The 112317-nt window shown below is 39.8% G+C and overlaps 1 protein-coding gene across 1 annotated transcript; it reads right to left on the bottom strand.

Annotated features, from left to right (window-relative positions):
- Positions 1–8970: 8970 nt before the first annotated feature.
- On the bottom strand, positions 8971–104544 carry Nrp1 (neuropilin 1). Its single transcript, XM_013009238.1, has 16 exons — positions 104435–104544; positions 101266–101447; positions 93925–94152; positions 86186–86341; positions 83080–83246; positions 54563–54718; positions 51867–52011; positions 44138–44469; positions 38277–38421; positions 34669–34773; positions 28983–29042; positions 23502–23639; positions 17310–17581; positions 16464–16560; positions 13970–14020; positions 8971–11961 (listed from the first exon to the last, which is right to left on the bottom strand). Exons 1-16 carry the CDS (start codon positions 104542–104544, stop codon positions 11672–11674), a joined length of 2634 nt encoding a protein of 877 aa, XP_012864692.1. The 3' UTR covers positions 8971–11671.
- Positions 104545–112317: the final 7773 nt, after the last annotated feature.

Below are 112317 nucleotides of genomic sequence, written 5' to 3'. Positions count from 1 at the left end.
ATATATATATATAGTCTCTGTCTTTCTCTCTGTATAAAATATATTAAAAAATACATGAAAAGGATTTCTGGTCAGTAGCTTCTTCTCTGTGGCTTCTGCCAAGAGTTCATTAGAGGGGCTCAATGGTAGCATCTGACATGGGCTTTGCCCAACATATTCTCTGTAGCTCCAAGGATGGATAGAAAGCTACTATGAGTGTGACAAGTCACTGGTGTGCATTAGGACTGGCACTTACCTTATGATTCCATAATGAGACTGCTTTGTGCCTGCTGATGCTGCTCCACATATCTGTATTTCATACACATTCCCTGCATCCTCCTGTCCTTCTGGATCTGAGGAATGGTTGCCAAGGTGAGCAGCCGCAGGTGTCGGCCTAGCCACAGACAGCTTCTACCGAAGAGGGAATTCAGAATGTGATGAGACCATTGAACTTAATAATATTTCCTTTTATAATGTTTGCTTTCTCTGGCATTATGTGGCAAACATTTTGCCTGTTACATAGTGTTGCAGTTAATCATATGCAAGTACAAGGACTTCCAAGAAGTAGTTATGATGAAATAGAATGGTTTTATAGGAAGGTGAAGTACAAATCATGACCCTTTCAAAGAGCCCAAGTCTGCCATGGAGCTGATAATTAACTGGCTGAGAGGTGGCCTCTTTCACCTTGATGAGAGCTAAGTAGTTGGTATTAAAGGCATGAACCACTGCACCCACCTCTACACCAGCTGCCATCCCTTAAGCATATGTGAAGGATGGGGTTGGGAGGACTGGGGAAGAATTATGAAAGGGATGATACTGAGCAAGATGCATTGTACTCATAAACTGACATGTTGAATGGTAATCCTTAAAGAGATAATCATAGCAATATATATATATATATATATATATATATATATTACATATGAGGGAGAGCAGGTGCCAAGTCTATACCATCAGTAGACAAAGCCAGGCCTGAGCCAGACTTCCTGACATGAGTCTCACTTCTAGAAAGAATTGCTTGTAACATAATTTCTGGAACAGAAGCTAATGAGGCCCTTTACATTTTCCTGTTTTCCTAAGCAGTTGTTCAAGTCAATAGATTTGGCTGGTCAAGTATAACCATCTAGGCAGCCCTTCATGGTACCTCGGACACTGTGAATCATTCCATTTCCCAAGTACTCATTCTTCATTTACTTCTCACTCACTGAATGCATCTTTTTTGCCTGTCAACTCTCAAGCTTTGACCTATCATGTAATAGCTTCATGAATTGACAATTTTATTTGTTCAAAAACCTCACTTTTCTAGTGGGACCGGTTTCTGAAATGAGCACCTACGTGACTAGCTTTTGTGTTGTCATGCTCCCTTATCTTTTAGAAGTCAGTTCTTCGTACTTTCTCTGGGTATCCGGGTCCCTAATTCAGAGATGTTCCTGGCTTTCTCCCTTTCCAGACAGTCTTATTGGCCCAATATTTTTCCATGCCATCATTCTGTGGTCCTGTGTCTGTGAAGATCAGGATCATGAGATAAAACAATGTCTGCCAGTGTTCTGATTAGCTAACTTGTGATCTTCCTACTAGTGCCAGTAACTCCAGAGGAGAGCAGGCAGGTAGAACTTAACCTCCCTTGGTTATTATAGAAAGAGAGTACTCTCCGTTTGAAAGTAATACATATTCATTTGAATTTTGTTTTAAAATCTGGTAATTTTCCCACCTTTTAGGCACTAGAAAGTTTAAGCTGACATATCAGTGGAGCTCACCTTTCTCAGGTATAACCACCGCATTCAGAATCCAGAGTCCTGCCTGCCATTTCCAGTCTGATGAAATTTTCTTTCCTGTTGGTCCTTGACCCACAAGTCCATTTCCTTTTGTCATTCAACCCAAACACTGAAGAGTGATTTTACAGTAGATTGGTGCTTTTATGAAGTTCGGTTCAGCTGCCTGTCATCTGCAAAAAAGCTATAGGCAAGGAATTACAAAGCTGGCTGCCTGCTAAAATGAAGGGAGAAGGAAAAACATACGGCAAAGCAAGCACATAAAGATGTTCAGTTATTTGCCATGGCATATTGTTTTCCTATCAGACCAATATCAGTTTCTTTTTATATGATTATTACTGTAAAGTTTTTGGAGTATAAGAGAATGAGAGTAAAGCACTACCAAATTCCTATTATGGGAGCTATGAAGGTGTAATATAGAATGTTTAAATGGATACCTGATTTTTGTATAATTGACATACATGCAGTTTGAATGAAAAATTTAATACTTAATTTCACTCAAACATAATAGGAAAAACTAGCAAAAGGAAATGTTGAAGCTTCAAGAATGATTCTTTACTGTTAATGGAATTAACTTTACATTCAAAGAAGAAGAAATTAGGAAAGAATTTCCTTTTAATATTTTAAATTTTAAGTGGTTATAATAATTCAAAAAATTCTAATTTAAAAGTTCTAATTTAAAATTCGGAACCAAAATGAACATGTCTGAAAATGGAACTGAGGGGATGGATGGTGTTGGAAGAGCTTGGAGAGAACAATGTCATAAGCTGACATGTTGACTTGGATCTCCTTTGTACAATGGTTAAAGATAATAGTAACAACAAACATACAAAAACTGTTCTAAGCCAAGCGCCAATGGCTTATAAGTGTAACACTGACTCCTCAGGAGTTTGAGATCTGAGGATCATTGTTTGAAGCCAATTAGAGTCGGAAAGTCTGAGAGACTCATCTCCAATAAACAACTTAAAAAGTGCTGGGTGGAGCTGTGGTTCAACTGGTAGAACACTAGACTGCACAAAAGAAGCTCAGAGGGGGCTGGGAAGGTGGCTCAGTGGTAGAGCGCTTGCCTTGCATGCATGAAGCCCTGGGTTCGATTCCTCAGCACCACATAAGCAAAAAGAAAAAAGCCGGAAGTGGTGCTGTGGCTCAAGTGGTAGAGCACTAGCCTTGAGCTGAAGAGCTAAGGGACAGTGCCCAGGTCCAGAGTTCAAGCCCCACGACCGGACCCCCGCCCCCCAAAAAAAGAAGCTCAGGGACAGTTCCCAGAACTGAGTTCAAGCCCCAGGACTGGCACAAAAGTGAGTAAATAAATAAATAAAATAAAGTTCTGACCTGAGTCTTTCCTTTGAGAGAGGAAGTTTTGGGAAGAGGAGAATGTTAGTAATCTCTCATATCCTGATTAATATGCACGTGTGTGTGTGTGTGTGTGTGTTTGAGAGAGAGAGAGAAAGAGAATTAGTTATCTTCTCAGTTTTCCATTATTCAGATTTATCACAGTCACATTCTGTAATGCAAATATGATTCTCACATAGTTTAGCATTCACGCTTTTACCAAATTCTTCATGCTTGGCGTCCTTATTTTCAACTCATTTCTGAATTGTCTGAATTTAATCATCAAATAGTTCTTCAAATAGCAGCTCATGAGTATTAAACCACTTGAATCTTTTTGTCTCTCTTGGCCTCCCATAGTGCTAACCTCACATGCCATTTTCTGCAAAGTTTCCAGAAAGCTCATTTTCCCACAATTGTTGATGGCTCCTCTGGGAGTCTGGTGATTGCACATGTAATGAATCCTATGTGGTGAGGATGTTGCCAGTACAAAATTTAAAAAGAAATTTCAGCAGGAGGATTGCCTGTTTCTATAGAAAAGATAGGTACTGGCAGAGTCGTCATTCTTTTGGAGAGAAATTCCAAAGCAACAGAGTATGAAAGGAATTTAAGAATTTCTGCACCCCCCACCCCCAACATTTCAATTTCTTAGGTTCTTGCTACAGTAAAAAGACTATTCTCGTAAACCTGTTAGAACTTTCCCCAACTTTGTGCTCTGGTTTTTCATTTCTAAATGCTCACCATGGCTCATTTCAACAAACATTTACTTCACATCTCTCCTGTGGCAAGTATTATTTATCCTATGTGCTATGGATGGTAGACACCATGCCCATGCAACTTGTATCTGTTTGTGAAATATACATGTGTTGACATAGATAGGCAATAAAACAAATAACCAAAGAATATAGTGAAGTATGCTGGGTGCTGGTGGCTCACCCATGTAATCCTAGCTACTCAGGAGGCTGAGATCTGAGGATTGTGGCTTGAAGCCAGCCTGGACAGTAAAGCCTGTGAGACTCTTCTCTCCAATTAATCACTCAATAAGCAGCAAGTAGGGCTCTGGCTCCAGTGGTAGAGTGCTAGCCTTGGGCAAAAAAATAGCTCAGAGACAGTGTCCAGGCCCTGAGTTCAAGCCCCAGTACCAACACCACTGCCGCCTCGACCCCCTCCCCCCCACTTCCCCGCCCAAAGAATATGGTGAAGTAAAAGGTAATAACTTCTAGGAGAGAATAAAAGGAAGTTGAGACAGGAAGCACATAGGTGGGAATAGGGCTGGATATTTCCTTTCTTAAATGGGAGCCAGTATAAAAATAAAATACGTACTTCTCACTAGCGATTGCTAGTGGCCCACATCTGTAATTCTAGCTACTCAGCAGGCTGAGATCTGAGGATCATGGTTGAAAGCCAGCCCAGAAAGGAAAATCTGTAAGATTCTTATCTCCAATTAACCACCTAAAACTTGAAGTGGAGCCATGATGCAAAGTGATAGGGTGCTAGCTTTGTGACCCATCACCTGAGGTCTGGTATAGAATTTTCACTTTGTGGACTCAAGCTGGCATTCAAAGTTCAGACCTGTGTTAGCCACCTGTTTCAGTGGCAAAATGCCTGCGGCAATCAACTTACAAAGAAGGCATATTTATATACTCTCCCAGTTCCAGAGGTTCCAGTCCATGGTTGCTTGCTTCCATTAGTGTGGGTCTGTGGTGAGGCACAGCAACATGGCTAGGCATACTTGGAAGAACAGAGATACTCAATCCCGGTAGGCAGGAAGCAGGAGAAAGGAGGCACAGGGACAAACAAGCTCTCAAGGATAAGCCTCCAGTTCTCTACTTCCTCTGTCTAGTCTTCACATTCTGAGATTTCCATCACTACCTAGGCACCAGTGGCTCACACTTGTAATCCTAGATACTTAGAAGGCTGAGCTCTGACCATCACGGTTGGAAGCCAGCCCAGGATGGAAAGTCCATGAAACTCTTATCGCCAAGAAAGCCAGAAGTAGAGTTGTGGCTCCACTTCAAGTGGTATAGTGCTAGCCTTGAGCACAAAAGTTCAGGAACAGCACCCAGGCCCTGAGTTCAAGACCCAGAACCATTATACACACAAAAGTTTTTCTATTACCTCCAAATATCCCATGAAGTGTTGAATCCCTAAATGGATCAATCCATTGATGAAGTCAGAACCTTCTTGATCCAGTCACCTCCTACAGACCCTACCTCTGAACATCACTAACCCGGCTATCAAATTTTGACAGATGGCATTTAGGGGGACAACTCAGAGCTAAAGAATAAGGACAGAATTCTGAATTTTCATTTTAGGAAAGCTCCATCTGTAATAGGATTTGGGGGTGGCTTAAATCTAGATAAAATTAAAAGTCCACCCAAGGAAAATTGTGTTTAAGACTAAAAAGAAATTCCCTTTCAGCTGGAGGGTTTAGATCATAGCAAAAAGAATTTCAAAACATCTGAAGATAATTATCGAATCTGCTTTAAAAATATCACGCTATGAAGTGGCAAATTAATTTAATCATCATTGAAAATCTTCAGAGGTTGGTCAAATTAGAATAATTCTAGGTCTCATAGGTAATGGAGTGATTTCCTGACAGGATTTCATCAAGACCATTAGTCCTGCTGCATCTCATTTCTGAAAGATGGAGATGGAGCTATGAAGAAAGGGCACAGAGTTGGCTTTTGTGGAAGATGATGGATGGGACACTCAAACCTCCAAAGACCCCAAAAGGAGCATCAAGAGGAACCAGGATCCTGCTCTCCATTCTAGAGAATCATCTTGTTCAAATGTACAAAGGTAAACATTCAGTAGCAGAGCACAGGGCAGGGTGTCCAAATCCAATCCAGCAAATCAAAGTGTAATTTTTGAAACTATTAAGAAGGCAGTGATAGTTGGCTATTGCATATAAATATTATCCATTTGTTGAGCTCCAACATTCTAGTAAGTACCACTGTATTGGGATGTGCCCAAGAGACTGTGCAGAAAAATCCTCTCAGGAGCCACTATTGACCACAGTCTCAACCATCTGATACTACCTCATATCCTGTAAGGATCCTGTAGGGAACAAGATCAGAAATTGTCCGGGAAAGATTAAATAGGGATCAGCCTAGTTGTACCACTTAGGATTTTAACATCTTTAGAAAGTGGTAAACTGCTTGTCAAGTGTTTGACCATTTCTTTCAAAAAGAAGGGGTTGACTGTCCTCAAACTTGTCCTTCTTGTCTGACTGAACAGTGAGGGGTGACTGCTATGCTTCTGAATCACTCTGAGATGTTTAATCTGTCAAAATACTCCATCAGTCTCTTTCTCTTCTCAGAAAAGACTCATTTGGCTTCTTCTACTTAGTGATTTGGAGATCAGGAGATGTGTGTGTGTGTGTGTGTGTGTGTGTGTGTGTGTGTCCTGGGACTTGAACACCGGATTTGGGCACTATTCCTGAGTTTTGGTACTCAAGGCTACCACTTGAACCATAGCTCCACTTCTGGATTTTTGGTGTTTAATTGGAGATAAGAATCTCATGAACTTTCCTGCCTGGGCTGTGATCCTCAGATCTCAACCTCCTGAGTAGCTAGGATTACGGGGCGTTAGCTACTGATGCTTGGCCACGAGGACTGTTAATACCTAAACGTCATCCAGTTAATCTGGGGATTGTTACGAAATATGTACATGAATTGAAAATTGCATCATGCCCTATGGACATGCGGTTACCATGTGCCCATCAGAACATAAATTAAAGGAAAGGGAAACATTGTTCAGCAGGTTTACAGTATTACATAAGATTCTGCATAGCCGGTAAGCTTCCTGTTGGCAGCCCAGGAAACTGCTTCTGCTACCTCATGGGACCCACTGATAGCAAGGTCCCATTGCGAACAACTTGCAGGACAACACTGGACCAGGAAGTAGGAGTCATGAAGTCAGAAAAGAGGCCAAGTATATCCTGGAATTGCCACACAACCTATCTGTACTTTGGATTCCTCCTTTATTAAACAGAATAAATGAATAATAAAATTGTATTATTGCCAGGTGCCAGCGACTCATTCCTACAATACTAAGTACTAGGAAGGCTGAGATCTGAGGATTGTGGTTTGAAGCCATCCTGGGCAAGAAAGTTCATGAGACTCTTATCTCCAATGAACTACCAAAAAGCTGGAAGTGGGCTGTGGCTCAAGTGCTAGAGTGCGGGCCTTGAGTATAGCACATGCCCTGAGAATAATTCCTACTATCTGCACACCCCCCACATAAACACACATGCACACACACACACACACAGAGACACACAGACACACACACGTACTACTGCTATGAATACTGGCTTTTTTGACAACATTCTTCTAGGAGGGATTCTGCAGGCAGGGATGTCTCCCCTCATCTTTGAGGGTTCAGAAACCACTATAGGAAGCAGTTACAAAGAGACCATAATGGCTTTGTCATAGTTGATATGATCTTTCATCCCTGTGACTTGATTGGTTCACAGGGACTTGTTGACAGAGAAGTTAGTGTCTGATGATAGGGTGCTGTTATCTATACTATTTTGTAGTTTGTCTTTGGAACACTGGAGAATAAAAAGTGTATTATCCTGGTCTCACATGCAATTGGTGCTGTTTCACTCCATCTGACAATTTCTTCTTCGTTCAGACTTCTCAGCTCCGAAATTGCAATCTGCTTAAGATTCTTTAGTGGATCTAATTTAGGTATCTGGAGGTAACTCTTGACAGAACTGCTTTTTAATGTCACACTGTTATAATTAACACTGGGAAACAGAAACATTAGGGAATGGAAACATTCAGGAATGCCTTTGATTTGCATGGAGATACAGGCCAATTTAGTTTCAGTGGCATGAAGTTATTACCAAAGACAGGAGACAGGGCAGTAAATAATGTTCATGCTTTAAGCTGAATGTATCAGTTATCTGGTATTTAATTCCTGAACTAGGAAGTCAACTTACCCAGCAACTTACCTTATCAAATGTAAAGAAAAACTTAGCCAGCTAATTGATAGAAAAGGAGTAAAAAGCACTTATTTTTAATGTCTTCTCAAACAGTGAATCAGAGATATTAGTCCATGGCCCTTAGCATTGTGCAGAAAGTATGTCTGGACTAATTTTGATTGACTCCTTACAAGTCTCTTGTGTTTTCTGGAAACATCCATGAGTGTCAGTAGAACTTAACTTCAGAAGAACGATTACCTGGCTTTACCTTTATTGATGACTTCTGTCTAAGCAGACATCTATAAATCCATACAACAATAATTCTGTCCTTAGTTATATACTGGGAGATGCCCAAAGTGTCTAGGGAATAGCAGGAAATGGAGGAAACAGTCTCACTGAGCAGAGCTGTCTGGAGCAGTTCACTCCTTATGGATTCCCTATACCTTGTGAGTAATTTTTCTACATCTCACAGGAACAGAGAAAAAAAAAACCTTGTTAGTCTGGATCAATTTTGAGTATAATAAACTGTCTAAAGACCTTACTCAATATGCTTTGGCACTACAGGTTTATGCCTTTTGTTGTTGTTAGTTTTGATCCTGCACAGAAAATTCATTTTCCCAAGAGTTACAAAATAACCCATTGTGATATTCTGCTCAATTTTCCCCTTAATCTTATTGAGTATAGATACATGTCTAAACAGACACGTTTGCTATAAGAATAAAACTTACCAACAATTATTTGTGTATATCATAAAACAAAGTCTACCAAGTAGAAAACAAAATACTGGACACACAGCCTGAATAATTTCTACTTCTACAGCCTAATTGTCTCATTATCTTCATAATGTCCCATTTGGTTTCATCTTCCACTTTTAGAAATATATCTTCTTATTCTCGACTCATTGTGAGATTTGTTTCAAAATAGAGCTTAAGAAAGGAACTCTTGAAAGGTATTACGTGATGGGAAAACACCGACTTCTTTAATAAGAACAGAGCTAATGTAATAAAAGCCATCAGGTTTGGGATATTTTATGAAAATGTTTAATTCAACTGTTTCTTTGGAATGTAGTAGTCATAGTTTGGAATTTAAGTTACAGTTCAGTTCTATGTGGGTTTTATGCTACTCAGTCTGAGAATACAAATGTCATTTAAAGTTAAGGCTTCGCTGTTCATTTTGAAACAACAATTTACAAGTGTCATATTGTCATAGAAAATAAAAATTCTGTAAAAAAAATTTGCACAAAATTTTATGATGGTACAAAACATGAAGCAATAATATACCAGTAAAATGAAAAAATTTTACTACAGAAAGTTTTATAGATTTCAATAAAGAAAAAATATGTTATTTTACACCTTTAAAAATTACTAAACAATCTAAAACAATATAAACTGAACATCTTGTAACACTGCCTTTACAAATTAATAACTTTATAAACATATAATTCTTAAATATATTTATCAGTGCAAGATACTTTAAAATTTAAAGTTGCAGTATCATTTTTCCTTGGCCGAGAATAACATTTAATAAATCTGTTGCCTTAAAAACAAAATCTAGTTTTACTTAATGCTTTTTCTCCTGGTATGATTACAAGGGAATAAATGCTCCAGGGAACAAAAAAAAGTCTATGCTTCTTTCTTGCTGATCAATACTTTCCTGGAACCAAAGGAATTCTCAATCCAATTAAACCAAGATGACTGTACTACCCCATTCAGAATGCAAATATAACTGCCAACAAAGGTATCTGAGTGAGTTCTACAGCAACTCAGGAATGGAGAAAGATCCAAAAAGCCTTGTATTGAACATAGCACAAGAATACACTGAAAGCAACCAGAGCTTCTTTGGGTTATTTCATATGCTGTCTGTATGATATTTATTGCTCTGTGCTGTGGGAGGCTTTGGTCTTACCAGCCCAAGGCAGGCTTTTGTGTCAGCTATTAGAAGTTTCTAGAAGCATTCATTCAACTGTTTTTTTTTTAGGGTTGCTGTTGAATGGGTTTCTAATAGACATTTGTTTATTATATGTCCTTTTCCCCTTATCTTAAAATACTTTACCCCTAGACATTAGGATTTATAGTTTCTTTCTTAAATTAACTGTTCTCCATTCCATTTCCTTTGTCTGACTCAATATTAAAACAAGAAGGTTCTCATGGGTCATTTATGCATATTTAGATGTAAAAATTCCATGTTATTTATATATTTTGAAGGTTTTATTCCTTCCTTCTTTTGGGACTGACTTGAAGTCTAATTAGCATGATTTTTTTTCCCTCAACTTATCACTATTCCCATTAAATGCAAACATCACACATCACTCTGATCATGACTGACAGACAAATGGCTTAAGGAAAAAAGATACTGTCACTTTAACCAGTTAACAAGAAAACCAAAGTTAGACTTTGGAGGGAAAAGTTAGGAATCCCCCTTTGTTTAATTATTTTAAAACGTAAAGTCTAGTAAAATGGTTTGCCATCGCCAGCAGGTTAAAGCTGCAAGGTTCTTTTCTGGACAATGGCAAATGCTTAAATTCTAAGAGGGGAAAAAGACAGAGAAAGAGAGAGAGAGACAGAAAGAGAAAGAGAGAGGGAGAGAGAGAGGAAAGAGCCAAGAGTTTACATTTGAAAATACATTCCATATGAAAGAACAATAAGAGAGAATATTGCAGCTTTATACAAAAGGGTCAAGAGACATGAAATCGAACTATAGAAAAAAGCAGAACAATTAAGCCACATTGCCAAATCTTCAGAGCCCTTGCCTTTCCCGGGGGGGAGGGGCTGACGTCTCACACTAAAATATACTTTCTTTGTAGTCAGTGGGCCACCAGGTTTGATTTGTGAGGAGGGCTTTCCCTAGCGAGAAACAGAGTGGATCGGGAATGAAATACAACAAACCAGTACAAACAAAAAGGCACTTGAGAGGACAGAGACTAGCCAGTGCCAAGGACTTTTTGTTGTGGTTGTCAGCAGTGCACTCAGGTGCCAGTGGGGTCTAGGGATGGCTCGGTGTGGGGTGTGGAGGTCACAAGCACGAGATTTAGTACAACACTGGAAAACATCAAGAAAAGTTGACTGTATTGCTTCGTTAACAGAGCTGACACACTAGATCAGTACTGAGCCTACAGTACTTTTTTAAAATAAAGCATCCTAATCCCTCTTTGCCTATGCACGATGTGGGTAAATTACACACAGGAACAACTTCAGAAGTCCACTGGAATGCAGTGACGCTAATATGTTCTGGGCACTGGGCTACAGGTAGCACGTCCATCAGAGGGGCCCCACTGAATACACTTGGTGCCAGCATCTTGGATTTTGCAGTTTCTGAACAGAATCCATCACAGGAAGAGGAGAGAGAGAAGGGGAAGGAGGAATCAAAATGAATCAGTAAGTCAATTATACTTGGTCTCTACACCAGCATCTGATTATCCAAATGAAACCAAGAGAAGAAAGCTGACTGTGCACAATTCCGATTGTTTAACACAGCTCACTTGTTCACGTCTGTCGGCCATACTCATTGAAGCTCCTGAGAAAAGCCTGGCTCGGCGTCATCAACACACTTATTCCCAGCCCGGACAGTGAAAGCAGATAGCACACAGTTCCCCACACGCTCCACTTTTCCTTCTACTACAGTCCTCTGACGCCCCGCGTCTTCTCACCTCTGTCCACCTTCATGCCTCTGAGTAGGTATTCTGTGTATTCAGTTTGTCTTTTTTCAACTTCACTCCATCCACAAGTTCAAAGTTATAGTTCTCCAGGGCAGACAAGTTCCTTTCTGACATCCCATTGTGCCAACAGGCACAGTACAGCACCACCCCACAGACAGCCCCCAGAAGGACCCCCAGGGCGCTCATAGCTATGATGGTGATGAGAATGGGGTCCAAGGTCTTGAGCACGTTGCCTGGCTTCCTGGAGATGTTCTTGTCACCATCCCCGTGGCCTTCATATCCTGGGGTGCTCCCTAGAAAGCAAAACAAGATTGGTTTCATGAATGCCATCAGTGGACCAGGCAAGAGCAGACGGAAAGATCCAGCAAAAGACAGGAAATAGGAAATCACATGTTACCTACCTATCTACCTATCTACCTATCTATCTATCTACCTACCTACCTACCTATCTATCTATCTATCTATCTATCTATCTATCTATCTATCTATCTATCTATCTATCTATCTATCTATCTATCTATCTATCTATCTCTATCTATCTATTGGTTTTTAATGTCTGAGCAAATGGGGAGTGAAGGTATGGGAGAGGAGAATTCTGGGATACCTCCAGACAGCTCAGCACAGGGAAATAACTGATTCTACATGGGCAGTGAACATGATGCTCTGCTTCTGTGCAGACTACATGCAATCACCATTGCTGCTGGACTCTAAATACTCAATCCCATCTTAACCTCTGTGTGTGTGTGTGTGTGTGTGTTGGGAGGGGGATAAGATGGACAATGGATTTAAACAGTCCTCGTGCATATGTCTGTTCCTTAAACCAGGCAGGCAGAAGCCTTCAGCACTCTGCTGCTGTCCATGTTCTAGCATGGCTTACACCTGTGCTCATTTTCCCATTTGGAAAAACAGGCAGGTGAACAAGTTTCCCTACCATCTGCAGTAGTTTCACTGAAGGAGACATGTTCTAAAACATGGGAATACTGGCTGCTAACATGTGCCAAAGGTTTGGGTTGAAATCGTGGAACTATGTCTGCACAGTGATGAATAGAAGGTATGGAATCACAGCAAATCCACACCCATGGTAGTTTTGCTGGAGGCGGTCACGCTATTCTGCAGCTAAGTCACTGGGGACATGTTTTCTTTAGAGTGGAACACAAGAAGTTATTAACAAGGGAGCTTTGAGCCTAATTACCTGGTACTGGAAACAGGACTGAAATGTGAATGTGCAACTTGTGTGGTGTTTACTTAATGGAGCTTTGATCAACAAAGATTCCAATCAACAAAAACTAAAAATAGGAGATGCCAGTCCCGGAATGAAGGAGAACCAGCCTTGGGGACATATTACTATTCTCTCAATGAAATAATATTTTGAAACAACTTCTAATAAAGTTCACATCTGAGTAGATGTGGTAAGGGGCTGATATTTCCAATAGCACCATACTGTATTTACTTATCTCTGGGCTGTGCCTGACTATATAGGACTATGTTTTTAATGGCAATCCGTGGGGATGAGCAGTGACAATTTGGGTACGGCACTGCTCACAGCAGACATGAGCGAGGCTGGAGCAAATGTCTAACAATCTACAGTGCTGGCCAGGGAGGTGAAGATATTTCTGGGAATAAAATAACACCAGGCAATGCCTAGCTCTAATCAAATGTTTTGCATTTCATCACACAACAGAGTTCAATGAAAGCACAGGTTCCAGAGCTAACCACCTAATTACCTTCATCATTTATATCTTTTGTCAGCATCTGTAAAATGGGGGCATCCTGAGAGTGTTAAGTGACACAATGTGGTGAAGTACTTGTAATGTAGCTACTCAATACTAATATCATCATTAAACCAGAGCTCCAGTAGAAAAGATGGATCAAGTTGAAGAGATAAGCACAGAAAGAGGCCTCTGCTGTCTTATAGATCCCACTTGCCTATCAACCAGATGCAAGAATTTCAGTTAGTTTAAAATAATTTGAAGTGAAGATAGTCTGCATTAGTTTTCAGTTGTAGAATATGAGTTTCACTTGGTTATCCATTAGTCATAAAGCTCGGGCAGAGGAGGCCAGGGCGAGCACACTTCTACCTACTCAACTGCTTACGCCAGGCAGCTTAGCACACATGCGCCCTAGCTCTCTGTTGCTTAGGAAAGGCCCCAGTGACACTGACAAAGGCCCTCACACTCAGGCTTTGGACACAGATGTTTGTTTTTTCTGAACTGCTTTGACGTACAAGTATATTAGAATTTCAGAAGTTTCTTCATAAACATAATGAAAGCTGTAAAAGAAAGGCAATCAAGGCATAGTTACCTGTTTCATCAATTTTAATTTCTGAGTTCTTTTTATCCAGGTCTGCCGGTTCTACCAAGTCAAGGAAAATTGAAAAAAAAGATATTTGAACTGTCAACAAAATATGGTATTCACAGACCACACGCGCGCACACACACACACACACACACACACACACACACACGCACACACACGCAGCTGCTCCTAGACTCCCTTTATATTTTTTAGTACAGTTCAAATCAATAGCAACACAGTCCAAGTAAAATGACTGAAATTGGTGACGAGAGTCACATGAAAATCCCAGTGGCTGTTAGCAGACTGTGAAGGATAAAGAGACAGCATTTTGGCATCTGGAATATGGGGGAGTCTAATGAACAGAGGGAACAGAAGTGGAGTTGGAACTGTGGCTATCACGCCACAATTTGGATGAGATGTGCTGAGTCAGCTTTCCAGATAGCTCTGAAGTAAGAGACTATTTATGTAATCAAAAAATGAATGAATGAGTTGGGTGCTGGTGTGTCAAGCCTGTAATCCTAGCAAGTCAGGATGCTGAGATCATGTGGACTTTGGTTTGAATCCATCCCAGGCAGAAAACTCCAGAAATTCTATTTCCAATAAACCAATAAAAAGTTGGGCTGGAGACATGGCTCAAGTGGTAGAGTGCCAGCTAGCCAAGCAATTCAAGCAAGCACAAGACCCCAAGTTCAAGCTCTGGCACTGTCAGAAATAATAGCAGCAGCAGCAGCAGCAGCAGCAGCAGCAGCAGCAGCAGTAGTAGTAGTAGTGGTAGTAGTAAATGGATGAATCAATAAATAAAGCAAATAAAGTTCTATGGGAAAAGTAAAAAGTACAGTCTCTGGTGGCACTGAGGAGAGCAGTTTGTTCTCTGTTGTATCCTAGCATTTAAATAATGTGTAGCACGTAACAGATGCTTTAATAAGTATTTGCTATGGGAACAAATGATTAATAAATAGTTGATATTCTTATAGAATCCATAGCTATAGGGTCAAAATGTATATTTGTTTAATAATTGTATACTTAGACTTTTAAAAAAGTGCTGGTGTTGGAACTTGGGGCCTTATACATACTTACACAGTGGTGCAAAGCAAGCATTGCATCATTGAGCTATATCTCCAGACCTTTATCTTAAACACTTTTTTATTAATACATGAGCTTTAGTTGTGTCTTTTTGAGTATAAGACTTGGTAGTATCTGCAGCTCAAAAGATGAAGCACATGAAAAGAAAAAGCCTCATCAAGTCTAATTCTCCATTTACACCTGGCACACTGCTTTGCAAGCAGTATGTGATCAGTTAAAGCCTATTGCTCTAAACTGAGCTTTATTTCTTTGTTTTGGTTTGTGGAGCTTGCTCTTCTATCCCTAAGACTCACCATCATCCCTCTCATCTTGGAATAGCAAAGCAATAATTTACATACACTGTACGATTATATGAAATACATTTTAATCACGGTATAGATTTGGATATAAGAAATTTGTGAAAGAGCTGCTATTGAAATATTAAACTGTACCATTTTTGTGAAGATTTGCTAAGTAGTGTAATATTAAAGTAGATTTTCTTACATAGAATGAAAAAGCAGACCTTTATTCACTAGTCTCTATTTTTTCCAATTCCTACAATTGATAGTGTCAAATTATTGCTACTTTAGGGATTACATATATTCACTATATTGTATAATAAAAGCTTTGTAAGTTGCTGAAATGACCAAAAACCCATTATAATCAACAAGCTGCTTTGTCTTAAATTTGTTCAATAGGCTTATTCCATTTTGTTATAATTAACATCCTATTACATAATGATATATAACAAAACTTTAAGTGTAGCAAATGGAGCTTAAGACTAATCTCTGTGCTATTACATTGCCATTAGTGATGCTATCTGTAATTATATATCAAGAACTAGGGAATATGAATTGGTTTTCCGTGTCACACTTTTATCCCTATGTCTTACTATAAGGACCAGCTCTAAAATACTAGCCAGAGTTTATGAATCACATTGATCCTTTAAGTCATTCTAGTTAGCTTTAGAGCCTGAAACATCTACTTATCTGCAATAAAGCAAAGAATGCTGGTTTCTATGATTCATTAACAATGTAATGTTAATTAAATTCACTGCGATCAAAATTTTCAAAGGCCTGCTGTTTTGTTTATACGCTCAGATATGTGGAATGATCCAGATGTCTAAGCTCTCTACTTTTCATCAAAATGTTTTGGTATGCCAGATATAGCTTTGTAAACGGAGTCTTTATTCTTGTCATTGGATTCCACACTATTTATGAAGTTTGGAGACATCAATCAGACCACATTAGGCGATGGAAAAGCTTAAGGCAAACTGACCTGATTTTATGCCCTATCTCTACAGCATATGAATTTCATATGATATGCATAGAGTCCATACTTGAATTTTGATGCACATGTGTAAGAGAAAGGCTGTCACATTAAACAATCTGGCTCAGGGTAAGACCATTCTTGCTTTTTACACCAAAATCATACTTACTTGCGCAGTCCTCTTGTGAAATGTGGTTATTAATGCTAATGTCATCCACGGCAATGCCACCAAGGTTCCCTTTTCCGATTTCTCCCTCAAAAATCACCTAACAAAACAAGATCACATTCACAGTATTTAAATACTCATCCCAAATAAGTGTTTTCAAAAGTGCTTGCTAAGGCTTATGGAGCCAAGTTACACAAATTAAACACATGCAATTTTCTTTAACAACAGGCTTCACTCATCAATTCATGCCAGCTGCTTGGTGATGACATAAACATAAAACTTGTGCCATCTTTTTTTTTTCTTGTGCTATTTCTGGGGTTTGGACTCAGAGCCTTATACAATCACTTGGCTTTTTTGCTCAAGGCTGGTGCTCTACCACTTGAGCCACAGCCCCACTTCTGGCACTTCGGTGGTTAATTGGAGATAAGAGTCTCACAAAGCTTTCTGCCCAGGCTGGCTTCAGACCAGATCCTCATATGTTAGGCCCCTGAGTACTGAGGATCACATGTGTGTGTGAGCCAGTAGTGGCTAGCACTCACTTTTTTTTGTTTTTATATGATCAATTTTAAAACAGGGTAGTAGGGTCAGCAAATAAATGAATGATGGTTGTCATAGCTCAGAAACAGATTATAATAAAGCACTTGCCCTTTGCCCTAATAAACTGGTTCTATATCTAGAAGCCAGGAGGTTGTGAAGTATGCCAAAAAGATGAATATCTTTGGGGCAGAAGCTCAGGTTTTAGGAACACCTGATAAAATGTTTGCAATGGTTCTTGCATGTCACTTGTGTAAGCCTGCAGACATTGCCTTAGTATTTTTAGAGGCTGTTGCTTCTAGGGAAAGGCCATACCTGGTACAATTTCAGAGATTTGTGGAGCAAAACACGCCCTTCCTTCCAGTGATCTCCCTGGTGCCCAATGGCCATCCACACCAGCTGATCATACTCCTCGGGTTTCTGGTAGCGCAGTTTGACCCTCAGTGTGCCCACGTGAGAACCAGACATGTGATACCAGAAGGTCATGCAGTGGGCGGAGTTCTGGGAATAAACCACTGGGCTCACCAGCCGGGCCACTTTTCCTTTCTGATTTTCATCAGCTTGAGAATAGATGAAGTTTCCATCTCCTGCTATGCAAAAAAAATTTGTTAGGGAGAGAAGTCGAATATATAGCTTCCTTGTCTTCTTCCTGTCGACCTCCATCCATCAAAACTATTTCCTGGTCTGAACACCAAGGACTTGAACAGGTAAAGAAAACAGCAGAGTGGACAGTTATTGGGGGTCTCCACTGACAGATCACATCTTTGACCCAAGTTTTAGCTGCTTCTGTAGTAACCATGTTAAATGCAGACATACAAAGCACTGATGTAGACTTGTCTTTGTATTTATTATCTGGGAAGCAGAACTTCTGTTGACTGATGGTGCTTGATTTACAATGACTTCCTGTACATTTCCCAAATAACCTAACCATTTTCTCTTCCAAATTCTGTTCATTTTCATTTAGTTTATATGAATGCCCTATCATTTCCTTAAATATACTCAGAGTTAGATTGTCCACAGTGAGCCCTACTTGTATCCAGTGTCCTTCTGGCTAAAGGGGAGGAAAGGCTGGTTTTGAGGTTCATTAGAACATGCCACTTTGGCAACAGTGGTACTTGCTGAATCAGGAAGACTGACTGTTGGCTTTGCTTTTAATTACTCCCGATGGGAATGTTTCCTCCTGCCACCACCTGGTCTAAACACACAATGGCGGTTCACTGTTTGTTCTGCAAATAGAAATCATGGACTCTAATGCCCTACCTGATGTAAGTGTGAGTGTGATACTCGGGCCTCAGTGGATAGCAGGATGTTTTGTTGGCTGTCCCAGAGGTCTAGTAGCTGCCAGGGACTTTTACACTGTGCATATGTGGGCATATCCTCATATTTGATTTTCAGCATCATCAGTGTTTAGGTGCAGGTAGGCGTGTTAGTGGTCAGCTTTCTTCCCTTGCTACACTGCCTTTTAAGATCCCACCAGGATGCTATATTAAAACCAATGATTGCTGGATCCTGGTGTCTTACATCTGTAGCTACTCAGGAGGCAGAGATCTGAGGACTGAGATTGGAAGCTATCTAGGGTAGATAAATCTGTGAGATTCTACTCTCCAATTAACCAGTCAAAAGCTGGAAGTAGAGATGTGGTTAAGTGATAGAGAGTGCCAATCAAGTAAAAAAACAAGCAAGAATGCAAGGTCCTGAGTTCAAGCCCCAGTATGGGCTAAAAAACAAACCACCACCAACAAAATACAACAAACCCCCTCCAACCAAAAAAAATCAAAACAAAAACGAAAACAAACAATTGGTAGAATCATAAAGAATGATGGATAAGTGTTGTCCATCAATATTTGATACTCTTTGGCCCTGTGGAACATTGCCTGTATCTATAGACTCAGGCACACATAGATTCTTATTGTCCCTCCAACTTCCCAAGCCCATCACCTGTCTGTGTAAAATGCTACTGCATTGATGAACAGAGATGACTAAGATCACCAAGATGAAAAGAGAACTAGCTGCTTTACATAAAACCTCTGTCCAAACCACCCCACTTCAAGCCTTCCTTTGGGTACCAGTTGCTCATCCCTGTCATCTTAGTTATTCATGAGGCTGTGATACGAGGATCTCAGTTCACAGCCAGACAAATTTGTGAGATTCTTCAATTAACCACTAAAAAAACAGAAGTGGAAGTGTAGCTTAAGTGGTCGAATGCCTGCCTTGATTTTATTTTTATTTATTTTTTAAATACATTTTTTATTGTGAAAATAATGTACAGAGGGGTTACAGTTACATGAGCAAGGTAATGAGTACATTTCTTATCAAGCATTGTTGCCTCCTCCTTTGTTTTTCCCCTACCATCCCTTCCCTTTCACCTTCATAACTATACTCGCCCCCCCCGCGCCATCCCCCTCCCCCCATCCAAATTGTAGAATTTGTTTTTGTTGTATATCTCATTGTTGCAATGGGTCAAACTGTATCCCTATTTAAATAATTTTTTCCCTTCCGCTACCCAAATTATGCCAACATCAAATGCAGTGAAAACAGGGTTATACCATTGGGGAGGGACATACAAGGCAACAAAAAAATCACATAGTACCTTATAAATATATTAGAAACAATAGCAAGAAAGAAAAAAAAAAACACTTGTGTCCTTATCTTGAGGTTCATTTCGTTTAACATCATCTTGTCTGACCTTTTCTGCTTATCTCAGACATATACTAGTTATTTCAAATAAGGGAAACCATGGGACCTATGTTTTTTTGGGCCTGGCTTACTTCACTTAATAGAATTTTTTCCAAGTCTTTCCATTTCCTAACAAATGGGGCAATGTCATTCTTTCTGATAGAGGCATAGAATTCCATTGTGTATATATACCACATTTTCTTGATCCTTTCATCTACTGAGGGGCATCTGGGCTGGTTCCATATCTTAGCTATGGTAAATAATGCTGCAATAAACATAGTTGTGCTGGTAGCTTTAGTATGGTCTTGTGTGTGATCATTCGGGGAAATGCCCAAAAGTGGGATTCCAGCCTTGATTTTAAAAAGCTAAGCAAGAGCATAAGACCATGAGTTCAAGCCCTCTAGCACCAACACCAAACAACAACAAACAAAAGTCAAGCCTCAAAGACAGAAGCTGTTCCTCTGCCTCTCCCAGGCTATCTCTCACCATCATTGCCCAGCTCTGCCACTAGATACCTTTCCTCAACTGCACAATAGTGGTTTCACACCCACAACCAGCAGATGAGCCCTTCAAGGGGAGGGTGCCTTCTCAGAAGCCCATGGTACAAAGTCCTTTCTGAAAATTGGTGCAGTACAAATCAGCCCTTTGCATCTACGAGTTCCAGAATCATGGATTCAATTGCTCTTAGACCAAAAATATTTCAAAAGAAAAATTGCACATGGACCAAACAGGCTTTCCTTCTCATTATTCCCTAAATAATAGTAGGAGTTACAAGTGATCCAGAGATGACTTAAAGTATTCTAGAGGTTGAGGTGGGCTCTAAGCAGGTGCTACACAATTTTATTTGAGGCTAGAACACCGGTGGATTTGGGACCCGCATGGCTCTTGCACATTCCGAGGGACCTGAAAGCACCTGTACTTCACACATCCTCCACTTAATTTTAAACCATCTTTAGATTCACTATAACACTCACGGCGATTTTGCGGCCAGTGCAAATAGTCATTATATTATGTTGTTTAGGGAATAGTGTAAACTCTGTGCACGTTCAGTATAGATGTGAGTTTTCTTTTTGAATATTGAATGTGAGTTTAGTTGACTCTATGGATATGGAACCCATAGATATGGAAGGCCAACGGCACCTGCATTTCCAATGCTCAGAGTAGCATCTGCCTTGTAGAAGAGGAGCTCAAACAACATCTGTTCAGTAAATTAGGGGAAAAGGCTAGATAACAGAAATCCTCTATAAACAAGTATATTTTCATACTTAGAGGTCAAATACAGAAAAGCAGATGGGATTCAAAACTGGACCTTTAATCTAAACACTAATCATTTTTTAAAAATTCACCATCTGATTTGCAACGTTCTGATCATCAGCATCACTGTTATTATGCTTGTGACAGAGTCTTGCTATGTATGTAGCTCAGTCTTGCTATGTAGCTCAGGCTGCATTCAAACTTGTGATCCTTCTACTTCAGTCTTGTGAGTGCTGGGATTACAGGTGTGCACCACCATGCCTAATGTCCAACTACTGTTATTTTAAAACTAGCATGTTCTCTATATATTGCCTGTCTGCATGCCTGTGAGCTGGGTGTGGGGGAGGGGAGCTGTTCTTTTCATCTAGATTGTTTCCCTGTTAACAAGTTCCTGCCTTTCAGATGTCAGGCTCACCCATTTCTGTCAGATGATTGCATCTCCCATGCTAGGGGAGGCTTTCTAGTCAGGGCATATCCGGCAAATAGATCTGGGTGGCTGGAGAGAGAACAAAGGACTCAAGTCCTTCTGAAGGGATAGCACGTCTCAGCTGTTAAACTAAGACAAGTCTTCCTTTTCTGATATGCTAACACATAAAGTGCTGATATTTTTCCTTTTGGGGGTTTTATCACAGTACTGGGTCAGGAACTCTGTCTTCATTTTCTCAATTAGCACTTTACTTCTGTGAGCCTTTTAGCTTTTGTCTCTGGCTAACATAGCTTTTAACCTCCTTTGAATGTCAGATCCTACTGAGCCATTTTGCCACACTTTGCATCAATTTTTCCACCATTACAGCCTTCATTTCAGCTAATTGCATTTAGTTAATTTGATGCCATTTATATGTACTGTGCCATTTACAGTCAAAGTATTTTAAGTTTTCTAAAACTGCTTGTCTTAAGATTCAATGGAAATGTCTCCGAATTGAAGGAGTCCAATTTTGTCCAATTTCCTTGTCATTCTCATTAGGCAAGGAGGTAACCCTGGTGGAAGGAGGCCTATTCAACCTATTTAATGGTTACATTCACCAGGAAAAAATGTGAAAGACAAAATGGGAAAGGCACAAAGTACATTCTGCCCAGCCATCAGCCCACAGACCAAGCCATCCAAAGAACCAGGATGGAGAGAGTTTAATTAGCTTTCTTAGCATCCCCAAATGCCCCATGGAATACCTTTTTGTGAAGCCACTGCTTGGGTAAGCAGTCCTTTACTACGGAGTACAGGACAGTAACAATATATGAGTTGGGGTTTGGGTGCACACATATGATTGCATGTACACATGTGTGTTTGGCAGGGCAGGGCAAGCTGGGTAATAAAATGACTAGGAAAGAAACAGGATGGCGGGGTGGATAAAAGAGGTCCCTAGAGCAGCTGCTCCTGGTCCCCGACTCTCTTCTCCCCTGACTAATTAAGCTTAGGAGGAAAATAAAACAGAAGGTGGGATGACTTTTGTACTGAAGTGTGGTAAGGTTTGTTTTTCTTTTCTTTCTTTTTCCTTTTCCTATTTATTTATTTGGTGGTTAATTCATTCATTCATTTTAGTACCAGGGAATTAAACTCGGGATGATATGCATGCCAGGCAAGAGCTCTACTACTTGAGCTACTCATCCAACTCTTTTGTTTTGTGTCTTGTTTTTGAAATAGCTTCTCAAACTGGGTGTGGTATGGTTTCTACCACCCCCAAGCAATGGGTTAGATTTAGCAATCCTCCTTGAATAGATGAGCATTTTATTTACTTTGTCCTACCTTTACTTTCAGGGTAGAGAAAGCAAGCATTAATTACTCCTACTTGTTGTTTCTTTAGCTATAAAATAAATGACATAATATAACAGGACATATATTCATTTAAAGTAAAGAATAATAGAGATAAAATAAGATGCCTATAATTGAAGTTGCTATATGCACACTATACTATTTTTACTATTGAATTTATTTAAATTTTCCCTTAAGAAAAAGTGTGAAATAAATACTACATTGTGCAGTTTTTCAAGAAGGCCAACATTTGGCAAAATTCAATCAATTTTCAAATTCCTTGCCCCAGGCTTTTTCCCACTAGTGATGGAGACCTTGTTCTTTCAGAAATGCTTATAGTAATTTCTATTTTTCTATATTTTTATCATTATCTTTAAGTAGTTGCATAAAGGAGTTTCAATTCTAAATGTCAGCTATGAGCACAATGTATAGTCATCAATGCCATACCTTCCATCATTCTCCCATCTCTCCTAAACCCATCCCTGCAGGTTGCTTATTTCCATTCTCTCTCTCTCTCTCTTTCTCTCTCACACACACACACACAATAACATGACAACACATGGTATAGCTTCCTACTATTCATTTTGATAAGTTCCTTGTTCCTAGGAGTTACACTGTTGGACTCCTCTTGTGCATATACCATACTTTAGTCAATTTGTGTGCATATGACCTTGTATTTTTATATATGTTTATACTTTATATCTAACTCCCATCTATGCGGTAGTATTTTCTATCATTCCTAAATTCACAGGCACTTGAAACCCATCCCAGTAACTTCTTATTTAACAAATGTGAGTCACATCAGTGGTCCACAGTGCCCACCCCATTACCTGTATGATCCTGAATGGGTCCTGTTTTGCTGGTGAGCACACTCCACTTGAGCTGCACATGATTGTCGTGTTCCCAGTGACAGAACGTCTTGTGAGAACCCCAGCCAAACTCACAGTTAAAACCATATGTTGGAAACTCTTTAGTGGGCGGGAAGGGAAAAAAAAACAGACAAGCAGAGACAAATTTAATCATTTCAGGTCAAAAAGGCCTTTAATACATTCATGGCTAACATGATTTGTGTGATTGCGTGTCTGTTGGAAAATTCTGGGAAAGCCTCAAAATCCAGGATTACCGAGAAACCAACTGATATACAGCGATGTCAAAATGTTTGCAAAATCACATTTATTATTATTATGATCCAGCTTTTAAAAAAATTTGACTACTTGTCATATTGAGTTTAAATAAAAATTTCAGGAGGGCTACTTTCCAAGGCACGTATATTACCTCTGCATAATTTCCCCTATTTCCTCAATGTTTAATATGAAAGATACTCTGTGCCTGAGGATGCATCACACAAATTGATATTTATCAATAAAAGGAACTATTAGGGATTGACTCACGAACCTCTCAAGACTAGGGATGTGACTTGGCAAAAAAGCTCTCAGTATTCTTACCCATTAGCTGATGCCATCAGGGCAGAAATCCCTAAAGCATTTTCTTGAGATTATTCTTTTTTTTTCTGCTGTACATCAGGTCAATTAATTTCAGGATAAGTTTCTGCTTTTTTGACTGAATTTCTAAATTTGCATATAAATTGTTCATTTCATTTAAAACCTCAATGCAAGGTTATATAAAGCCAAAGCACATTTAAATAGCCAAGCATTTCACGTTTTATTTATTTTTCAAATCTTTCCTTGGAAGTTGAAGAGAAAATCAATGGATTGATAGGAATGGTTTTCTAGTTGGTTCCAAATGGTGATCTCAGACCATGATACCTGTTAAAACTCAGCCTAATTTTTTACTTTACTACATTTTTAAACGGAGCTTGACATTTTCAATTGAGGAAAATGAAATCAGTGGGATTTGAAATTTGTTTTGGTAAAAGAACATGAGCAATGAAAGTAATTCTAAAGATGAAATCTGTCCACTCCCTCAACTCCCCTCCTCCCCCCCCCCTGCCCCCACCGTGAAGTCCACAGAAGCTACTGCATCTTTTTTTTTAAATAAAGGGGTCTTGGCTCCACCATGAGTGACTGAGCCTGGGCAGTCCACAAGATGGCAGCATTGAAACAGAGAGACATAAGGGCATCTGGCCGGTTGAACTCAAATCTCAAAAGAATCTTCTCCACACAATAAAGGAAGTCTGGTATTATGTGTGGCCATTGGGTCAGGCTGAGATCACATCTCATTTTGAGCTTTTCTTTAACTTGACCAAGAGCTTAATACATAATCTCTTGCTCCTGCATGGGTGCCTGGTATTGACTGTTTCTCCTTACCTTAACAATGGTGGGAGGATTTTATTTTATTTTGGGGGGTGTGGGAGGACTTTATTTTTGTTTATTTTTTGGTGGGAGGACTTTTAATGGCAAGATTTATTGCACAGATAAAGATGATTTACTTCACTTTTGTTCCCAAGGAACATTTAATCCCTGATGACAAATTCTTGACATATGAATAATCAAAACTGAGGGAGATATTCTCCCCAGTAATAGAAAAAAGACTTCCCAAAGGGTAGACAGAGCCAGTTTAAGTGAAGTAAGCTCTGAGTTGTATTTAGTATGCACATGTCTAGTTAGTCCAAAAGGGCCAGATTCCACAGCTACAGGGTCAGCATGTGTCGACTCTCATAGCCATGAAACAGACCTTTTGCAAGCATGAGAAATTCTCCAAAATTTTCCACATGGGTACTTCAGCAAGACTGAAGTATATAGACAAAGCACAGTTAACTGAGCAGTGACCAGGAGCTGAGCAAGCTCAGATGCCAATGTCTATACTCTAAAAAGCACAATTTCACAATCTCATGTTAGAAAAATGTTAAAGTGTGTATTTGGTTTTTGTTTCTTCTGAAATGTGTTCTGTGTGTGTGTGTGTGTGTGTGTGTGTGTGTGTGTGTGTGTGCTCATGCATGCGCATGCACTGCTCATGGGGCTTGAACTCAGGGCCTGGTCAGTGTCTCTGAGCTTCTTTTGGTCTAGGCTAGCCACTCTACCAACTTGATCCAGAGCTCCACTTCCAGCTTTTTGGTAGTTTATTGGAGGTAAGGATCTCATACACTTTCCTGCTTGGGTTGGCTGTGAATCATGATCCTCAGATCTCAGCCTCCTGAGAAGCTAGGATTACAGATGTGAGCCCTCAACATATGGTCCATCTGCCTTGTTAATACAACAGATTTTCAGTACAGACAACAGCATATGAACTTGCTCTTCATTGTGATGATCAAGACATGGTATGGCTATGCCTGAAAAGGTGATTGTGGCATTCCTCTTCCTGAAGTGAATGGCAATCCATCTTGCCAGTCCTGTGATTTTAACTAGTGGACCTGCTCTAACTTTTTGTATTATATCTCTCTTGTATCTTCTTGTCTGGCTTACATAACCTATTGTCATCTTTTTAATTAAAAAATTAAATCAACACATGGGTGGGGAAGGTTGTAGAGAACAAAGCTCAATGTTGACAAATATGGTTAGAAATTAAACACACAAAATACCCATCAACATGTGTAGAAAGGGAAAAGGACAGAAGAAATGAGAGAGAAAGGACAAGAGAAAGAAAAAAATGGGTGCAAGAAAGACATATTCAGTATTTTTGACCTTTAAGTTTTCAAAATATGACTTAGGCTCTGTAGCTGCTCATAATTTTCATTAAAATCAATGAGAGTAATCTGGCTAAGGCCCTTTTTGGCTCTTAAAAATACCAGGAAATGATCTTCTGAACTTAAAGCAAATTTATAGCCACTCTGAGCAAGCCCCAGCTGTGCTGGTTGAACCCATCTTGTGTGGAGTTGAATCAGCACCTTCCATGCACAAGGATTTGCTTTTTAAATTGGACATTCAAAGCTTCCATTGAATGTACTTGCTGCTTACTCACAGGCCAAAAAGGAGGTGCTGTGGTGTCCACAACTACAGACCATGAGCACAACTTGAGCTGATGGAGGATACGAAGACCCTCAGTGGAGAAAGCCCTCTCCAGGGACAGCTGTATTAATCACGAATGTTTTCATTGCTTGCTGGAAGAGCATTAATAGACTTTTATGCATCTGATTACAACCCAGACGGTATATGACTATTATATGCCTGCTGAGTTTATTGTATTGGTAAGAATCCTCACAATGAAACCCAAGACTGCTTGAGTCTAATGGCTCTAACGGAAGAGTTTAGTGCTCTGTTTGCTGGTGCTTGGGAAGAACCTGAAGCTTGTAGAACAAACCAGGGCCACTCTTTATTGAACCTGACCACTGGATGAACGCCCCAGGGTTAGCCAGCTAAAGACTGGACACCTGGCTCTAAGCATTGAGCCAGGTGCATTGTCTTAGCTAGAAGGTGACAAGGAACAGATCATCCCCTTTCTGATGAAGACTTGGAGATCATATTAACAATTCAGACAATAGACAAACAGGAAGCCAAGTCCACCTGTAAAGGGACCATCCCTATGAGTAAGCTGTGAGGTTGAATTGTCTGGTCTAGACAGTGACAGCAGTGAAACTTACTGGTTCTTGGCTTGTGAACCTGCTCTCAGCCACAGTAAACCCTGTGAGAGGACTGTCCCTTTTCTGTGGGGACATCACATGAATGGCCTGGAGGTCAGGCACATGGCAAATGTATTACCAATCCATTCCTGCTCTGAAAACCTAGACCTTCAACAGCAGGAGCAATGCCCAGGCTTGCCATCTGGGGTCACTTTCTCTATTCTCTACAGCTGTTATCATTTTCATTTTCTTAACTGTTTTTATAGGCAGGGAGAAGAGAGATGCAAAGAAACAAAAGAAATTTGGAGTGGGTTTAATGACCTCTCTAGCAAGAGAAAGACCTAAACCAACAGCTAAGAAGTGTGTAACATTATGGGAACTTCATTAATCCATCTCTCTTCTTCCTATTCTTTCTCCAGAAAACCATCCCAAGAACTGAAAACTTCTTGAAGGGCAGGCAGCCAAGGATAGAGTCTCTGCCCTGGGGTTGTTTCAGCTAAACAAGGTCTCCACACAATCCCCAACAGGCCACATTTCATAACTTGAAAAGATGTGTCTATCTGGAACTGAGGGGATCATTCTTGTGCCTATCTTTTGGTCTTTGAGTCATGTGACAAGCTGAAAACTTGGCAACGAGGACACACAGCAGGGGAAAACTTGGGGTTAAGTCCAAGTGAAAGAGAAGTTTGTTTTGCAATTTAATCAGGGCAATGGTGACCGCATCCTTTAAAGAAGCATACTAATTAGTGCAGTCTTTTTTACTTTCGGCCTAACTGGAGTGTCACAGTGTTGAGGAAACATTGATACACACCACACGCCCCATTAATAAATGACTGCAGAGGCCAAGGCTGAGTGAGTTTCAATAAAGGAAATGGAAGAGGCTGGAAAACTGACCTGCTCACCTTACTCTAATGATTAACTCTAAAGTATTTAAAACCTCTGATTGCTTACAAAGAGTGTTTCCCTTTGAGTGAGGAAGAGATGTCACAGAATACTAACAAAAACAAAAAAGACTGAGAAGGGAGGTGGGGCAGGGAGCTTTGGACACAAGTCCGGAGGCTTTCTATCAAGAAAAGGAAAGAGGGGATCCTTTCTCCTGAGTATTCTTTTCCCCACACATAATATAAAGCACCATTTCCTGAACCCCGTTTTGTGGCATGCCCACTGGAAATGCTGTTGTAAGTCTGCCAACTTCGCGGCAGGCAGAACAGACAAACTTTGCATGTCTCAGTTTTGCAGAATTGCGATGAAAATAAATAGTGAGGCTGCTGCTGGTGAGATTTCCTTCTCCTAGAGTTTGCAAACACAGTCCACGTCCTAGATGTGCTACGCTTAAACAAAGTATGTCGCTCAGTTCCCTCAGTGGAGATCTGGGATTGTCACCATTTGGCAATTACTGATGGAGAAGGAACTCTCACTCTGCGGCAGTGACATGTAGATGAAAGGAAAGCCATATTTATGGCTCACGCATGGAGACCAGATGCTGCACGACATTTCTCCTAGAACTTGCGGGAAAATAAAAAGCACAGCCATGTACTATATTGGAGATGTGGAGAAGGGCAGATAAAAGTCTATGATTTTTTTTGAATTATTATTTGTGTCAGTATTGGGGCTTGCGCTCGGGGCCTGGGCACTGTCTCAGCTTTTTTTGCCCAAGGCTTATGCACTATCATTTGAGCCCCATCTCCTCTTCCAGCTTTTAACTGGAAAGAAGAGTTTTATGAACTTTCCAGCCTAGGCTCTCATCAAACATCAAACCAGGATTCTCAGATCTTAGCCTTCTAAGTAGCTAATGTTACATCTGTGAACCACTGGTACCTGGGAGAAATCTGACACTTTATATGTTATTTGATACCTGATTGAATTGTGCTGTCTAGCATCGTGGGCTTCTCTGTGCTCAACACCGTGGTGCCACCTGAAAAACAAGACCAGTAACAGCAGGTGACAAAGTGGAAGAGTTTGCTGCAGCACTGCATGCTTATGCCTATGTACATTTACCAAAGAAAACCTTTCCTACTTCTAGCTATGATAACCATGTCACTGAATTCTGCTCATAATATGAAATTCAAATAATATTACTTTTTAAACGTAATATGTATTTAATTTTTAGGGTTTTTTTTGAGCTGAAGACCTGGAGATTGTTAGGCAGGTGGTCTTCCTATATGAGACACTTCCTCCTCTCCTTCTCCTTCTCCTCCTTCTTCTTCTTCTCCATCTCCATCTCCTTCTTCTCCTTCTTCTTCCAACTTTAGTTAAGAGTCCTGTGTGTTTGCCCAGAGTCAGCTTTGGACTTAAATCTCCCTACTTACACTCTACAGGGGTGTAACAGCATGCCAGCTTATTTGCTGAGATGTGGGTCTAGTGAGCTTTTTGTGTAGGCTGGCTTTGAACCTCTATCCTCCTCATCTCTGCTTCCTAGGATTGTGGGTACATACACCATACATGGCCCATATGTTTCTTAAAATTTTTATTTTTAAATGAACAAATAACCATTGACTATATTTATAGTGTATAATATAGGCTTTCCATATATAGATAGATAGATAGATAGATGAATAGCTAATTCAGGCTAATTAACATATAAATGACCTCACTACACATTTAATTTTTTTGTGGTGGAGAACATGTAAAATCTATTCTCTTGGCATTTTTCAGCTATCCAATACATTCTTGTGTGTGTGTGTGCGTGTGTGTGTGTGTGTGTGTGTGTGTGTGTGTGTGTGTGTGTGTACCTGGGCTGGACCTGAGGACCAGGATGCTGTCTCTTAGCTTTTTCACTCAAGGCTATTGCTCTCCCACTTGAGACAGCTCCACTTTCTGGCCTTTTAGTGACCTCATAGACTTTCTTGCTGAGGCTGACTTTGAACCTGGATCCTCAGAGCTCAGCCTTCTGAGTAGCTATTACAGCCATGTGCCACTGGCGGCCAGCTCCTATTTCTTTATAAACTATCAGGAAGGCATAGAGGGTTTGGAACTCAACTCCTGTGGCAGTCTCTGATTCTCAAGATGGGCAAGGCACAGGATTGCAACAGTGAAAGGCAAGGGCCTCTGAATGGCCACAGTGACTTGGGTATTAAACTTGCCCTAGTTCACTAAGCTTTAGTTTCCAAGGTTTCTGATGTGTGCCTTTGGGAAAATTTATCCCTACCATGGAGCCCAAAGGTTTACTGTGGATGATGGTGGTTCCTCCTTTTCTTTTCTTCTCCTCTCTCTTTCTTTATTCTGTGCTGTGGTTGTTTGTTTTTCCCAAGGACAAATATTCCACCCAGTATGTGGGTTAATGAAGCAACGGGAGGTAGTGTGAAAGAGGAAGGTGATAAACTTTTCCTCAGAGACCTAAGGAATTGGAAGATTGAACAAATAATGCCCAAACACTGAGCTTTCAGTACTCATTTGGGACTTCTTTGGAATTTGTGCTCAGGGGATAAACTGCCTGTTACAGAGACGGAACTCTTCTCTTTTCGTGTATTTTCATTCTTTGAGCTACAGGACAGCCCTATTCTACTGTTTTAAAACAATGCTCTCAAACTTTTTCAGCTACCTTGATTGAGGATTGAAATGGTAGCTTCTTCTCCACCTATCCTTCCTGACCTAACTCCAGAATCTCCAGGCAAAGGCTTTGAGAGTTGCATTTTTCAATGCTTTTCAGATAAATCTATAATCTCTTACATTTGGAAAAGATTGGTTTGCTGTTTGTTACTTAGGTACTTGAGAAAACTCTTTCTCCAGAAGTGTATCCGTGATTGAGGGTAATAATAGACTTTTATCCTGAAGATTATGTCCCAATTCACGGTAGGGGCATGGCATGGGTCTAGGTTTATTATGGGATGTTTTGAAGGTAGTTTTATCAGGTGCCATAATCATGTACCTTCACAATATCATTGAATGAAGATTTGTGATGATCTTTATTTCTAGAGCAGGCCTATCTTGCAGTTTGCACAGACTGAAAATCCCTTGTATGTGTATTTGTGCTCTTGGAAAGGTCTTGAGATCTCTAAGCTGATGGATGGCAGCACCCCATTGTGCTACCCCAATAAATACACTGCATGAGGGTCACACGTGCAGGTGGCCTCAGAAAGGCAGGCACTACAGAGAAGGAATTGCATACTTCTTGGGTTAAGAAGGTGAATCTATAATGGCAGAATTGGAAGGAGGCCAGATTACATTAGCGTTCTGTTCCCAGTGGCCTCAGAGGAGAAAGATTCAAGGTGAAATCTCATTTTTTCTATCTGATATGCATTATCAGTTTTGTTATAGGTTGGAAGACAAATTCCATTGTTGGGTACACAGAAGTCCAATGTTGCAATTTGGCCTCCTGGTGCCTTTGAAAGCCAACTGCATTATCTAATGACTTCAAAGGCATTTGCAAATGAGTAACTTGGGGTGAATTTTCACCTTGGCCAGCAAGCATGGAGGGCAGACCCTCCCCCATTTCCAGCAAGGGTGCAGCCACTCACTGGAAATGCAGCCTTTGTACGTAGTGAGTATTGTGTGGGATGTCTTGCCTGTATTACATATAAGTTCTTCCAGGAGAAGAAACCAAATATATAGCACCTGGGTTAAAGACTCAAGCACTGCTAAAGGGCATCGGTTCCAGTTTCCACATTCCCAGCTACCAGGGGTTGAGGAAGCACTCCATTTGGTTTTATTGCACCAAATACCCCAAAGTTTACAACCTGATTTTAAAACCCATGATGGTTAACAAAACCTGCAGACTGATATGTGAACATAGGTGGGCAGGTTTTAGATGTAATGAGGTACTAGAGTTAGGCAAATGTTTGTCTCCTTTCAAATAATTTCTCATGAGCAGAGTCTTTTCAGAAAAGATAAGTCATAGCTTCATAAAGCCAAATATGTTTTAGTTTAAAAAAAAGGAAGGAAGCCAGGCATCTGTGGCTCAGGCCTGTAATCCTACCTACTCAGAAGGCTGAGATCTAAGGATTACAGTTCAAAGCCACCCTGAGCAGGAATGTCCACGAGACTCTTACCTTCAATTAGCCAGCAAAAAGCTGGAAGTAGAGGTGTGACTCAAGTAGTAGAATGCTGGCCTTGAGTGAAAAAGCTAAGAAATAGCACCCAGGTCTTGAACTCAAGCCAGCATCAGCACAAAAACAAAAACCCCAGGAAAATGAAAAATTTTAATATAATAAATGAATTGGAAGCATAAGCATGTTTTTTAAAATTTCTTCTTCTTGATGGGGGTGGCAGTAGGTAGGATGGACATGATTACAGGTTCTTATGAGTATACATATATAGAACTGTTGAGATATGAGCTGGTTTGAGAAAATAACTTTCTTTTTTGTCATATTAATATGTAAAAAAATAGAATGTACTTTTTCTTGCTACTCAAGAAACAATTTCAAACATTGTAGGTGAAGCAAAACCTTGTTCTCTTCAAGGGCTGTCAGTGTTTCTATTACAAATGGCCCATTTTCTGGAGTTTGAGACTTGCTGTTCACAATCTGCTCCAGGCTAACAGACTGGCCCTATTTCATTCAAAGACTTCACTTTCAATTGGTTCAGTCATGAACTAATGCAAAAATGAGAAGGGTGTTTGTTCTAATATGAGGACTAAATCTGAGGCTTTGTTTCTAATCAATATTAATTGAGCACTTTAGGGTTTATAAAGAAAAGAACCCTTCCACAAGGGGGCAATTGAAAAGGGTACACTGTGACACTGTGAGTCCTTTTTATGAGGAATTTCACTATGGATGTATGACGGGGTCCACAAACTCCTGAGATTTGGGGGGTTGGGGGAATGTTTACCGGCAACCTTGGGAAAGTTCTATGGTTCAGGGAATGGTTCTCTGGTTTTTATATCAGCTGTAAGATTTTCAACCTGAAATTCACATCTTCCATAGAAAATGTCTCCACAAGAATTAACTTTTTGTGTTTATAATATATGAGATTTTCATTTAAAAGCCCATAGTAATGCAATGTTTACTGGTTATATATATGTAAGCAATTATCCTTGAAATTCAGAGAGAGAACTATTAGAGGTGGGATATATTTCTATTTTTTTAAAATTTGTCCTGGAACTGGGCTTAAACTCAGAGCCTAGGCACTGTCCCTTATATATTTTACTGAAGGCGGGCACTCTTCCATTTGAGTCACATCTCCATTTCTGGTGTTTTGCTGGTCAGTTGGTAAGTTTCTGATAGACTTCTGCCCAGGCTGGCATTCAACTGTGATCCTCAGAGTTTAGCCTCCTGAGTACCTAAGTACCCTAAGTACCAGTATGAGTCACCAATTCCCAGCTGAAGCTTGATTTCCTTCCTTCCTTCCTTCCTTCCTTCCTTCCTTCCTTCCTTCCTACCTTCCTTCCTTCTCTCTCTTATCTCTCTCTCTTTCTCTCTCTCTCTTTCTTTCAGATTGAACTTAGGGCCTGGGCTCTGTCCCTCAGCTTCTCTGTGTTTAAAGCCAGCACCCTACTACTTGAGCCACAGCACCACTCCAGCCTTTTTCTGAGTAGCGGTTTTTTTTTTTTTAGTTGGAGATAAGAGTCTCACAGATTTTCCTGCCCAGGCTGGCTTCAAACCATGACCATCAGGTCTCAGCCTTCTGATGAGCTAGGATTATAGGTAAGAGCCACTGGCATCTGGCTTGATTTTTAATTCAGGTAGTTAAGGACGTTCCTATGACATCTTTTGAAACAACAGGGTGAAAAATCCTAGTGCCTTGACCAATTTCCAAAGGATATAATCCCATTTTCCCACTTGCAAATATTTACTCTACCAATCCAAGGGGAAAAGAGGGAGCATTCTAGCTTCTTGTGGTTTTGGACAATTATGGAGGAATGCCAGATTATGAGGCATTTGCCACCCATCATGTCTGATAGATATGTGCTAGTCAGTGGTGATGGGAAATAACTAATTCTTTGTAAATTTTAGTGTAAAATAATTTATAAAACCCCAACCTAAAAATCTGCCTATTTTAATACAAACCTAGTTTAATTAATTAGTAGGATAAAGGCTCCACTAAAAAAGATTTGTTCTCATTAGAAAGGAAAGTGAACATACTACACTACAGTGCATGGTTGTGAATGGGTAATGTACTAATGTGAATGTGCATATCTGAAGTCAGGAGGGAGATCCTGATCTTCCAGTGTGTGTCTGTGAATGGGTAGTGTACATCATTCAATGGTGGGAGGAGCTACAGTTTGTGGTTGTGAATGGATGGTACATACTTAAAGGCAGGAGTGAGGAACTGATTCTAAGGTTTGTAATTGTGAATGCGGGCAGTGTCTGAGTGTGAGTCAGAGCGTTTAGAGATAAGGAGTAGCTCAGTACAACCTTTCTTGGAGAAATTCTTTCTCCAAGAGATAACCCTAGCCTTTGGCAATGGAAATGACTCAGACAAATTGTTTACGTGGATTGCATGAAGAAATGAAGATGCAGAGCCATGGTGAGGCTGCTTCTATTCCCAGGGCAGCCCTGCCACTACCCAGGTGCCCACCAGTATGAGTCATGAGAACACACACAGATCTCTACTACAACATGAACTGAAATGGCACAGCAATGAGATGAAGATGGTTTTTGCACCTGTGAGCTGGAAGTCATCACCTGTTCCGCTGTGGCAGTTGGCCTGGTCATCATCACATTCATCCACTGGGTTCCCATTGGGAGTGGTTGGTCCAGCTGTGGGTGCTGAAACAAGATCCAGAATTGCCACATCACACCCCTGGAATGTGTTTTCAAGGCTCTGGCTGTTGGATCTACTAACACTTTTGCAGAAAACTCTAATCTCAGTAAGAAAGTTTAGGATTGAGCTCTTTCAGGAGGCTAAATACACTGAAATTTTTTCAGAATGTATCAGAGACGACATTGTTTGGGTATTGGATCCATATCTGCTCAGTAGATTTGGCTGTCTCCACATTTTCTACATTGTTATCTATACAAACATCCTTTTTCTGAAAAGCTCTTGAATTCTTCCTAGCTATTTATGCGTGACCCTGGAGTTGACAACTTTGGTGATAGAGGTTTTTTCATTTCATTTTCAAGGTGCTAGAGAATTCACTTGTCATGAATTCTCTTGTCTTCTTATAATTGACTGAATTTGCAAAGTTTCTATTTTAATGTTTTCCCAAGAGGAAGCCATGAGCATTCACACTTAGTACCATATTGGTTTTTTTTAAAGTTATTTTACCTCTTCCTAAGCAGCCCCTCCACCTGTGAGCCCTCCAGAGCAGGTGCGTGAGAGGAGTGGTCTTGGAAAGCAGAGGTCAGGTTACCTGGACTCCTGTGGGATAGCATTCCACTGTTGACAGGTATTCTATATCTTTGAATTTGTCATTGAAAGCTTGCCAACATTAATCAAAGACTGCTTTTGAAGTCTTTTACATTAGTTCAGTCTATTTTCTTTCAGCCTGTTACTCATTTTTGCAATCTGTTTAATATTTTACAGTACTGAGCATTGCATTTCATTTTACAGAACTTGAGATAAGGTACAGTTCCCTTGATGTCTGGGAACCATACATGATGCTAGAAGATAGAGGGAGACCCTTTTCTTTAAGCCCTGGCCAGGAAAGATATGCCAGCAGCTGCTACTTTTTCAATGAGGACATGACACTGTGAGCTATTGTGCTTAGGTACTGAGTAGAGTTATGAAAAATGTAGAAAAACAGTTGAGCTCAATTTCTTCAATTGCCCAATTACACACACGAAGAACCGGAAGTCATAACATAAAGGTAACCCACACACCACTGAGGCATGCAATACAGACTTTGTAACACACACACACACACACACACACACACACACATCCCCACTCATATACACAGATCTTGGGCTCTATTTATTGCTACCATTGGATCAGTAGAATCCTTTCTGGAAGTCTACAAAGTTGTCTTCCCTAAGCTGTCCTTGTTCTAGTTAAAGTGCAACATTTAAGAATTTGAAACTGTCTACTCATTTTGCTGACTTTTCTGCCTTTCTAATGGTGTTTATAAAGAAATTGCACCTGGAAAGTGGTCTAGGGTGTGCTTAAATTAAATCACAAAAAAGTAAGAAGTGAATAGTTTTTGTACCACAACTTGCCTATTTGAAAAGACTTTATTTTCTATATGTCTCTGTTTCTAAAATATAAGCTAGTTCAAAGCAGGATGGACTGTCACGGGAGGCTAGATTGGAGTTCATCCTTATCCTGCATTCCTCTCACAGAACAAGGGACAAGTGATAGAAATAGACTGGTTCATCAGTTTGAGGGGAGGTTTATTAAAAAGCTTTGGTTTTAATTGCCATAGATAATGGTTGCTTATGTGGCTCAGGGCAACTTCTCTCTTGTGAGTGTTGGAAGGATCTGTAGGCAGAATCTTTCACCAGCAATGTCAACCTAACTCACTACAGAGGTAACAGGGGGAAGTTGTACAGGTAGTGCTGTCAGCCATTTATGCACCTAAAGTAAGGTTGCTTTCCAGGATCCTAGTGAAAGACCTGCCTTGGAGCTCCGCCCTCTTCCAGAACCCCACACTTCTCCATTCACCTTAACAATCTGATTGTCATTTCTTGGCATCTTTGCCAAACTCTGTCACATGGGAACTTGTAGTCTGTATTAACAGAGACTAGATCATGCAGAGGGCTGGGACAGGATTACAGATCTGGAGACTACTACCCAGAAGAGAATGGGAGATAATGACCTGATTTTAGATGACAGCTATGAATTATTCATTAGTGTGGTGATTGATAGCTGAAAAGTCTGTGTGCATAAGAAAAAGTTTTATGGAATTTAATGTGCTTAGGAATGTCATTATGTTTGTGTAACTCCAAACACAAATAATTTTCTAATCCCAGGAAGGTAATATTAAGAAGCATTCTTAGAAACAACTATGACCATATGCTCAGTTGATTAACATCTGGGCACCAACAATAGCCATTCTTCCAGCTAACCTGGAAAAAGATGTTGATGGGGACAGAAAAGCTGGTGTAGGGTTTATGCTCAAATCTAAGGCAGATGGAAATTCTAATACATAAAGCAGTAAAGGGCACAATAACCAAGTTAAAACATTCATCTCACTCAGTCTATGTTGAAAGAGGGTGCAGGCTTGAGGTCAGCATATGCACTGAGTTTGTCCTTGATATGACCTTCCCATGATAACCTGAAGCTTTGTGGTAACATCCTTAAACAGCCTGCACCATGATTGCAAACATAAAAACCTACGCAAGGCTTTGTTTATTTGAAGCAGCCTAAGACATCCACCTGAGATATCTTGATGTCTTACACGCTGTCAAATGCTGCTTCCTGCTAGTCTGCACTGAGAATCAGCATCACAGATGGAAACTTGGATCTGACAAGAACTCTAAACAATACCTAAAATGTCAAAGGAATTGGTGGCTGCCTGGGGCTTGGGAAAGGGATGTGAAAGAAAGACTATGTAATCAATAGAGGGTTTTGCTTTGCAGTAGTGGAAATGAAAGAAGTGGTTGTAGTACAATTAAAATGTCAATGTACTAAATACAACTGATTTGCTCACTTTAAAAGTGATGATTTTTTTTTGGTGGGGGGAGTCTTACTGATAATTGAACTCGGGGCTTTGCACTTAGCTCTGCCACTTCAGATATGCCAGTCTTTTTGTTTGTAGATACGATCTTGAGCCTTTGCCAGGGCCAGCTTTGAATTTCTCTCTTACTACTCTAGCTCTTGAATAACTGGGGTTATAGGTGTGCACTACCACAACAGGCTTCTTAAAATGTCAAATTTTGAAGCCAGGCACTATAAGGCATGGCTCAACTCCCAGAACTAAGGAGGCTGAGGGAAGAGAATGGCAATCTCAAACCAACATAGAAAGATTCCATATAGGAGAACAGAATAGGATAGGGTATAATAGAATACATATAGAAGAATAGAATAGGATAGGGTATAATAGAATATATGGAATGGTAAATTTTGCATTATATCAATTTCACCTCACTAAGTTATTGCAAAAAATATCAAGAGAGACAACCCCACTGATCTGAAGAGAGTTATGTCAATAGTAAGAGTTGTACAGGTGCTGCTGGGTGCTGTGTGCCACAATGTCAAGCCTTGCTAACTTGCGGGTTCAGGCATGCAGGCTCACCCATGGGAAAAGGTAGCAATTTGCAACAGCACCACCAGAGGCATAAGTGCATGAAACTGGAAATATAAAAGGCAGAGATCTAGAAATTGTAATTACCTTCCACTTCACAGCCCAGCAGCTCCATTCTTAGCCCCAGTCCACCATGAGTGGCTCTCTCGGGGTAGATCCTGATGAATCGTGTAGAAAGAGGAGGGAATGTTCGGAGCTCAGGTGTGTCATAGTTGATGTTTCCTTCAAAACTCTGGGAAGCAGACACAATTCAGTTATTTAGTCAAAAATAACCAACCAAACAAACCAAACTTCCCTTTTAGTGAATGCTTCTTCCCTGTGAAAGTGAGTCAAAATATTTTTTTCTCTACATGCTAAAGGTTCTATAATTAATCTATAAACAAACTGAAAGTCGATAAGAGAAGAAAAAACTGTATCAGTCATTACATATGTAAGACTATTGTATGCTAGTAAAGTGCCTATGCCCAGATCTAGAAGCTCTTAAAACTTTCTCCTAAGGAAAAGAGTAATGGCAACTTAGGGGTTAACAAAGAACATTAGGACAGGTGAGCAGAGCCTGCGAAAAGCAAGCTATGGACTGTATGGAGCTTGTCTGGGAGAGATAGCCAGATACTGTCCTCCACTGTCTTTTGCTGTGACAATATCTTAGGCTTCTTTGGCTGTGAAGATTCCTGGGAGAGATTTGAGATCACTGCCTTTGCTTTTGGGCTGATGAGAGAAGTTCAGGGAAAGAGCCACCTTGAATTTACTGTATCTCAGGTGCCCTAAATTTGAAGGCCAAAGGGAAATATTTGGATGTGGTATTTCCCGAACTCCTGCATTGCCTTCAGGACCCTTGATAGGGCAGAGAAATGAGCCCAATTCCAGCATTTTGCAATTGGCTGATGTTTCTCTCATACCTGGGAAAGGAATAAAACAACAGTGACAGATGTCCTTTCTAAAGAAACTTGAAGTCCATGCTGAGTCTGCCGCAGAAGCTGAGGGCTTAATAAGGTGTTTTATGTGATATGTTGACAAGCTTTGCAGAAGTGACATTGCTATCACTTCTTTGAGGTAGAGGAAGAAACTCAGGAAAAGAGGTGCCATTTTCTAGAGCTTATAATAGATAGCACATTTTCAATAAATAGCCAGCTTACTTGCTCTTAAGTGCCAGGGCCCCAGTTTTGTCAAAGTATAGTATTAAATTTCTAAAGAAAGAGATAATAATTTTTTTATAGAGTTGCATGCTGGGCAAGCAATCTACCACCCAGCTACCCTCAAGCTAGAGATAGTAAATTTAATAGATTACCAATCTGTATGTCATGAACTTGGCCCATTCTTACTTATTGAAATCCCTATTCAAGTAATACTGTAGTAGGAGTTGTTCATAGTTAAAAAACAAAACAAAAACTCTGGTGTCAGGAAAGTGGCAAAGGTCCTGACTACAAAGGACACTAAATCTTGGTTGAATGGCAGTGTGCTTTGGCACCTCTTTTGAATACATCACCAACTTGAAGGTACTATACGACCTTATTCAGGCGTTTGGCTACTCACTACTAGTATGTCTGCTGAATTATTTTATTTCTCTTGATACACTAACAGCAAAATAAAAACCTTTTTATAAGAATCTATTTTCTTTACTCATTATTTTGCCCATGTAATTGTAACCCCTCTGTACAGTATTTTCACAATAAAAAAAAGAAAAAAAAAGAATCTATTTTCTTTTTTCAAGAAATGGCTAGTTCTCTGCCTGGCCTGTTTTCCTAGCATCACTTAATTCCACTGAGCATGAATGAAGGAGAGGAAGATTAAAACAATTAGTAATCGTTTATCATTGAGACTTTCCTTTTATTGGTGTAATGGGTTGTTCTAAGTATTTGAAATATGTGAATTCATTTAGTCCTCAAAATAACTTTATGTGGCAAATTCTATTATTATCTTTTTTTTTATACATAAAGTAACTGAGGCACAGAGCAGTCAAGAAATTTGTTCATGGCCATTGAGATGACAAGAGGCAGAGCCAAAATTCAAACCTAGGTGGACTTTATCGAAGCCTTAACTATGCTACTAAAAATGACTCTACTTTTAGAAATCATGTAATCTACTCTCCTACTTATTTTGACTTTTAAATTTTTTTTATTGTGAGAATACCGTACAGAGGAGTTACAATTATGTGGGCAAGATAATGAGTACATTTCTTATCAAGCATTGTTGCCTCCTCTTTGTTTCCCCTTCCCATCCCTTCCCATACTCCCCCCTCCCCCCACCCGTTCCTCCCTCCTCCCAAAGTTGTAAAGTTTTGAGAGGGGAGTCTCCTTAGGTTGCCCAGGCTGGACTTGAACTCTTTAAGCTCAAGTGATCTATTGCCTTGGTTTCACATCTATCTGGAACTATAGATATATACCAGTGAGCACAGATTCTATTTTCCTCCTTTCAATAGGTGAGAACTCTTTATGCCTAAGAAAATACATTTGGTTTCATAAATTTGTCTTTAACTTGCTGCGCACGGGATACTACAAATGATGGATGAGATAGAGTCTCTGGCCAGCCCTGTGTATTACTACTAGACAGGCCCATTGGCTGGATCAAAATGCCCTAAAGCAGTCAAAGATGTGGTCATTCAGTGCTAGATGTCATGACAGAGGAAGCATGCAGGTGGAGACAGACAAATTCATTAAGACAGAATATAACCAGGGGTTCTGAGTTTTAGAAGTTAACGGATTAGCCTTTTCCAATTCAGAAAAGCTGCAAGGAATCTGAAAATGCTCACATACAGCTGCCTCTTATAATTAATTTCCTTTTTTCAAGAGTAAATTCACTATCAGGATCCTGCAACTGTTGATAGAATTGCAGTTGCTGCCAGCAATTGAGAATTCAATATATATTATTGTTGGGCCCAATTAAGCTGTTGTCAGTATGATGTTAACTATAATGAAAATACCATAACATGGCTCTGTCCACATAAGCAAAGCTCTGAAGATGAAGGCACAAAGGCCGGGTATCGATGGCATCCACATTTCCTCCCTCAATTTTAACTGAAGCAAAGAAATAACTCAATGTGAATATATTAGCAAAGCTGCCTGTGGTAAGTTGGGGATATTAGCAATCTAACTCACATGGACCTGGCTAGCTTCAACTGCAGAAGCAGAGTGTGGGAACCAACTGCTTGTGTTCTATGATTATGCTGTGGACGATAAGGACTTTGCTCCCTCTCTGTTCTGGAGAAGTCCATTAATCCAGACCCTGTCAGGCCCTGTTCCTGCTTGGAGCAGGAGATAGGAAAGGGCAGAGAGGATCTTAACCCATCAAACCACTGTTTCCTTAGAGATTTTGTTTCAATGGAAAGGTGTGTTAGGAATCAAGGTTAGGCCCTACATAAATATATTAGAAACTGACATGGTTTTAAATATCATAGGGGCTAAAAATCCAACATAGGACTAAAATCCAACATAGTCAATCAGTCTGCAATTGAGGATTTCGTTAAAGTTAAAACATGTGTCTTGGGTCTTGTGAAATTCTATACCCACTTTACTGTGATGGAATAATGGCTTCAGATTCAGCTGCAAATGCGGGTTAGATAACAAGTATGGGAAGTATTTGATTTTTCCTATGAAAAGCATGTGAAAGCTGAGCGCCAGTGGCATGCACCTGTAATCCTAACTACTCAGGAGGCTGAGATTTAGAGGATCCTAATTCAAAACCAGCCCGGGTATTAAAAAAATCTAGAAGTCTCCATCTCCAAAATAAATATCAAGAAGAGCTGGGATGGAGGCATGGTTTAAGTGGTAGAGGATGGGTTGACCTCAAGGCCCTGAGTTCAAATACTAGTACTAAAGATAGAAAGCAAAAATCAAATGGCAGCTTGTTTTCTCAGAGCCCTCATATTTAAGAACATGTCACCTCAGAACACCCTACCATCAGCAGATGCAGGAAGCTGAAGATCTATAGCTTGTACAAGTGTGGTACATGAAGCCATAGTGCTTTCTTGCTCCCTGCAGAAAACAGGCACACATAGGAAGCTCTAGGCTCTGGGGTTTATTTCATACTTTCTTTTGTTTGTGTGTGTGCTGGTACTGGGGCTTGAAGTTAGGGCCTGGGTACTGTCCCTTAGCTTTTTTACTCAAGGCTGGCATTCTACCACATGAACCACACTTCCATTTCTGGTTTTTTGGCCTCATGGGCTTTCCTGCCCAGGGAGGCTTTGAATCACAATTGTCGTATCTCATCCTTCTGAGTAGCTAGGAAGACAGATGGTTCCTTATACCCAACCAAGAGAGGTGAACATAAAGGATGAGGATTCAAGTTTGTGAAATATATAGAAGAAAGTCAATGCACATAGGTAATGTAACACGAAAAATGTTTTGGAAGCCACAAATTAACACAGCAAGAAATTCTTACATTTCTCCTAACATAGGCCTGCTGGTGGGCAGCTGCTCTGGGGCCAACCTGCAATCTGTGGAACCATGATAGTCTCCTCAGAGTGGTCAGATCTGGAGGAGTGTGAGCTGGCAGCAGTACTTGGGATTGTTTCCTGCCTGCAGTACCATGCCTAAATCATCATACCTAACCACACTCTCATAGTTGCCAGGGTTGGTAGAAGAATAATATTCCTGCTACTGAACTATGAGCTACTTCTACAAGAGGGGAAAGTTCTGAGCAAAGCAGGATCAAAAGGCTGAGGTGAAAAGGCCAGTTGTGTTGAGGGACAATTATCATCCACCAAATTCCATGTCCACAATGTGAACAGACCTAAACTGCTGACTTTCTGTGGGGCGGATCCTTCAATCCAAATGTTTATTAGTGGATGAATGGATAAAGAGTACGTGGTCTAGACATAATGAATATTCAGCCTCCCTAAAGAAGGGAATTCTGACACTGCTACAACATGGATGGGTCTAGAGGACATTATACTGCTTCTCTAGAGAAAAATACTTTACATCCAACATGAGGCTTTAGCGGAGTGAAGTTCATATAGATGAGAGTGAAGTGAATGGTGACTTCTGGAGTCATGAGGGAGAAATGAGTAATTGTGACTGAATGGGTACAGATTTCAGTTGTACAGCATGAGAAAGCTCTGGAGACTGCACAACCATTTGATTACACTTGATCATTCTTCACTGAATGCTTAGAAAGGTTGAGATGATAAATTTTATACTAAGTGTATTCCATCACAATTGCTCTGTGTGTATGTGTGCATGCTCGAGCGTTCGCATGTGTGTGTGTGACAGAGAGAGAGAGAGAGAAAGAGAGAGAGAGAGGGAGGGAGGGAGGGAGGGAGAGGGGAGGGAGGGGCAGCTGGGGCTTAAATGCAGGGCCTTGCACTCTCCTTAGCTTTGGGCTCAAGGCTAGTATTCTGCCATTTGAGCTACACTTCCACTTCTGGCTTTTTGCTGGTTAATTGGAGATAAAAGAGTCTCATTGATTTTTCTGCTGGGACTGGCTTGGAACCCCAGCCTCCTGAATACTACAATTACAACATGAGCTACCTTTGCCTGGATTTCCAGCACAACTAAACATTTAAAAACAATGTCTGGGGCTGTAGCTCAGTGGTAGAGTGCTTGCCTAGCAGGTCAAGGCCCTGAGTTCACAGCAAAAATAATGTAAGAAATAAAACACTTAAACCAGGTAGATGAGAGAAGGGACAACAGACAGACCAGTTGTGTTGGTGGCTATGGGTTCTTCTAGGTGGCTGTCTTCTGATCAAAGTCCACTCTCCCTGCAGAGATATCCTGGAGAAGGGGGTAGACTGTGGGCCATTCCCACAGAGAAAGCAAGGGGTCCAGCAAAGCTATTAACTTCACAGACATCATGATCAACACCAAGGACTTGTTAGTCCTAGAGATAGAGATGCTGCTGACAAAACCAGAACCAGTAAGTACTTCCTTAGAGAAATGCTGGAAACCCTTGACTTCAGTCTAAGGCATGAGAAATGACGAACCACAGGTGTGGTCCTGGGCCCAGGACCTCACCTTAGCCTTGCGCTTGCTGTCGTCCATGATCATTTTCCAGTCTGAGCCATTGTTGCTGTAGCCAATCTTGAACTTCCTCATGTACACTTTGTTCTCCCGGTGCTTCCCGCCCTGGATGATGATGCCTCTCACGATCTTCTCCTCTCCCAGGTCCACTTGCAGCCACTCATTGACATACGGGTGCGGGGCTGGCGGCAGTTCCCAGCCAGAGCGACTGGTCACCAGGCGGGTGTTTTCTGGCACCCAGTTTCGGTTCCCTTGGTTGGAAGCTGTAATCTGGGAGTCAGAGATAAGTCCAGACACCATGCCCAGCATCCCAGAGCACGGGTAATCTAGGAGGTAGAATGAACCAGAGAAGGTAAAATTACCTCCTGGAAGATGCAATAGTTAAAGGGAAAATATAACTGACGAAATAATCATTTCATACCCATTCATAGAAAAGGATCTGTCTCTTGATTACCTTAAGCCAGCATCTTCTCTCCCTTAAGCCATTCTTTTGTTCTTTTAGAGTCTCCCTTTCCCATCACATCTCAGCAAAAAACAATCTTAACTGAGAACACACTCCTTTCTACCCATTTTGTAGCCATTGAGGCACTCTCTGTATCCAGGTTATCCTTGGGTCAAAGACAGCTGCCCTGAAGAAGCTTATAGTTTACAATAGGTTGAAGATATATGAAGGGTGAAGGAGGGTAAATATGGTGGAAGTACTTTAAAACACGTGTATGAAACACGACAGAGAAACTTTCTGCACTTGTTTAGAAGGAGAGTGGGAGATGAGAGGTGGGGGAGGGAGCCCCGACTTTGATCCAGAAGTTGTCCTCTCCATGCCTACTTTTTACTGCCTAGGAATCCCACACAAAAGTTCCACTGTGACCTCCAATGTGGGGTGTGCTGATCATATCAGTCCTTCCCTCCACACTAAATCCTTGTGCTGAGGACTGTATGTATGTATGTATACATGCACATATATGTATATGTATTGTGCTAGCGATTCAGGGCCTCATAAGCTTGCTTGCTTTTTCACTCAAGACTGATGCTCTACCACTTGAGTCAGAGCCTCACTTCTGGCAGCTGCTGCCACCTTCCTCCTTCCTCCCCCTCTTCCTCCTCCTCCTCCGCCTTCTTTTGTAGTCAATTGGAGATAAAGAGTCTCAGGGACTTTCTTCCCTAGGCTGGATTTGAACCACAACCCTCAGATCTCAGCCTCCTAAGTAGCTAGGGTTACAGGTGTGAACCACTGGCTCCTGGCTATACTCATTTTTAAAGCTTTCATTTATTCAGCTTTTCCATTCTGTATCTAGATATATTTTTCCTTGTCTGGGATGCTTCACAGTATTCTATCTGCCCTTCTTTCCTTCCTTTCTCTCCCCCTCTCTCTCCCTTCCTTCCTTTCTTCCTTCCCTCCCTCCCTTGCTCCCTCAGCTAGCACTCTACCACTTGAGCCACACCACCACTTCCGGCTTTTTTTTCTGCTTATGTGGTGCTGAGGAATTGAACCCAGGACCTCATGCATACAAGGCAAGCACAATACCACTGAGCCACCTTCCCAGCCCCTCTTTCTCTTTCTTTCTTTCTTTTTTCTTTCTTTCTCTTCCTTCCTTCCTTTCTCTTTCTTTCTTTCCTTCTTTCCTTCTTTTTTCATTCCTTCCTTCCCCCCTCTCTTCCTTCCTCTTTCCTTCCTTTATTTTCTTCTTTTCTCTTTTTTTGGTGCCAGTCCTAGGACTTGAACTCAAGGCTTGGACCTTGTCTTTGAACTTTTTATTTGCTCAAGGCTAGTGTTCTATCATTTGTGCCACAGCCTTATAGACTTCCCTGCCCAGTCTGGCTTTGAACTGCTTCCTCAGATCTCAGCCTCCTGAGTAGCTAGGATTACAGTTGTGACCCTCAGGAGCCTGGCTTCTATCTGCATTTTTCACACATTGATGACCATTCAGTTCTTCAAATTGCTGCTCTTTGTCTTCCTGGATTTTAGTTTCGTTGAGAACAGAAAACAAGTCAAATGTTTCTACTTTCTAGGACTCCTTATGACCTGTTTTATGCATTGTCATCTTTAACAAATATTTGTTAATGACTAAATTTATTAATTCAATAAAAGGCAGCTGTCATTTATCCAGTGCTCTTTCCTATAATTCAGCCATATATTTGCTCTTAGCTAGAGCAAGAATCTGGTAACCAAGAATAAACTCAATGGGGATTTAGAAAAGATTCATAAAACTATCTTGCTGAAGAACTGTGAAACTGTAGTATTAAAAATAGAAGTAACGTTTTCTTTTTCTTTTCTTTTTTTCTTTTTCTTTTTTAGTTACTGTGGTCTTTCATACCTGCTTGATTCAAACCCAGTTTTTATAAAGGCAATGTTTAGCTGGTAATGGGGACCAGATGTTACTATTTGGAGAAAAAATGTAATTAACTGGAAAAATATAAGGAGAACAGACCCTTGCCAGGTTAATGGCCATTCTCTAATGCAGAGTTGGTTAGGCTCAGTTTACATTACCACAAACCTAGTGATACCAAACTGCCATGCAGCATAGCCACAGGCCAAAGTTAGACTCCCACTCCTGGGTCTTCCTCATCCAGAAACAATGAAGAGGCACATTAATTTGTCTTTGAGTAAAAACCACATGACTCTTTTCTTTTTTGACTGAGGGAAACATCTTAACATTAGTACAAGGTTTGGAAGAGATGCTAATTTCTCACTGTGTTTTTCTACAGTAGGCCCAGACTGAGCAAAACAACCAACAAACAAAATAATAAACAAGATTCTTAGCTAAACTACAATTTCGGGGAAGCAATGAATATTTTTTAGTATATTGCATGGAACCTCCTTAGGTTAAAAATTACTTGTTGCTTATCTGCATCAAATTGAACTGGTAATTGTTTGGAATGCTTAAAACCTGGATGGAAGGCAGAAATGGGATCTGCACTGGCAGATTGAAGTAGTGTTTCTACTGATATAGATTTCTGAGCTCAGTTTTCATGGGAAAATTGACATACACTAGCAAATCAAATACCCAGTTAATCAGTTTTCAAAGGATAAGAGAATCATGTTTGTGTTTGAAGAAGTGGGTGAATGAGCCTAACTTTATCTTCCTTTGGACTCAGGAAGCAGCTCTGGAGTTGTGGTGTCTAAGACAGTCTTGTGAATTATAATGGGAGTCCGTAGCTGCATATTTCTGGTTAATGAGCCCAAGAGATCAGAGTCCAGGGTACATTTTCACACACAAAGCAGAATCTCTAATTTTATGTCCACTATTTTATGCCTTTGTCAAAACAAAGAAGTCCACTTCTTCAGAACAATGAAAACATTCCTTTGTCATCCATGTATATAGCAGATTGGTTCCCACCCCTTGTTTTCTGCATAGCTCTTTACATTGACTCACCACTACATACTGTGGATTTCCAGCATTGCTATATTCTTTTTTCTTTTTTTAGGCATAACGTGTGCTAGTGGGGATTGAACTCAGGGACTTAACATTTGCACAGCATGTACTCTACCACTAGAGTTATGCCTCCAGCTCCTTTTTGTGTTATTTATTAGAAGTAGAGTCTTGCTTTTAGGCTAAAATGCTTCCCCATGTTACTGGGGATGGCAGTCACACACCACTGCACTTGGACATGGTGCTCATCCTGTAACTGGGATAACATGTATGAGTTGCTATGCTTAGCTATTAGTTGAGTTGGAATCTCATATACTTTTCTGTCTGGACTGGTTTTGAACTGCAAGTCTCTGATCTCTGCTTCCCAAGAAGCTAGAATTATAGATTTGAGCTACCACACCAAGCTGGGTTCCTGTATTTCTAAAAAGTAATTTCTGAATAAAAATTTAGGTTTAAGCCAGTTGCCCGTGGCTCACATCTGTAATTCTAGCTACTCAGGAGGCTGAGATCTGAGGCTCACGGTTCAAAGCCAGCCAGGGCAGGAAACTCTGTGAGACACTTATCTCCAAATATTCATCCCCCAAAAAGCTGGAAGTAGAGCTGTAGCTCAAGTGGTAGAGTGTTAGCATTGAGAAAAAGAAAAAAGAAAAAAAAATTCAGGGACAGCACCCAGGCCCTGAGTACAAGCACCAGGACCAGTACAGACACAGACACATAGACACACACACAAACACAATTAGGTTCAACCTTGGAAACTGTGGAAGTCATGTGACATGTTCTCACAGCAGTTTTTAATTGCAATTTGTTTTTAAAGAGGCCTCTGCGCTCATGGAACTGCCAGTCAAACAGTGATATGAGATTCCTATTCTTTCATTAATCTGCACTCTGACTACACCAGGGCTCTCAAAAAGAAGAAAATGCTTTGTTGTTAGTATCCAAGAAGAAAATATGATATGATTGTCTTATTACATACTTGTTAGAACATTTCCTAAGTTCAAGTTTTGAGTGCCATGTCCTGCTTTATTTACTAGGTAACAACTAGGGAGCCCTTACTTCAAGCCAATATTTTATACATATTTTTCATTTAAGCTTATTACATCTTCATATGGTTAATCTTACAGACATCAGAGAAATACAACATCTTGTATTCAAGAACTCACTAAATAGATAGTCCTAAGTATGGATATGACAATGCAACTTCTGTCCATGTGTTTATTATTGTAACAAATCAGCCTCCCTAAAAACTGCCCAAATCAATGACTTGGAGATTAGAGATATATCATGATTAAGACATTAACACTAGGAGACTAAACATAAAATTATCAACCTAAACCAGGTGCTGGTGGCCCCCATCTGTAATCCTTGCTACTCATGAGGCTGGGATGTGAGGATTGTGAAACCAGCAGGGGCAGGGAAGTCCATGAGATTGTTTTCTCCAATTAACCAGCAAAAAGCCAAAAGTGGAGTCATGGCTCAAGTAGTAGAGGGTAAGCCTTGAGCAAAACAATCAGGGACAACACACAGGACCTGAATTCAAGCCCCAGTACCAGCACATGTGCGCGTGTGTGCGCGTGCACGCGCACGCACATGCACACACACACACACACACACACACAATTTACTTAAAACAATAATAAAAAAGCCAATGCTAGAAAATATAAGAATATTCTAACTTAGACATCTATGTTTAAATAATAATATCATTTAACTACATTTAAAAAAATCCAATGAGGGAAGTAGAGGTTCAAGTGGTATAGTTCAAGTGGTATAACATCAACTTTGAGCATAAAAGCCAAGCATGAGTTCAAGGCCCTGAGTTCAAGCCTCACTACCAGCTCAAATTTGAAAAAGTCTCTAAAAAAAATCAAATACATTATTTTCTTTCTTTGCTCACAGTTTCAGAATTACTTCTTGAATTACTTCTTGAAGAAATCCTTGTGAAGACTAAAAATAAATTTGGGTTCAAAAGTATTTCACTTAACTGAGGGAATGTGATATAAATATTTAAAAGACTAGAAATTCAGAGTTCAGACTAATACTTTTAAAATAAAATAATCTTCTTTTTTCTTCGTTTTGATATAGTGCCATGATGAGATAAGATAAAAGTGGGCTAGAAATTTCCACCCAGACTCATGTGGCCTTGTTGCTAGGAATTTATGAGTATCCTCTCAAACAATGCTCTGAAATGACCTCTTTGGTCATTTCAGAACTCTTTGGTATTTAACTACTGATTAAAACAGAGCCAAGGTTGTATCTAGCTTTTCCATCCCCTTTCTTTTACAGATCCTTCTCTACCCAATTCCTGCTTTCAAGACATTGGACGTTCTTAGATTCCTTTTATTTTATTTTATTTATTTCATTGTAGAGGTGATGTACAGAGGGGCTACAGTTACATAAGTAAGGTAATGAGTACATGTCTTGTTGAACATTGTTACCCTTCTTCATTGTCTTCCACTTTTCCTCCCCCATGACTCACCTCCCTCCCAAATTGTAAAGTTCATTTTCAACATAGTGTCTTGTGTGTATTGCTATTTCATTGGTTTACCCTTTGTCCTTTGTCTCCTTTGTTATTCCCTTTCCTTTCCCCAAATTAGATAAATGTATATACAAGACACAGGGTGCCATGGGATAAATCAAAAGGGGGGAAAAAGGAAAAAAGAAGTAACTTCACAGAGTACATTACTGTCTTAGATTCTAAGACAATTAAATAAGTCACCTTCTACGACAGAAATAAAGGAAACTGGTACAGGAAGTGGTGCTGTGGCTTAAGTGGTAGAGCGCTAGCCTTGAGCTGAAGAGCTGAGGAACAGCGGTCAGGCCCAGAGTTCAGGCCCCATGATCAACAACAACAAAAAAAAACTGGCATAAAATCACATGGGGTTTTTACTTTAGAAAATGGATCCCAATGTGTACTTCATTATTTTGTCTCCAAATAACTTATTTCATGGTAACTTCCCAAGGTGATTTTTCCCCCTTTAATAAGTCTCTGTTTTCTTTCTCTAAAAGTGATCCTACTAAGAGAATAAACAATAAAAATGTAATGAGTAATTAAGCACCCTAAATACGTACATTCATATGTACATTTTTCTTGGTGCTGCTCGTGGAGCTTAAACTTGGGGTCTCATGCTCTCATTGTGCTTTTTCAGTCAAGACCACTTGAACCATACCCTCACTTCTGGCTTTTTGATGTTTAATTGGAGATAAGAGCATCTTGGACTTTTGGGCCTGGCCTTCTAGCTTTGAATCAGAGCTCAGCCTCCTGAGTAGTTTAGGATTACAAATAGAAGAGTCACTAGCACTTGGTTAAGTTATTCATTTTTAGTTGAGTGGACCAATCTATTAATTCTGGGTCTATATTTTTTAAGTTAATATAGAGATTACATTTTTATTGGCTTTCTGATTGTAATAATTTTTAAATGAAGTTTTGCAATATATTTACTTAAGCAGAAAGGAATTTGAACATGACTTCTATTTCATCAGAACACAGGCTAATAGTACAAAAAAATCATTCGACAAGTCCCAGTAGCACTGAAGGCCAGGAAACTAGTGAGACCCACACCAGGCCCAGTTTTTGACCTCCAACTCTGTGCTGATCTCCCTTTCATTTCCAGCCATATTTTTAAATCTCTCAAATGGCAGCAATCCACTTATTTATGCCACATTTAACAGGGACTTTTAAAATTCTGCTGGTATTTGAGAAACAAACTGAAAATCTAGGAACATCTACAAGGTGATTTCCAATGATAATGCATTCACTCAACAACAACAAAAAAGCAAAGACAAAATCCCAGAGAAAGTTCTTTGGTATGAGCAAAGAAGTAATTTTCAGAGGCTTAACTCCTAAACTATAGCTGAGGAGATTTCCTTTAAGTTTCAAAATTGAGAAGATAATACTATTGGAGAACATCTCATAGAACAGTTGTTTATTGTCAGTCTACTAAGTTCTAGTCAGCATGTTGTACACCTAAAATAGCAGAGATGCGAGACCTAGTATGTACCCTCATGGAATTTATAGTGCAAAAGATGGCACTCAAGTCCCTACCCCACACCAGACTATACTATTGCTTTACATCCACCATTACCATACCCATTACCACACACAGTCTGTGTAGCGTAAACAGAACTATGAATAATTTCCAGGTGGGATAACTGAGGCTATGAAATGTAAGGATATCAACTACAGAAATAAGACTAATGAGTAGTAAGGTTGAACTGGAATTTAATTTGTTCAAATCCAAAGTGTATTCTCTTCACTACCAAACAAAAATGATCCACATTAATATTAAGTTGTTTTTCTTGTATTTAAAGGTTTGCACCAATCAGAACCAGGTGATCTTGGGCCTGGAGCTTACCTGTAATCTTGCAGCCATACACTTCAAATCTCATAGATATGCCAGTTTCCCATGTTGTGGGTTTAATTCGGACAAATCGCGTTATCAGGGGTTTGGGGAAAACTCCAAACACAACATCTGTGGGGTTAGTGTTTCCCTGAAAGATCTACATGGGAAAACAAAAGGGCTAATTATTAACAGATTTTATGTATTCAAAACAAATCCAAAAGTCTATTTCCGCAAGTTAATTACAATATAAACACTGTCTATCAAGACAAATGGCATTAATAACTTGTCATTTTTTTTTCAAATGATGGTAATCAGAAGAATCATGTCCAAAGTAGAACGCCATTCTAATCATATCTATAGCTTTCCAAGAGACTACAGCTTTGGAAAGCATTGTTACAGGGACCACTTGAAGGGATGCTTTATAAAGCTCGTTGTATGCCTGGTCTCTCCAGAGGTGACTTAAATCATTTATCCTGGCTCATGGTAACTTTAGGTTTCTGTCTGGCTTCAGCAACTCTCTCATTCTTTCTGTAAAGCATTCACTGTGTCAAAAGACAATAGGTGTAACCGGGTTTGGTAATGCATACATGTCATCCCAGAATTGGGGAGGCAGAGGAGGATGAGGAGACAAGAGCCTAGACTGCACAGTAAGTTTGAGAAAGATGAGGTCTCGAGTCCACTCCCCAAAGGACAAGAGTCAGGAGGATGGCTGTGTACATGTTGAGGAGGGGTGCCTTCTGCATATATGGGGGGAGTGTCACTGGGATTGGGGAGCCCATGTAAGCATACACACACCCATTCTGTGCAACTGAAGTTGGTGCTGGTTGAAGGCCTGTCCTTGGGGAAGGCATGCCGATGTCCCTAAGAGTAGAAGGGTTGTGTCTGAAATGTTCCAGAGCACTGAGGGAAGGGTGGCAACAGATATTATGCTCCAGATGGATGAATCCCAGTGAAGTTACTCAGCCAAATTCAAGTATCTGTTTCTGGTGGGTCCCTCCATACTCACTCGACCCCCCTCCTGCAGATCCCCCTCTGTGTTCCAGAACATTCTAAGTCTATCTGTGTCACCCGCAGAGCTTCCTATAGCTCATTCTGGGCCAGGCAACCAGCAGCAGAGAGACCACCTAGAGGAGCAGCCCTTGCTTTTAAAAATAATGACCTTAGCAGGCCACCAATGGCTCACGTCTATAATCCTAGCTGCTCAGGAGTCTGAGATCTGAGGATCATGGTTTGAAGCCAGCCTGGGCAGAAAAGCCTGTGAGATTTTATCTCCACTAAAAACGACAAAAAAAACCCAAACAAACAAAAGACAAACAACCCCCCCCAAACAAAAAACCCCACAAAAAATGGACTTGTGGCTCAAATAGTAGAGTGCTAGCCTTGAGCAAAAAGGTCAAGGACAGCATCCAGGCCCTGAGTTCAAGAGCACAGACACAGATACACACAGACACACAGACACACATACACAAAGGCCTAAAAGCCTAAGAGCCCAAAGTTACTTTTTCTTACTCTTCATGGTTCTTTATGTTTTTAGCATGTGGGTTTTTGTTTACAGCTAAAACATATCTTCAGAAATCTGTTACAAAACAAGAAGGCTTGAAACCTGGGGTCAGAATTCCCTTGCTTAATCTCCACCAGGGTTGATGGTGAGGGGCTTTCTTCCCAGGTGGAAAACAGGTACCATATCCTTCAGAGAAGGACAGGTCTTTGAACTCCATGTCTAACACTTCCACCCAAGGCAGCTATCCCCCAATGCATGCTTCTGCTTTGCTTGCTGAAATGACAGCAGGGGTTTACTACTAATCAAAGGGAATGAATACTTTCAGTTCATACTCGGGAGGCTTTTCTCTGTTCCAGATCTAGAAAGAGAAAATCAGGCCACAAGTGCTCAAAAATGAAACCAAGATATGTTCATTGGCCCCTTTCCAAGTCCAAGCCTTCCAGGTACCTGGAACTTTGCTACTAACTCTTACCAATGTTTTGTGTGCTACTCTGCTGGCCTGTAGGAAATATTTTTGATTTGGAGCAAACAGTGGGCATGGATTCTCACAAATCTTTTGATTAGTAAATCAAAGCAGTCAGGCTGAGAAAACAAAAACAAAAACCCAGTTTCAATTGACTGAGGGTAGAGCCTAGAGACATGGCCTGGTCTGGGTTACCGCCATCACTGGAAGCTGGCAGGAGAGTGTATTTTTAGTGTGATCTGAAAGAACTCAGCAAAATACCTTTAGTTCTATCAATGCTTATCAGAAGCAGCTACATGCCCTTGTAAATCCCAGCCACTGGGATCAATGGAAGAAGGGCATTGTCTAAAACCAGCCAGAGTAGAAGAAAAATGAAATCTACAAACAAGAATGAAGAGACACTGGAATGGGGGAGGGGAACCAAACCCCTCAACCAAAACTCCCAGACTGCTAAGAGGACACCATCAATGTCCCCACAGGAGGTTTAAAGCAATTCCTGAATGGGTCACTTAATTTCACTGCATTGACTTTCCTTGGAAATATCTATATAATTTCCTCTTGGTTTCTGGGTCTGTGAACATGAGACCTTTTGGTTATATTTAAACCTCTAATTGCACTTTTCATTTAAAATCAATTCAAAAATAAACCAACCAGACAGAAAGCTCCCAAACAAACAACTAAAAATTGATTATCCATTTAAAAGCCTGAATTGGTTGAGGGTGGGGGAGTGGCCAGCATACTTACTACAGGCTTATTTCCTTCCTTTATGGTGATCCAGTCTTCTCCGTTGGAGCTGATATCTATTTTGTAAGTCTTGACATAGTATTTCTTCTTAGTTTCCTTAGAAATAGCACCCTGTGTCCCTACAGCAGTGACAAAGCGCAGGAGTCCCAAGTCCACCTGCAAGGAAATAGCAATCATGGTCAGCTAGCTGTCCTTGTACAGCTATTACCCGGATCATCTTTTGCTCTGGGATCCACAGTGTAGACTGCACCCATGTCAAAGGGGCCTAATTCTAACTGATGTCAATAGCTACTGATACCCCTCATCCCATTCCTTCTTCAGAAAGGCAAAGATAACAGGTGCCCAAGTTAGCTCCTATTGTTAAAAGAAGAGATCTTATAGAACCAGGCACTAGTGGCTCATGCCTATAATCCTAACTACTTAGGAAAGGCTGAAATCTGAGCATTGCAGTTTGTAGTCAGCCTTGTCAGAGAAGCCCATGAGATTCTAATTGCCATCCAGCAAGATGCTAGAAGTGTAGCTGTGGCTCAAGTGGTAAAGCACTAACTTTGAGCAAAATGCTAAGGGACAGTGCCCATGTCCAGAGTTTAAGCCCTAGTAGCTGTACCAAAAAAGAGAGAGAAACCTTTCTCCACACTACAACTGAGATAATTTCTTTCCTGGGTCAAAGGAGAAAAGCAAGGTCAACGTTATGTCATTGTATTTTCTAAGACATTCAGTATACTTTCCAACAGTACCTTAATATATGTCATTTCATAAACAAAAAAAGACAAAGATAAATGCAAATATCAAATTCTGGCAATATGTGGACCATGGTTCACATCTAACATGAGCCTGGTTGTCATCTATCTACCATAATCTACCTTCCCTTTAACAAGATGATCCCCCATGGTGTGCTGTCTCTCAAGCCTCAAAGCAACTGCCAATTGATAGTGCATCTCTGCAACCATGTCATGTAACTTCTCTCTTTATATTGATTGTCTTAGGTGTTTGTTATAGTAACAAAGAGCTGTCTAACACAACTTGGAAGACCTTTTTGGACTTTGATTTCCTATAATAACTTTTCTTGTATGCCTTATAGATGTTTCCAGTGTAGCCAAAATAGGTTTTCTCCTTCCTTCCTTCCTGCCTTCCTTCTTTCCTTCCTTCCTTCATTCTTTCCTTCCTTCCTCCCTTTTTGTTGTCCTGGAGCTTGAAGTCATGGCCTGAACACTGTTCCTGAGCCTTTTGTGCTGAAGGCTAGTGCAACAGCATCTCTTTGGGCTACGTGGAGACAAGAATCTCAGACTTTTCTGCCTGGGCTGGCTCCAAACTGCAATCCTCAGATCTCACCCTTCTGAGTAGCTAGGATTACAGGCATAAGCCATTGGCCTCCAGAAGGTTTTCTTTTCTTTAACTTTTTTTCATTTTCACCATTAATAACTAACACCTTAAAATAAAATTCATTATTAGTTTTTTATATTAGAAATATTTTTGCATCATTTTATTAATAAATTTGGTTATTTCTATAAAGTTATTTTTGTCTATTTTGTTACCACAATTTTACAGAAAGAAATAAATTGTGATTAAAAAAATGAAGAACAAAGATATGGTACGCATCTATTAAAGGACACAGTGTAACTGATTAGCATCGACAAGATACTTCAAAAGCATATTCAATATTGACAGGCAATAAAAATGTCATTTCTTTGAAAACAGCCACAAAAGCACAGCAAAACACCACCAAAATGTTTATCCCCACCCCAACTTCTGAACCTTGCTTTCTAGTTGGTACATGACAACCCAATTTTCAGAAAACAGTATTTCAATCAGCTCTGCAAGGCCCACAGGCCATGAACAACTAACACATTTCTGTGTATGCACAGCCTGCCAATGAAGAATGACTGTTGTCTCTCATGGATTGCTTTTTTCCTGAAGGCTCTTGGAGTAGTTAAATCAAGTAGTTGCAAATTCACTTCAAAACTGAAGCCACATCCAAGAAAACAGCCCACTGAAGCTAATATGAAATCACTCGATCCAACAAAGGTAGATTTCTCTAAGAGAAACACTCAGTACCAGACTGTCTATTTATTTGCCTGATTTGAAAGATAGAAAGTCTGAATTCTGCACACTTTTAGTAGATTTAAGACAAAAGGAATTTTTTATTTATTTTCCAGCTGGCACAAAATAAGTAAAATTTTAAACAATAATAATTGATAAGGCATTTTTACTTTATGTTGTCATCTTTGTTCAATTGGTGCTTCTGAGCAATTGAGTTATGCCTTCAGTTTAGCATTTTAGTGAGTAATTAGAGAAGTTTCCTAGACTTTCTACCAGTCTGGCTTTGAATATGAACCTCCAAATTTCAACCTCTTGAGTAGCTAGAATTATAGGTATGACCCACCAGTCTCCTAGTAAAAATAAACTTTTATTTATTTTTGGTGTTGCTATCAGGGCTTGAACTCAGGGCCTCATGCTCTAGTTTAGCTTTTGTGCTCAAGGCTGATAGTGTGCATCTTTAGCCACACCACTACTTCTGCCTGTTTTCTGGAGATAAGAGGCTCTTCATTTGTATGCCCACTCTGAGCTTGAACTGAGATCCTAAGCTCTCAACTTCCTGAATACCTAGCTTCCTGAATTATAGGTGTGAGCCACCAGCACCCAACGAGGAATAAACTTTTAAGAGAAATTACTATCATAAGCTAATAATGGGTAAAAGTTCCATAATTTTATTTAACAAATAAATATGTACTTGACACGTTTTTGATCAAGTAATACATTTTTTGCTGAAATTTGCATGTTGTTTTCAAAAGTGAACAATGGTACATTGAATGATTGTTTTAAAACCTCTATCCAAAAAGGGGACGTGTTAAGACAGTTATCACTTTTAACAGGTGCAAATTAGAAGATAGCTAGTTAAATTTGAATTTCAAGTAAGAAGAGCAAATAATTTAAATTTAGTTGTATCCCACGTAACATTATATATTAACAACTGATTTGCTGCTTATTAAAATTTTATATTCAACTGGTTGTTCACTGTTATCTGGCCACCTTAAACCTCACTAGATGCCAGACAAATAGGTGGTTTTAAAGTTATTCCCAAACTTCCAAGCTTTCATAACACTGTGATCTGACTGTTAAAGGACACTTTGGATGAAGTTGTGTAGAAGAATTTCAACAGTTTTCAAATCTTCTCAGAACACTTGGCATTTACTAACTGTCCACGGAATCAGACCCAATGCCACATCCATTTTCAAGCTGAAAGGGTCCTTAGAATTCTGGAGTCCAAGGAAGAAGGAAGCAGAGCTACTTAAATAAACCCTTCCTGCCCATCTTACAGATGACTCTGATTTAGAATAATTAAACTCCCTGGAGTGCATAATTTAGCTTGAGATGATTTGAACAAACTCAAGAACTTGGTTTTTGGTTGTCCTTTCCTATTTTTATAGTTTGTTTTTTAGAGTGAGATTTAGTTACCAGATAGGAAGACAGATAACTAGTGATTGGATAGAAGAATCAAGGGACAAAGAAACACCTTGTTTTAAAGAGAAAGATCAATTAACGAGTAGACAACACAAGAAAATTGTCTAAGACCCAGATCCAAAGGCCTCTAAAGCATGCATGTATCACTCATAAAAAGGAAAATAAAAATAAAACAGAACAGATCTCTTCTGTTTTCAACAGGAATGTGATACATGAGTCACCTCCCCTTGTGATAGCATAACGTTTCTGCTGTGTATTAAAATTCTGCACATTCTCTTTTGGCCACTCTGGGATACTTGAAATTTCATTTCATTTTTCTTCCTAGCATCACCGCCACTGGGTTTAGTAAAGATGGATGACAACCTCACAAAATGATTAGGCCTGGGGCCCAAACCAATACAATTACAATGGAATAGTCCCTAGAACTCTAAGGAGACACAGTCTCTCTGCACTGGAGACTCTGGAGGGCCACACCAGACCAGTTTTCCCACTGAAGTTTTTGGGTTTTGTTTTTTGTTTGTTTCTTTCTTTTTATGCCAAGTGCCTTTGGCCAATTCTTAGAGATACAGACCTAATATTAGCCCCTCAGTGTTTAACAAAGGTGGGGCAAGTTGGAGACCATCCTGTTGCTACCTGTTAGGGAACCCAGAAAGGCTGATAATTTTCTTTTCCTTAGGTATGTGATTCTATTTGATTATTTACTCTTTAATTTTATTGAGTTAGCAGGCATTTTAATGTGAAGAATTTTATTGTGATTATTTCCATACATGCACAGAGTATACTTTGAACAAATTTACCTCATCCACCATATTTATTTTTTGCCCCTCGCTTCCCTTCCCACTACTTTTCAAAAACAACCTTTGGTGTGTTTAAACATGCTTAGTGGGTTTCATACACTCACACCTGCACCCACATCCCCCCTCCCAACAATCTTCAATCTTCCTCACCTTTCTGCATTCTCCACTTTTTAGCCTTGTCTTTCCTGCTGATCCCTGAATACAGACAACCCCTTTTTGGGCTCATAACTCAGGGCAACTATCTTCATCTTCATCATAATCAGCATCAGCATCACCATCACCACCACCACCACCACCACCTTCACCCTCAGAATTTAAGGTCTGTCTGAACTCCACAAATTAGCAAGACGATTCAATATTTGGCTTTTTGAGTTTGGCTTATCTAGCTGGACATGAAAGTCTCTAGAACCCTCCATTTTTCTGCAGCTGACATAATTTCATGATGTCTGGAATGAAACATTCTGGAATAGGCCATTCTCTGAATTAGCCATTCTGGGTTAAGGATTAGTTGAGCTGAAGGCAATTGAGAGTCAACAGATGCATGAAGGTTTCCACTTTGTACAGGTGGCATACATTTTCCCCTCCTCCATACTAAGAATAGATGAGCAATCCTTATTACAGACTGAGATGAGTCTGTGTGCACAAGTATTACTATATAACCCTCTCCCCTCATGTGTACCTAGTCTCTTCCTACATGAATTGGTCTTACCTAGCCCAATACACTTTCACCAAGTCACGTCTCTGCAACTCATCACCTGTGGTTAAAACGGCATATAATTGCTTCTTTGAGGCTTAACCTCCTTTCTAAGAAGTCTTGGGAACATCAGATTAAAAATATTAATAGTCTAACTGGGCATCAGTGGCTCATGTTTATAATCGTAGCTACTTAATAGGCTGAGATCTGAGGATCATGGTTCACAGCCAGCCCAGGCAAGAAAGTCTGTGATTCTTATCTCCAAAAAGAGCAGCCTTGAGTGAAAACGCTAAAGTGAGAGAGAGAGAGAGAGAGAGAGAGAGAAAGAGAGAGAGAGAGAGAGAGAGAGAATTCTTCTCTGTTGTTAATCTGTCTTTCATTAGTTAATTTTCAGGCCCCAGATACAAAACATAAATGAATACAGTAAGTTTTTTTTTCAAAATTTTGTTCCAGTGTCATAGCTAATCAGAAGAGTGATCTCAATATATCCATTGTGTCTCTTGCTGCATTATCCCCTCCATTTGTTTTATCCAACCACGTTAAAATGTTTGTTATTCCTAAAACAAGATAAGCCTCTTCCACCTGCATGTCTTGACATATAAAGTTCTTTTGCCTTAAAATATGCCCCCCTTTTGTGACTTTTTTTGTTGTCGGTTTTTCTGGTGGCACTGGGGTTTGAACTCACGGCCTTATCAGTTGCTAGGCAAGCATTATACCACATGAGCCACTTTACAACCCAGCCCCCCTTTTAACTGGAGATAACTATTTTCTCTTTATTGGCCTACAAAGCTGAGATAGTCACTTCTACCCTAGTAAATGTGGCAAATAGCTCATGATTGCATCATTAAACTCAACATGTTGATTCTGCTCTACCTCCTAGACCATTAGGATTTCTTTTGCTAACATATTTATTTTTCTGTAGAGCAAATAGTTACTTAAAGACAAAGATTATAGAAGAAAATAAAAATCTCCATGAAACCATGAATGAGAAATGATCACTAGGAAGACCCTCCCACAGTCTTTTTCCTATGCACGATACATATAAATATTTGTTTTGCTTTTAGAAAGGTAAGGTCACATACTTCTATGCTTGAAGACTTGTTCCTTTACTTTGGTTTTATGGATATGTTTTCATGTCAATAATGTTATTCTACATTATGAGATTTTTTTTGAGAAAGGATTTTATTGTACATTCCAGGCTAGACTTGAACTTTTGAACTCCAGATTCTCCTGCCTCAGTTTCCTGAGCTGTGGAATCACAGATATGAACACACCTGATTAAATTATCTTTGTGTGTGTGTGTGTGTTTGTGTGTGTGTATGTGTGTGTGTGTGTGTGTGTGTGTCAGTTCTGAGACTTTAATTCAGGGCCTGGACACTGTCCCTTAGCTTTTTTACTCAAGGATAGTGCTCTACTACTTGAGCTAGAGCTCCACTTCTGGCTTTTTAGTGGTTAATTAGAGGTAAGTATGTCATGGACTTCTCTAACCTGAGCTAGATTCAGACCTCGATCTTTAGATCTTTAGTCTACGAGTAGCTCAGAATATAGGTATGAGCCATTGGCACCTGGCTACATGATCATTTTAAATATCATCATGGTGTGCCATTGTATGGTTGGCATAGCATACTCTATTTAGTCAACCTGAAATATGTGAACATTTAGGATATTGGAGTTTACTCAACCAGATTTACGTTATTAGTGGACACAATACTGCTGAGTTCTGTGTTAAGCAACTAGGCAATAAAGAGCAGAAAAAGTGGGGGTGTCACACATGCAGAGTAATGCATCTTAAAGGAAAAAGTAAGCAATTTATCAGGATATTGAAGGTAAGGGAAATGGAGGCATTACAAAGTAACTTTGATTCCTTAGATATGTATGGAAAGGTACACAGTAGGAGGCCATAAGGGACACAAGAGTAAAGAGAGTTCCAGAGTCAGAAAGAAGGAATTTCAGAAGTAAACAAGAGAAAATGAACAACTGACTGACTGAATGGACATGAAACAACCCGCCATGTTTTTCCTCACCATTGCAGATATTACTTTCTTGTCTTGGCACAGGGCTCAGCAGTGATGAAGACTGTCCCAAACCACTCATCAACCATTTGTGTGGTAGTTCAGCTTTGGAAGTCCACATTTTCTCTCATCTACCTTGTGTTCTAGTAGACTTAACTGTCCACTTGAGGTAAGCAGCTGGAAAAACAAGACTCCAGCCCAGAGCAGACAGCAACCCTGTTTTTTTTTTTTTGAGGGGCAGGTGTCTCTTCCTCTCTTTCCATAAAAACCTAGACATAGGATAACTGCAGTTAAAAAACCTGTGTTCTGGGCTGGCTCAGTGTAGAGTGCTTGCCTTGCATACATGAGGCCCTGGGTTCCATTCCTCAGCACCACACAGGCAGAAAAAGCCAGAAGTGGCGCTGTGGCTAAAGTGGTAGGAAGCTGAGGGACAGTACCCAGGCCCAGAGTTCAGGCCCCATGACTGACAAAACAAACAAACAAAACACCCCTGTGTTCCCTAAATTCAGCTCAGCTCCACTCATCACTTTCTGATTTGGAGAGAATTTAGAATTAGTATTTCCTAGTTGCTTCATCGTTAAGTGGAAGATTGTGTTAATGCATGTACGAGTTTGATGAACTCTGGGATGGTATGGGGGTAGGAGCACACACACATGGAGCCTTGCTAGCATCAAATGCTCTGAGATTGACATGCATGGACACCTGGAACAGCCCTGATGGTGTGAAGACTATCTGGAAGGTGACGGAACTCCTTTGGAGTTGTAGTGACTACTTTCTTTGTTTCTTTTGTGCCAGTACTGGGGCTTGAAATCACATTATCAGTTGGCTTTTTTGTTCCAAGCTGGTGGTCTACTACTTCCGCCACAGATCCACTTCTGGCTTTTTACTGGTTCATTGGAAATAAAAGTCTCATAGACTTTTCTGCCTGGGTTGGCTTTGACCATTATCCTCATACCTCCATCTCCTGAGTAGCTCAGGTCTGTAATCCACCAGCTCCTACACAGCACCAAGAAAAGAAAGGACTCAACAGGACACCTTGTTTCCAATCTCAGTGTAAAATGGAAAGCAGATAAATGATATCTACTTGCATCTTACATTTTCTATGCTTTACACATAAAGAAGAGGCATTGTTATCCAACAAAGAGGAGCAAATTAGAAGCTCTATGTTTTGTTAAGTAGAAGACCTTAGTGGAAGAAAACAGCTATCCTGGTCTACTTCTAGGCCCCTGTGTTTTGACTCACTCTCTGTGTTATCAAATATCTAGAGGAATAATCCACACGCATGCCATAGCCATTGTCTTAACAGTGACAGGAAATGTATCCCCCAGGTAGAGAAGCACGATTTTTGCTGAGAATCACTTCAGGACAGAGCCACATATTTTCGCTGAGAATCACTTGAGGACAGAGCCACATGTTTTCAAATTGTGTAGTAAATCATGCAACAAATTTGGTGCAAACTGCTGGTTAAACAGCAGCATGCAGCCTTCGAGCCATGAAATGAAGATCATTGCTTCCTCTTATCATACATAACTAGCTATTGGTAATGTCATAATGTGGAAAGCCTCATTTCCAAAATGAAAATCTGTCTTGCTTGATAAAATACTGTCCAGAAAGCTGGCATTGGCAATGGAGCGGCTACCTCTTTTAACAATCCCAAGGCAGGTCAGAATGAGAGCCTGAAAAAATAAAGGACAAAGAACTAAGATCTGATTAAAAACAGGAAAGTACTTGGGGGCAGGCACTGTGTTGGATTTTCTTTAGTGCATCTCTGATGACTCAAAGGGCTGTTTAATTCATCACTTGACACTGCAAGCTAAAGAAAATATTTTTAAGTAATTGTCTCACTTCCTTAGATAAAACACATGTTTTGTGACCGGGCCTGTGTCTGTGAACCTCAGGGTTAGTTCAGTTAGTTAATTCATGGCACCTGACCACCATGATTCTGAAATTTAGGGTCTTGGATTTCTTGCAGTTTCTAATGAGAATACAGCTATTATTTAGTTAGTAACACTATTCTCTGTTTATCATTTTGTGACTGTTATTGCAATGCATTGCACTAAAAAATGCTATGACTAAAATTATTATTGTTAACAGAAAATTCACAGGGCAATCTCTATGGGTTGGATATGTTGCTAAGAGTTAGATTTGAACTAATTCTTCTTCAGTTATTACAATGATTATATGAAAGGGGTTACAGATGAGCTAAGGGGAATGTGTATGTAGTCCAAAGTCATTAATGGCAGATCCAGTGTCTCCAGGTAGGCCACTGCCTGCCAGCTCATATTTTGAAATAATAATTATTAAACAGAGGGAGTGGAAGTGTGGTTCAAGTCGTAGAGTGCCAGCCTTGAGCAAAAAAGCCAAAAAAGAGTGCAAAGTTCTGAGTTCAAGTGTTAGTACTGGCATAAAATATGACTAGAAAGTTCACTTGGAACTTCTTATTCAGAAGTAAAAGTCAATAGTTCTTTCTTTTGAAAATTATGTGTTTTATACAATTACAAGAACCATGAGAATATTTATTACTACTTGGAGTGTTTATCAATTTAAAATTTATTCTGGCTGCTGGTAAGTACCTGTGCAAATAACTACATGGTTGAAAAACAAGACAGGAGTTATGCGTTATTTTTAGCAAAGATAATGAGGAAACATTAAAAAATTCTGGGAAAGAATAAAAACACCCAAGTACAAGAAAAGTGCGAAGAGCCCTAACATTTTTCTTTTCTAGTCTCAATTGCTTGAATAAGTTCCCTTTTCCAAAGTTAAATTAGAGAACAACATTTCCCCTGAGGGAAAACAAACTCTGGTTGCTACAAAACCTTTATCCAGAGTAAAACAGTTCTGAGTGAAGACTTGAGCTGTCAGGGCACAGAGGTAAGGGAGGCTAGCTTCTCAGACTGCCCCAGAACCTACAGCAAAAGAACAACCAGGGAAAAGGCAAGAAAAATGAAGCTCCCCCAAACAAGGGCTAACCTTTCATCTTTTTGGCAGATAAAAGGAGATAATGCTTGGATAATGCATCTGGATTGATGGAACATTCTTCCAGTCTTATGTTAATTTTTGCATAACTCAGAAGGAACTAATGTATAAAAGAAATAATTCAAGCAAGTTCTCTGAACTTGAATACCACATGGCTCTGTTTGAGTAGCAAGTCGGCTGTCCTTTAAACCATCAAGAAACTGGAGAGAGTCCACCCTGCAAGTTAATATCTACTATTATAACTGGTATGCTTCCAGAATCTGAATCATGCCAGTATTGAAACTATCCAGATCAAATGTGAGGAAGAATCTGCCCAAAGATGGAGAGCCACCATTGATCAAATAGCTTTGATTAAGAGCAATGTATAAAATCAAGACAACTGTCACTTTAGTTTATGAAACATTTAAGATAAGGATGGAAAGACAAAGCCATACCTGTGGCTTACACTTGAAATCCTAGTTATTCAGAAGGTTGAGATTTGAGGATCTAGGCTCAAAGCCAGATCTGATTGAAAAATCTGTGAGACTCTTATTTCCAGTTAACCAGCAAGAAGCAAACAATGGAGATGTGGCTCAAGTTGTAGAGCATGAGCCTTGAGTGAAAAAGCCAAGCAAGAATGCAAGGCTCTGAGTTCAAGTCCCAGTAACCAGCACATACACACCCACACACCCACACACCCACACCCACCTGTCCATCTATCTATACCCGCACCCCTACCCACACATATACCAGATGGAGAGACAGTATTTGCATATCTTATTCAAAGCCTAAGAGTTTGTTTCTCCTTTAGCATTTCTAGACCAGATAAAAATTTTATTTGGAAAAATAAGACTAATAGTCTATTTTAATTCCTCTCTTTAAGTACCTATAAAATGTGGACACAATACATTCTGATAGCAAAAGAAGGGAAAATGTAAACACACTGCTGTTTCTTCAGACTCTGGAACACAAGGGATCAGTATGTAAGGTCAAGTTAAGCAGAAAGGCTGATTAACTCACCATGCTATAGAAAGATTGTTTTAAACAATTTCACGACTACTGTGAAATCTTTTCTTCTGTAAAATAAAGCCTCTGAGCCAGGCACTGGTGGATTCTGCCTGTAAGGATTGAAGTTCAAAGCTAGCTCAGTAAGGAAAGTCTGGGAGACTCTTATCTCCAATAAATTACCAGAAAAGCCAGAAGTGTGTCTGGATGCTGGTATCTCAAACATATATTTGTAGCTACTCAGAGATCTGAGGATTGAGATTCAAAGCCAGCCTGGGCAGGAAAGTCCTTGAGACTATTATCTCCAATTAACTGCCAGAAAACCGGAAGTGGCACTGTGGCTCACAGTAGTAGAATGCTAGCCTTGAACACAAAAGTTCAGGAACAGTGCCCAGGCCCTTAGTTCCAGATCCACAATGCACCAAAAAAGAAGAAGAAGAAGAAGTAGAACTATAGTTCCAGTCATAAGAGCACTAGCCCTGAGCAAAATAATTTCAGGGACAGTTACCAGCCCCTGAGCTCAAGCCCCAGGACTGGCAAAATTATATAAATAAATAAAAAGAATTAAAAAATACCTCTGGCTACAATGCTCTGTTGGCTTTTAAATGGGTACCTAAGAAACTTTTAATAATAGCTTGAAGAAGAAGATGGCATTTAAATCATTCCTTCTTCCAGCTAAGGTATAGAGGAACTCTGGCTGAACAGTAAAAGATTCAGAGACTTAATACTTTCAAGGAGCATTTTTTGAATGCTTATTCATAAGTTCCATTTAATTTAAAACCCGAGCCTAAGCCTTTGATCTAAAAAGAAGACAAGTATACAGAAACAGACCAAATGTAATCCCTAGGAACTTGAGTAAAAATATTTAACTTAATAGGTCTGTAATATAACTTGTTTAACGGTATAACTACATAGAAGCAAGAAGTTCTGATGTGTGATCACAGAAAAGGGTAAGTATAGGTAAGGATAATAAGCTGGATATTTGAAAAGGCTGAATGAAATGATTTTGAATGTTTTTACCATAAATAAATGATAAATGTTGGCGAAGAGAGATATACTTGCCTTAAATATCACACAATGAAGATATGTGTTGAAACATCACATGGCATGTCATAAAGGGCTATACTTTATATATTCTTATGTATCATCCTAAAAAAAATTAAGCTAAAAAACTATGTAAGTAGAATGTCTTGATAGGGGAAAATAAGAACCTACAGTTAAAAAGTAATTATAACAAGCATCAAATATACAAAGAGAATACAAATTTTCTGCCCAAATGCCTCATGGGAGAGTCATAGCATATGATCTTGCTAGATTAAATTATTTAATAAAGAGTTAGTGAGTCCCTACTACAGGGAGACCATAAGCTGGTAAATGTTATCCTGCCATAACTCTTGGTTCCATTCTGTTATGTATGTATAATACATTCAGAATTTGACAGTGCTCTCCTAGCAGACGACCTTAAAGGAAGGAATGGTTTAGAGCATGTGGGCATAAATAAGCACACCAGAGGTCAAGTACAATGGATACAATTGACCTTCAGTGGAAGCTCTGGATACCTTGTGACCTCAAGCATCTGTGGCTACAGGTCTCTGTCTCTGGATTTTTGTCTCTGCCCAAAGAAGGGACCAAAACATAAGAATGGATGAAGACTAAGTCAGATAACAGACACTTTCTAACTCTACCAGAACTCAACTGTCTGCAGGTCATTTCAGTAGGACTGTATTATGTAGCTAAAATATTAATCATTACTATTATTCTTGTCATTATTATTACAAACATCTTTGGGATAACCATTGTGTGCCCAGGATTGTATTGAGTGTTAAACTGTTACACACGATCTCTTTTGACTCAACTCACACCCTTCACACAAGCAGAAATGATAGATGAGGAGGCTGAGATGTAGAGCAGACTCTAATCACAGATCAACGAGCCCTGTGCAAGGTTGACCAGCTGTATCCACATGCCCAGTCACTGGGCTTCAAGCATGACAGGGGGTCAAATAAATGCTGTAAAATTAAACTGAAGAATGCCAAGTATTTAGATAAAATCAATTAGTCCACTAAATTGAACACACATTTATTTATGCCAAGAGCTGTGTGCACATAGGCCTATGTCGTTATAGTGATGTAATAGTATTATCAGACTGAAAGGAAAATGTGTCACCATGGTGAGCAATGGGCCATTATGGGATTCAGAAGGAGGCAATGTTACTTGAAGCGACTAGCCACAGCTTTATGAAAAAAGGCCATTTGATTCATTCACACTGGTCTCATAGGATAGGATAAGGTTGGCTGGGGGGCCAGGACCAGTGGCTCATACCCATAATCCTAGCTACTCAGGAGCCTGAGATCTGAGTATCATGCTAGCCCAGGCAGGAAATTTCTTGAGACTCTTATCTCCAATTAACCATCAAAGAGCTAGAAGTGGAGCTGCAGATCATGTGATACAGTTCCAGCTTTGGGTGAAAAAGCCAAGCAAAAGCACAAGACCCCAGTACCACACCCTTCCCCCCATACACACACTTGGAAAAGGGTAAGCTAGTTAATTAGCCAGGTCAGGCCTTACTTTTCTCTCCTACAGAAAACCAATACATAGCCCATTCCTTATTTATGTGTATATATATTTATATATTTATTTATTTGTGCTGGTACTGGGCTTGAATTCAGGATGTCACACTTTCTCTTAACTTTTTCTGTTCAAGGCTGGTGCTCTACTATTTGAGCCACAGCTCTACTTCTGGCTTTTATCTGGAAAGAGGGGACTTAGTTTTTCCTGTGGTCATTTATATGAAGGAATGTGTCCATGTGTGCATGCACACACATGGTTTTACTATGATGTAGTTTTCCTTGATCACAATTCCTTTGATGGAAGGGCAAAATCCTCTGCACTTTAAATTCACCTAAGCTCACATATCTCTAATCCTTAACATATGCTTCATAAATGGTGGTTGAATTTAAATGCAGTGCTGTACTAAGTCCAGCATGGCTAGCAAGATTGGAAACTCCACTGTCTTCCAAACAAAAGCCAACTGCCTGCCATTAAAGTCAACATGAAAGCATTTGAGCAACCAACTCGTACCCTAGTCTAGGAGTGTGATTATTTTTATCCTGGTATTTCTCATTACAAAGATTATAACTACTCATAAAGTTTCCAGACTTTTGAAAAGTAGGCTAGTTAAAACTAGAATCTCATTTAGTTTCCTTGGTCCACTCTGTGTGAACTAATCCTTTTTATTTCTCAAGTGACTTCTTATGGACTTACGTTTCTCCCCATGGAAGTTACCCAAAAGAGCAGCAAGAATTCAATATTTCTACATATCAGTGTCTCAATAACAACTTCTCTATTCCCTATATTAAAGCTCTCTGTTCCTAATGTGACGTCTACAGGATGTTTCTGAACTGATGTTTATCTGACTTAGATCTGAGATTTCTTCCAGACCCTTCCTGTGTCTTTGTAAAAGTAACCACATCAAAATCCCATTGCATCGCTATAGGTCACATGGTTTCTTCACTTGCTGCACATGTGATCTACAAGGTACTGGAATTAGAGTTGTGTGTGGCTAGGGAAGTAATCAAACTCCAGGTCTTTCAAGATGTTTGTATTTCTTTGTGTCCTGGGCCCTGAAAAACTGTCCCACAGCCAGTTTCTAGGCGGAAGCACAGAAGTACTTCCACTATGAGGTAAACAATGTCAAGTTACGGTCCTACCTACATCTTTCAGTCTCTTGGCAGTTTAAAGAGATCTTTAAGCCTACCCCTAACCTTAAACCTAAGCCTAAAGGGTCAAGAAAATATCAGAATGATTCCTGAATGCCCCAAGATAAGCACACATTTGTACTTCGCAACTGTCCATTTTGGCACAAGTAAATGACTTGTTGATAATTAGTTCTGCACTAAGTCATATGTTTAATTCTTCTCCTGCCTCTTAAAACTTGGTTTCAAAAATAAACACAAAGACAAATTTCTGGAAACTAAAGACTTACAGATGGGAGCAATGGTCTAAATCAGTCACTTGGGCTATAAATTTTGACAGTAACCTTTCACATCAGTTTTCCGGATATTTCTAAGGGATCTAGGTGGGCCTCTCAAAGTAATGAGAGTTTCATGTGCTGTTGGAGAACCTGGAAGTGCAGGTGTTCAAGAAAACACCTCTACTTAGCATTAAAAATTCTGCCAGGAGCTGATGGGATTACTGAGATTAAAGTCAACCTCTTGCCTAAGGTTATAAGGAATGCTGCCCCAGAGAAGAAAGAGAAGAACAGATTGCTTAGGTAGAGATGACTGTCAGAAATTCTGTCTGAATAGTTAGTCTCTGATGGGATGCCAATCTTTCTTGAGAACAGATGGAATGAATTTTATGATTTAATATTTGGTCCACTGTTTTCCTGATTCTTTTCTTGAGACTCATTTATGAAGGGGATAAAGAAGGCCTTAGTGGAAGGAAATGCATTTTCAAAGATTCACTAAGAAAATCACTTGTAATCAGTATTCATAACTGATGAATTATAGTTCTGAACCGAGCGAAGACAAGCCTCTGGTAGGAGAAAGATAAGCAGCTGGAAACTCCATGGATGGAGGTATGAAATGAAAACATGGAAGGGAGAAAGAGTTCATGGTCAGCTAGCTGTGACTCTCCTGCTCCACCCAGAAAAACGAGTTGAACATAGCACCATTTTGTGTTTCATATGCTGCCCAAATGCAATCAGTGGACAGGACTGCAAATTGTTTTCATGTTCTAAAAACCAATTCATTTAGTTAATTTCATGCATTGTGGCATGAGTCATACACTATGAGAAACGTGCTGTACAACTTCCAGGTCACAAGAGCACAAACACAGATGTCACCCAGATCCCATTCTGCTCTTCCTCTACTAATGGCCTGAAGGAAGTCCTTAACAAAATGCATGTTGTTATCCGCTATAACTATAAAACCATGCTATTTTATTGTAATTGTTTGTTGACACAGGCTCTTGCTACATAGTCCAGGCTGGCTTGGAACTCTTCATCCTCCTACCTCAGCCCAAGTGCTGAGGTGCCAGGCATGGGCCAGCACACCTGACTCCACTAGAACCATTTTTGATACATGCTTGGACATATCTGTTTCAGCCAGATACTTGGTGATAAGAAATGACATGTCTCTTGGTGAACATGGCCACACTATTGTATGATTTGCTCAGGTGGGTAGGAGAGGGCAAAGTTGAGCTAGCATTCATTCTTTCCATACAACTTTGTAGGTTTTCCCAAAAGTGAGGATCGTATCACATTGTTGTTATACTTTCTGATACAGATCTGATGATTAAAATATATCACTTTGCATGGTTTTAATTAAACTTTCAACATTTAAACAGAAATGAGATGAGCTAGCTGATTCTTATCTGCTTGAATGACTTTTGATCAAATGATCTTAATTGAGATGGAAATTATCTAAGAAACATAGATACTTTAAATTTAGAACTTTCAGAATGATAAGTGGATATAAGCAGATGTTCATATAAACTCTTCTGGAAAGCAATGGCACCCCCTGCAAAGGGAGTTGGGTTATTGTATTATAGAAGTCCAAAGCTGAAACTGGAGTCCTAACATGCCCAAGAAGAGCCCAAGTTAGCTGTTTCTGCCTCCCTTTCCTTTTACTACTACCTGAAAGATACAGGGAAGGTTCACATGGTCATGGAAGGTACTTCTGTGTTTGTCTCAGTGAGCAAAATCCATCTCATTACTGTGCATGGAGTTGAGAGGAAATATCATACTAAATGCACAAAAATACTGACTAATTTTCTAACATGATAAATCGTTGTTAAGTAAAATAATGCTTTCACCTTGGCATTAGAGTTTTCCAAACAAATAATGCTATCCTTATAAATTCATGCACTCTGTTAAACTGAAAGAAATAATGTATGTGTTTGAGATGTGGCTGATTGAGAAGTAGAATTACTAGTCTGATTTGTGTGTGTGTGTGTGTGTGTGTGTGTGTGTGTGTGTGTATGTGTGTGTGTGAACTCAGGACCTGGGTGCTGTCCCTGAGCTTTTATATATGTAAGACTAGTACTCTACCACTTGAACTACAGCTCCACCTCCAGCTTTTTTTCTTTTTATGGTTAACTGGAAATAAGAGTCTCATGAACCTCTCCTATTTAGAATGGCTTCAAACTACGGTCCTCATCACTCATCCTCCTGAGTAGCTAGGATTACAGGGGCCCAGTTTGAATTTTTTAAAGAGGTACACAGAGTTAGTTTGACATGGTACATATTCATTTAAAAAAAGAATGGGAACCTTAAATGCTATTTTTTCTTTTCTCCATGAGCTCTATGTACCTCCAAAAATATTAAAACAAACAAAAATAAGCCTTTTATATGATGTTCTAATTTCTTTTCATTATCGTAAGTATTTCTCACTGGAGACCGGATTACATTTCCTTATCCTTCAGTTGAAGGTTCTGACAAAATCCTTGCTTCTACAGCCAGGTCTCCACCTTAGACTTCTAAGATAGGATCAGCTGGGGTTAGCGTTAGCCCTGGGCCTGGAAGCAAAAGACAACTGTGGTGGCTCTGCTCTCATGCAGTCAAATCCCTGGTGCTTACTTCACTTTTCTAGGAGAGCATTATGGCTCATAAAATACCCAGAATTGATTATGATATTTGTCTCTTTAAGGAAGGGAAAAAAAGACTAGATACTGGCAGAGCTTTCAGGTGTGAACAGTCTGTTGTGGTGAGTAAGCCCCTGCCTTACAGATTTTCCTTCAAAGATTGGAAAGACATGAAAGATGAACAATCTTTCCTCTGGTGGACTGCACTTCCCTACAGGTTAGCACAAAAGAGTCACAGAAACTAGGCCCTGCTAGTGAATTTCGATGTGAAATCCTCAGATAGGCTTCATGGTGGAGCCAACCCAAACAATTATTTGATATAAGTGGGGGAGAAAAGCTTTCTTAATGGAAAAAAATACTATATACTTCCTCACATGATTATCAATAGTATTTAAAATGAATTCCAGCCATGCTTTATGTATTTATATTTTGATGGCAAGTAAGCTCAGCGGTAGTAATAGAGCACATTTATTTTTAATAGAATCATGTACTCCTTAATGCTTGAAAGGACCAGGAAGCTGTCTTATCCAATAACCCACCCCCTGAAGAATTTTATCAATAGCTTTCTCAGGCTTGCTCAAAGAAAAGAGCTTATTTATTTATTTTTTTACGTCCATAAATGTAGTTACAGGTTTAAAGCATTAGAATTGTAGGAAAAAGAAAACTTTGCTAGGGATTGTTTTTCTGAAGGAGGCAATTAGAAGGATGTTATAAATGCATTTTTTTAACCCCTCGAGGAAAAGGGAGTGGAGAAAGGACACACAAGTTACTTGTACAAGTGCATATGTGATTATTCTGAGCCATAACATGTGCAATTAGTCTCAAATGCTTACTCTATTCAATAGTTGGGAATATAAAAGCACAATGCATTTTATTACTACTGGGATTTATAGAACAGTTTAAAATTTAATCTACTTTCCTCTCTTTATTTGAATCTAGAATTGAATGAGATTAGATGGCTGAGGGAGGGTAGAAGATGAAGGGAGAATGGAGAGAAATTTTATGTGTGTGTGTGTGTGTGTGTGTGTGTGTATGTTGTGTGCATGCATGTGCATGCGAGCACACATTCATGGGCTTCCCTATGTGTCTGTTTTATTTCAGGTTGGCATTCTGAATTGCTATTTTGATGTGGATCAAAAATTTCAAGTGGTGCACAAAATGAAAAATAAATGAGGGCCTGGAATTCTCAATCCACATTGTTGGAAATTTTAAAGTGCACCCCTCTCTCTTTCATATTGGAAAAGTTGCTGTAAATATAATAGAAATTCCAAACAATGGGTTCTCCCCATTCCAAAGAACACACATTTTTCTTTCTTTTGCTATTGGGTTTTCACACTATAATATCAAAGTTATTTAAAGCTTAGGAGTGAGTGTGATACATTACACGCCACATAAATGTAGCCATTGCTCCTAAATGTGAACACAAAACTCTGTAAAAGGCAGAATTATTACCAGTGGGACAGAAATCAACAAACTCCACTAAAGGAATTTCTTAAAACTGCGATCATAAAATCTACACATTATGGATTTCATTAACGTTTTATTCCCTGAGGGTTTCCCAATTGTATAATAACAGACGTTCTTTAAAATTTAAATACCACAGAGGAACAGACTTCCCCCAAAACAGATGTGAAACCATCAACATCAGAGTGGTCCACAGATATGAAAATGCTTAGTATTTGCTAGCATTTACTATGTTATTCTTTTAGGTCATAGAGATGGAAATTTAGTACTATTTTCTCATGAAAAGTTACAGGCCTTTCAATCTCAGTTTCCTAGTTTTGAGTACATTTGAACTTTAAAACAATAACAACAACAATAAACCTTTGATTTACATGCCACATAAAATCTAAACTAGGTAGGCAAAGGTCAGTGCCACAGATGTTCAAGTGTGAAGGAGTCAATTTCAGTGCTGTTTTGCCTAGATCTTGTCAATGAGAACCTGTAATTTTATTCTCGTGTTCTCTTTCTTAATCCCATTCTTATTTCTGTGCATTTTGAGACCAATTGTGTAGCTGTCTAAAATAACATCTGTATTTATTTAGCTCAAAACAGTTCACTTTTCAGAGCTAAAAATAGTGAAGCTTAAGATAAATAAGCAAGGAGGTTTATGATATGATTTTTCCTGCATAAGGTAAACAAATACATCAGTATTTTTGGAAAACAAAAGAATTAGGCTTCTGTTCAAATAACAGCTACCAGAGGCTGAAACGCAGCAAATAAACAACCAAGCAATGAGTAACGTTTTCATACAAAGACTGTCCAGTCTGAGTACAGGACTTCTACACTAGTGGCTTTCAGTTAGGGGTGAGTTCCCAGCTTTGCTGTGCCCTCAGCCTCAGTGGACATTATAACTATAAAAAAACCTGTAAGTATTTTTAGTAGTGTGACCTAATGTGTGTATCAACTGTCCCAGGCTCTAATCATTTGTTGAAGTTGTAGCTTCTATGCGGATGTCTTGATTTAGTACACATTGTCTACCAATCAGCAACTAAGTAGAGACCAGCTGGTCCATTTCCAGGTTTGTTTTTTTTTTTTAAGAAACCACCATCAGAAGGGACTCACACCCACTTCTGTGTATGTGTATGTGTGTGAGTGCACGTGAGCACACGCACATGTGCTTGCTGGCACTGGGGCTTGAACTCAGGGCTTTATCAGCTTTTTCACTCAAGGTCAGCATTCTACCCCTTGAGCCACACCTCCACTTCAACTAGTTAATCAGAGATAAGAGTCTCATAAATTTGTTTGCCATTGGCTCCTCAGTCCTCAGAACTCAACATCCTAAGTAGCTAGGATTGTAAGTGGGAGCTGCCAATGCTTGGCTCACACTCACTTTTCAGATTTTGTTAAGATCTGAGTGAGAGCAATGGTATCAGTTCTCAAGTCCAGGTTCTGTCATTCATTGCTATGTGGTTTTGCACACCCTCTGGACCCATTCAAACCAAAAGGCTATAGATAAAATGTGCTCCAACTTCTAGGCTTAAAGTTGAGCTATCCCAAGAAGTAAAGAATTCTCCTAAAGAATATAACTAAAAAAGTTCCTCCCTAATAGACACTGGCATGTGCTAATAAGAAACCCAAAGTTGAAGCAAAATGGAATGTTTAAGCTACATAGATAATTTAAAGCACAAATCTAGTTAAACAGTTACAGCTTCTTCAATATGTTTTCAGTGTTATACATTGTCTTAAGCAAATGTTGACATGAAATACTAATGAGTTTAAAAAGTCATTTGATGGATATTTTAACACTTAATGACATGGTCAACTTGACTAGAATGGTTAAAATCACCTTAGTAATTTCTAATAAATAATTGGTTAAAAATGCTGGGATAGCTGTGTGCTGGTGGCTCATGCCTGTATTCCTAGTTACTCAGGAGGCTGAGATCTGAAGGTGATGGTCCAAAGCTAGTCCAGGTTTGAATGTCCCTGAGATTCTTATGTACAAATCACCAAAAGGCTGGAAGTGGAGCTATGGTTCAAGTGGTAGAGTGCTATCCTTGAGCAAAAGAAGCTCAGGGACAGAACTTAGGCCTTGGGTTCAAGACATACACAAAAGTAATATTGAAATAGCTAGGCAAGGTGAATTATGCCTGTAATCCCAGAACTCAGGAGGCTGAGGTGGGAGAATTCCAAGATGGAGACTATCCTAGGCTACAGAGCTAAATCCTCTTTTAAAATCTAATAAATAAATAGTTTTGTGTGCTGCTATTTGCTTCAGTTCATACCCTCTTAAAAATCATTACACACACACACACACCCTCATTAATAGGCTGATTTTTCTTTTCTTTTCTTTTCTTTTTTTTGGATCCAGTCATGGGCCTTAACTCTGGGCCTGGGCGCTGTCCCTCAGCTCTTCAGCTCAAGGCTAGCACTCTACCACTTGAGCCACAGCGCCACTTCTGGCTTTTTTTTTTCTGCTTATGTGGTGCTGAGGAATCGAACCTAGGGCCTCATGCATGCAAGGCAAGCGCTCTACCCCTGAGCCACCTTCCCAGCCCCGGCTGATTTTTTTTTCTATACTTTCTTCTAATGATTTTACATAAGGTGAAAAGCTAAGGTTCCAGAGACAACTTTAGAGAAAGAACCCCTGGAATGGATATTGTAGGAACAGCCATATCCCAGGTGGAAACTCAGTCCTAGGTAATAGACTTGTAACATGTTCAGAGGACAGATGCAGAGCATTTATTTACTAGAGGAAGTAGAAGTTAATGCAGAATTGAGGACAACTAAATGAATAAAATTGGCTGGCCTCTAACTAGTGATGCTCCTACCTCAGCCTCTTGAGTGCTGGGATTAGAGGCATGTGCCACTCTATCTGATGCCTTGGGAACTTTTTAAAGCAAATTATGTGCTTTGAGATGAATGTTTAGAATATTAGTATTAGTTGCAACACACACAGAACACACCTGGAAATAGATGTTTAAATGAACAGCTGTATTTTCCTTAAAATTGCCAACACTATATTTTATATGCATCATTCCACATTTGGGTAATCCAGTGAGCTATTTTTGTCGTTCTCTAGTTACACATTTATAAAGTATCATTTCATTGTAATTTCAGCAATTTACTAATGATCGGAATGAGTTAATGTACCCCCTAAAGTGTCTGGTTTATAAACACCAAGTGTTTACAATCAGAATAACCCGGCTCTATATACAGTCTGGATTAGTCAATTTAGCAGATGGAAGTGATTTTGAATATAGCATTACAGATTGTAAACCCATCACAAACTGGCAATTTTGTGAAAAATTGAAAATGAATTCATAGGCAATAACCTGTTCCTTACTCGGCACATTCATGCTAGAAAGTATATAGTACCAAACCTGTTAAAATAAATGGCAGGCTATAGTTCTAAGATAAATTGCTTCAGTTTCTACTTTCAATTTGGGGATACTCTAAGGATTAAAAGCAAAGGATTCAAGTCAGAAATTCTTCTAGTATAAATAAGCAAGCGCTCAGTTTTCCCACCTGAAAAATGATTTTTTTAATGTAATAATATTGTCACAGGAAGTATTTCCAATGATTTTTGAGTTATTTCTCTTCATCTGGGGCTTAACGGAGGTCTAGTTGGACCTGTGCCGGTTAGTCTAGTGCTCAAAACTAGGTTTATTTTTTCAAAACTATTTGTGGTCTCCAAACTCAGCAAGTTGTAACTGACAGTTCAGGTTTTTCCGTTGTGACAGCCACTGGTAGGAGCACAGGGCTCTGGATGGGGTACCTTCAGGGAAGGGTAGAAGAGGAGAAGGGCCTGCTGGAGCACAGGAAGATGCTGGCACTGGGGACTGCGACTATCTGAAGGAGACCTTGCTTTTGTCTGACTAAGTTGATATGAGAGCATTCAGTACATTCACTCACACGATTAGGTGAAAAATCCAATTAGGACAGCCCATACAAGCATAGGCCACCTCTAGGTGGCCATTTGCTAGCTATCTTGACTTATCTCTCCTTCAGTGCTCATTACCTCTTTACAACTTTAAGGAAGGAAGTCCATATTAGCCATGCTAGGTCTTCCCAAGTCAGTCTTGAGTGAAGCATTTCAATATCTCCAGGCCTCAACTGTCAAATATGTCTTATCTCCATTGCGCAGATGAAAATTTCTAGTCTACTTGTCTCATCTTCTAAAGCTGAAAGTGTCTCTCTGTGTGTGTATGTGTGTGTGTGTGTAAAGTGTGTTTATTTTCATTTATTTATTTGTTATTTTTGTGGTGGTACAAGGGCTGAACACAAGGACTGGGCACTGTCCCTTAGGTTTTTTTGCTCAAGGACAGTGTTCTATTGCTTGAGTCATACTTCTACTTGTGGCTTTTTGGTAGTTAATATTGGAGAGACCTGTGATTCTAGCTTTGAGCAAAAGAAGCTCAGGGATGGTGCCCAGGCCCTGAGTCCGGGATCATATGTGTGTAGTCTCAAGGACTTTCCTACCTGCCTGGCTTCTTCAAACTGTGATCCTCAGATCTCAGCCTGCTGACTAGATAGGATTACAGGTATGAGCCAAGCACGCCCAGCTAAAGGTACTTTTACAAAGGGAAGTGCTGTAGCAATATAAGATTGTATTGTTAAGAATATGTCTTACAATTCAATTTACAAACCAGAATCTCCCCTAAATTCTCCTTGGATTTGTACATTTTCACATATTGCATCTATAAGGAGACCACTTACTTTTTGAAAACATTGTTCCAAGATTATTAATCTAATTGTGTGTATGTGTGTATTCTAATTTGGATGAGCTGATCTCCTATAATACTGTACCAAGGTCTTTTGTTTTGTTGGTGTCTGCTTTCAAAGGAAGACTTCAGTATTTTCTGAGAAAATATTAAATCAGGTCTAAGGAGGACATAGAAAGAAGCTTCCTTAGAAGGGTCACTATAGCTCCTCCCCATTTCTGTACTAGAAGATGTTATGGAGAAAAACAGAAAGAGATTTTTCTTCTGAGCTTGTTGATACCTCTGTCTATTTCAGACTGCTTTCTTGAAGGTTTCCTACTTTGTGTCTAATCCATAATGGCTTGATTTATACCAGGAAATATGTGATTGAGAGGGCAACTGCTCTCTCTTTCCCCTCTGGAATAAGTAGAGGCATATATTAAACTAGTATGAATTTTCTTTCATATTTTAAGATAATACCTTCAAATCTGGAGAAGAGTAGAGTTCTGGCTAGAGTTGGTTTGTCAGAAATTCCATTTCTAAAATGCCTGGAGGGTGTGGTAATCGATTAGTCCCTAGTGACATTTTTTTTATTTCTTCACATCAACAAAGTTCATTTCCTACCCAGTCTCTGTGTCTCTTGCCTTTTTTCCTTCTGCTTTTTTTTTGTCTCCTGGCATTTTAATCAGGGAAAAGTCACAGTGGTTTTGAGGAAAGTACTCCCAGGAGCTTTAATTAAGGCTGGAAGGATAAATCTGTTTACAGTGTGTGAGCACTATCATTAATAAAACATTGGAATAATTAACAAATTAAATTCTGCCTTGTGTGTGAATGGTTGCATTAGGGCTCTGTGAAACCAAGTCCTTTGAACAGATACAGTATGCTAAGAATTCTATAGAGAAGAAAAGAAAGATTTAAGCCTGTATTTCTGAGATTCATAACATCATCTTAGGCTGCTAGAACTTGAATGCAGTCATGGCCATGCTATCATTTTATAGGCAAAGACATTTAGTGAGTTTAATGGTATGAGTTTAATTATGTGCTTGAAAAGTAAGAATTTTTATTCCACCATGGATATACTGAGTCTTTGTTCTAAATCCTTGAATGTTTAACTAGGAACAAAGAAGCAAAAGAGATAAAATTAATAGTACTATAAGTGGAGCTAGGGTACAGAATACAGAATGGAATACTCCAGGAAAAACTGAGCAAATGCACAGTGTAGTTAAGGCTACTCATTGACAATGAAGAGTTTTTAGGCACTTGAAATATGAAGTGGCCTTGTGAACAGGATGTGGCTGTGTGCAAACCGTCAGGCCAGGACTTCCCTTTGTGTCCCTTCTTACTATAAAACGGCTCCTTGACTTGTTTTCAAGCTTCCTGGCAGACAGCAGCTTTCACAGGAAGCACCAATCTAGATGTTCATATCCACAACTAATGATGCATTGTTATTTTTAATGTCACTCAGTATAATTCCCTAGAGAATACAATGGGAACTGAAGACAGTTCCTGTCTTGAAGGAAAGTCAGTTTCCCATGTTGTTTTATTAATTTAACACATGCAAGTATTTGTCCTTTGTTGTTGCTACAGTAACATGTTTTGTGGGACATATTCCGTGTAAAATGGGGAAAAAGCTGAAAAAGAAACAAATGTTATCTGCATAGTTATGTGCACAAAAATAGAAATGTGTTAATGCTCCTGTGATTAGGTGTGTGCCTCTTGCCCTCGGTCTAAATTACACCGCACTTGTTGGTTAATTCATAAAACATCTATCCAATGAAAACAACCAGCCAACCACTTCCAAAGAGCTTCAGGAAAGCTGAAAATGCCTGAAATTATTCATAATTAGGTGATCGCTGAATGATAACAGCTCCCGCCATGTACACAGACACAACAAGCATATAAATGAGCCCAATGAACTCCAAGGTGGGGCAGAGGGAAATGGTAATTTTACCTCAAGGTGAACCAGCAGCCCAGCTTTTGTGACAGTCACCTTTCTTAGGGACTCAGGAGCAAAGTCTTAGACTTTGACATACTTAGCTCCAGAGCCATCTCAGTGTGAGGCTTCTGGGTACAAGGATGTATGGGCGGGAGGTGGCTGAAGTCCACTAAAATTTACACATTCAAGTCTAAAAAGACATACCATAGGAAATTGAGTAAACAGGTGTAGGAGTCTAACAAAACTTGTTTTCAAACCCGGTCACTTTATTATGACCTCATGTAGTTACAAAACTCTAAACCCCAGTTTTCTCATTTTCAAAATGGGGATATGCCCTCCCAGTCTTGAGGTGATGTTTACAAAGTGTGTCATGTAGGTGACATGGGGGTCAAGCTATCTAATCAGCACTTAGTAAGTGGGAAATGGTCTAGGAAGGGCAGTTCTCATTTGTACTCTTCACCAAATGTGTTGGGCTCTCGGTCCATTGGTGCATGTGAAGTTGTGCCTGTCTGATGCCTTATGGGTTGAGTGTGGCTGCGTGATGGACTTGGGTATCAAAACGTGTTCTGAAGTACTCTGAAATCTTAAGAGCTGTCATGATGATCTCAGTTTCCTCTCTCTAACTGCCTTGGTGATAGCGGCATTTCAGAGGATGGGCACTTGTGTGTGTGTATGTGTGTGTGTGTAAGAAGATATGCTATCTAAAACTCCAACTGGTCCCATCACCCATCATAGAGGAGCATGAGCAATTTACGAATCTCAGCTTTGGGGCCAACCTCACTGACCATCTTATCTAAACAGAGTTTTGGATGATGGTTAGATGCTTTATCTTCTGCAGCAATCTCAAATTGTGCCTAATGCCAAAGAATGATGTAAGACCCTGTCCAGCTGACAAATGCTTTCTGAAAGCCCATTTAGTTTCCATGTTGCTATAGGCATAGAATTGCTTGGCACAGAATTGCTACAGTTGCAGTTTCAGAACTCATGCAAGATCACCAGGCCTCCATTATTGACTTCTTCACTTACCAAGAATAGGACCACATTACCATGCAAACATGCTTAGTACTGCAAAAATATAAGCTTTCCTCTGGAGGCACATCTGTCAATCATACTGAACTGCTTGTGGGTTTGTGAACGTGGAAAAACAAGTCACCAAGAGTTATTTTGACAGAGGCAAAGCCATTTCATTTCTGGCTTCATCCGGGGCTGGATCCAACAATCCCAAGATAAAAGTCTCATCTTTTCTCACCCTTTCCACATTTCTCTGTGTTATCATTTAGAGGTTAGCATGAGTTCAGTCTCCTCTAATAGGCTATTTCACTTTAAGTGTATGTTAAACTAATATTGACCTTTCCAAAGTAAAACAAAATCTGGTATTTGTGCTCAAATGACTGAAACAGCAATAGATGTAGAAAGGAGGGGATAAATCATCTTGATTTTTTTCCTGCTTTAAGAAACTCTCTCTGGGAATTACTCATTTTTATATATCTGGTAAGAAACATAAGACAGACTTTCTGCTTATTCTCCCAAGAAGGAAACTTGGATCTTTCAGCAAAACTTTCTGTATAATTTGCTCAAGGTTGAACCCAAATATTCCAATAAAGACATTTCATTTCACATGGAGTGAAAACTGGGAAACCAGATATTAGTCAAGCAAGGATGCTGGGATGAGAAGGGGCTGGACCAAATGGTTGGGAAATGATGGCAATGAGAGGCTGTAGAGGTGAGGAGGAATAGGCAGGGTCCACCATTATGGCAGGAAAGGGATCTCAGAACAGAATAGAAGCAACATCACTGTCAAGGACCAAAATATGTACATTTCCTGATACATAGGAGTACAAGTTAGCAGAGGCTGAGGCCCTCAATTTCACCTCCTCCTTGGGTGTGAGCTTCATAGAGCTACTTGAAAAATACAGCCTAATTCTCCCTTCTTTTCTTATATTTCAAAGAGATGGAAAAATTGATATTTGAAAGCAAGAATTTTATGCACATCTTACAGGTAAGGTTTATAAATTGCATCAAGTAAATCAGAGTATGTTGAAATAAGAGTCCTAGGTGTAAAAAATATGCAGTGGCTGGAGGAAAAAATATTAGATCTTTTAGTTGTCATGGAAGTGAGTCATCTTTACTTGGGTTTTAGTGCTTTTTCTGTTTTTGGCAATCCTGGGGCTTACACACTGGACCTGGACACTGTCCCTGAACTTCTTTTTGCTCAAGATGAGGGCTCTACCAGTGCTACTTCTCACTTTTTTTTGAGTAGTTTATTAGTGATAAGAGTCACAGACTTTCCTGCCTAGGCTGGCTTTGAACTGCAATCCTCAGATCTCAGTCTCCTAAATAGCGAGGTGTGAGCCCAGCTTCTAGTATACATTATTATTTCTTACTAAAAATTACATCTTATCTTAGCTTCATTTTAAATCCTGAGGATGCACATTATATGCCCATTTTGTGCTTGGGAATATTACCATAAATTTACCTTGCTTTGTGGGTATCACTTGTTTTCTAGGAGGCAGATTTCCACAAAATTCAGGACATAGAAACACTCAGTATATCATACAAAGATTTAAACTCAACTGACAATAGTGCAGCACTGAAGGAGAAAGCTGAATGATGCATGTGTGAGAATTTAAAATTGGGCTCATGCACTCTATTTATTTATTTACTGTACTTAGTCAAAAGTGCCTACAATAAATCTACAAATTAGGCAAGCTTACTGTATAAGGATCTGAAAAAGGGGGTTTTAGGAAGTTATCTGAGCCTTCTTTTTCCTGCAAGGAAGTGGTTTAATGGTCACTTGCAAGGATTATACTTGGTGCCCATTTCTTTCTTGTCTCCTCTGATGGCATTTTTCATGACACCATTCTACAGCCTTTTTACATGACCCAAATCTCCTTCATTCCTAGCTGGGGCAAGTCTTCTGTGACATACCTGTATCCACTCTCTGTAGGAATCTTCCCCGGGGGTCCACCCATTTTCAGGATAGTTCAGTCGGGAACGCTCTGCAGACCAATTGGTGCTATACTGAGACGAAGCTGTGATTTGGTCGGAATCAATCTCTCCAGACTCCATGCCTAGAGCTTCCATACATTTGAAATCTGCAGGGAAAAAAATGTGGTCCAAAGTCATCAAAAACACTAGAGGACTACAGATTTATTTTTCGTTTTGGGCTGGGAAGGTGGCTCAGTGGTAGAGTGCTTGTCTTGCATGCCTGAGGCCCTGGGTTCGATTCCCCAGCACCACATAAGCAAAAAGAAAAAAAGCTGGAAGTGGCCCTATGGCTCAAGTAGTAGAGCGCTAGCCTTGAGCTGAAGAGCTGAGGGACAGCGCCCAGGCCCAGAGTTCAGGCCCCACGACCAGACCCCAAAAAATAATAATAATAAAAAAAAGAGTTCATCCACTTGAAGTCGCCTAAAAGATTCAACAACATACTGAATGGGATGTAGCACTGATATTTGCATTGGGGGTATTATTTGAAAATAAACCACTATGAATATCAGCACAGTATGCTAATTTTCCCCCAAGCAGGCTTAGATTGACAAAAGTAGTATCTGAATTCATTAGGAAATGGTGGAAATTCTGATTTATTTCCAAAGTTGTGTGTGTCATATGGATATATACACAAAATTGGATATGATATAATTTTAATATTATTTCTCTTTCATAAAACTGGAAGAGTCTGTGTCATATTCAGTGGACATTTGATTTTAACTTTTTAAAATATTTATAATTGGTACCTTTTGTCCTCAGGCCACGTAGCCCTGGACTTCTCATGATTATTACCATCCTTAATTTAGTTTATTGAAACACAAACGTACTCATTAGGGCTAAACTGCAGTCCAACAGAGCATCACAGTTTTCCCATATTACACACAACAATGACCATGTTTCCTGAAAACTTTCATTCTCTCTGGGCTGGCCTACTCAGTCTGATTATAATAGTCAGATTTAGGGAAATGTTATCCCCAAATTAAGAAAACATTTCAGGATTAAATGGAAAAATCTCAATGCCACAGTTTGGATCTTTAGTGTTCCCCAAAGGTTCATGTATTACAAGTGTCTACCCTAGAGCTGCACTATTGAGGGATAGAGCTTTAAGAAGTGGGGCCGGGTGGAGGTTTACAGGTCCCTGTAAGTGGATTGTGGACCTTAGTCTCTTTCTTCTTTTCTCTTTCAATTCCTAACATGAAATTAATGGTTTTACTTCAGAGGGGCCAATTGATCATTGGAGTGGATTCTCCAAAAATGTGAGCCAAAATAAACCTTTTCTGTTTATAACTTGATTATCTCAGATATTTGTTATCTAAAAGAAAGCTGCGTAACCTACTCAACTAAAATAAAAATTGACATAAAATATGAAAGTAAAATAAAAATTCCACTTTTTCTTAATTTTCTATCCTAAGAGATAAGGTTTTATGATTCAAAAGATTTTCCTTCACTGGCATCAGACACTAAGCTTTAGGTTTGTTATTTGTAGTCTGAACCTTATTTATTGGAGCAAAAATACATAATTTAATTGGTCACATAAATTAGAACAAGTGAGAGACAGAAGTTTGATGAGCCTTTTTATTTTCCAGTGAGATAGGGTGAAAAGATGCTAACCTACAAAGACACCTTTCTAGGTTAGTTAGTTCTCAACTCTCCTGTGTCTTCTCACTAATGAATTTGCAATCCATCAGCTAGAACTGATGAAGCACATACCATAGTTTTTGTCCTTATAGTTTTTTTTCCTCTAACCCTCCTAAGAACTAGAAGCCTCATAAACTTTCAGCATTTTAATAGGATAGCAACATATATTTCTTTCTTTGACAGAAAGATTTTAACAAAAAATTAAACTTAGAGCTGAGTGTAGTAGCTCACAATAGTAATCCTAGATGCTCATGATGGTAATCCTAGATACTTGGGAGGTAGAGATAGGAGAATCACCTTTTAGGATAGCCTGGCACTGAGGGAATATGAGCCCTTATTTAAAAAATAACTCAAGCCTGGCACTGGAGGCTCATGCCTGTAATCCTAGCTTCTCAGGGGGCTGAGATCTGAGGATTGCGGTTCAAAGCCAACCGGGACAGGAAAGTCCATGAGACACTTATCTCCAGTTAACCACCAGAAAACTATAAGTGGTGCTGTGGCTCAAGTGGTAGAGTGCTTGCTTTGAGCTGAAGAGCTCAGGGGCCGTGCCCAGGCCCAGAGTTCAAGCCGCATGACTGACAAAACAACAACAACAAAACAAAACAAAAAAACAAAACAACTCAAGGGACTGAGAATGTGGCTCAATGGTAGAGTGCTTGCCTAGCATTCATGTACTACCGATTCCTCGGTAGTACATAAAGTGAAAAGGCCTGAATGGCACTGTGGCTCAAGTGATAGAGTGCTAGCCTTGAGCAAAAGAAGCTCAGGGACAGTGCCCAGGCCCTGAGTTCAAGCCCCAGGCCTGGCAAAATAATAATAGCTAGAAGTAAAAAGGGCTGGTGGTATGGTTCAAGTGAGTGCCTACCTAGCAAGCATGAGACTAAGTTCAAACTCTAGTACTACCAGCCAACAGAGAGGTAGATAAGTACATAGCAATAAAATTTCTTTTATATGGCTATTCACTTTTATTTAAACATGGAAGAAAGAGATAATAACCTCTCTTGGGGTTTTCCACAACCAAACTACTGCACACTGCCTCCCCCCCCCACACGTGACTCTCTCCTTTCCAGCCAGCTCAGCTTGGCTCCTCCCATCCATGGTGAAAGCCTGTTTTGTGATTCTCAGCCCACAGGTGTCATGGAGGCAGCCTGGTGAAGCTATATTGTTTCCAACTACTGTTTTGTCATTTTCCACTTCCATGAGTTTGAAGGCTTATGCTCGATGTTATGAAGAAAGCACCCCAGTTAGGCTTTCCTATTGATATTCATGAAAAACATTTCAAAAGAGAAAAACCAACAGTGGACACACACAAAAACAGTTCTTCAGAGTTTCATGTGGCCGCAGGTGCATGAGGAAGAATAACAGGCAGTGTTTACCACAGGGCTTTGCAAGATGAATAAATACTGACCTTCTGAGATGCTGCTCTGCAAGACACTGTAGTTTGCTGAAAAACCTTCTTTTGCTATTGCACTGTCAGTATAGAAGACCATGGATAGAATGCCCGATGAGGAACGGATCCGGCCTGGCGTTTTCTGTCCACAGTAACGTCCAATATGAGGACCAACTGCGAAGGCGAAAACAAAACAAGACCAATAACCACCAGAGATGTCAATATGTCTTTTTTTTCCCCTACAGCAGATGCAAAAGAAAGAATCAGGGGCCTCAGCAGAACCCAGAAGTCTATTCTAACCCAAAGCAAGTCTTCCCTAGTTAATTGGTTTGCAATGAACATATTGGATGGAGTTTGTGGAGGGGATTTTAAAGTGTACTCAGAAGGGCAGTAACAGCCATAACCAAGTTCCCCAGTGAGCAAAATTGTTTTCAGGAACAGAATCGAAATGCTCGCTTCAATTGCAGAGAATGAGATTGGGGCTGTCAAGTGGTGGGCGCCCTGGCATCCATCTCCAGGCCACATTGAAAAAACAGAGATAAACTGAAAGAACCTCGCCTAGGCTGTGCCACGGAGTTCTCTCAGAGTCACTTGCGCTTATCTCTCCTGCCCACAGAAGGGATCCTGGTCCCAGGGAAGTAGAGAGGGACAACAAATGGCTCTACTCCAAGGCTGCACAAGTCCAGTTCTTACCTCTTCCTACCTTTAGCCTTGATTCTAAATGTGATCCTCATCACCATTTGGAGCAAAGAACAAGGTGTCACATCCTAATAGTGACTGTCAGAAACGAATGTAGTGGCTATAGATGCCAAGGTGTTATACATACTAAGAAGTTCTCATCAAAATGATTGCAAAGTGCATTTTTCTCTCCATTGTTTTGTTTGTGCCTAGCAACCAAGCAATGGCCTAAAGCCACCACAGAATAGGGAGTACCAGGTGAAACTAATCCCAAAGGGAATGAATGGTTTGGAACACTGATAAATTTGCATTAAAGTCAGATTGCCATTCCCTTACAAGAGGCTATTAGTTTGTTGAAGTACCTTAGGCAAACTTGACAATGAGTCCCTGAGAAATTCCCAAAGAACCAGGCTATAGCCTGGTGCATATAAAGAATCTTTCCCTGTCTAGATTCAAGGCAAACAAACATACCTCCTTCTGGGTTTTTTCATTGCCCTTGTGGTAAAACCATACCAGATGGTTTGGACAATTTAGTATGGACTCTTTCCCTATCCTTGAAATCCATAATCCTATGTTATAGATTTAAGAATATTTAAGAGGGGCTGGGAAGGTGGCTTAGTGGTAGAGTGCTTGCCTTGCATGCCTGAGGCCCTGGGTTCGATTCCTCAGCACCACATAAGCAAAAAGAAAAAAGCTGGAAGTGGCTTTGTGGCTCAAGTGGTAGAGTGCTAGCCTTGAGCTGAAGAGCTGAGGGACAGCACCCAGGCCCAGAGTTCAGGCCCCACGATCGGACCAAAAAAAAAAAAAAAGAATATTTAAGAACACTGAGGATGATTGCTTTATTTAAAGAGGTATTGTGTCCTCACTGAAAGCATTTTCACTGAGGGGACAGGCCTTCAATGGGCTACAGGGACAAGGGCACGGGCCTGTAAATGCATTGTGGGAGCAGAAGGCAGTTGATGACTGCTAGAGAATGATTTACATGTAACTGCAAATTTCAACCTCACTGTAACCAATCTTCCAAAAGCCCCAAATACCAATGGATAACAGATTTTCATTTGGGCTAGTCCTCTTAAAACAAATAACTAGCTGGGTGCGGGTGGCTTGGGCCAGTAATCCTAGCTATTCAGGAGGCTGAGATCTGAGGATCACAGTTCAAAGCCATCCCAGGCAGGAAAGTCCGTGACTCTTATCTCCAATTAATTACCAGAAAACTGTAAGTAGCACTGTGGCTCTCATGGTAGAGTGCTTGCCTTGAGCTGAGGAGCTGAGGTACAGTGCCCAGGCCCAGAGTTCGAGCCCCCAGCCACCAAAAAACGAACAAACAACTGAATTAAGCAAAGTGGTTCATATCTTTGAGTCTGTGCAAGGATTACTTTAAGCACCTGAAGTGTCAAAGTAAGAAGTTTCTTGATGCATTCAAAGTGACTGATCTGACCAAATAAAAAGACTTTCCTTGAAACCACAATTCCTTATTTTCTAGAAACTGTATGATTTCATGTAAACTGATTTATCATGAAGAAAACATGTCAGACACAGAGACTCACATATGTTATCCTAGCTTCTCAAGTGGCTGAGATTTGAGGGTCAAGATTTGAGGCCAGCCCAGGTAAAATTGTTTGTTAGCCTCTTATCTCCAATTAACCAGCAAAAGCTGAGAGTGAAGCTATGGCTCAAGTGGTAGAGTGCTAGCCTTGAGTAAAAAAGCTAAGGGATAGCACCCAAACCCTAAGTTCAAAAGCCTTAGTACTGGCAGCAAAAGAGGTAAAGAGAGAAGGGGGGAGGAAAAGGAAGGGAAAGGGAGGGAAAAGGAGAGAAAGGAAGGGAGGAAGGAAGAAAGGAAGGAAGAAAGGAAGGAGGAAGGAAGAGAGAAAGAAAGAAAAAAGAAAGAGAAAGAAAGAACGATATAAAGATAGAAAGAAAGAGGAAAAAAATATGGGAAATGTCCAAGTGGGGAGAAGAATACAGATTCCTTAGAGTCACATTGAACTGGTCAAGAGCTTGAATTTGGGGAGGAGAATTTGATTAAATTAGGCTCCTCAGAAGAAAGCATCTCAGAGGATGACCCTCTAACGGGTTCTGCTTTTGTTTATCTCAATCTTAGCCTCAAGTTCTTCTATAAGGGCTGATCCTTTGCCAGAGAGTCTTCATTCTGGATGTGAACCTAATTCAACACTTCTTTTTCTTCCTTCTATGAAGCCTGAGGTTGCCCATACCATATGTAAGAAAATATCTTGCTAGCCAAAGACTCAAGTTTTTCCCTTCCTCAGTAAGAATCCCACTCCGGGTCTGCAATTATAAATGGGCACCGTATAGTCCGTTCATTCTCCCTCACATCTTCCCCTTGTTTAAATTCCATTTCTGTGTTTTCATAATCTTTTTCCTTCATTTGTGGGCAGACTTTTAACAGCCGGTATTCTTGGGGTCATTCTGTGATCATTGAAGTCGCCGACCTTCCCCTATTCTCTACTGGAAAGGAAAGCTGTAAGCACCCTGTAGGTGCTCTAGTGGCCTCTCTTCCCCCTCTCCTATTACCCAGTTCCTTTGGGGAGGATAGATGGGGAAACCTCTTTGAAAGAGGAAACAGAAGAGAACTTGTCTAATGCAGACTCATAACTTAGAGAGTCTCCATGACTCACTCGTTTATAATGTTTAAGGCATGCAGGGTACGCCTGCCTTCTGTCCTTTGGAACGTTGCCCCCAGACAGCAGCAAGCATGCTTCTTTAGGAGCCCTTGAGACATGAGAGCATAAGGCCTTTACAACGATAATACAAAGAAGTATTGAATTTTCTCGAACAACAGGGAGACCTTAGCCTTGCAAGCTAATGCAATATTGATCTGAACCGGAGTGGATGAAGTGCTCTTATCCGTCTTCTGTGTGTGCTCATTTGTGTATTTACATGAACACAGTTATTGGATTTCCCTTTTCTGTTGTTGTATATTCAAAGGCCATGAGATGAATGAAAATTGTCACAGATACCAGATGTATAACACAAAAATCGAATTACAAAGATTTTAAGCAAGCAAGATGTGCCGAGGGAGAGGAGGAAGAGTAGGAATGTATGTAGCAATTGTATCTTGTGAAGTATGAAGGTAATAGAGTATTTGGCTGCTCTCGTGCTGCTTTTCAATTTCTTTCTTTTAGATATTTTTGCAATAGAAATAGTGGTCTCTCCAATAATTATAGCCCTACCTTAGAATCAAGGCAATTTGGTCGTTTACTACCATTTCATATATATATACATATACATGTATATACACACACACATATATATATGTATATATATATATGCAACAATTGACTTGTAAAATGAAGTCTTATAAACAAATAAAAAGGAAATCTAAGTGGGCTGCAGTGGATCATGCCTATAGTCCCAGCTACAGTGTGGTGACCAGGGCAGAGATTGTGAGGATCCAAGTTTAAGGCCAATCCTGGGAAAAAAAAGTTGGTTAGAATCCATTTCAACTAACGAATCAGGAAAGATTGAACATGCCTATATGTCCCTCTATTTGGGAACAGAGTTAGGAGTATCATAGTCTGAGGGTGGTCTATGTTTGAAAAACAGCCAAACATAAAAGCAACCAAGCAGCGGTTTAAGTGTTAGAGCACCTCTGAGCATCTTGAGGCTCTGAGCTTAAACCCTAGTAAAAGAAATAAATTAGTAATTTAGGATTAATAAAAACAACACCCATTCTAGTTGTCACAAAAGTTGTTCTTTGAGATCATTAATCATTTCTGGAGTGTGGGTAAGAAGTGAGGTTCTTGTCCTTTCTAAGCATTCTGGGAGAAAAGGGGTTCCCTCAGCACCCCCGCGCTCAGTGCTCTCACACCACATAGAAACCTCCATCAATTCTTTCAGAACCACAGCCTGGAATCCTTAACACTTCAGAGAGAGTGGCCTTTGGAGATGTGTGCTTTATCAACATGTGTATCTGGAATTCCATGTTTGGGGGAAACTGCTTGTCTTCAGAGTCAATTTGCATCAATGGATAGCTTTCAGTTACTCAGTCACTGAACTCAATGTTTATGATAAAATGTGACATAAAAATCGCTTGATCATTAAAAGCCTTTCAACACCTTCTGGTTGTTGTTTGGGGGAAAGATGTCAAAGATTAATTTCATGGCAGAGGAACTGTATGTATTGAACTATTATGACAAAGTGTTTCTGGTGCCACTGACACAAACAATTCCACAAGGACAGAGTCTCTCTCATCTGACTAAAAAGCAGAGAGTTGCCTAGCTATTCAGCATATCAAGATCTGAACATTGTGGTTCAAAGCCCATCTGAACAGGATAATCAACCCATCAGACTCTTATCACCAATTAGCCACCAGAAAGTTGGGAAGTGGAGCTGTGGCTCACGTGGCAGAGCACCAGCTTTGAGAAAAAGAAAATCAAGGGACAGCATGCAGGCCCTGAGTTCAAGCCCCAGTATCAGCACACATAATTAAAAAAAAACATTTAAAAAAGATGAAGAGTTTTTAAGCTAGCGAAGGCCAGGTAAACACTAACAGACACACCAATACTTTTTCATATTCCAAATGCAGTGTTCTCTGGGAATAGGTCAAAGCCATCACAGTTTAATGCATGGGTGAATTGCAAACTGCTAAGTTCTGTCGTTAATTGTGCTTTGCCTCAACACAGCGATTTTCTAGAGCCAGAAAATAACTACTTTGAAAAACCCTTGACACTAATAACAATGTGCTTCTTTCTAAAAGTATTCTAAATAAGTTGGTTGATTGGACCTCCTCTTCAGATGCCAATTTAAATGAAAGTTCTAGGAAGGAAGCCTGCAAATTTGGATTGCGAACAAATAAACCCATTATTAAATGTTCCAACTATTATTACAACAACATTGTAATACTGTTTTCCTAATTATCAGACTGAATACTTGGAAATCAATCAGCACTGTGTTTGGGCAAATCTCATTACTTAATGAAGGAGTTTCAATAAGATCATCACAATGCTATTTCCATGGTAAAAGAGGAAAGGAAGGCATTAAACTCATGTTAACTTACTCACACCAAAGAGAAATGCCAACTTTCTCTAAAAGCTGTTTCTCTTCAATACTGCTTACTGATAATTATGATTACAAAGACTAAGGCAATAGCTTTTGCTTTCTATTTGTTCTTCCTTTGTTATTTACTCAAGTATTCTTTCCTCTGACTTACAAATACCTGACTCTGTTTTGTAGTTGGTTATACATGTGTAACAGCATGACCACGAAGAACTTCTAGATTGTCTTTTAAGATTGGTGCAGTGTGTGTTCTCTAAAGAAATAGTATTAAACTAGACTAAACACAAGAAGAGCAATACAACTGCAGTAAATTACTTGACATTACCTCCTGCTCAGAATTTGGGTATGTACTTTTTGTCATTCACCTTCTAACCCACTCGGATTGAATGGAAACTTTCATTTAGGTGTTCACAAGGCTATTTCCTCCACACCCTTTGATATCTGATATTTAGGTCAAATATCACTTCTTACTATGGCTTAACATGCTGCCCTACATAAAACATTAACCTAATTCCTCTTTGCTAACTTTTTCTCCACCAGTACTGGGGCTTGAACTCAGGGCTTTCGGCTCTCACTGGGCTTTTCTGCTCAGTTCTGGAGCCATACCACACAACTCTATTTCCAGCTCTTTGCTGGTCAACTGAAAATATGGATTTTTTTCAGCTGGGTTTGAACTATAATCTTCAGATCTCAGCCTCCTGTATAGCCAGGAGTGCAAACTAGTGAGCCACTAGTGCAAACTTCTCCCTTAAATTCTTTTTTTTGGGGGGAGGTAGGGGGAGGTGCTGGGATTTGAACTCAGGGCCTGGGCACTGTCCCTGAGCTTTTGTGCTCAAGACTAACATTCTACAACTTAGACCCATTTCCAGCTTTCTGGTAGTTAATTAGAGGTAAGAATCTCACAGACTTTGCTGTTTGGGCTGGCTTCCAAGCTCAACCTTCAGATTTCAACCTCCTGAGTAGATGAGGTTATAGGTATGAGCCACAGGTGCCTGACACCTAACTTAAATTATCTTTACGTTGCTATGCTCTTCCTCCTTCCCTCCCTCCTCCATCCCTCTATCCTTCCTTCCTCCCATTAAAAACGATTTATTGCCTTCTAACATTCTGGACATAGAATTGGTTTTTTATTTTTTAATGTGAAATGCTTCACAGATTTGTGTGTCATCCTTGAGCAGGGGTTATGCTAATCTTTTCTGTATCATTCCAATTTTAGTATATATGCTGCCAAACTGAACACAGAATTGGTGTATTTGTAACATGTATAATTTGTTTTCTAATCCTTTTGGCCAATGTAAATGCCAAAAGGGCATCTGTCTGATTATTTTGCTTACCAAGTGGCCACGACAGTTGATATTAGATGTTTTCAGATGTATGGACTTATTTTGATAATAGGAACAATGAATATAAATGATGTGTTGAAGAGAACTCAACCTGCCAAACATGAAAATCTCCTTGAGAGCCAGCAGGGATTCTGCATAAATTAGGAATACCCAAACACAATGTTATTCTTTCCCTAAATTTCTGAAAATAATTACAAAGTACTTAACCTCTCTACTCCTTAGTCTGTACGTTTGTCAAATGAGGGGTTTGATGTAAGTACTCTCTGAAGATTCATTTCTGACAGTCTAAGAATTAATGGCAAGTAGGCAGGTCAGAGAAAGGAGCGAAATAATTGAGTCCAGAAAAGTATGTGTTGGTTCCAATTCTATCACAGTAATAGTTGAAGACCTTGTATAATCTTTCAGGGCCAAGCTTCCTTATCTACAAAATGAGGGGAATGGAATAGATAATTATTAAGGTCTCTCTGAGCTCAAATATTTCATCATGCTTCGATACTGAGTTGTCCTTTTGCTTTTAACCTTGTCATTTTGTGCTATCCTTTTCTTTCTTTCCTTCCTCCCTCCCTTCCTTCCTTCCTTCCTTCCTTCCTTCCATCCTTCCTTCCTTCCTTCCTTTCTTTTTTTAAAGATGCCTGGCACTTGTAAAAGGAATTTTGGTGCCCTTCCCTCAGGTTCCTCCCTTTTGGGGGGTATGTTTCCTGATTTCTTAGCTCTTACCTTCAGGGAATCCATCCCAGATTTCCAGGCGATCATAGCGACAGAACATGCCGCCTGGAGGATTGGGGTCCAGTTCCAAGTCAAAGCTTTCAAATTCCAGGACAATTTCAGACATCTTTGGTGCAAAGATGATATAAGTGCATTCGAGGCTGTTGGGATATTTTTCGGGGAATCCGGGGGACTTTATCACCCCACTGGGTGCAGTATAGTTCTGAGAACACTCAGGACCTATAGATAGAAGAGAAAACAGCACTGAGTGAGCATCCTAAAACCTCACCTAGAAACACTTTGGGCAGACAGAACATTTCTCTAATAAAATTCCACCATGATAACCACTGTCCTAATCAGTCATTACCCAGCCTTTTCGTATTAGCGATTGGTACAGTAAGAGTCCAGTTCTGATTTATTGTGTTCACCTTAGTTTTCCATTTGTGTAAAGCCATTTAAAGACTTCTACTGTTGCCGGAGGGAGGGGGGTGGGGATGACAAATATCAAATCATGTGGGAACAATGAATGAATAAGCTGCAGAAATCTCGACAGAGCCCTAGAGAAATAATTATAGTTCCTTCAAGCTTAAATCTTTAAATCTTGAGGCTGACAGCGCTTTATTGGTGAAACAGAACATTTACAAAGGGAGGGAGAGAATTCAGCAGAGGGAGCTGGGGTTTCAGATTCCTCCAACAGTGACTCAGTAACTTGGCCAGATGTGACCTATGCCTCTTTGACAGACTGAATGCGAAAAGTAATTCGTACATGTACCCTGGTGGGTGACTCATTGTGAGTGGTGTTGACACAGGTGTGCGGCAACATGGGGCTGTCAGGGAGGGTGCGATAAACTGTGATTACAGGTTGTGGAGCTAGGAGTCACCTAATATCAACATCGACATCTTAACTTTCCCCAAAGTGCCAACAATAGTACTAACATCACCCTAAAACTGCTTGTTCATGGATGTGTGTGTGTAAATGGATAGATTTATGGCAGGCAATTTTAATGATGGCTGAGGGTTGTCAAGATGTCACCAAGGATCAAGAGCATTTGTGTGTAGATTTGGAGCTGACCTTACAACTGCCCAAATGACCATGATTTCAGCCACGGGGCCCAAGGACAAACAAAATAGTATTTATTATACAACTGAAAAGCCATCAGTCTCCAGAACATATTGTCTGGTTGCTCATTATGTAAGGATCTCTGGATAAGAAATGACCTGACCCTTTTGAACCTTAGGGTCAAATGTAGATATGTTCAAGTCAATAATTCTTCCTCTGTACATCTGTCTCACTGGGGCCAGCAGGCTGAAGTGATGGGCCTACCAATCCCATGAATAGTCACCGGAATGAGACTGAATGTTGAAAGAGTATCTTTCATTGAACACCCTCCTCTAGTGCCAGCAACTAAGGTTGAGTGTTAGGAATCCATGCAAATAAAATGTAAGTGGCAGGTCCCTAGTGTTAGTGGCTCAGGTCAGTAAGCTGCACCTTCACCTTGGTGCCTTTACAGTCTCTATACAGAAATGAATTGCTTTCTCCTTGAGCACAGTTAGATGCCCATGGCCCAAGGGTGCAGAAGAAGAGAACTGATTAGGCAGAGAAAACCTGGCCAGTGGAGGTATGACTTGTTAAGAATACTTCCAAGCCTTCTGGGATGAGGCTCCCTGTGTCACCATGATGGCCTTAAATGCTCTTTTGTTTAATTTTGAATAAATGAAGTTGTCAAGCTGGGCACCAGTGGCTCATGCTGGTAATCCTAGCTACTCAGGAGGCTGAGATCTGTTCATAGCAGTTCAAAGCCAGCTCAGGAAGGAAGGTACATGAGACTATTATCTCAAATTAACCACTAAAAGAAAAAAGAAAGAAAAAAGCTGGAAGTGGAACTGTGGCTTAAGTGGTAGAGCAGAAAAACTCAGGGACAATGCCTGAGTCCAAGCAGCACGCACGCGCACACACACACACACACACACACACACACACACACACACACACACGTCAACATGTTCCATTTTGTAATATCAGTTGTAGTAAAGGTTTTAAATCTCTCTATCACTTGAGCCACACACCACCAGCTCTTTAAATCAATTTCTAAGTTACTCTAGGGACTTTTTTGATGATGGTAACTATGAAAGTTTGAATCATGAATTCACAAAGAATATATCTGTATGTATATATGCATATATGCACATATGTATCTACTTTCTTTCTTTCTCTATGTATGTATACACACACATTGTAGAACAGGATATTGAGGACCTTCTAGAATTTCATTTCCAATATATAGAGACAGACATCTTGAACACTTTAAACCTGCTCACCAGTATTCTGTGTAAGGTCTAATAAGGCAAAATTAAGAGCTAATAGTATCTTTTTAAAAGGAAAAACTTGTGGCTAGGTGTGGTTTCTTATGCCTATAATCCCATCTACTCAGGGGTAGAGATCAGAAGGACTAAACTGTATCTGAAAAATAATAAAACAAAAAGAATGCTGGAAGCCTGGCTAACGTGGGACTGTGCCCACCTAGCAAGTGTGAGACTGAGTTGAAAACCAATACTGCCATAAGAACCCTAAAACCTAAAAATTAGACATAAATTTTTCCATGTAAGATTAAGTTTAAATGAGAGACAAAAGGAATGATGGGAATTAATGGCACATTTTGAAAATGGAATGTATTTCAGTGTTTGTTTTGTGCCCTTTCCAGAAACTGTGTCTATCCACCCCAACCCCCACCTAGTTGTGGGGCTTTGAACTCAGAGCCTGGGTGTTGTCCATGAGCTTTTTGCTCAAGGCTAGTGCTCTACCACTTTAAGCCCCAGCTCCACTTCCTCACTTTCCTGCCTGTACTGTCTTGGAACTGAAACCCTCAGATCTCAGCCTCCTGAGTAGCTAGGATTACAGGTGTGAACCACCAGTGCCTGGCTCTATCTTTGACTTTCTAATGTATTTTGACAAAACCTGAGGAAATTCCAAGAGTTCAAGAAAAGAACTCAATTGAACCAGAGGAGAGCTGGGTTCCAGTCCTTCTAGTCCTGTCTTTAACAATAGCGTACTGTGTTGCTCAGGGCCTTTTAAACCTTCCTGTTTCTCAGATTCACTATATAACACAAGGGAATTGAGTTCTGGACTTGACAAAATATATCACTTATGAATTCAAGATTCTGACATTTCCTATTTTCTGCAGGGTACATCAATTTTTGTTTTAATATTTCCTTTTTTATTTTCTTCCTATTTTGTTATCTTTATCAGAGCCAAACAATTACTTCCTCCAAAAAGCTAATCATTAGCAACACGGATACATTAAAGGATGCTGTAGTTAGATGAAGGTGAAGTACAAACATGAGGCCAATGGGAGAGCTGCAAGGATGAGAGGAGGAGGGCCTACAAGAAGAGGGGAGCAGGAAACGCTTACAAGATCAAGAACAGCCTATGTAGCTATACATATGCCCTATCAGCTGTTAATGATGATAGGGTTGGACTATAATAATAGTTAAGGTGCTCTCGGGAATTTCTATTAAATATGCAGAGACTTGATCATATAATCTGTCTCAGGTGGCCAATCCTAGTCTCAATAAATAGCACCTCTCACCCACACAGAGAAGCCTCTTCCGGCTTCAGGCCTGGAAGGACCACAGGGGGACGTGGTGTGGTCGCAGAATGGCAGGCAGAGAGGCTTGAGTTTCTGACAGAAATTTCTTTAGAGGATGAAAATAATTGAGAGGTTAGCAATCCAAGGTTTCAACATCTGGCTGACAAAAAAAAAAAGGGAAGTGAGGTCCCCTTGGAAGAGAATCAGGGTGGTCCAAGATGGCTACTAGAGGTGCAGAAAAAGGTGGGGACTGGCCTAGATCCAATGTCAGACTCTTCTACATGTGCAGCTTTAGGGCTTAGAAGTGGCTTAAAATCTCTCCGAGAATGGTTCCTAACCTGCAAAATCAATAGATAAAAAATAAATTTCCTGCTTTCATTGAACTATGACTAATATAATTCTCATTAGAGGAAACTTGAAATAGCTACACTCTAAAAGAAGTGCTATATTATCAAAAGAAGATAGATTCATGAATTCTATAATGCCACTAAATGACTTTTAAGGAAAAAAACCCTTAGCCTGCATGTCTATCAATAAATATCATATGTGCAGTGAGAAAAAAGATGCAATTTATATTTGCATTTTCAAGTGATACCAATATAGTTGGGAAAATGAAACAAACGTTTCGTTACAAAATTAAGTGGAATGTATGTGTGTCGAGTATGCTTGTATGCACAAATACTGCACATACTATATTCAGTATACATGCAGAGGACAATTTGGACCAGGGTGTGGAAAATAGTCAGATGAATTAGGAGGACTTGCTAAGAAGAATGTGTTTGGAGCCAACTTTCCAAGGAGGTCAAGGGCATCCCAGAAGACAGCAAAGGCTCCGGGTGCTGGAGTTCCTGGCTTTATCCTTGACCCCTGTGATGTCTATTGTTTCCAAGTTTATCCTCAGTGGCAGACACTGGTTTCCCTGTTCTTTTCATTTTGTCTCATTGTCTTAACAAGCTTGTGCTGGCCCTATCCTCCACTTCTTTTCAAATAAAAAGCAGGCTCTAAGCTTTCCACAGTGACAGAATTAAAACTCACAGTCAGGTCTCTGGGACTCTAATCTGAACACCAGGATGCCAGGCTGTGGATATATGAGAGCTGAAGGAAGACAAGAGCAATCAAAGACCAGATGAGGTCTGGTCTCCAACAGGAACTGAATCCAGGTTAGTATCTAATGTTTTGCTGTTTTTTTTTTTTATTGGCTGGTGTTCTGTCACCTGAGCCATACCTTTAACCCTCCCTCCAAGGCTTTCTGAAGACAGGGTTGGATGTTTATTGGAAAAACAACATCAGAACTAAGTAGCACCAGGAAAATGATAACTTGAGTTACCTGCAGTGAACAGAAGGGAACTGTACCTTTGATGAAAACAAAAAAGAACTAGAAGTCATATTGGATACAGGCAGTCCAAAAGAGAAAGAACAGGGTTGGGAATGTGGCTTAGTGGTAGAGTGCTTACCTAGCATACATGAAGCCCTGGGTTCGATTTCTCAGTACTAAATAAACATAAAAGGCCAGAAGTGGCTCAAGTGGTAGAGCGAGTGCAAGCCTTGAGCAGACAGAAGCTATGGGACAGTGCCCAGGCCCTGAGTTCAAGCCCCAGGATTGGCCAGAGAGAGACAGAGAGACAGAGAGTGAGAGGGAGAGAGAGAGAGAGAGAACAGAACAGTCCATCTTCGAAAGATGGTGTTGGAGAGCAGGCCAAGGAAACCACAGCACTAGTAAGAATAACAGTAATACAAGGAGAGTTGAGCTTATTTGAGTGGAAGATGGCAGATTCTTGATGAGCTAGTGATTGATCTTATTCTGTTTTCCCTTTCAATGGTCTTCAGATCTTTGAGAAATACTGAAAATGAATGACTATTCTTACCCTTTTCTGACATCTTTCTCTTTGATATTGCCACATGTCAATAAGCAAGCACATGTAGATGTGTGTATGCATATACCTGCATCTATAATGTGATAACTATCAAACAGCTTTCAACAAAAAAAAATCTGTGCCTATGTAGCAATCAGTTCATACTGATGCATATGTATGTTACCATTTGTACTAAATATATCTGCTCCATGGGTGTTTACACTGATACTTTATGGAAATTAAATGTGTTCACACTAATAGCATATATAAACTAAATGTGCACACACATATATTTCTGAGGAAAGTGGGGGACAAGACCAGAAATATTTAATTGTTTTAAAAGCTGTGTTTCTGTTTTTGGAAACTCCTAATGGCTCTCTTCTCATCATTCAGTAACAGTTGACCCAGGGGATCTTAGGTTTCTGAAATAGCCAGAAGACGTGGCTAGTTTTTTCTATTAAAACAAGTACTCTCTTAAATTCAGGACAGTTCCAAACCTGAGTCTCTGTCTCACATTAATATCAACTTTAAAATGTCAGTTATAGAAAAATTGAATATAACAAATATGAGGAAACAGATGAGTTAAACTGCTTTCTTGGTTTGTACCTAGAGTGTCACTTAAATGGCTGCTTTGGAGAGGTCATGGAACATTTAAGCAGTGGGACTACTGAGGGTGGGTGGTTCTTCCACTCATTAATAGAAATGGGACCTCAGCCTTCTCTCTCTCTCTCTCTCTCTCTCTTTCTTATCTTGGCTATGAGGTGAATATTTCCTTCTCCCATTTCTCCTTGCCATAGTGTCCTGCTTTGTTACAGGTCCCCAAATAATGGGGCCAACAGATCTTAGATTGAAACCTCTACAGCTGTGAGCCAAAATAAGCCTTCCTTGTTTTGAAATTGATTTTCCCTGGTATTCTGGTACAGTAATGAAAACTGACTAATCCAAGAGTGGTACGTGTGTTTAATCTCTCAACACTGGTGCTTGTTAATTGTCAGGTCCTATCCATTCAGATACCTACCATTGTAATAGAAGATTAGTAAAAACTTATATTAGCGTGTGTGGTTGATATTTCATTCCTAAAGACAATACCATCAAAAGCTGTTTTGTTTCCTTCAACCATTTCATTATGTGAAGAAAGCCTCTTCTCCAGATAGTGATATACACAATAAGGCTGGTAGGTAGCTTTGCATTTCCTGGGAACTTAAGTTTTAATTTTGCAAAAAAATAAAAATAAAAGGATGAGAATGAAATAAGAATAGCTCTAAGGTAATAGGAATTAATTTCATTTATAAAAGAAGTCCCACTTTCAAAATAGATTGAGCGTTTTCTGAAGTAGGAAAATAATAACATGCTCTTCAAAGGTTTTTAGCTTATTTTTTTGAGAATTTTCCTTATAAACACTGGTCAACACACTGCAGTTTTGAGTCTGAAATACTTTTGTTCAGTTTTTTTTTTTTTCTTTTTTGGTGCCAGTACTATGGTTTAGACTCAGGGCTTAGGCATTGTCCCTTAGCTTTTTCACTCAAGGCTGATGCTTGATTACTTGAGCTACAGCTCTATTTCTGGCTTTTTTTAAACACGTTAACTGGAGATAAGAGTCTCAGAGACTTTGCTTGGAACCACAATTCTCAGATCTCAGCTTCTTGAGTAGCTAGGATTACAGGCATGAGCAACTGGCCCCAGGCTACTTTTATTCAGTTTTAAACTTGCCTTCTAAGTAAGTCTGAACCAATCATACCATTGTTAGTTTTCCTTTATTGAAGGCATATTACATATTTTTACAATGGGAATATATAATATTTTATGGAAGGATAAAAACATTGCCCTCCATCATCTCACTTCATATTTTGTGAATCAAACCGCATGGAATGACTGCTTAGTGGAACATGTTCTTTTGTAAGTTAGTCACTTACCTTTCTTGAAAATCTCATACCGGATGGAAAATCCTGCACCATGTGTCTCATAGTCAGAGACAAATTTGATGAAAAGAAATGGCCCTGAAGATACTACTGGAGAAGGGGCAATCTTCCCACAAAACTTTCCCCATAAATGCCCGTTTTCATTTTCTCCATCGATGACTTCCACATAGTCATACCTAGCACACAAACAAGCAAGGAGAAAGGAGATTAATGAGAAATACCTTTGTCTTTGTTCCAGTACTGGAGCTTGAGCAAAGTCTTATCCTCTCACTTAGCTGTTTTGCTCATGGCTGATGCTCTGACACTTGAGACAGCTCCACATCCAATTTTTTTGCTGGTTAGTTGGAGACAAAAGTCACACAGACTTTTCTGCCCTGCATGGTTTCAAACCACCATCTTCAGATCTTAGACTCTAGAACAGCTAGGATTACAGGCTTGAGTCACCAGCACATGGCTCAGAAAAGCCCTTTTAATTGCAGTAATTTAAAAGCTCATATTATTCAGCATAGTCTGTCAAGAAAAAAAAATGTGGTTTTTGTACCCACCATTGCCATGGAAAAGAAAAAAATAGTGAAATGAAATAATTAAAATGGACTACATCATGTCTGTATACATCATCTGGCAATGCAGAACTATTAAGAATAATGGTGTCCATTATACTTGCAGACAATGTCAGTTAAAGTAACCAATTAACAAGAAAAAGAAAAATCTCCTGAGTATAATTCTCTATTATTAAATTGTGTTCCTTTGTCTGTGGTGGTAGGGTGTCAATACATAATGCTATGCATTCTTTTCAAACTGGGAAGTTCTTTTATGAATTCAGAATGTCTCTTTGGCTAGTCCTCTCCATGAACAATGCTTTGATTTCTGTGCTCGACCCTCTAAACATATGGCCACAGAATAATAAACAGATTCTTTACTATTTTAACTCAATTCTGCCAAACTCCAGACTTCTCAGAGAAAACTCGCTCAGTAGCCACAGTTATAACACAGATTATTTGCCCCAGACTCCTCTTAGATTATAAAACGTAATTTAGCCACAGAAAAAAATGTTTATTTAAAAATAGAAAGTAAATTTTGTTTATACCTACCAAGCCAGATCTTTTTTAGAGGAATATTTTTGGAAAGTGAAATCACTAAGATGATGTGGTTAACAAGCAAACAAATGAACAAATTTAGGCTTAAATAATAATTCACTGAAGAGACAAAGTACCAATAACATATCTCTAAAGATCACTCTAGAAAAACAGATATCCTTAGAGACTATTTGTTTTTAAAAGGTAGAAGGCTGTGACTGTGTAACTATTGTCCCCAACTAAATTAAGAATACTTTGTTTATTGAGTGTTAGATATTTCTTACCATCTTGCTCTTGCTTTCCTTTTCATTTAATCAAGCTACCTAAGGTCTTCATTTTCTCCCAGAACTGTCATAAAAATGATTACAACCTATTCATTTCCAACCTTTATGTTATTTCTATATTTAAGTTGGTTCAAAAGTCTTGGGACATATTAATTTCCAGCATGGCTAAAATATGACAGTCACATTAAACTGAATCTGGCAATTTGAAAGCAATCAAAGTGGGGGGAATATTTATGATGACCCAAGTCGTTTCTTTAACAATCCCTTTCCAAACTGCCCAGGACACATGACTTACGTTTACATAAAATCCCAGGAGACAAAAGCAAAGATGATATCACTGGTAAAGTGGACAAGCTTACAGCTCTCTAAATTAAAAATGACATGACCTCATCAGTGAAAATTGTGTGCCAGCGTTGTATATATTGAGAAGCAAATAAAGCTGACATTGACAGAACTAAGCATTAACATATGTGATTGTCTCAAATGTATTTCCTCATTGCATGTGATATTTTCAGTAGGAATCACTTTGCTTGCAACGTCTCTAGCCTTTCCCAAAGCCATAGAAACTCACAGTGGAATTGTTCCTTTCTTCATCTTGGAGAGATGCTTTGCATTTAAAAGAAGACAAAGGAGAAGAGGGAAGAAGAGGAGGAGGAAGAAAACACTAGTTTAAACTGCTCACCAGTTTTTACAGGCAAAGGGGGCAGCTGGAAAGAAGGCACCTCTGTATTCAGAGGCCTCCCAGACTGGCATTTATGAAGTAATGCCTTTCATCTCTCCTGCTTCATTGACAACACCAGTCTGCATGTTTGCCCCATGCTTTCTTATAATCTAACTGCAATTTGAAGTGTTGACTGTGTTTGGCCTGGTAACTGTGCACCCAGCTTTGCAATATAGGCCTTTTACTCGAATCTTGACATGGTCTGAATACTAAGTGGCCTAATCTGGGTACTTGCTGTCTAGCAGGCTCAAGTGGGAACAGAGAATGGGACATTTCTGTGAGATGATTTTCTCCCAGGTATCACAGCACTCAGCTAACTCAATCAGGGAAATGCAACAGTTTTTATTTATTTATTTATTTTTAAATTTTGTTGTTGAGCTGATACTGAGGCTCAAACTCAGGACCTGGGTGCTGTGCTTGGACTTTTTCCCTTAAGGCTAGTGCTCTATCACTTGAGCCACACCTCCCCTTCTGGTTTTTTTGCTGGTTAATTGAAATAATTTGCTCCAATTTTTTCTGGAACTATGATTAAAATACTAGCTTTGCAGAAGACCAGTGCCCTGCAAAGCTAGTATTTTAATTCATATATCCTAGGATAGTAAATACTAAGCTCTTCTCTTGGCAACAATCAAAGGTATTTTTAAAACTTGCTGTGTGTGGGGGGTGGGGGAGGATAGGGTAGGGAGAGGTCCAGGGGTGTGATTAGAATTCCTTCCTAGCAAGAGATAAGTCATTGCATCCTTAAGTGCCAATTTTAGGAAAGTGAATTATTCAGGGATACCATAGTTACAATTGTAAACTGGAAAGCTGCTATCATTTTAACACTTCCCTTCAAAGCACATCCCATCCAAAGAGTATCACAAATAGCAGTTCTTCTAAATGTTCAGAAGAGTGGATGTATCAGGCCCAAGTTGTAAAGGATAGGATTGCCAGGGATGTTAGGAAGCAGCTTGTGTCTCTCTCTCTGGAGCTGACACCAGTTCCACGCCACAGAATTCTCACTGGCAAACACAGTGCCAAGAATGCAGCTGGTGTGCCAGCTTCCCTCCCTGGAGACTAAATGTGTCACCACAGCAACGCACCCAGCCGGATTGGCTTGAGGCCCAGCATACTGAGTTTGCAAATTTTGCTCCCCCCAGCCGGGGGTTGCACATTGCTCTGTTGCTGCTGCCAGTGTAACAAACATCGCCATGCTTGGAATGTCAGGATCCCCAAGGGGAGACAAAAGACTCTGCAAAGGTGAGTATGAGGGCCCCCATTTGACTCACTGCAAGGGAGACCTGGGGCTTGCAGGGAGGGGTAGGGGTTGGAACTCCCAGAGCTACAGGAGGGCTCTAACTCCTTCTTCCCTTCCTTTTCGGGTGGGTCCCTACGCTAGAAAAAGACTGCTATTGAGGACAAGGGAATCCAGTCTGGATCCAGAGAGCACCATCCTTCTATGTAAGAGTCTAGAAGCTGGTCCATTCTGTATCCCTGATCATAATACAATGATGAGCCACATCTAAGAAAGAGCCCATAGTTTCTGGGAGGCTGGGGTAGGATTTGGAGTTCTGTGACCTCAAGTACTCTTATCTCTTGAGCCAGCCACTCCCCCCCAGCCCCCTTTTTTTCTGCTTTAGTTGTTCTTTAGGTAGGATCTCAAAATTTTTGCCCTGCCAGTCTGGACCATGATCCTCCTAGAGATGCTTCCAGCATTAGCTGGAATGACAGTCACGTGCCACCACACCTAAGTCTTCACTGAGATGAGTGAGGTAGTCACGCGCACGTTTTGCATGGGCTATCTTCAAACCGACATCCTCTTGATCTTTGCCTCCTGAGTAACTTGGATGATGTGTGTGCAGCACCACACGCAACCCAGAATGTAGATTTTTAAAAAATATTCAGAACATAACTGACCCCTCTTCCTTTAGACACCATCCTGATCATGCAGCCTTCTAGCTTTAAGCATTACTTTTTCCCCTATTGTGCAGTAACAATGCAGTAAAGCAATGCATTTCCTGAAAAGTAATACAAAGACTTCTACCTGACCCATCTGTGATTGCAAGGCACTTCCCATGGTTTCAGTGTGATTCTCTCCAGGACTGTCCTGGGAAGCCAAGCTCTACAATCTATGGGCCTTTGTCTATATTACAGATATTATGTGGGTGGTGAAACATTTTAAATACTAGTAGCAACCAGGAGTTAGGTTTCCCATAAGAATGATAAAAGAATATAAATTTCCTTCTACGAATTCTTGAAAGGATTACCCAGAGATTACTTCTTACCCTCCCCCCCCCACACACACCCTTTTGGAAAACTTGAATTATGGTTTTAGGAAAATGGCCAAGTAGGGCGAAAAGTGATGAGAAAATGAGGAATGTATTCAGTTAGTACAGAGCTCTTTCAGAGCCTTTTCTAGGTCTTCCAGTGCTGAATAGCCAGGTTCTCTCTTGTGAGTGCAAATGACCCTGGCTTAGTGGCAGAGCCATTAATGGAAGGAGAGCTAAACCTCTCCAGGGTTTTCTGATACAGAGAGTTACGGTAGCAATGCCCCAGGGCTCCTACACACTCTCCTGTTATTAGAAAGGGGGATTTTAGGGCGTGATGTCTTTTCTAATCTCCTTCATGAGGATCTAGCCTCACAGGCACATTACATTCATAATGGAGAAATCTGATACTTCACATCATGCACCAGAGTGGGAACTAATGTTGGTGAATGTAATTTTCACCTGCAGAAATGTGTTTCTGTAGATCTTTGGTTTATTTTGTGCATGGCATTTAATGACTATCCCAACTGAACAACCGGTCAACACTGTGCTGCTGTCTGAGAGCAATCTTAGATCTTCCCCAGAAGAGAATGGATTTCTTCCAAGAGGATTAGAAAGAGAATTTAGAAATAAAAATAAACAATGCAGAGCTAAGCAGACCAATTTGTCTTCATGTGTGCTTCAAGATTTTATAAAAGATCAATCCCCAAGTTGGGCTTGCTTGCTTGCAATGTTCTAATCAAGATATCTGGAAAGGCTTAGAACAGTTATAGTCTCTTATTTACTAACAACATTCTTCAGAAATTTTATGCACACACATATATTCTGGAATAACACACAGCTATTAAAAACATATTGAAGGAAAATGCTTATAAGTGAAAAATCAGAACTTAAGTCTCTATGTAAGTTAATATTAATTTTTATTCATATGCAGAAAAAACTGAAAAGAAATATGGGAAACTGTTATTCACTGTTGATCTCTCAGTAATGAAATCATGCTCCTTATTTGGGTCTTTATTTTTTAAAACTTTTATAGTGAACAAATGCTTCTTTATAATCAGATAATAGTTATTTTGAAAATCATCAACAGCCTCTATAGAACAGGGCAAATCAATATACTTGTCTCACTAACAATTTTCTATTTCCTAGAAATGCTTATTTTTATACTGTTTTATTAGGAAATAAATTAGAGATTTTTGCCTTTTTTTCAGACCATGGTGTCAATGAGACTGTGATTTTCTTTTTAAATACCAAAAAGTTATAGAGAATTGGATTGAATGTCATACTTTCTTAAGTGCTGGAAATAATAGTTTTCACATGGCAAGTTTTCACACGAGTTCTTTAAGTTATTCTCTACAGGGATCCCAGGAAGGTTGTTGGCAGACAGAGCCATCCCAGGAGGATTTCAAGATGGGCAAGCTGCGTTCTGAGACAGATACATATATACAGGAGGTAATCTGAAGTGGTACTTTTTTTTTTTTAATTGGTTGTGGGGCTTGAACTCTGGGCTTAGGCACTGTCGCTATGCTCTTCAGCTCAAGGCGAGCGATCTATTGCTTGAGTCACAGTGCCACTTCCTGAAGTGGTACATTTTGTGCATTTGTTAGTCATGAATTGGGATGGGATATGGACAGGACCTTATGTTATAGTTCATAATTAGTTATTCTTTTTTTTTCAGTTGGTTATTTTTAGTGGGCTTCATTATGGTATTTTATATGCATATATTTATGTATATACATATTGTATATATGTGTGCACATTTTATTTTATGTATTATATTTATTGTTCTAATGGGCTTCATTATGCTGTTTTAATATACATGTACATATATGTGTGCATATAGATATATACATATACACATATAAATATATAAATTACTTCAATCATATTCTCTTCACTCCTTACTCACCCTTTTCTTTTTCTCTCTTCCTATATCAGTAGGTTCCCCAGATAGTACCCTTTTACATTAATTTCATATTATATTCATATGTATATGTATACTTATATTTACATGTATACATGTATTTATATTACACACACACATTAAGTTTAATTCCACATATGGGTAAAACATTCATTATTTGTCTTTCTGACTCTGGTATAACCAAAAGACTTCCAGGTCTATCCATTTACTTGTATATGAATTCTTTCTATTTCCTTCTTTCTTTTCCTTCTTCCATCCTCCTTCCTTGTTTTCCTCTTCCTCTTTTTCCTCCTGCTCCTCCTTCTCCTCCTTCTTCTCTTCTTCCTCTTCCTCTTTCTTTTCTTCCATGTTTACTCCCTCCTATCTATCTATCTATTTATCTATCTATCTATCTATCTATCTATCTATCTATCTATCTATCTATCTATCTATCTATCTATCCATCCATCCTGAGGATTGAACTCATATCCTGGTGCTTGCTAAGCAGTCTCTCTACCATAAGCCACACTCTCTGTTCCTTTTTCTTTTTTACTTGTTATGTTTAAGGTAGGGTGCTGCTTTATACATAGCCAACCTGTGATTCTTCTACGTGTACTTCCCCATGTAGCTGGGGATGACACGTGTGTACCACTGTGTCCAGCCTTTGGTTGAGATGGACTATCATAAACCTTTTGCCCAGATTGTCCTCAACTGAAAGCCCTTGGTCTCTGTCTCCAAATCCTTTATGACGGAATAATTTTAGTTGGTTCTTATTGCTAGAAAAAAAATTCACTAATTTTACTTTATTTTCAGAGTGAGTAAACATGTTTGCATTACCTTTCTATTACCTTAACGAATAAACAGAAGGTTTATTTTTATTTATTTTATTTTATTGTGAAGATGTTGTATGGGGGGGTTACAGTTACAAGAGTAAGGCAATGAGTATATTACTTGTCCATCATTGTTAACCCTTCCCTTCCTTGTTGTCCCACTATCCCTTCCCTCCCCCGGCTGCCACACTCCTATCCCCACCCCCAAAGCTGTAAAGTTTGTTTCCAATATACTATCCTGTGTCTTTGTTTCAGTGTTTTGTTATTCCCCTTCCCTTCCCCAGATTAGACATATGTATATTAAAAATGCAGGGTATCAAAATCTAGTACAGTGACAACAGGGGATATGCCATAAGGGAAAAAACATACAAAGGAAACAACAACAAAGAATAATAAAATCACATGGTACATTTAAAACAGTAACAATAATGACAGACCTCTTATATCCCTATCTTGGGGTTCATTTCACTTAGCATCATCTTATATGGTCATTTGTAAATAGTTTTTGAACTTTTCAGCTCACCTGAGAAGATTATCCTATATGTCTACTAATTATTGCAAATAAGGGAAACCATGGGACCTAAATTTCTTTGGGACTGGGTAACTTCACTTAATATGATTTTTTTTCCAAGTCATTTCATTTCCAACAAATGAGGTGGTGTCATTCTTTCTGATGGAAGCATAGAGTTCATTGTATATTTGTACCACATTTTCTTGATCCACTCATCTACTGAGGGGCATCTGGGTTGGTTCCATAGCTTAGCTATGGTGAATAATGCTGCGATAAACATAGTTGTGCTAGTAGCTTTAGTATGGCCTTATTTGTGACTGTTTGGGTAAATGCCCAGAAGTGGGATTGCTGGGTCATGGGGGAGTTCTATGTGGAGTCCTTTGAGGAACCTCCATACTGCTTTCCAGAATAGCTGAACAAGTTTACACTCCCACCAACAATGCAGTAGGGTTCCCTTTTGGCCACATCCCCTACAGCATCTGTTGTTATTAGTTTTCTTGACTAAAGCCATTCTATTTGGGGTGAGGTGGAATCTCAATGTTGTTTTGATTTGCATTTCTTTTATGACTAGAGAATTTGAGCATTTCTTCATGTGTCTACTGGCCATTCTTATTTCCAGAGGAGGTTTATTTTAGCTCAGAGTTTTCTAGGTTTTGTTCCATGATTGGATGGCTTTGTGCTTTGGGGCCTGTGGAGAGGAAGTATATCATGAGGAAGTGCAGTGGAGCAGAACCACTCACTTCAGGCTAGGGAACAAAACAAGAAGGAAAGAAGGCACCAATGTCCCTTCAAGGTCACATTCCCCCAGTAACCTAAAGACCTTCCATTAAGGCATATCTTTTAAAGTTACTGCCTCCCATTAGATCCACACTGGCAACCAAAACTATACAACATGGATCATTGGGGAACACAACACAAAGTAGCAGTCTCAAAGTGTATTCAGGCATATGTGATTATGTGAGTGGGGAGGAGAGAAGGGAAACAGAGAGAAAGAGAGCAAGAGAGAGAGAGAGAGAGAATTCTTGGCTTATAAGGACTTAACAAGTTGAGGAATTCAGTGGATTTTAAGTTGGTCTTTAATAGGTTTCCCACCATGGCTATGTTAGCTTTTGTGCTCTAGCTAGATGTTCAGGAACCATACTAGAATCCAAGTCCAGTCTGGACCAGGTGAAACCAAGGTGGATTCTGAAGAGAGGAATGGCATAGTAGCACCTGAGCCTGAACACAGGCAGCTCAAACACAGAAGAGTGAGGCTGAGCCAAGTCCCTCTCCATGACAACTAAGTGGGAAGGCGGGCCTTCTGACCACTGGCAGGGCTAAATTCACTCTGCTTGGCAAGGCCCCAGATCGCAAGCACAAAGAACGCCTGTGCCTAAGTGTCTTCCTAAGAATTCCTAGAAACAAGCTAAACTGCAACTTATCTGCTCTCCTCTCAGTTCGTAGCCTGTAATCTAGGTTCTATAAAAGTCATTCTAAATCTGTTCAGGCTCTGTGCTGTTGACAGAATCTTGCTTTGTTTGTTATAGTCATATTTACCTTTAAAGTTTTTTTCCACATTTTTTTTATTAATAAGGTTTTTTTTATTGTGAAAATACCGTACAGAGGGGTTACAATTACATGAGCAAAATTATGAGTACATTTCTTATCAAGCATTGTTGCCTCCTCCTTTGTTTCCCCTTCCCATCCCTGCCCCTTTTCCTTCTTTAAAATTAAATACCATTGCTGCTGCTCACACCTGTAATCCTAGCTACTCAGGAGGCTAAGATCTGCGGATTGCAGTTCAAAGCCAGCCTGGGCAGAAAAGTCCATGAGACTCTTATCTCCAATAAACTACCAAAAAAGCCCCACAAAAAACACCACAAACAACAAACAACAAACCAAAAACTCAGAAGTAGAGCTGTGGCTCAAGTGGTAGAGAACTAGCCATGAGCAAAAAGAAGCTTAGGGACAGTGCCCAAGCCTTGAGTTCACTAGCACAAAATCAGACAATCAATCAATAAAGTCTCATTGCTAGGGAAGAATGCTGGATGGAGTAACACTGATCAAGATGCATTATACTCATAAATTGACACATTGAATTGAAACACCCTTGTATAACTATTTAAAGATAATAACAACAATAAGGTCCATATTTTCCCCATATTTTTCACTTGCATTTTATCCTTTTTTGCATACCTTTATTTATTTATTCATCTGTCCATCAGTTTCTTTATCCATTCATCTAGCCTTTCTTCCTATCTATGTCTTGCCAATCTGCACCCTGCCTGTGTATTTTAATGAGGATCATGGAGAGTTCATCTTTTACACAGGACTTTCTTCCATATTTTTTTATGATACTTTCTAAAATTCAGTTTTTCTTTTATTCTACCAGTTCCTTTACTAATCCCATAAATCTAATTTCTAACCTGCATCATCGATGCCTCTTGACCTGTAATGTGTTTTTGGGTATCTATACCAAGCAATGTACTGTCAATATGGTCAGTATATTTGATGACATTTTTTTCCTGTGACATATGGATAACCTCAGCATTTGATAAGGAAAGTGATCACTTTCTCTGCCATTGAACTCTTCGCAATATTATTATTCATACTTAGGGTCTATCTTTGAGCAGCCTGGAGACCAAGGTTTTTGAATGTGCATAGCTTCCAAATGAAGAAAAGTTCTGAAGTTCCAGGATGACAGGCTAGAACCAAGCCACTGAAATATGAGGAGTACGGTGTCACCAAGATCAAGGCAACCCGGTACTCACCTGTGGCTAGTCATGTACTTAAGTTAAACCTTCTCACCTTAAACTGACTACCAATTACAAATGAGATGCCAACCCCTCATCTCTCTCAGAGAAAAAAAATGCAGAAACTTTCATTGTACCAATTTTTTATATCATCGTCTGTCTCAAAGCCCCACACAGGGTTGCACCTGAGCTTGTCCACAGGCATGCAGGCAATTCTCCCACTATTGGAGTCCACCTAACGTTGCTCTCTCAGTATGGAGTGATGAGGTTTCAGGATGTTTCCATACATGTCATACCCAAATGACTAGATCTCTAAATAACCAAGTGAATCTCACAAAGCTAATCTCACACATTGGAATTTTAACCTTTAAGTTTTTTGATGTCTCACAGTCATGACATCCACTATCTAACTTTATTATAGCCATAGAAATCTGATGGTCAATTGGGTGGTAAAATGTCATGTACTCAAGTTTATAGTCCCTGGGAAAAAGGTATTAAAATACTAAAGCAGACACCCTGAAAACATTACAGGATGGAATAGGAGAAACCTTAGGACTCCTTGGCACAGGCCGAAATTTTCTTTTTTTTTTTTTTGGGTCCCGTCATGGGGCCTGAACTCAGCTGTCCCTTAGCTCTTCAGCTCAAAGCTAGCGCTCTACCACTTGAGCCACAGCGCCACTTCCAGCTTTTTTCTTTTTGCTTATGTGGTGCTGAGGAATCGAACCCAGGGCCTCAGGCATGCA

Source organism: Dipodomys ordii, unplaced genomic scaffold (assembly GCF_000151885.1).
Source record: "Dipodomys ordii isolate 6190 unplaced genomic scaffold, Dord_2.0 Scaffold9, whole genome shotgun sequence".
In the NCBI taxonomy this organism is placed as follows: Eukaryota; Metazoa; Chordata; class Mammalia; order Rodentia; family Heteromyidae; genus Dipodomys; species Dipodomys ordii.
The sequence above is the reverse complement of the archived record's forward strand: the minus strand, read 5'-3'. Positions and strand labels throughout refer to the sequence as shown.

Excerpts from the sequence above, each read along its gene's own strand:
- Nrp1 (XM_013009238.1), bottom strand. The coding sequence starts at position 104,544 with ATGGCGATGTTTGTTACACTGGCAGCAGCAACAGAGCAATGTGCAACC. Across the intron at positions 83,247-86,185 it reads GCAGAGCAGCATCTCAGAAG|ATTTCAAATGTATGGAAGCT; the intron begins GTCAGTATTTAT and ends TTTTCCCTGCAG. Across the intron at positions 17,582-23,501 it reads ACCCATTCAGGATCATACAG|GAGATGGAAACTTCATCTAT; the intron begins GTAATGGGGTGG and ends TTTGCATAGCAG.